The following is a 113,745-nucleotide window of genomic DNA, read 5'->3' on the forward strand; positions in this document are numbered from 1 at the left end:
GAAAGAAGACAAGAGTCCATCAGGTTCAACCTAGGGAAATCCTACTGTGTTGATCCAGGGAAGGCAAAAACCCCTACAAGGCAGACGACAACCGTCCCACCACATGGTTACAGACCTAGGAGTAAAAAGACCACTACAAAGATCTCTGTACTGTCCATTCATATATTTGTACATTGTGATCAGATCGCCCCTAAGATGTCTTTTTTTTCTAGCGTAAATAACCCCAAGCTTGATAACCTGTCCTGGTACTGTAACCCACCCATTCGCTTAATGACCTTTGTTGCCCTCCTCTGCAACCGCTCCAGTTCACCTATGTCCTTCTTATATACTGGTGCCCAAAACTGTACACAGTATTCCATATGTGGTCTGACTAGTGATTTATAAAGAGGCAAAACTATGTTCTCATCTTTAGCATCTATACTTCTTTTGATGCATCCCATTATTTTATTAGCCTTGGCAGCCGCTGCCTGGCACTGATCACTAAAGTTGAGTTTACTGTCCACGAATACCCCCAGGTCCTTTTCGGAAGTAGTTTTACCCAGTGTTTTACGATTTAGCACATAACTGTACTTATTATTTCTATGGCCCAAATGCATAACCTTACATTTATCCACATTAAACTTCATTTGCCATTTCTCTGCCCAAGTCTCTAGCTTCTCCAAATCCCTCTGTAATATATTATCCTCCTCTGTACTGATTACTGTACCCAGTTTAGTATCATCTGCAAAAATGGAGATTCTACTCTGTAGCACCTCTACAAGATCATTAATAAAAATATTAAAAAGTGGACCCAACACTGACCCCTGTGGTACCCCACTAGTAACTAAAACCCAATCTGAATATGTTCCATCAATGACCACCCTCTGTTTTCTATCACACAACCAGTTACTTACCCATTTGCATACGTTTTCCCCAAGTCCCAGCATCCTCATTTTGTAGACCAACCTTTCATGTGGCACAGTATCAAATGACTTTGAAAAGTCCAGATACACAACATCCACAGCCTCCCCCAGGTCCAGTCTATAACTTACCTCTTCATAGAAGCCGATCAGATTAGTCCGACAGGACCGATCCCTCATAAATCCATGCTGGTGCTGCGTCATAAGATTATTTTCATTAAGATACTCCAGTATAGCATCTCTTACAAACCCCTCAAATACTTTACCTACTATAGATGTTAGACTTACGGGCCTGTAGTTTCCAGGGTCACTTCTTGACCCCTTCTTGAATATTGGTACCACATTAGCTATGCGCCAGTTCTGTGGAACAAGCCCTGTCATAGAATCTTTAAATATTAGGAATAACGGTCTGTCTAGCACAGTATTTAATTCTTGCAAAATTCTAGGATGGATACCTTCTGGGCCCGGTGACTTATGGATTTTAATGTTTTTAAGGCGTCTCCCCACTTCTTGTTGTGTTAGGCAGGTGAGATTTATGTGAGGATTTATATTCTCCCTAGTCATTTCGTCTGTTATGGGATTCTCCTCTGTGAATACAGTAGAGAAGAATGTATTAAGTAGATTGGCCTTTTCCTCTTCCCCCTCCACCATTACACCCAGATTATTTTTGAGGGGACCAACATTTTCGGTTATAAGTCTTTTGTTATTTATATAATTGAAGAACATTTTGGGATTTGTTTTACTTTCTGTGGCTATCCTTCTTTCTGCTGCTATTTTTGCTTCTTTTATTTGCGTTTTACACATTCTATTCTTTCTATAGTTGCTCAATGCTTCCCCACTACTACCTTGTTTTAGTTGTCTGAATGCTTGTTATCATTTATTGCACCCCTTACAGCTGAAGTTAACCACATTGGATTTCTCTTATTTCTACTACATGCAGTTATTGTCCTAAAAAACTTTTAAACTTGCAGCCCTGTGTCAAACTGCTGTGCCCTAAAGTATCTGCGCTCTAACTTTGCACCAACCCTCCGTCCCTCCTCCCCACCCTCTTCATCATTAGGAATGACACTGGCAGGATTTTAACGATCCACAGGTGCTTTAATGATCCAGCCCATGTGCCGTGTTCTCACAGCTGATGAATAGGAGAATACCTGCCTGGGGCATTCCTAATCATGAAGAGGGTGGGGAGGAGGGACAAAGAGGTTGTGCAGCTATCCGAAGGTACAAGCGGTTTGGGGTGGGCAGATTGTGGCTACAGAGTCATTTTGAACTCGATAAACCTACTGGACTGTGAGCATGCCACAATATACTTTTATTTTGTATTTGTTACACTAATGTACTTACTGTCCACAGTGTGAATCCACATTTACATGCTTGTCAGGGAAATGTTCTCATCCAAGTACAAATCTAGGCTAAAATTAAATTTACACCTACTAAGTGAGAAAAAAGTAAGATATTTTGTAACTTCTGTAAGGTTGTCTGGGTTAGGTAAAGTCTTCTGCAGTAGGATATGAGGCCGCTCCCCCTGACGTCTCAGAAGGCTTAATTCCAGGAAGTTGCGTTGACGGGAAGTAAGCATCAGGGAGCTGAAGGCTTCAGCTATCTTCTGCTCCCTGGGCAACCCCTTTAAATATTAACAGTAAAATCACTACATGCTTTATGGCTTTGGAGTTAATCCTGTTTGGATGTGGTGATTTGTCGGTCTTAAAAAATGACAGAATGTATGCCACGCCAGAGATATGTATGTAATGGGTTAGAACCATGGGTTCTGCTTGCCACTATTTTTAAGATTTGACCAATTGGAGCTTTTTCAGTGCAGCACGGCTATTTGCTGTTATGATTACATATAGAAATTATCTAATAGTTTTATACTACAAGCTGGTATGGTTGCAGCAATACCAATAACAAAAAACTAATACTAACCACTTTTGCGATTGCGCAATTTGTGGGAAAATCATGGCAGGATTGCCATGTGTAAACACAGCCTAACTGACCACCCGTAGGTTATACATGTGACTGGTTTGCAAATTACTCTGCAAGAATGTGCTTGCAATGTCTGTAGCAGCATATAAATTTTGCTCCTGCGGGAGAGAAGACCTGGCTGCTTTGTGATCCTGTCTATTGTGTGATCACTAGGGAGCTGCTGCATACACCCAGATCAGCTCTGAAGTGAGTGTCAAAGGTGCTCTTATACCATCTACATCAGGCTAATATGGCGGAAAACTATGAAACAAACACAAGATGTCGTTTGGGCCTTTTTTTATTTTGTCTTTGCTCCCGCTATATATATAAATGTGCCCCTAATGGTGTGTTTACAGTCTTTTAATAGTCTGTTCCTGGCTTTGGGTTTAAAAATCTATTCCTTAATGATCTGTTCTCAAATTATCTGACAGATTTTTGAAGCCATTAATGAACTTGAAAAGAGGAGAAATAGAAGTCTTTATTTTATGATCTATTCTCATACTGCGATTTCGCCTGTTTTCAAATTTATTCCTGTTTTTTGCTTCAGAAATCTGTTAGATAATCTGTGTAAACACACCGTTTTCACTCACGTTTATCCCAGGCCGGTACTGCAGTTATTCAGTTTTTTGTGCAGCCATAAGGAATCCAGGCCGGATTGTATAGAGTGTATACATTCTGTTCGGGATTTTATTGAAATCAGTGCAATGTATTTTTTCCATTTAATAACAATGCCGGTGTTGCTAAAGTGGCCATTATTAAATGAAAAAATGTTGTGTGAACATAGCCTAAGGCTGTATTCACACACATTAAGTACTGTAGTGGTTTCAAGATGATGCAGAACCTCAACACTACTGCACTGTGTGAACACAGCCTAACAAACTTAAATATACAAATGTGTATTAAAAAAAAATAAAACACTTTGTGTTTTAGGTTCCCTAGTAGTGATGAGCGAGCATGCACGTCCGAGCTTGGTACTCGATCGAGTATTAGGGTACTCGTTACTCGGACCAGCATCTCGCAATAGTCGAGAAAATCTCATCAGTTTTCTGTAAGTTTGGGCACTATTTCTGAGCCAATAAACATGCAGGAGACTCTTTGGTACATCCTGCGTTCACGTGGGACCCATACATGTCGATAGCAGCAATTGTTTGGCCAGATCAGATGACCCTGCCATATAAAACGCACAGCCGGCAGTGCTCGTTTCAGACGCATGCTGTGAGAGATTAGGGACAGAGCTGCTGCTGTCAGGGAGAGCGTCAGTGTAGGATTTAGCGTTCCAGTAGGCAGGGTATATACTAGCAATACAAACAAACAGCCCTTTTCAGGGCTTAAAAGCATTTTTTAATAGTATTACTACAGACTGCTGGCTTGGACTTGCAGTGCTGCTACCACGATTTCAGCAGCTGCTGGCAGAAAGGGGACATTAGGTGTTGCATACAGACCCCTAAGAAGTGCTCAGTAAGGGGGTAACCCAGCGTGTGCCGCGGGATCCCAGCGGGAAATGTGCACTGTCTCCTTAAGCATCCAGAGAAGCTGTGGCTGTGCAGCTTCTCTGGATGCACAGATCGCTTTGATGTTCCGCCCGCACAGTGAGCGGGCGGAACATTAAAATGAGCAGAATGTAGGGGCAGGATCTGTCCGCGTTCTGCTCCTACATTCACTCCCATAGGCTGCCAGCACTTCATACCTGCAGCCTATGGGACTCCAGGACGTGACCTCTCTGGCAGGCGTGATGATGTAACGTCATCACGCTTGCCGGAGGTCCCGTCCCTGCGGCTCGCAAGATGGAGCCCGAAGAGTTGCTCCCTGCAGCCACAGTGTGGTTCAGGTGAGTAGGATGTTTTTTTTTTTTAGGGGCACCTCTGGGCGGATTATTTAATGGGGGGCACTTCTGGGGGCATTGTTAGTTAATGGGGGAATTAGTTCATGGGGGGCACCTCTGGGGGCATTATTAGTTCATAGGGGGCACCTCTGGCGTCATTAGTTAATAGTGGAAACTCGGGGGCATTATTAGTCCATGGGGGGCACCTCTGGGGGCATTATTAGTTCATGGGGGGGCACCTCTGGGGGCATTATTAGTTCATGGGGGGCACTATTAGTTCATAGGGGGCACCTCTGGTGTCATTAGTTAATGGTGGCACCTCTGGGGGCATTATTAGTTCATAGGGGGCACCTCTGGCGTCATTATTAAATGGTGGCAACTCTGGGGGCAGTATTAGTTCATGGGGGGGCACTTCTGGGGGCATTATTAGTTCATGGGGGGGCACTTCTGGGGGCATTATTAGTTCATGGGGGGGCACTTCTGGGGGCATTATTAGTTCATGGGGGGGCACTTCTGGGGGCATTATTAGTTCATGGGGGCACTATTAGTTCATGGGGGCACCTCTGGGGGCATTATTAGCTCATGGGGGCACAGCAGGGGATCCTACATACAGGGGGCATCCCACATTCCTACTCGCTTTACTGCACATAACACCAAACAGCGCAGTTACTTTGGGAGCCTACAGGAGGGAGAAAGGAAGTTGCTAGAAATGTGCTGAGCCTAAGATGTTTGTCTCGCAGGTTTTGAAGAGCTGAATTGCAGCTGGAAGAAATAATCATGGAGGACTGGACTGCATAGAGAGAAAAACGGAAAGTGACTCCTCAGATCAAAGACGACGTCACCTGTGAGTCACTGTATGACTGTTTTCTTATTTTGTAGAAAATTATTTAGTAGGGGTGCCCCGAGGTAATCTTTTTTTCCAAGGTGTGCCCCGAGGTGGAAAAGGTTGGGAAGCACTGAATTAAAGAGTGAGCCCCCCTCTTTAATCCATTGGCCCACTTTCTATCCACCTATCTATCCATGTTGCTGGAAGTAGACGCCTTGAAAATCTTAAGGTATTGGTACAGAAAATTTAGTGGAAAATTGTATCACATTTAGAGATGAGCGAACCAGGTTCGGGTTCGAGTCGATCCGAACGTTCGGTATTTGATTAGCGGTGGCTGCTGAACTTGGATAAAGCTCTAAGGTTGTCTGGAAAACATGGATACAGCCAATGACTATATCTATGTTTTCCATATAGCCTTAGGGCTTTATCCAACTTTAGCATCCACCGCTAATCAAATGCCTAAGGTTCGGCTCGACTTAAACCCGAACCCGGTTCGCTCATCTCTAATCACATTTCATTTTGCTCTAACCAGCGTATTAGTTTCACGAATGTTTATAAGCTTTAAACCGTACAGGGCCAAAAGGAAAAGAGGATATCTGCTTTCTGTCAGTTGTCTGACAATGTAGGGCAAAAAAAAGCCTGAAAAATGGGGAGTGATATCTTTTTCTTAATACCGACTCTAAAGCATGGAATATTGCATATATTTCTACTCACTTCTTGGAGGGGAGGTAAACCTACACCCCCCCCCCCCCCCCCCCCCCAACCCGGTCATCCAAAACACTGATATCACTCCTTAGTGATTGGCCGGGCGGCCTGTCAGCTGACAGGCCTCTGACGTTACAGCGTGCGGGACCCAGGGAAAAGAAGACCGCAGCAGCAGCCCTGGAATGTGGATAGGTAATGTATATAGTTAGTCGCCGTCTGCGCACCGCTATTACATGTAGCGGTGCGCGGTCGGTGCCTGACAAAAATAGGTCAGAACCTATATCAACAATCAGCCGATGATCGTTCTCATCGGCTGATCGTTGTATTTATTACATGGGACGATAATCGGCCGATTATCGTTCCGTGTAATAGTACCCTAAGTGTCTTAGTTTTTAAGTGTATTTATAATTTTTTCTGACAGGGACTTGCCGCTCCCAGAGTGTTTTTTTTCTGTTTTATCATTTAGTTATCTGACAGTACAATGGACTCTAACCTGTTTATCTGCTTCACAAGTTTAGTGCCTATTTTATCTGTAGGCCATGGTATTTACAGTATAAGTTTCTTCCTATGGTCTTTGAGTTCACATGTTCAGCTGTAGTCATGTTTGATACCTGCCTTCTGGAAATAACCTTATTTTAGAACTAGCTGCTGTAAACAGGTCAGAACAGAAGCTGAGGTAAGATGGCTGCTGCAGTAGTCACGTGCGGGTGATAGAATAAAGATCTACTATTCGTAAATAAAATCAAATGTTTAACCAATGTCAATTAAATGTTTTCAATTATTGGGGTAAAAAAAATGATACAAGTTACATTACAACGCTACCCCCCCCCCAACTCCAAGTGGACTCGCTGTAGTATAATCCTCTCACACATACTCTCCCAATCGGTAGGGGTCCGAACATTCATTTCTCTGACATGTCAAAAGTTTTTTGTAACAACAGGTACTTTAAGATGTTTAAATTGTCATGTCAGAATGTGTATTAACAAGAGGAATGGTAGTATCCAGTTGTAAATGTATTCATGCATATCCGAGGGAAATAACAGGAATTACACAATGCAGAATTCTAAGAATGAAATGCTCCAGAATGGGTTTGGTTTTCTTCTATCCCCAAATATTGTCCATTTTAGTGTGTCCAGGAGTTAGTGTCATTCAGGGCCCAGAAATTACCCATTTCTTCATATCCTCCTCCTCCTGAATGCTGAAGCATAGCACTCGTCATTTCAGATAATCAGACAGAAAAACAAATGGCTCACAGTCCACCTTTTCATGTTTAACTATGAATAATGTTCTTCATGGTGAATTTAACATTTTTTTTTTAATTACAATATTCATTTTAAGTGGCAAATAGCCATAAATGTTAATATGATGTAGTTAGGAATGATCACTATAGGAAACATAAAGCTTGATTATTACAAATATATTACATAGGCCAATACTCATGAGTGCCAATCTTGTCCATCTGTGTTTCTTTGAAGAGCCTATTACAAGGCTTATGGTGAGAGGAGGACCACAAGAACAATCACTGAAGGGTTTGTGCAGTCTTATGCTTCCATTAATCGTCAGTTGCACAACCATAGACTGTTTGTTTTTTTTAGCTATTCAAAATTGAAGCGAATGTACCACTTCAATGCACATATGAACCTTTTCATATGATCTTATTAGCGCTGATTCTGCTGGTGTGGTCTTTCTTCTCAATCCGCCATGCGGTCATTGATATCTGTGTAGTGTTTAAATTATGCAAATGAGGTCTTTTGGTGCACTGGAGGCGGGCCCAGAGGCCCCGGAACACCGATATTTCCATCCCTGGGTGACATGAGCCTTCTGTTCCTTTAATCCCACCTTGTTTGTCAAGTCCAGCTCCAGCCTTGCTCTGCCAGTGATCTTGCTCTGCCTCTGCGTCATCAGTACAGTCATACTGCGTAGGCTCATACCTACAAAGAAGGCTCACTACACCCGGGATAAAGATATCAGTGCACTGGGGGAGCTGGACCCATGGCAAATATATTGGGAACAGAGTAGAAAATTGAAAAAAGGACCAGACTAGCAGAATCAGTACAGCAGAATTAATAAGGTCAATGAACTAATAACCAATGAATCTAATGAACAATAGTGTTTGCTTGTCTATTGGCTAATTGCTGGCCTTATTAAAATTCCCATACACCTTATGCTAAAGTGACTGAACCTGCTGCCGGTATGTTTAGCTCAGTGCTTCTCAATTCCAGTCCTCAGGCCTCACCAACAGGTCATGTTTTGAGGATATCCCATACAAAGGACACCTGTGCTTATACCTGATGCACTGAGTATCATTATATCACCTGTGAAATACTAAGGAAATCCTCAAAACATGACCTGTTGGTGAGGCCTGAGGACTGGAATTGAGAAGCACTGGTTTAGCTGGCTGTGTAAGATGTATGGCAGCCTCCCAATTCTCACTCAACAGACGATGTCCATGGAGAGAAAGGTTAGACTTGCTATCTTTTTGCAGTCTGACCCTCTTGCTCTGAGAGTGATAAGCCAGAGCAGTTACTTGAATGAATGAAGGGTTCAAGTGACCAGTCAGCATGACAGGCAGTGCAACACGACGGTTCCTGGCTATGCAGCTGGGAACCACTGTGTTGCCCAGCGTTTCCCAACCGGGGTGCCGCAGCACACTGGGGTGCCGGGAGAATCCGCCAGGGGTGCCGCGGGATCCCAGTGCACAGATTTGTCTCGGGATGCACAGATCGCTTTAATGTTCCGCCCGCACAATAAGTGGGCGGAACATTAAAGCGAGCAGAATGCAGGAGCAGGACCTGTCAGCGTCCTCCTCCTGCATTCCCTCCCATAGACTGCCAGGACTTCATACCAGCAGCCTATGGGACGCCGGGACCTCTCCGGCAGGCGTGATGATGTGACGTCATCACGCCTGCTGGAGGTCCCGTCCCTGCGGCTCGCAAGATGGAGCCCGAAGAGGAGGAGAGCTGCTGCCTGCAGAGCGCGGATTAGCTGAGTAGGATGTTTTTTTTTAGGGCCACCTCTGGGGGCATTATTAGTTCAAGGGGGCACAGCAGGGGGCATTATTAGCTTAAGGGGGCACCTCTGGGGGCATTATTAGTTTAAGGGGGCACCTCTGGGGGCATTATTAGCTCATGGGGGGACAGCAGGGGATCCTACATACAGGGGGCATCCCACATTCATACTCGCTTTACTGCACATAACACCAAACAGCGCGGGTTACTTTGGGAGCCTACAGGACGGAGAAAGGGAAGGAAGTTGCTAGAAATGTGCGGAGCCTAAATTGTTTGTCTCGCAGGTTCTGAAGAGATGAAACGTATCTGGAAGAAATCATCATGGAGGACTGGACTGGATGGAGAGGAAAAGAAAAGTGACGCCTCAGATCAAAGAAGACGTCACCTGTGAGTCACTGTATGACCGTTTTCCTATTTTGTAGAACATTATTTAGTAGGGGTGCCCCGAGGTGGAAAAGGTTGGGAAGCACTGGGTTAGGGCCTGCCTTACTAAATGTTTATGGCAGCCTTTATACAGAGCAATATCAGTTTGAACATATGTTAACATTTAAGATGCTGCAATCCTTCCCTTCAAGCAGCTAGGTGATGGGGATGCTGGGAGTTGGACCCCACTGATCTGTTGTTAATGGCCTATCACACTGATAGGCCATCCATGTAATGGTTCGTTTACACAGGCAGATTTATCTGACCAATTTTGGAAGCCAAAGTCAGGAATGGACTTGAAAAGACAGGGAATCTCAGTCTTTTCTTTATGACCTGCACCCTGTTTATAGTCTGTTCCTGGTTTTGGCTTCAAAGATCTGTCAGATAAATCTGTCTGTGTAAATGCGCCATTAGAAGTTTGGATAACCCCTTTAATGCTTCACACACTGCTCCCTGTTCTGCAAGTTGATTACTGCAAGTTGCATCTGCAGGACTGTGTGGAGATTAATTGCGGAAAATGTTCAGAATTTCTGCACCAAATCAAATATATTTAAAATTCGCTGCAGATCTGTAATGTGTGAATGTACCTTTATTGAGATATCACTGAGTTACTAATACGAGGATACGAGTTACTAATATCCTTGCTTTCTTTTACCTAAGTCAGCAATTATTAGGGTACCTTATAGGTCTCTCAGTGTATAGTGGAGTTCTATTCAAAATTACACATTTTCAATATTACATCCATTCCAAAGCACTAATAGTTGGTAGCATTTGTTTGTTCTTTTAATTTTGGCTTCTTTAAGGAGGAAGAACAGTGATAGGAAACATTAGCAATGCTTATATACGTTTGTATTTGTAGATTAGGTTTTTACAGTTGGGACAGTAGTGGTTCACGTCTTTGCAACTTTTAACACAGCAAGGTATTAAAAAGCAACCTAGGATACACCTGGAAGAAAGAAGATAAAATGAGCTTTAAAAAATATATAGTTTTCATTTTAGTCCATATTTAAAACATTTGGTAACAACATGGATCTGCCCAAATAATATACACATATACATGCTCATTTTAAGGTCTGTGGGGGGAATTTATCAAGACTGGCGTACCCTGCATAAATCATGATCAGGTGCTGAAAAAGGCCTCTCCTTCTCCCTGCCTTGCTGTTCCCCCTCCATGTTGCACAATAGATAGCGGTAGTTTGATGGGTTAAAGTGGTTATTCTTTTAGGTAAAATATATGTAAAGTCATCCCCCCTCCTGGAGACTAACAATTTAATCCATACATGTCTTAACCTTTTCTGTCTCCTTTCCTTGTTTTGAGCTGTTGCTTTCTGCTAAAGACACAAAAAACTTGAGCTTTTCTCTCGGTCTCCCCCTCCTCCACCCTCCTCTCCAAAATGGCTCATGTAAACAGTCTCTATCTACAACTTTGTATCGACCTTTTTAATACAGGGAGGATTAATCACAGTGAGTTCATCATCAACTTGACCTCAGATTACCCCCCTAACATTACAAAGAAGCTACAAAGTTGCAGACAAAGCCTGCCAGAGACTTGTTTACATCAGCCATCTCAGAAGGAAGGGGAAAGAAGGGTTTTTGAGCAGAGGTGGACTGAACAGCTCAGACACAGTTTTCTATGTCCTCAGCAGAAAGCAACAGCTCAGAACTGAGGGAAATAGACAGAAAAGGTAGAGGCATATATGGAATGAATTGTTAGTTTCCAGAAGGGTTGATCAACATGCATTTTACCTAACTGGATAACTCCCTTGGCGCTCCTTTCAACATTATCTCCCCCCCCTTTCCCCCCCTTTCCCCCCCCAACATTGTCACACTCCTCACTGTTGGGTCCTATCAATTTCACGAAGCATATCCACTGCTACTAATATTATTGTTTATTATTCTGCCTCCCCTTTAAACTAATTTATTTTTTCCCCACCCTTTACCCCAGGCCTAGAATCCCCAGTGGTCTATACCTGTTCTGATACAGGGTTGTTCCAGTTTGCAGATATTGTGGTCCCTTTAATCTGTGCCCTCCTTCCTATTAACAGGTTAGCAGACTGAGACTGCCATCTTATCAAGAAGTTCTGGGCTATCATCTGTAATTTATCTACCTTAGTTTTGGAGAAACCCATACTCCCTGACCCGATTGTATGTCTTCCTAACCTCTCTTCTAAAACCTTGGTAAGTTCACCAAACTATTCTTCCAGATGTTGGAAACAGACCCTGTCCCCTGCCTTTGAAAACCTGATAGCTAGACTCAAGGAGCTTGGATCCCTAGACCACCTGACTGCTTTCACTTGATTTCTTTGACATGATGTGGTTTCCGTGGATACTGTACCCATTTAATCCGCTCCCCTTTTCCCTTTACCGTATATTTTCCCTTTGTGTTGTCCTTATGATCCCTGTACTGACAAAAGGTTGAAGGCTTTGGCCTTTCTTGTTTATTCTATTTAAACTGATACACACCTGGGATTCACAATGGGCCTTATTACACAGCCTGATCAATAATGTAAACGAGTGCCAATCTGCTAAATCGTTTACTAAGCCTATTACACAGCTTGACCAACATGCAGCAAGGGCTACACGGACATCCTTAGCAATGTCCATGCAGCCCTTGCCTAGTGTAAAAAAATAAGAGTTCACACATACCTTACCACATTCCCCTGTGATTCTGCCCGCTCCCCAGTACCTTCCTGTCTCCTGCATGGTCCTGCAGCCACTGTGAGTACTGCAGAGCCGGCCTCTAAACTGACAGACCGCTCAGCCAATCACTGGCTGTGGCCAGTGATTAACTGAGTGGCCTGTAATTTCCTGAACTCTTATTTTTTTACACTAGGCAAGGGCAGCATGGACATTGCTAAGGATGTCCGTGTAGCCCTTGCTGCATGTTGGTCAAGCTGTGTAATAGGCTCAGTAAACGATTTAGCAGATTGGCACTCGTTTACATTATTGATCAGGCCGTGTGTAATAGTTTGATTTTTTACACAATCGCCAGCCATTGGTCTTGCATTGCTATTAAACATGGCAATGCAAGGCCAGCAGTCGATGATTTTAGGTCAGGACCTAAAGACACAATCAAATAACGATCGTTATCATCGTCTGATCGTTGTCTTTATTACATGAAACGATGATCTGCCGAATTATCCTGATTTGGCAGATTATCACTCCCTGTAATAGGGCCCTAGGTTTCTATACAGTTAAAGCTTTGTCTTCCAGGTGTTCATTAGCAAAGATATGTTTTCTTAAAGCTTTAAAGACTTTGTCTAAACTTTTCCTCTTCTAATTGCATGCAAACTTTTTTTGTAAACTTATAAAAACTTCAATAAAAAGTACAGTAAAAAAAAATGAATAAATAAATTACTCTTTGCAGTACCCCATTTAATCTGTTATATATAACCAATATTTCTTAAATACAAATGCACTAGTCAACAAGTCTTGTCAATCCCACCACAACGTGCAATCCCACCAGACTGTGCATTTAAAGGGGAACTCCGGATAAGAAAAACATATCTTCTATTAAAAGTAGATTAAAAGTTAAATATATGTGTCTATACAATGTATTACTGTATCTGTGCGGTTTTGCCACACTGGTAGCTGATAGAAATCCAGGAAGTGAAGAAAAATGGCCTCTGTGCAAATCCACATTGTCTCCTGCTCCTTCTGCTATCCCCCCTTAGCAGACAAATCTTCCATGCCTCTGTCTCACATTGTGTGTATTTGCTGAGATCAGGCTGATGATGCAGACAGGGGGCAGGGTGTGATATCACAGGAGGCTTGGCTGGATCCCCCAATCCCCTGAGTGATTCACCATCTCTGACCGGCCAGAAGCAGGTTGCACTGATTTCTCTGATTGTGCAGAAGTGTGCAGTGAAATTAGGGCTGTGTTCACACATGTTGGACTGTCATTGCAGTACAGCAGCGTATTCACAAAAATGATGCAGTAACACAAGTAAATGATGCTAAACGGCAGAAAGGATCAGAGCCTTATTGCGGGGCTCAACTTCAAAGATAACAGATGCTTGATCATAATATGTGCGTGGAAATGAAATAAAAAAAAAAAATTAAAAAAGTTCTTTACTTTATTCCAATATCAGTGTTACAGGTAGAGAATACAGCGTGCTGTGTGGTGTTACAGGTAGAGAATACAGTGTGCTGTGTGGTGTTACAGGTAGAGAATATAGTGTGCTGTGTGGTGTTACAGGTAGAGAATACAGCGTGCTGTGTGGTGTTACAGGTAAAGAATACAGCGTGCTGTGTGGTGTTACAGGTAGAGAATACAGTGTGCTGTGTGGTGTTACAGGTAGAGAATACAGTGCTGTGTGGTGTTACAGGTACGGAATACAGTGCTGTGTGGTGTTACAGGTAGAGAATACAGTGTGCTGTGTGGTGTTACAGGTAGAGAATAGAAGCATGCTGTGTGGGTGGGTGGGACCACAATGAAATCAAATTACTGTAAATAATTCAGTAACACAATGAAACTGCAATGTGTGAACACAGCCTAGATGTTCTGCAACAGTTTTGGGCAAGGAATAGGCAGGGTGGAGGACTGGGATGAACAGCTGAGGGAAAGCATTGCATTCTGGAATCTGTAGTACTGTGTACAACTGATAAACCAGGAAGTGCAGAAACACAAAACAGAACAACCCCCCCCCCCCCCAAAAAAAAAAAACAAAAAAAAAACAAATGGATTTTTGGTAGTTTCAAAAGTGGAATAGATAGGTAAGTAATGCTTTATGCTTCTGCAGACGGTTCATTTTTTAACCTCTACCTGGAGTTCCCCTTTAATAATGTCATATAGTCTGTACATTTATCCTACTTACCCAAAGAAGAACAAAAGACAGCATAACAGGGTAGTTAAGCAGCCAGATTTGTATTGAATGGTTGTTGTGCACGGCAGGTTGCAGGCAGGGCACACAGCCAGTCCTGGGCTATCTGTCAGCTCAGTCTTGAAAATTATTTGAGGAACAATAACTATTTAAGAAGTAAGAATTAAGATTCAGGTACATGCACCGTCAATTTGATTTGATCTCTTTTCTTAAGCAATAGTTAAAATGGTTTATGTTCACATTGACAGGGCCAATTCTAGGTTTTCTGAGGCAAAATCTGAAATGACCACCCCACCATTGCCCACACCATACCACCAACGCTAGCACACACACACACACACACACACACACACACATCTACTAAAAATCGAAAGTAATGCCCCTATTCCACGAGTCGTTTGGAGGAGCAAACGAGCGCTATTAGCGCTCATTCGCTGCTCGTTCCCCGCTCGCTGCCGCCGCTATTCAACGCGGCAGCAGCGAGCGGGTGAGTGCGGGAGGGGCTGCTCGGAGAATCGCTGATCGTCCGGGCAGCCCATAGGATATAGCAGCATCTGCTGCTGACGCTCCTATTCAACGGAGCGATGGCAGCAGATCGCTGCTATATCAGTTGCTTGTTTTTCAACATGTTGAAAAACAAGCGACTGCAACGATCAGCCGACATGAACGATGTCGGCTGATCGTTGCACTCTATTCCACGGGACGAATATCGTTCGTAGGGGCCGAATACGAACGATATTGCTCCTTTAAACAACCAGTGGAATAGGGCTTTAAGGTGTGTAGTGTAGACTTACCTGGTTGTGTTATGTGTCCTGCTTCATTGTATGGTGGTGGTGGAGGGAAAACCGCTGGATTCCAGCCTTTGACAGAAATACAAAATGTCAATTATTTTATGGTAATAATCATTGCAAAAAGAATGTATGATTTGTCAACCAACCCCAAAGCTTATGTGTGCTAAAATGTGCTCAATTAAAGAGGTTGTCCAGCGCTATAAAAACATGGCCACTTTTGCAACACTCTTGTCTCCAGACTGGGAGGGGTTTCAATTTCAGTTCCATTGAAGTGAAGCTTAACTGCAAACTGCACCTGAACCTGTAGCCCCTTTAAAGTCTATGTAAGAAGAGCTGTCTTTTCGCTCATTCCAGAAAAAAAAAATGTTTGCGCAGACATTTTCCCTTTTACATTCATATACCACATTGTTACATAAGAAGAGGGGCCATGTCCTCCCCATTTCCATCTGTGGTCTTATCCCCAATAAATATATATATTAGCAGGGAGTGAGCCCCTGTAGACTTATGTACCTGTGTAGGTCTGGAGCTGCACATCCAGGAGCTATAATGCTAATCTTACCCTGGCCATAGCTATAATTAGTTAAAAAAAATATGTATATGACAAGTAGTTTTCCTAATCTCCTAGATTACCACCATTTGCATTTTATTATTGTATTAGTGGTTATATATTATACCTGCTGCTTGAAATTGGTCATTTCCTCCTCCTCCAGCTTGGGCTGGGTATGGTGGAGCTGGAAAATTTAGGGGTTCTTGAGCAGAGGCTATGTATAGTGAACAAAATGATTGTGTATGTTAATACATAGACTCTTGTATTTATTCTGAGAAAAAAAACAGACAGCATGAAATCCTAAGAGGCTCATTACAAAAAATTAAGTTTTACTCTGAAACAGCTGTGCCACACTCTTGGACATGTCCCCTTTGCCACTTCTTGGTTTGTAGCTATGGATTTCTCTGAAATGCAAATTAAAACTTAGTTGTTTGTAATGAGAGAGTTGTAAAGCATGTTATATAATCAGATGGTCATAATCAGTGTATGAATATGACGGTATCTTTTTGCTACACTTTTTTTAAACACGTATTTTAGAGCATACAATTTAGGTTTTCTTTTCTTTTCTTTTTTTTTGCTGTCTACAAAAATAAAGCCATGTGGCCTACAGTCCTTAGTGAGCACTGCTGATTAAAGGGGTTCTCTAGGGAGCAGAAGATGGCAGAAGCCCTCTGCTTCCCAGTGCTTACTTCCTGATAACTGGGACTTAAACCGCCCTGTACATCTTGGAAGGGGGTCTAAAAAAATCTTTTATCTTTCATAGATCAGAGGACTCAAACAGGGGACCACCCCTTTAAGAAACAGCAAGCATGTTGAAGGGGTATTCCAGCAGAACATTGTAATCAGAAGGAAGGACATGCCATTGTTCTCCTTATGAGCAAGATTTATGAGGCCCTTATATCTTGTCTGAAGGCCCTTTAACTGGGCCTGGTGTAACACTACATGTGAACGCTGGTCGGAGAGATCACAGAGCTTTTACACCCATGCGGCCACACCACTCATTCCTAACTATATGAGAAGATTACAGCTAGCTTAAGCAGATTCAAATGACCACATGAAACATGCGATCAGTAGGTGAACTATAGAATTCTTGCTTGTCAGCTGTTTGCTGGCACATGTAAAAGGACCTTAAAGGGGTTATCCAGCGATACAAAAACATGGCCACTTTTCCCCCTACTGTTATCTCCAGTTCAGGTGCAGTTTTCAATTAAGCTCCATTTACTTCAGTGGAACTGAGTTTCAAAACCCCACCCAAACTGGAGACAACAGTAGGGGGAAAGTGGCCATGTTTTTGCAGCGCTGGATAACCCCTTTAACACAGATGACTTGTCTGTAACATGATTTATTCCCTGTGTCCTACAGTATCTAGCCGGGATGCACTGTGTTCTGACACTTATTATAGGCAGCATTCACTTTTTCAGCATTTTGTGCCTCAGTAGTTCTTCATAGGACTGGGTTACATGGGTTAGCCTTTGTACCAATATCAGTAAGCCTCGGAAACCTATTTCTTGTTCTCTAGTTTGAGTTGCCCTTCCTCTGACCACTTTTGGTAGATAATCACTGCATACTGGTAACACCCCAGGCCCAGTCATCTAGCTACCACCAAATGGTGATCAAGTTTTGTTTTCTTTACCCAACTGGTCAATTACAACGTGCCCTTTCACACAATGTATGTAACTTATACTAATACCTGTTCCGGGGATTTGGGAAGTGTAATCCATATTGATGGTTGTTGCTGCATATTGTGGGACTGTGAATTGTTTTTCTTCAGCAGACATGTTTACGAGGTTACTGGGGACAAAAAGTGAATATTAAAATACAGTCCTTTTCCCTAAAGGTTAACTAAGCAATGGCTTATCAAACAGAAAGAAGTTTCACGCCGCTATAAAACATGCTGTTTAGGACATGGAAAAACGCATTGTATCACTACCTAAAACCTTGCTTCAATTGACTTCAATATGAGCTGGGAAAATGCATTAATAAGTGAGGGGGAGGCTCAGCACCAAAGTTGCCCTTGAAATCAATGGGAGCTTTTAGGACTGGCCCACCCACTGTCTGCAGCTCAGTGAACATACCCTAATAGAGAAAAATAGAGCAGCCACCCCTTCCTCTATTGAAACAGGAGGTAATGTTTAGTCACACGTACATATACGTTTTTACAGAAACACTATAAGTAATAATCATCAATGGAATTGCTTATGTACCGCAACTGGAGGGTTCACCAAGGATTGAAGTTAGGGGCCTTTTAACACAGGCTGATTATTGTTCAACAAATTGTTAAACCGTTCAAATTTAAGGGATAATATTCTGGTGTAAGCACGGCAATGATCAAATACCCCCAAAAAAATTCATTCGTATGTTCTTGATCCATTCTTTGAGCTGACCTCAAAATAATTGTTAATAATTCACAGTATTTCACAGTATACATTACAAACTCAATTACTATCTTTTTTTACAATCATAAATATGATCGTATTTATGACTTTTCTCGTTTAAAAAAAAAAAGGTAATTCGCTTAAAGAGCACTTAAGTGATTTTTCTGTACGCGTAATAGGGCCTTTACTTCCACATGAAGGCACCACCCTATGTTCTCCTAGACTCATAGACCAGGTTAAATGGGAATGATGATGTTGACACCACCCAAGAAGGGAGGGGGAATGGGTGTTGGTACGCTTATCTACGAGAAGAGAATGTGTCCTCATAACACAGTTTATTAACTGCTTTCTTAAGATAAGAACAAAGAATGCCTTGGCAGGGACTTAAAGGAGAAGCCCGGTGAAAATTAAGTATTGGATTGCCCCCCAAAAGTTATACAAATCACTAATATACACTTTTTACTAGGGATGGTCCGAACCGAGTTCGGTTCGGGTTCGTACGAAACCGGACTCTCGGTAATGATTCCCGCTGTCTGCCCGCTCCGTGGAGCGGGCGGATCCAGCGGGAGGACTGCCTGGAAAACTGGGATATAGCCATAGCCATAGGCTGTATCCCAGTTTTCCAGGCGGTCCTCCCGCTGTATCCACCCGCTCCACGAAGCGGACAGACAGCGGGAATCTGATGCCGAGCGTTCGGGTTCATACGAACACGAACCTCGGAGGGTTCGGACCATCCCTACTTTTTACAGAAAATGCACATACTACTGCATCAAGGCTTCAGTTCCTGGATAAAATGGTGATGTCACGACCCGACTCCCAGAGCTGTGCGTGCTGTGGCTGCTGGAGAGGATGATGGCAGAGGGACACTGAGGGACACAGGGCACTGGAGGGACACTGAGCATCCCCCTGCCATCACCCTATCCAGCAGCCACAGCCCGCACAGCTCTGGGAGTCGGGTCGTGACATCACCATGATATCTAGAAAACGAAGCCTTGATGCAGTAGTAAGTGCAGGGAAAAAAGCATTTTATAAGCATTTCCCGTAATAAGTTTATATTGGTGACTTGTATAATTTTTGGGGGGCAATATAATATAAAATAATAAAATAAAATACAATAGTAATAAAATTTTTCTAAGGCCCTCTTCACACGACTTTAAAATCCATCCGGATTTCTCATCAGGAAATCTGGACAGATTTGCAGACCCATAAAAAAAAAACAAAAAGAAAAAACAACTCACCTGACACATCGCTCTCACAAAGCCCCTCTTATCTTGTACTCTACGGTCTCTCGATGCAGGGACGGGATCCCCGAGAAGACGTAATGATGTCATATTGCAGTCTGTGAGAAAGAATGGTGGGGAGGGTACTAGCAGCGCCCGCTCTGCCATTCTACAACTGTATCTGTGTCCGTAGGAGGACGCCTGTACAGTGAGCTTTGCAATCCACCACTCACAGATCCCGGGCTGTGCACATTGCTGGAGGCAGTGAGCGAGGCTTTTCGTTAAACTGTACAACCGTATAGCTACGTACCTACTCCAGAATTCCAGACGGTTTCCTAATATACATTGGCAAACCGCCTGGAATTTCAACACTTTCATAGACTTCTATAGGGGCGTCCATGGTCAAATATAGGACAGGATCTATAAAATCCTGACATATTTCCTGGAATAGACAACCTTCTGTAAAAACCTTGAAGGGTGTACGTGACTAATGTACCTCTGTGGGCCTGAAAATCCGTATGGATTTCTGTATAAGAAATCTGGCCGGCTTTTCTGGACGTGTGGAGGGGACCTACGCCTACCTAACTGGTACCCAGCAGTATGGTAATGCAAAACATTGCAGAAAGGGGAAGTTCACAACAGGCTAAGAAAAAAATTACAGTCCAGTCGTATGACTTTTATGGCAGGTGTCTTGTGACTGTTATGTCATTTCGAAATGTTTATGCCATAAATAATTTTAATAATCAACTGCATAAAAATGTTAACATTGCTCGAAGAAACCATTAAACTGTAGGTTGGGAGTCAAGGGACAAAAAACAACAACAAAACTAAACAAAACAACATACTGGGAGAGATACATCTAAACATCTATTTGCAACTATAGGTGACATAGTAGGATTTTTTCTGAAGACAAAGAATTCAAATGATTTGTCTAAAAAAATTCATATAACAATGCTACACTAAAATTATAACCCTATACAACGCCCAAAAAATTATGCAAGATAATAACTAATATAATATAATACAATATAACAACTGCGAGATTTCAAAAATGACTTCTTAAAGTTAAAGGCTTGTTGTCATTTATATAAACTAGCATAAAATTGAGCAGTGCAGAAGTTGGTATTGCTGGGATAAAAAAAGTGATACTTATTTACCCCAGTTCCCCGCAACTCCTGTGACCTCACTGGTCATAACTTTTCCCTGTTTCCTAGATGAGGAGGAGGATCTGCCCGCTCAGCCAATCACTGGCTGAGGAGGGACCTGGTGTGAGAAACTAGGGTAGGCAAATAATACTTTTTTTCCTTTATCCCAGGCCAAACATGATGTACATCTTTTTTAAGGGAAACTATTAGTAGTTTCGACAAATCTAACCTGTTGATATCTCCCTTTTGTGCACGGGACACTGGGAATGAAGGTTAAAACTCTTACTTTTATTCTTGTGCCGTTTCCATGTATTTAGTAGTTCAGGCTTATTGGGCGGTTTTGAGCACTGGAGGGGGGGGACTATCACCACAAAGCACTGATCCGCTCTTCATAGTCCCACCCCCAGTGCTCCAAACCACCTGTTTAGCCTGAGGATATAGCTACTAAATACATGTAAAAGGTGCCAAGGATGAAGGTAAATAAGACTTACCTTCATATTTAGCATCCCATGCACAAAAGGGAGAGATCAGTAGGTATGTTCAACTATGTTTCCCTTTAATACTTGCGTACCCTTTAAATCTTAATGTTTGCATGTCACACTGGGTGAGCAGCAGTCCTTACTTGGTCCTAAAACACCAAATTCTACTAAGATTTAATGACCTATCTGCACCTTTTTCTGCCAGGAGCCTCTTTGATCAGTAGAGTCAAGGGGCTGCAGTGCTCTTATCTTACGCCCCTGTCTTTACTGGAAGCCATTGCACCAGAGAAGAAGGTGACCAAGACAAAAATTATTTCAGTACTATCACTGCCTACCCATTCTACATAACTGTGTTACTGAATATACTGCTGTACTATTTCAACTAAAACACAGTGTGTGAACAGAGTTGCAGGAATCAACCTTGTGCTTGAAATGCAGCAGTGTGGTTTTTATTTGTATATGTAAACATTCGCATTAACTAGTGAAACCCAAGAAAAAACCTTTACCTATACTGATTCTGCAGTTCAGGGAAGAAAAAGAGCGCTGCACCTCACACCTATGGCTGATACTAGTGCCCCTAGGCTAAATAAAAAACACATCAGAATTTTGTGTATGAATTGATCAAGCCATACTGCCCCATGTACCATCGTGCAGGTATCTGATACACATGGGTCCCTACACTAAGTTCACACCGTGCCAGTCAGTGGCCACCAACCCCGCAGGCGCGCACAGTCAGGGAACGGGGGCCATGGGACGGCCCTGCGACCCCCATGCCACAGGACCAGACCCAAAAACACCACACCAGAACCCGGCCAGCACCACCGGCGGAGAAGGTCGCCCCCAAACAGCACAAGTCTGGATGAGGTATTGCGCTCACCATAGCTGCTGCAGACAGAATGGGAAAAGACAGGAGGGATTAAAACCATGTGCACTCAGGTGTCTCCTGCTAATTGCGGTCATTTGGGTCTCACCAGGAGGAGTGCAAAACACAGAGAAAAGAGAGAAACAAAATGCGATTCAGGGAAGAAAAAAAGCGCTGCACCTCACACCTATGGCTGATACTAGTGCCCCTAGGCTAAATAAAAAACACATCAGAATTTTGTGTATGAATTGATCAAGCCATACTGCCCCATGTACCATCGTGCAGGTATGTTGGTTTTAAATATAGCTGAATAAGCTTTCATGTCAGCCATGGGTGTGATGTGCAGCCATTTCTGTCTTTTTGGCTTGTGCATATTTTATGTATTCTGTCTCTTTTTTCATTGTGGCTAGCTCTCGTGCTTTGTAAGACCTATGTGGTCCAAATTAGCAGGAAGCACCTGTGTACATAAGGGGAGGATCTCCTAGTATTCTCCCATTCTACCTGCAGAGGAATGGAGAGAGAGGTAAGAGCTTGTTCACACTTGTGTTGCTTGGCGTCCACTTTTTCCGCCGGTGGCGCCTGTGGGGTCCAGGGGGGCCCTTTAGGGTCTGGTCCTGTGACAATGGGGTTGCAGGTCCATTTCGTGGCCCCCCTTCTCTGCTTGCGCACGTTTTGCAGGGATTGTGGTCACTGACCGGCACAGTGATGTTTTTTGGTTAGGGACTCATGTGTATCAGAAGACCTGCGCGTGGTACATGAGGCAATATGGTTTGGCCAAATTATATACTAACTTCTGATGTTGGTTTTAAATATAGCTGTATAAGCTTTCGTGTCAGCCATGGGTGCGATGTGCAGCCATTTCTGTCTTTTTGGCTTGTGCATATACTATACTGATTCTGCATTGTACAACATCTGTAATAGAACTTATTGACAATGATTTATTGCTCCTATGCACACAGACATTTTATATATATATATATATATATATATATATATATATATATATATACATTTAAACCACAATACAAGCTAAGTACTAAAAATCAGTAATGCATCATGTAATCACTATGATAAATGTCCCAGACCAGCCACTAGTGTAGTACTCTGTATCAAATAACCATATAATGCCCTGCAAACCCTAGGTCCAGGAGTCTTTTTGGTTCAGTATTGGTGTGTCCTCATCCAGGTCTAGGATCTGTGCTGACACTTAGCCGAGGGTTTAGGTAAGCTGGACTTTTGTATTATATACTTTTATATACTTTAGCTTTAACATCCCAGTAGGTCTGATTGCCCCCATTCCATACAATATTTACTATTGTAGACAGTGAATCTATACTCCTAAATTATTAGTTGTTGGTTTATAGTTATTAATAACTACAATTATTTGTTTACTCGATTGTTATAGGACAGTGTAAGGCAATTATTTCAAGGAAAAAAGAATCAAGGTTCTCACCTGTTGTATTCCAGATCCTCTGGCCTGATCCAATCTGGCGTCTAAACCATCTGTGCACTCAAACATACCATAAAGCAAAGGAGAGGCAAGTCAAAGTCTAAACTTCTAATCAAATGACTTAATACAAGATGGGAAGAATTGCTGGGTATGACGCAGTTTATTCCAGTGCTTCACATATGTCATACTTTGGCCTCTGTGGTAGTTTCCTCAGATAAACTAGTATAGTTCAAGCTTGCTTAGATTTCGGAGTATGCAACATGATTTGTTAAAACACTACATTATCTATTGCAGATATGTTTATGTTTTCCTATATTGACTGCTATGGGGATAAAATTTAGCATTAAAAACCACTTATATAAACAACATATTTTATATACAGTAACACAATACGGTGGTTCTTATTCCAAAACTCTGAGGCAGTGGGTGGACTCTACTACTATATATTCACGTGTCTTAAAACTATATTTGACACTTAAAGGGGTAATGCGGCGTTTAAAAATTATTCACTAAATAAAACACATTACAACTTTGTAATGTGTGTTATGTAAGTGAATGGCCCCCTTCCCTGTGTCCCCCCAACCCCAAAAGTGTGGTGCAGTATACTCACCAGATTACTGTCGACCCCGGCCACATCTTGGGTCGAACAACCTCATCTTCGGGAGTCCGACCGGACCGCTCCAGCCGTCCCTCATGCCGGCCCCCCTCTGCCGCGTCATCAGCTGCTCAGCCGCGATTGGCTGAGCATAACTGTGCTCAGTCAATTGAGACTGAGCAGCTGATGATGCGGCAGGGGGGTTGCCCCTAGCAACCAATCAGCTTCCACTTTTCATACCTCACAGTATCTTTGGAAAATGACAGGTGCTATCTGATTGGTTGCTAGGGGCAACTGAGCCAGTTTCCCTTTACACCATGTTTGAAAAATCTTCCCCGTAGTTTCCTTTACAAACAACTAAAACTAAATAAAGGAATTGTTCCCTTTACCAGGAACCTGTTATCACTTTAATACTGCCTGAACCACTAGTCTTGGAGAAAGGGGGGGGTCCCCTGTGGCTTCTCCCTGCTCTGTTGGCCTTGGTTGATAAATTGCCCCCCAATGCCTAAATAAAGGGGAATCATCAATCAAGGCTTGTGGTTTGGGATAAAGCTACTGGGAACACCCTGATCACTTGGGGTTCAGGCAACATAAAAGTGAGGACAGGTTCCCTTTAAAGACAAAGGACGGGTCATCAAGCATTAGAGAATGTTCACAAAGAAGAAAGGAAGGCTGCTTTGCATATACCTTTCAATTACAAGTCAAGTAGCCAAACCCTTTTGGTGCACTTTGCCTAACAGAACGGTAAGTTACATTATAGAGTTTTACGTTCTCTTATTTGTATCAGATGTATGACCCAAAAGTAATGTAAATAGATCATGTGATGTAGGTTTCTAAGGATCAAAGGACGCCCTTGATATAGATGTGACAGCGTGACATGACTGAGAATACCAGGGAAGCAGGCATAGCATCTGCTCTAGGGGCCATCTCCACTCAGATAAGATAAGATAAGGTTACGTTAGTAATAACCATGGTTGATTGAAAAAGAGAGAGGACAGACAGGCACAGCTGCACGTCTTTGAAAATACTCTTTTGCTTGGACTGATTATTAGGCGAATAAGTGATCTCAGGAACACTTGTTCCGGATAGTGATGAGCGAGTACTAAAATGCTCGGGTGCTCGTTACCCGAACCGGATATCTCCCGATACTCGAGTGCTCGTTTCGAGTAACGAACCCCATTGAAGTCAATGGGAGACTTGAGCATTTTTTGAGGAGACTCAGGTTCGGTAGAGTGAAGGTCGTTTGAAAACCTGTCAACCTCAGAAATTGATGGAAACACAACGGAAATGGACAGGAAACAGCAGGGGCAGCATGTATGCATGCCTCTGAGGCTGGCTAATGGCACCATTATGCCTAATTCTGTGCAAAAGCCTGGTTAAAACAGAGGTAGGCATAGGGACCACCTAAAAACTCAGCCTGACACAGCATGGCAGTGAGAACACAGGGAACCATTAAAACAGAGGTAGCTTATCATGAACCACCCAAAAATTCAGCCTGACACGGCATAGCGGTGAGGACAGAGTGAACAAGGTAGAAGCGGTAGTCAGTCAGCCTTGCAAAAAATTATACCAGACCTAGCATGGCAGTGAGCTCACAGAGAACAATTAAAGGTGAGTGAGGAAGAAAGTGAGTCTTCCCAAAATCAGGCCAAACACTGCATGGCATTGAGCACACAGAGAACTGCCGGGATCAGCAGTAGCCAACATGGAGGCCAGGCAGGAGCAACAGTAACCAACATGGAGGCCAGGCAGGAGCAACAGTAACCAACATGGACACCAGGCAGGAGCAACAGTAGTTAACATGGAGGCCAGGCAGGATCAGCAGTAGCCAACATGGAGGCAAGGGCAGGCACACCACTAGTCAGCAGTAGTCAACATGGATGCCAGTAAAGGCTCAGCAGTAGTCAACATGGATGCCAGTTAGGGCCCAGCAGTAGCCAACATGGAGGCAAGGGCAGGCACACCAGTAGTCAGTAGTAGTCAACATGGATGCCAGTTAAGATCCAGCAGTAGTCAACATGGATGCCAGTTAAGGCCCAGCAGTAGTCAACATGGATGCCAGTTAAGGCCCAACAGTAGCCAAAATGGAGGCAAGGGCAGGCACAACAGTAGCCAACATGGAGGCAAGGGCAGCATGGTGGCTCAGTGGTTAGCAGCGCTGGAGTCCTGGGTTCAAATACGACCAAGGACAACATCTTCAAAAAGTTTGTATGTTCTCTCCGTGTTTGCGTGGGTTTCCTCCGGGTACTCAGGTTTCCTCCCACACCCAAAAACATACAGATAGGTGAAGCGCTGCGGAATCTGTGTGCGCTATACAAATAATAATAAAAAAAATAAACAAGGGCAGGCACAGCAGTAATCAACATGGATGCCAGTAAAGGCCCAGCAGTAGTCAACATGGATGCCAGTGAAGGCCCACCAGTAGTCAGCATGGATGCCAGTTAAGGCCCAGCAGTAGTCAACATGGATGCCAGTAAAGGCCCAGCAGTAGTCAACATGGATGCCAGTAAAGGCCCAGCAATAGTCAACATGGATGCCAGTTAAGGCCCAGCAAAAAGGAGGCAAGGGCAGGCACACCAGTAGTCAACATGGATGCCATTAAAGGCCCAGCAGTAGTCAACATGGATGCCAGTAAAGGCCCAGCAAAAAGGAGGCAAGGGCAGGCCCAGCAGTAGTCAACATGGATGCCAGTAAAGGCCCAGCAGTAGTCAACATGGATGCCAGTTAAGGCCCAGCAAAAAGGAGGCAAGGGCAGGCCTAGCAGTAGTCAACATGGATGCCAGTAAAGGCCCAGCAAAAGTCAACATGGATGCCAGTTAAGGCCCAGCAAAAAGGAGGCAAGGGCAGGCACACCTAGTGAGGCTCCCCAAAACAAGGCCAGACACTGCAGGGCCTTGAACACACAGAGAGCCATTACAAGTGAGTGAGGAAGCTAGTGAGGCTCCCCAAAACTAGGTCAGACAGTGCAGGGCCTTGAACACACAGAGAACTATTACAAGTGAGTGAGGAAGCTAGTGAGCCTCCTAAAAATTAGGCCAGACACTGCATGGCATTCAGCACACAGAGAGCCATTACAAGTGAGTGAGGAATCAAGTGAGCCCACCCAAAAATTGGAGTGAGTCCAGGGGCTGGGATATGTAGTGGACATGCACCCGGGTGCTGACAGCTAACTGGCTAGGCCTGCTCTCACTCACCACTCACCATCAAGAGTACACTTGATGTCTCTCGACTGGGGGTGGTAAGGCCCCGGCCATGGCTAGACAAAAAAATAAAAATAAAACAGCTGGCTGGTTGGTGGGAGCGCGATCGGTGGGCCCCTGGCAACCAGTCCCGCTCCTCTGCAGACATAGTGTGACGTCAGGCAGAGAGGACACATAGAACAATACAGTCTTCTTAAGAGGCCCTGGAATTTGAGAACACGGGGAACCTTTAAAACAGAGGTAGCATATCAACCAAAAATTCAGCCTGACACAGCATGGCGGTGAGAACAGAGCGAACAAGGTAGAAGCGGTAGCCAGTTAGCCTTCCAAAAATTATACCAGACCTAGCATGGCATTGAGCACACAGAGAATCCTTAAAAGTGAGTGAGGAAGCATGTGAGCCTCCCAAAAATTAGGCCAGAAGCTGCTTGGCATTGAGCACCCAGAGAACCATTACAAGTCAGTGAGGAAGCAAGTGAGCCTCCCAAAAACTAGGCCAGAAGCAGCATGGCATTGAGCACCCAGAGAACCATTACAAGTAAGTGAGGCAGCAAGTGAGCCTCCCAAAAATTAGGCCAGACACAGCAGGGCCTTGAACACACAGATAACCATTACAAGTCAGTAAGGAAGCAAGTGAGCCTCCCAAAAATTGGAGTGAGTCCAGGGGCTGGGATGTGTAGTGGACATGAACCCGGGTGCTGACAGCTAACTGGCTAGGCCAGTTGTCAGTCAGCACTCACCATCAAGGGTACAGTTGATGCCTCTCAACCGGGGGTGGTGAGGCCCCGGCCATGGCTACACAAAAAATAAAAAATAAAACAGCAGGCTGGTTGGTGGGGGCGCGATCGGTGGCCCCCGGCAAACAGTCCCGCTCCTCCGCAGACATAGTGTGACGTCAGAGCATGGCAGTGAGGACACAGAGAACCATTAGGAGGGAGGAAGCAACTGAGAGTCCCAATAATTAGGCCAGACCCTGCATGGCGGAAGAAGACTTGGCAGTTGGCTGAGAATTGTAGGAAGAGGAGGAGAGGAGATACCAAAAATCTTCATTCATATTCAGCTGCTTTCCTCGGGTGGACAGTTGAATTCAGGTGAAATCCAGGCTCTTTTCATTTTTATAAACGCCAGCCTGTCAGCGGACAGGCGGGTGCGCTTATCAGTGATGATGGCACCAGCTGCGCTGAAGACCTGCTCTGACAACACGCTAGTGGCAGGGCAGGCCAGCACCTCCAAGCAGTAAAGCGCCAGTTGGGGCCACGTATCCAGCTTTGAAACTCAGTAGTTGTAGGTAGCAGAGTGATCGGATGGTCAGCAAGATACTCCCTCACCATCTTCCTGAAGGCTTCCCCCCTACTCTGTCTAGACTGGGGACGGTTGACATAGTCTTGCTGGGGTGCCATGAAACTGTCAAAGGCCTTGGAGAGTGTTCCCCTGTCCCTTGACAAGCTGCCTGCTCCACGGCTCCTCTCCCCCGCTCTTTGGCCCACAGAACTACGTCCTTTAGCGCTACTGGTGTCAGATGGGAAGTACATTTTCAGCTTCTGCACCAGGGCCTGTTGATATTGATTCACTCTCATACTGTGTTCCTCGGCAGGAATGACAGTGGAAAAGTTTGGTTTCTACCTAGGGTCCAGGAGAGTGAACACCCAGTAATCTGTGTTGTCCAAAACCAGTAGTCAACATGGATGCCAGTTAAGGCCCAGCAGTAGTCAACATGGATGCCAGTTAAGGCCCAGCAACAAGGATGCAAGAGCAGGCCCACCAGTAGCCAACATGGATGCCAGTTAAGGCCCAGAAACAAGGATGCAAGAGCAGGCACACCAGTAGTCAACATGGATGCCAGTTAAGGCCCAGCAGTAGTCAACATGGATGCCAGTTAAGGCCCAGCAACAAGGATGCAAGGGCAGGCACACCAGTAGTCAACATGGATGCCAGTTAAGGCCCAGCAGTAGTAAACCTGGATGCCAGTTAAGGCCCAGCAACAAGGATGCAAGGGCAGGCACACCAGTAGTCAACATGGATGCCAGTAAAGGCCCAGCAGTAGTCAACATGGATGCCAGTTAAGGCCCAGCAACAAGGATGCAAGGTCAGGCAGACCAGTAGTCAACATGGATGCCAGTAAAGGCCCAGCAGTATCCAACATGGAGGCAAGGGACAGTTGCTGCAGGGACAGTTGAGCGCTGCGCTTGGACACCATTCTGGAGGGTGTGGAGCATAGTGGAGGTGATAGGGTGCGTGTAGGGTGGGAGGCACTCATGCCTGGGGCCTGGGCGGGGGGACTGACAGAGCCAGCACCTGACAGAGGGGAAGGAGCAGGGGTGCGACTTGCAGTCACTGAACGGCCTTGGTTCCACTGAGTGGGGTGTTTAGCACTCATATGCCTGCGCATGCTGGTAGTGGTTAGGCTGGTAGTGGTGGCTACCCTGCTGATCCTGGCGTGGCACACGTTGCACACTACAGTCTGTCGGTCATCCGCAGTTTCTTTAAAAAACCTCCAGACTTTGGAACATCTAGCCCTGGCCACGGGAGTTTGACTCCGTGAAACAGTTGTTGATCTACTCGCTCTGCCCCTGCCTCTCCCTCTGCCCACCCCTCTTCCAACCGGTCCTGCAGGTGAACTTGCCTCCCCCTCAGAAGCATGGTCTTCACTAGGTTTATCCACCCAGCTCGGGTCAGTCACCTCGTCCTCATCCACCAGCTTCTCACTCTCCTCCTCACTTTGAGTTAAATCCATGACAACAACCTCACTGTCTGACAACCGGGTCTCATCATCATCATCAGACACTTCTTCCAACCCTGCTTGCAAGTCCTCACTCTCATCACCCACTGACTGCGTGAGCTGCATAGTTTGGGCATCAGGACAGATCAACTGCTCCGGTTGCTCTGACTCAGGGAAAGGTCCAGAAAACAGTTCCTGGGAGCATGGTGGTGGATCTGAATCCCTCCTTTCCCTGGAGCGGCCAGGCTGTGGGGAAGGAGGCTGAGCTAATGGAGCAAGGGTTCCACTCCCTTGGGTAGTGTGGGCGGACTGCGTTGAAGACTGGGTGGTGGATAAGTTACTGAACACATTATCCGCTATCCACGTGATCACCTGTTCACACTGCTGCGGTTTCAATAACGGTCTACCTTGAGACCCCGTAAGTTGGTCAAAGAAGCTAGGGAGTGGACGTCTGCGGTGTGCCACTGCTACCTCCTCAACAGGTGATGCTGTGTAACCCTGCCCTGAAACATGGCCTCCAGTAACAACATCACTTGGAACCCCACGCTCACGAGCCTTACCCCTGGGGTTCACCATGTTATGGACACTGCACCGTATGGAACTGAGATAAGCCTTGCGTATAAAATACAGATATCTGGAAAAATAGTTGTAGTAACCAATGGTTTGGTGGGGCTGTACGGTGCAATCTGGTATGGGCACCAACTGTACACACTTTCTGTCACCCCAATACAATGAGCAGTGAAGTTCTATGCAGGATGCACTACAAATCCCAGCAATACAGTGTAGTACACACTAGTTTAGGGGGTGCTATCTGGTATGGGCACCAACTGTACACACTTTTTGTCACCCCAATACAATGAGCAGTGAAGTTCTATGCAGGATGCACTACAAATCCCAGCAATACAGTGTAGTACAGCAGCACCACCAGCCCCAAAATAAAAAAAAGTACACTGAGCACTTCTTAGGGGTGTGTACGCAACACCTAATGTCCCCTTTCTGCCAGCAGCCGGTCACCACAGTGTGCTGGTTAAATATCGGTAGCAGCACTGCAACTCCCAGCCAGCAGTCTGTAGTAATAGTATTAATAAAAGCTGTTAAGCCCTGCTGTTTGTTTGTATTGCTACTATTCCCTGCCTACTGGAACGCTAAATCCTACACTGACACTCTCCCTGAGCAGCAGCAGCTCTGTCCCTAATCTCTCACAGCATGCGTCTGAAGCGAGCACTGCCGGCGCCGAGTTTTATATGGCAGGGTCATCTGATCTGGCCAACCAATCGCTGCTATCGACATGTATGGGTCCCACGTGATCGCAGGATGTACCAAAGAGTCTCCTGCATGTTTATAGGCTGTGAAATAGCACCCAAACTTACAGGAAACGGATGATGAGATTTCCTCAAGTATCGCGAGATGCTCGTCCGAGTAACGAGTACCATCGAGTACTCTAATACTCGATCCAGTACCAAGCTTGGACGAGCACGTTCGCTCATCACTAGTTCCGGACAATCAGCCTGTGTAATAGGGCCAGTGAGTAGCTGATGGTCAGTTGTTGACATCTTTTGTACTTAGGGTGCGTTCACACGTACAGGATCTGCAGCAGATTTGAAGCTGCAGATTCAAAGCAAATCAATTCTGGGCCATCAAATCTGCTGCAAATCCTGTACGTATGAACGCACCCTTACAATAAAATCATTATAGGCTGCACTGTGTAAACAGGAATGTTCGGGTGATAGTGATCAGGTAATAGCCGCCACTCAGGGTCCATTTACACAGAAAGATTATCTGACAGAATATCTGCCAAAGATTTGAAGCCAAAGCCAGGAATGGATTTGAAAAGAGGAGAAATCTCAGGCTTTCCTTTAAGACCTGATCTCTGTCTATAGTCTGTCTCTGGCTTTGGCTTCAAATCTTTGGCAGATAATCTGTCAGATAATCTTTCTGTGTAAATGGACCCTCACAGGGATCAGTGTTTGTAATCTGAGGCGTGTCAATTCATGTACAAGGACTTAAAGGGGTGGTGTCACAAACAAAACTAGGTCTACACTGATATATTATGAAAAAAAGAAACATATTTCCAATGTATAAGCAATGTATTTATCTAAATGTATCATTTGAAAGATATAGATTCACTACCCTCCCCCCCCCCCCCCCCCCCACACACACACACAATCCTCTTTTGTTTCATTATCTGTTGCCCTTGGTTACGGCCTACTGGGAATGCACGTTCTTGTGTTGCACATGCTTAGTTCAGTCATCACCCTATCTGTCCCATTAGTATTGGTAGTTGGTTTCAGTTCATATGCAAGCAAGGAGATTTGTGGGAAAGTTTCTGCACTGTTGCATGGCAACCGCAGGGTAGATACATGGGAAGAAAACTGGTACTGATGAAAGATACGGAGCCAAGAAGAAGAGAAAGCATGGACTTCTCAAAAGAACAACATCCTTTAATAGAGAAAGAGGAGGAAAAGCATCAGAGCACCACGGGCACAGGAGACAATGGTGGTCAGTCATCTCACCCTGGCAGCACAATCTCTGACAACATTGAGAGATTCATCTAACATCATGTGCGTGGCTGGTGGAGTTTTGGAAAGGTGGTGCTGACAGAAGACAGATATACCTGACAGCAATTAGCTGTAAAAGTCATGGGGAAGAGGGAACTGCTTAGTAAAGGGGATTGATGAGAGTGTGTGATGGTGGTGCCACATGTATAACACCTTGCATCTGGCGGCCCCCTCCTTCATCATGGCACGATTGCCTTCCAGATCAAGGGGCATGTACTCCTTGGAATTGAGTATGTCACCTGCAGAGAATTCCACCATCTTCTGCATATGAAGGGGCCTCTTGACATTGCTGATGCACGATTCTATGCTGCAGGACTGAAGGGTGGCCTTCAATATCCGCATTGTAGGAGAATCATCCAAAGGGATCTCAAGCCTTCTAACATCTTGGTGGCTGGAACAGGCCATATAAACAGGCCATATCAAGATTGCAGACTTCAGTCTGGCACTTGAGAAAATCAATGGAAACCGGACAGCCACTGAATATGCAGGGACACAAGGTTTTATGCCTCCTGAGATGATGGCTAGGGAGAAGTACGCTGCAGTAGACTGGTATGCATTTGGCATCATATTAATCATCATGGTCACCAGCAGATCCATATGCCATCAACGACTATTCAAGGCCTCCAGCAAGGGGGCGAAGAACATAATTAAAGGGCTTCTGTGGGAAGATTATACCAGTCGTCTAGGAGTTCGTGGTAACATTGGAGCCCATTAGGTTTTTCAGTGTATTGATTGGGGCTCGGTGGAATCCTCTACAATGCAGCCACCACACATTAGTCAACCAACAATCTCAACTTCCTGGAAGCAGCAGAGAAAAACAACTCCTCCATCTTGGCATACCATTAGGCCTTATTCACATGGCTTTCTTATACCAACATTAGCTGAAAACCCCCAGAACATCCAGCAGCTCCATAATAACATCAGTGCAAGCTGTCATCAGATGGTCATCAGATAAGAGAGATCCGGACGGACCAACAGGACCTGAAGGCGACCATCAGAGAAGAGAAAATCCTTACAGACCAGCAGGACCTAGGGAAAGAAAGAAACACCATCAGCTTTGAAGCCACCATGAGAAATCAGAAGACATTCCTGTGAGAACAGAGGTTACTAGCCTGCAGGGGCTTTTACGTATGGTATTATGGCACGATGGTTTTTGCCAAGCACACTGCATGCCCATAATTATTACAGCCTTATGTTACTATATATGTAGTATTATGCTACATACTTTTCCTACATAGACCAAAATGTATAAACAGGGCTATCTTTACAGTAAAAAATTCCTACAAGACTGATAGCTCACACCAAGATATGATAAACAATATACACTTTATTGATAATTCATGTGAAGTTCATAAAAATACATATTTAAAATTCCAAAATCATGATATAGACAGATTTGCACAGATGACATAGGTGGGCCACAGAGATCACCAGGACATAATTGAGCAGTGAGGGGAAGCCTAGTAGAATTAATCAGGCGCCCAAACAAAGTGCACAGTGCTATAGGATCTAGTGTCCAATCAACATGTATAGCAGCAATGATAGTATATATTAAGGTGCACAGTGCTGTAGAGATACTGTATATGAAATCTCTAATATATGGGCGACTGCGGTGATTACACATATACACAATAATAGCGACAATGCCTAACCAGCTTCCAAACTAGTAACATGCTACAGTGTGGGATATACCTCAAGTCCAGTGACTGCGTGGTCCTCCTCCTCCCCAACGCACGTTTCGCGTTAGCTTGATCACGTGATCAAGCTAACGCGAAACGTGCGTTGGGGAGGAGGAGGACCACGCAGTCACTGGACTTGAGGTATATCCCGCACTGTAGCATGTTACTAGTTTGGAAGCTGGTTAGGCATTGTCGCTATTATTGTGTATATGTGTAATCACCGCAGTCGCCCATATATTAGAGATTTCATATACAGTATCTCTACAGCACTGTGCACCTTAATATATACTATCATTGCTGCTATACATGTTGATTGGACACTAGATCCTATAGCACTGTGCACTTTGTTTGGGCGCCTGATTAATTCTACTAGGCTTCCCCTCACTGCTCAATTATGTCCTGGTGATCTCTGTGGCCCACCTATGTCATCTGTGCAAATCTGTCTATATCATGATTTTGGAATTTTAAATATGTATTTTTATGAACTTCACATGAATTATCAATAAAGTGTTTATCATATCTTGGTGTGAGCTATCAGTCTTGTAGGAATTTTTTATGCTACATACTGTATATACTACATTAAAGATGAAAAAAATCCATAATAATTATATTTACTGATAAGATTATTTTCATTAAAATACTCCAGTATAACATCTCTTACAACCCCCTCAAATACTTTACCTACTATAGATGTTAGACTTACAGGCCTATAGTTTCCAGCATAACTCTTTGACCCCTTCTCGAATATTAGTACCACATTAGCTATGCGCCAATCCTGTGGAAAAGTCCCTGTCTGCACAGAATCTTCAAATATTAGCAATTAGGGTCTATCTAACACAGTACTTAATTCCTGCAAAACGGTAGGATGGATACCATCTGGGCCTGGTGATTTATGCAACACATTTTTTATGACAAGAACGGCCATTGTTTTAATTGAAAACAACATCCGTTCTTGTCATAAAAAATATGTTGTGTGAACATAGCCTAAAGCTTAGATTTTAATATTTCTTTATGCTGCTAACTAACCAACACTTATAGGAGGCCCTATTTGTCTACAAGTCTGACATTAGGTGAGGCTCCATCGGATACATTTTTCTAAGTCCATTGACATGCGCTCAATGTGAAGCTCAATGGGGTTACATACCTGCAGTGGAATTTTAATTCCGCTGCGAGTATGTAACCCGGCCCCTTAAACCCCCCACAGCCCACGGCCCGGAGCATACATTACCTGCTTAGCACCGCAGCTGTGTGTGAGGCTCCCGCCTCCCGTCGGTCCCCATCAGCCAGTCAGTGCATGGGCAGCACTGATTGGCTGATGGGAACCAATCGGAACCAGGCTTTGGCTTTAAAAATCTGTAAGATAAATCTCTCTGTGTAAATGCACCATTACACAAGCCTTAACCCTCTAATAGGCCACAGTGGAGTGTCACTTATATACATTATGAGGCCTGATGAGACACTGAATAAACACACCTCAGTTACTGATCAAACCAGTTATAAAGGTTCAGCGTCCCCGATGGGAGCTTAAGGGGTTATCCAACGTTAGAAAAACATGGCCCCTTTCTTCCAGAGACAGCTCCAGTTTGGGTGTAGGTTTTGCAACTGATTTTATTAAAGTGAATGGGGCTTAATTGCAAACCACATCTGAACTGCAAACAGGAGTGGTGCTCTCTCTGGAAGAAAGTGGCCATGTTTTTTTATAACACTGGATAACCCCTTTAGTCTCCAGATTTCTTCCCCTTGAGAAATTAACTGTATAGTGGTGAAACGTCAGGGTAGTGGGAGGTTCATGGTTTTATATATCTAAAATATGATACACACATAGCATAGCTAGGATTCTGGTTCATGTTGGCACCCAGTATATCCACCATCCAGGGAGGGATTTACATCACTTGTGCATATGCATGTATAATATGCAGAGATGATGATCTATGGCATCTATTAGCAACTTTTGATATAATAGTACCAGTAGTCCGACTGTCAGTGGGTTATAATATGTGGACACAGTATAGTGCCAATCACTGATTCATAGCTGCACTAATAGTCCGTTCGCCAGTGATTTCTAATTCACCATCTACTGTGTGTAGAGATGATCGAACAGCGGAAAATCTTAGGTTCTATCAAACTCGAACCTTGCCGAACCTTCCACATTTGATTTCCACTGCCTTTCCGGTCCGTGGGGAAGGAGGAAACAGCCCAGGTACCGCCTGGAATTCCGGGATTTAGCCTAGATAATAGGCTGTATCCCAGAATTCCCGGCGGGACCCAGCCTGCCTCCTCCTTCCCCACGGACCAGGAAGGCATCGGGAATCAAATGCGGAGGGTTCAAGTTCGATAGAACCTAAGAGTTTCCGCTGTTTGATCATCCCTAGTACAGTGTCCCAGTACAGGTGGTTCCACTAAGTTTTATTCCACCTGAGCAAAGTATCTCTGTCAGGTATTGCACAAAGGGGACGAAGGAGATGTCATTAAGTATTTTGCCCACTAGGTGTCACTTTCTCTTTTATTGTGTGTTAAGTATGAGCACGGCTAAAGGAGTCTATGGGTTAAGTTTGTATGTCACATGATTTTGCCTTATCCTATCACAGGTGCAGGTGCTTTCCCTCACTTTTCCCACCAATCCTACTTCCTCTTTCTCCTCTTTTCACAATCCCACTAACCACAGTCCAGTTTAGTTACCCCTATAAAAGGGAGGTTCATTTCTGGTAGGTGGTCTTTTGTTAGTAGACGTGGTAAGGGACTGAGAAACTTGAGCCAGCACACTTCTCTGTTGCTATCTCCAGTATGCAGTGCTAAACCCTTGGGAGGGGTAACTGTTCTCTGAGGAAACCTTGTCCATGCCTAGGATTCTTCTTCAGTAACCTAAGGGCAGTAAGGTTCAGCTAGGTACTGACCCCAGTAGGACAAATAGCTAGAAGTTGATGTATCCTACTGTCTTCACATAGTTCTTCTGAGAGGTCTTGGAAAGTATGCTACACCCAGTTGTAAAGGCCTGGGGCTAGTACCGACCTGGCACTCGCTGAACTGGTAAGGGCAGAAGGCGGTCAGATAGCACACTACCTAAACGTGAGTACGAGTATTCTTCCCTCTTCCACACTTCTTCTACTAACCCATCCAGGCAGAGTACTCCACTACCTGGACAAGACCCCCAAGGCGCATCCCTACTTTCTTCTCTTTAACAACTACTTCTAACCACCAGTCACTAGCACCTGTTCTCAAAGTTATTACTGCAACTGTATTGTATTGCACTAAAGTTCTTCCAGTAAAGAAAGTTACTTTGGTTAAAGGGGTTATCCAGCGCTACAAAAACATGGCCACTTTTCCTCCTACTGTTGTCTCCAGTTCAGGTGCAGTTTGCAATAAAGCTCCATTTACTTCAATGGAACTGAGTTTCAAAACCCCACCCAAACTGGAGACAACAGTAGGGGGAAAGTGGCCATGTTTTTGTAGCGCTGGATAACCCGTTTAAGACACTGGATTCTGTCATATTTTTGTGACCTGCACCTACACCTGTGCGATCATTTCTGTCAAGTGCAGTGCCCGTTTGTCCGGAGGTGGGTTCCACCACCACTCCTGACCACCGTGACAAGTGCCCAAGTGACCCAACGCCCACCAGTAGCCACAATACCGCATAGTTACCCCAGCACATGGCATTGTGTAACACAACAGTTACTAAAATACCAGACATCCACTTTCACTGAGCACCTGAGTACTGTCATCTATTGACATTGTATACTACAGCTTTATGACATTATAGCTTACAACCTATATTATTCAGCACAATATCGCCATCTATTGGTATTGCTGAACATAGCACTGTAATAGTGCATATCATAACACTACGAATATATAGGAGCCAAGTGACCGCACACTAGTGTGACACTTGGGCTCTCCTTTATTAAAACAGGTTGTACAGTATATCCAGTGGCTAATTCACCAGATCTTGTTTTTATTAGAGGAGAACTTACAGATTTAAACTTTCACCATTTTGTCCTAAATGAAGAAAGTACACAAAGCACAATTGCATCATAAGAATGTAAGATATAAGCGATACTAAAATATATGAGCGTGCCGTGCACTGGCTTCCACACTTATCGCTCATCTGGTTCAATGTTTTTTTATTATTTTTCAAGTAATTTTTTTCACACAAAAATTAACAGTAACAATTATACATCAGAACATCAGTTTTCAATAAAATATAAAGAAACCAACATATTTTCAGTGTTTACATGTTTAAGATGGTTAGATTGGAACCTATTGCAATATATTCCTCATAAGTATAACATTGTTTTAAAATATTTTTTACTTCTTCTATTGAGGGACATGTATCAGATCTCCAATGTCTTGTGAGAACCAGTTTGGCTATAATCAACAATTTACAGGTTATAGATCTCTCTTCAATTGGTACTTGGTTTATATCTATCATGAGTAAAACTAGTAATCGATCATAGGATACAGTACAATTAGTAATCTCTGATAATAAATCAAAAACATCTTTCCAAAATCTTCCAATAATTGGACAGTACCACAGTAAATGCGATAAGTTGCCTATGCAGTTGCAATTCCTATTGTATAATACCAATATAGCCATGTTTTTGTGATTGCTTCTACATGGGTTATACTTTTCAAACATTTCAGGGAATATGAAATCGCACTTGTCCATTGTTGTGGAGATATATTCTTATGTAGTTCAATTTCCCAAAGAGAAATTGGCATTTTTTCCCCATTCTCTTCTCTTTCTCCAGTGGCTATATCATTTAATATATGTAATAGTATTAAGGCAGTTGAAGGTTTACAGTAGAGGTGTCATTGCTTGTATAGATATATGTTGCTTCTAAGCTTTCTGGTTAGAATCAGGTGTAGTATCTGTGCTTAAAGGAGAAGTCCAATGAGAGGCAGGGGGGACACAAAAAAACAATCTTAACTCACCTCTCCCGGTGCCTCTCCAGCACTGGATCACAGCTCCGGGACCCCCGACAGGCTCAGGAATCTTCACTCAAACATTGTCATGATCTGGTTGATTGACTGCCCACTCAGCCAATCAGTGACTGAGCTGGGACGCCGCTGCATTCACTGATTGGCTGAGAGTGCAATCCATCAGCCCGGTAGGCATTTTCCCCCACGTTGTGACATCATCATCATTCCTTCCGGCTGGGGTCCTGCAGCTGGTGTGGTGGCGCGGACACATGGAAAATTAAGGTAGGATTCTTACTTAGGTTTCCCCTGCCAGCTTTCAGTGAGCATAGAACCATGCAGAGGACTTAAGGGTATGTCTAGAGGTAGGACCTTAAACCTCCGCAATATGCAATGACTGGATCTAGGCCATGGGTTTTGAGAGGGTTGAGAGTCAAGGTGCAGAAATGCTGTTCTGGTCTTCTCTTGGCCTCCGCTGACTGAGAACATTTGTCCCGAATCTTTGCCTTTTGGCCCAGAAGAGAAGCAAAATTGATGTGTTGGTTGGGTTGATCTCTTTTAAGAGTGGGAATATGATAGACCACATGTTTTTGTACTTTTATTGTGTGGCATGCTACACTTTTATTTTTTTTTCACCAGGCTCTCAAAAAATATAGAATCTCTATGCTGCACACAGCCAGTTATTTATCTACCTAATAGAGGATTTCTCTGTGGCCCCTTGTTTTAATTCACATTATTCGCACTTATGTCATTAAAAGTAAAATTTTTATATAAATGATTGGTCTTCATAGACTATTGAAATCTTTTGTTTTGTTGGTGAATAAATACCATATTTATTATGTATATAAAATATACACAATAATTCTTTAAGTGGAGAGCCACGGAAGTGAAGGTGCCATCCCATTGAAACAGATGGCAGGCGGGATTCCATAGCTAAGCTCAGGGCCCATTTTACTGTGTGTACTGGCCCTTAGAAGATGTTAAACCCTGTGGTGGTGAACAGGCTGATTCTTGAAAGTGGACAGCCTTAAGGATGTCATAAGGGTAATGTCATCCAGGGGCGACCACTGTGTTTAAGCACAGGAGTGAGGCTCTTCACTAGGGTCATTGGTGCCCTTAGGGTATGTTCACACTGCGTAAAATTGACAATCCAATTCTTTGCACAGAGGGTGGTGGGAGCGGAGGCGCGCAAGACCCACCCATGGAAATACTGTCAGACACTGAGGCAGGCATGATTCAATTTTACACAGTATGAACTGTGAAGAGTAGACTGGCTCTGCTAGAATGACAAGCCAGAGCATGTTGTCCCGTTTATTGACATCACAGGCATATGACCCATCATGCAACAAATGCAGCATTGGAAAAAAAAAGTGTATTAAGAACAAACAACATCCATAAGTCAATGCAATGTTAGTTTATTGAAAAGTCCCAGAACCCCTTTATCTCCCTTCAACCATACTTTCATTACAATGACACTGTAAAAATAGCAATTTAAAATCAGTTTACATAAGATATGCAGCAGCAAGAAAGACTAGTATTCTAATACATTTCTGTAAAAAAAGATCTACAAATGACTAAATTCTAAAATTCTTCATAGATATAAAAAGTTAGTTGAACACAGTCCTTGGACTGTTATTTTACTGACTAAATTGCAATTTAATGGTATAGAATTAGTTGTAATGAAACAGACTTGTTTTTTGAGGGGCCCATGCACTAATGGCCCCAAGGGGTATGGCAGGCCTCCTGACTCTCCACCGGCAAATAAGGTTGGTGGACCTTTTCTGGGAGGGATAAGATGGCGCCAAAACGACCTGGTAGACAACACATGAATGTTCAAGTGTGCCAAAGGGTCATGTGTATGGTGAAGTTGGGAGAGATAACTATTGGCTGCTCGAATGTTTGACCAACAGTCATTGAAAGTGTATGACCAGCTCTAGAGGTACAAATGTATCTGCTTGTAGCAACATCGCAACACAAGAAAGACGTGAGACGCTAAATTCCAGACCAGAACTTTGCATACACAATCTAGAACATTTAAGTGCATAATTTAGGAAGGTTCACAGCTTTACAAATCAGACAAAAAAAACCACAGAAGGTACAGATACTTCATTATGCTTTTTAATGGTGCCCTTTATAAAGACACACCACTTAAAAAGGGACATATGACTAGTTTCAGCTCCTGCCAGTGACAGAGGTGGCATCTGAGAGCACTGTGTCAGACTGGAAAGAATACATCACTTCCTGCAGGATATACAGCAGCTGATAAGTACTGGTTGACTTGGGATTTTTAAATAGAAGTAATTAAAAAATCTGTATCACTTTTTTTTTTCCTCCGGACTACCCCTTTAAGAACACTGCTATTGCTCCCACAAACTTCTAGAATCAGGATCTCCAAAACCTTTATTACAATTGTACATACATGTTTCTTACTTTAAACGTTCATTTCTATTATTTTTTATTATTATTTTTTTTTACACTTTCCCACTACATACAGCACAGTGTTGTAAAACCACGACTGGGATTAACGTTCGTCATTATTAACTCTGGCCGTAGTTTTACACCAACAGCTTTGGTTTAGTGTTAAAGGGGTACTCCGGGCGGGGGTTACTTTTAGGGTATGGCCGGGAAGGGGTGGAAATAGAGGGCGCCGGTCCCTTACCCCCCTGGTTCCAGCGCCAGGTCCCAGGCCCTGTTCTCCCGTCCGGCTGCCGCTTCCTGGTCTGAGCTGCAGCTTGATACGTTACGTCTCAAGGCAGATCAGCCATTCAGTGGTCGAAGCAGGGTCCTGCCTGGGCCGCTGAATGGCTGAGCTGCCTTGAGACGACACATCTCAAGCCGCAGCTTAGACCAGGAAGCGGTAGCTAGACGGGAGAACGGGGCAGCGCGATCTGGGACCTGGCCCTGGAGCCGGGGAGGTAAGTGACCACCGGCTTCTATATCCACCCCCTCCCCGGCCATACCCTAAAAATAACCCTGGCCTGGAGTACCCCTTTAAATAACAACAGATTACTAAAGAACAGCTGTTGTTAAGGTGCCTTTACGCTGAGTGATTTATTTGACAGATCTTTGAAGCCAGGAATGGATTTGAAAAGAGGAAAAATCTCAGTATTTCCTTTATGACCTGTTTTCTGTTTATAGTCTGTTTCTGTCAGATAAATCCCTTAGTATGTAGTGGGAACATAGCCTTGGTGTGTCTTGTTAGCCCTATAATGCTGGTCAATTTAATTGAATATGAAATGATACAATTTTCCTTTGTGTTACCTTCTACTGAGCACTAGTATCAATAAGCTTTATTTATAATAAAATGTCACACAGTACAGCGCTCAAGTTCCTGAGCGTTAAATAAAAAATGTAGGTGCTTACAAGTGCAGTTTTTAGGCCAGCATGTCTACACATTACAACACTAAGATTTTTGCTATTCCCTTTTTCATGTTTTATGAAAAAAAAAAAAAAATTACCTATTACTTCATAAATAGAAGAATGTGGTGTGAAGAGGAAAATTTTTTTTGTTTTTTTTTTTTAATCCTGTCCAAAAAGTGTGGCATTGGAGACTTCATCGCATTTTTTAGAGGTTTCAGACACTTTTTCCGCAGTCTCTGAAAAGGGGTGCCATCCAAGTCATGGAATCGTGCATCAAAATGCGCACTTCAAGCAAAGTAATATTTGGTCTAAACTTGATAAATCTGTGCACATCTGAAGGCTATCTTCTATAACAGCCTGCATCACCCTGATAAACTCTCTTCTCCAAGTCTGCACATAGACAGTATTAGTACATCTGAGCCAGTCTCTCTCATTTCTGAAATAAACCTCTTCTTCTTCAAAAAAAAAAAATCCTTGTTTTCATTTCACCTGCCGCTCTGTTCACATCAAAACATTTTGAACCCAGCTGCTTTATACCCAAGTATAGAGATCCCATGAGGGATACAGCGTTCGTTCTAGAATGTAAGGCCAGGGCTACGTGATAACCTTGGTCACATGGGTGTTAATAAATTGTGAGATGCAGCGTGTCTCATGTCTCCCACTGAAATACAGGAGACATGAGCTTAAAGTGACAAGTGTTTTTTAGCCATGTAACAGTCCCATGAGGTCTTAGGCTGGGGCTACACTACACCTTTTTGTTGTGCTACTTGTTTTTTTCAACTTGCACATTAGTTTTAAAAAACTTACCAGTATGGGGAGGAATATATATGGCTCTCCCAATCTCCACACTTACCTGAACGCCATTTTTAAAACTAACTTACAGGTTAGGAAACTCCTATTGTGTTACCGCTGTTAGTCCAAAGCTATATATATATATATATATATATATATATATATATATATATATATATATAATTACACACATATGGTAAGGAGTATTTGTGGATTATCTTCTAGGTAAATGCTTGAAGTATACAGTACAAATGATCTTTCCAGAGGATGCTGGTTCATTTTGATGCTAAGAAAGGCTAATGTATCCTAAAGAAAAAAAGTTTTTGACAGACTATGAAACAGGCATGTTATAACACATATACTCCCACGTTATTATAATTTCATAATTTATGACCTTACTATACCTGCCACTGTGATGTACTAATATATACAACACAAATATATATTTTAAGAATTTGCAGTTCGCATATGACAATCGAGACAAACTATTCACAGAGCAGCAGATAGAAATGGGATAAAGTTTTACATTTTTCCTCCCTGAATGATTGCTTTCCTTATTTGCATTGTTCATACATGTTCATTGTTTGCATGGATGACAAGCAGAAGAGCCTCAGACCAGAATGACAATTGGGGTAAGTCAATGTGCATTGGCATATCTATGGCAGAAATCTAGATTTCAGCTTTGGATCTTGTTTTCTTTGAAACACCTGAATGTGTGAACAAACCTAACACTAAGGCACTGAGACACTGTATATTCCATTTTTAGGCACATATTGTAGTTGCCCTGTAGTGGATATAGAGGATAATTGTGCTTCTCTGCTGGTATAGTTAAATGATATTTGCATCTTTGGCCATGGAGTAAAACAGTCCTTTACTTTCCAGTAATCTCGATGGAGTGTCAAATTCTACAATTTCACCTTTGTCAAAGACAACAATCCTGTGGAGGGAAAACAACAATAAATAATCTATACTCAAACAATTTACCATTTTAAAGGAAATCAGTCAGACTGTTTTGCACATGCAATAAAGCATATGCGGCATATTGGCATATACTGGTTCATACCAGCCCAGTGTATTTTTTTGTCACTATATAGAAAAGTGTCTGCCCATCTCTGACACACAGAGGCCTACAGTAAGGGTCGTACAGGCAAACTAGTGCCCGATGCAATTGTTGATCAAGTACATCAGTACTCATTTATCATACATCATTTATCAAACCTATTATATGGCTCATTTATTCTTTGGGCAAGGCTGTGCGTACGATGACTGGATTATTCATGGAGCCCTATATTTCTATCACTGTCACACACATTTCCCCAACTCAATCTGCTTAAAATTTGCTCTATTCTGACCCCTATGGTCTGTTTGTTTTACTGATAACATTTAATTTTATGGAAATTTATATTTCTTTATGGGACCATTTTTATTTTTAAAAATTTGCTCATAGAAGATCCCTAGGGGGACCTAACCCCCCCCCAATAATTGGATTGCTTATTCAATGCATTCTACAGATTTATCTGCAATCTGCTAATACAGCCTGTCAGACGCAGATCTTACATGAAAGCAACTGTGGCTTTAAAGGGTAACTCTGGCCAAAAAAAATCTTTAAAATTAACAGTTGTCAGAAAGTTATATAGATTTCTAATTTACTTCTATTTAAAAATCTCAAGTCTTCTTGTACTCATCAGCTGCTGTATGTCCTGCAGGGTGTGGTGCATTCTTTCCAGTCTGGTGGCACACTGCTCTCTGCTGCATCCTCTGTCCATGACCAGAATTGTCCAGAACAATAGAGGTTTTCTATGGGGGTTTGCTACTGCTCTGCACAGTTCCTGACACGGACAGATATGGCAGCAGAGAGCACTGTGTCAGACTGGAAAGAATAGACCACTTCCTGTAGGGCATACAACAGCTGGAAGACTTGAGATTTTCAAACAGAAGTAAATTACAAATGTATACAACTTTCTTATACCTACTAATTTAAAAGAAAACATTTTTCGCTGGAGTACCCCTTTAAGAGGGTCACGGGGAGCCAATGTAACCCCTATTACCACCAACGACGTATGGCGCTTCTGTTCAAATGCTGCTGTTAGGTTTAACAGCAACATTAAAATTGTTAGCATGATAGCTGATGTCGGTCATAAGCAATGGGTGTCAGCTGCAGATAGCTTTCCGCTAAGTCCGTTGATGTAAAAAGTCAGATCAGTGTTTTACCACTTAAAAACACCCTAATATAAAGTGCAGGGTCATGGCATATTAGAAAAAAAAAAAAAAAGAAGATCAGTGCTCACCGTGTATAGTCCATGATTGTATTGAGTCGATGTGCGATAGTAATTACAGTACAATCCTGAAATTCTTTTCTTATGGTGGACTGTATGAGGTCATCAGTCTCCAGGTCAACAGCCGCAGTGGCTTCATCTAGCACCAGGATTTTTGTTTTACGTAGAAGGGCTCTCGCCAAGCACACCAGCTGACGCTGACCAACACTAGTAAATTACCAAAAATAACCTTGTAACATTATAAAACATAGTAATTTATGTCATACATTAATTTCATACAGCATACTCCCAACATAGTAGCATTAACAGGTAGATTACAGTTCTGGCAGAAGTCCACAGCTTACCATACTCTGCGTCCAGAAGTCTGTCATATGCCATACTATTCCCGACAGTGACTTTAATTCCTAGGAATGCACAGGCACTAGGTCCCTTCAGGACATTTGGGAACACTCATCCATGTTCCTTTTCAGATATTATTCAGATTATGCAGGATATTATGAGGTTCAACATTCCCCCAAACACACTTCTAAATATTTACAATATCGCCATCTTGTGTGGTCATGGAGTACATATTTTCCACTGCCAAGAGGCACCCCTCTGTCTGTCTTTTCCCCCTCTTATAAAATGAAAAAACTATGAAAAAAAGTTCATTTTGATGCCTCACCTCACAAACAAATGGCAGGCACTTTACTATTGAGACCTGGGTCAAAGTCTGAGAAGTATTATAATAAATGTTCAGTTACACAGTAATCTGTCATCCTTATAACTAGTAAATAATAGCATATCAATGTGACATCAGTTGCGCCCCTAAAATAACAACCGCAATTCACAAAAGTCTATATTCATGTACTTACACACCATACTATAGTACAACATAAAAAGCACTTTGTAACATCCCCCCAACAGGGCACACAGGAAAAAAAAATTGATGCACAGATGTATAAAGGGCACAAAGATTTTTATAGCAGACGTAATACCAATCTATATTAAATGTATACCTATTACGTTCTCAACGGTACCTTAAATTTTCTCCTCCCTCTGAGCATATGTGATTAAGGCCATCAGGTAATCCAGAAGCAAAACTTTTCAAGTGAGCCAATTCTAGTGCTGTCCAAATGTCCTCATCTGAATAACTATCAAACGGATCAAGATTCATTCTCAGTGATCCACAGAACAAAACTGGATCCTGCATTATATAAGACACATATTAGGCACAGAACGCTATGCATTATTCATCACAAACCAAATTTCTTGTCAATTTAAAATTAAGTTGGCCTTACCTGTGGGATAATTGTTATCTTAGATCTTAGTTCATGAAGGCCTAGCTTTGATATGTCTTTTTCATCTATGTGTATTGCCCCAGTTGCAGGTTCCAGAATTCGGAATAGACCCAGGGTAAGAGAGGATTTACCGGCACCAGTTCTCCCTACGATGCCAACCTGTTCATATAAGGCATGCGTTAAGAAGTGAGGTCACAATGGTGGCGTCTAAAAAAGCCTTTTTGTACATCTATCTATCTATTTTTTTTAAATATATAGATATGTGGGATAAATAATGGGGAACTTGACACCTACTCACTAAAAAAAGCACTTGTTACCAACAAAAACACCTAATGTAATCCTATAGTCCACAGTGAAGCCCGACAGTACCAGACTGCTAGCACTGCTTTCTGAGTGATTGGGGAAATGCCGATTCAGCTCTCTGCGGATCACGGAGAGAACTGTGCAGTCCTTCATAGCTGAACAGTCTTCTCCCTTCTATCAATAAGACCAGTGCTAGGCGGAAGAGGAAGCTAGGTGTATTGTGCTCATGGTATGCAGCTTCTTGCAATAACAAAAGAACCTTTGGAATACTATGCCTAGCCAGACGGCTCTGAAGGACTGTCCACAATATCATCAGCATGTGATTGGTCATGCTCAGGGGGAAGGGGCAGCAAAGGTATGAATGTGTAGCAGAGCTGTGCGTGTGTATCATTGCAGGGTGTGTGTATTTGTTTAGCAGATCTGTGTACCAGGGGTCTGTATGCACATCTAAGGGTACTATGACATGGAACGATAATCACTGAATCGTCCCTATCTGGCAGATTATCGTTCCGTGTAATAAAGACAACAACCAGCTGATGATCGTTGTCATCGGCTGATCATTGATATAGGTTGTGACCTATAATCGTCGGGCGCCAACCGTGCAACGCTACGCTGACGATCCAGCGCGCTCCAGCTTCACAGCGGCTTGTCTCAGCTGACAGGCTGCTTGGCCAATCACAGGGCGGGACCGCCGCGGCCAGTGATTGGCTGAGTGGCCTGTCAGCTGAGACAAGCTGCTGTGAAGCTGGAGCACGCGGGACCCGGGGAGAAGCACAGAGGAATAGGAGCCCTGCAACCTGGATAGGTATGTATACAGTTTAAACAAGGGCTGCAAGGACATCGGTAACGATGTCCCTGCAGCCCTTGTTAAACGATTATCAGCCTGTGTAATAGGCCCATTAAACGAGCGCAAATCTAGCAGATCGGCGCTCGTTTAGAGGTATTATCGGGCCCACATCGGCCTGTGTAACACCACCGTAAGCCATGCACGTGTGTGTGACTGAGCTGTGTTATGTGATGCTGAGCCATGTATGTGGAAAAAGCTGAGCTTTGTTTGTGTATATTGTGCATGCTTTACAGCTGTGCATGCGTGGGTATACTGTACCGTCATGAAAAGTGTTCAAAAATAAAAGTAATCACAATCACTAAACAGGGTACATTCACACAGAGAGTCTGTCGTGGATTTTACACAGTGGATTGGCTTCAGAAAATCTGCACTGACACGTAGAGGCACATCAGCAGACTGTGTCTCTTAATATGGAGCATGCAAAATAGCAACACAGGCAGACTCCTAGTGTATGTCCAATAGAGAAATAAGCCATGATTCCCGCATGCCATCATTAAGAAGTTTTTAACGTTGAAAACATTGGTTTTGCATTTTTAAATGTATATATAAATATGTCACTATAAAAGCTTGAACTTTTATCTCATATTGGAGTTGGAGCTTATTTCTCCATTGTCATCTCACCACAACATACAGTCAATGCAGACTAAAGGAAACCTGATGCCTTGCTACCATGTGACATTATCTCACATTCAAAAGACTGACAGGGACAGACTAGAGCAAAATCTATATATATTTAATATACTAGAATTTGTTTTATATTTCTATTTTTTACAGGTTGATGCTAAAATGACAAACAAAACAAGCTGACTCCCAACCCAGACTCAACAGGCAATGCTCCTGAAAAAAGACAATGTAAGACTTACCTTTTCTCCAGGTTGGATGGATGCAGTGACTTTCTTTAAAGCCAGTTCTAAGTCTTTCCTGTACCTCAATCCATAGTTCTGAAATTCTATTCTACCAGCATGGGGCCACTCAGTTAGAGCTGAATCATGTGCTGAAGTCCATGGAGCCTAAGGAAATGCAAAAAGTGTGGTTTATTATTATGGGAAAATCAATCCTTACATTATTATACCAGTTTCAGATGAGCATAGTATGGCCGCAAGTCCATAGGGCCGACAAGCCCCATGATTCTTTCATAGTAAAAGTAAAAAAGTAAGAGCAAGACTTTGTCTGTCCAAATTAACTAAGAGGTTATCCAGATTAGATTGTCCTCTTAGAACAACATGGTGGCAAATTGTGATACCACACACACAAACTGAGGACAGGGCTGGTGCTGTTTTTATAAGAAAGTAGGATTTTTTTTCTAATCTTCTTGCATGGTTCATTACCTGTTAGCTGACAAGTTAGCATAACTGTACTGTATGCCTGTGGCCTCACTTTAAAAAATATGACCAGAAAACAGCTGAAATAAAAAGGTGAAGCTCACCTTTTACAAGTCACTTTATGATGTCCCTGAAACATAGGGGTACCTACCTCAGGCTCCAAATCACAATACTCCTTCACTCTCTCCACAGAAACAGAGTTGGTTTCCATGTCTGTAGCAGTGTGCACCGCCTCTTTTAAAACACCTGTCAACTAAAGAAAAAAAACTACCTATTAATTATTCAGAAGCACAAGGTTCCCCCTGAAGTCATATCAAAACGTACTTTGGGGAGAGGAGACTACAATTTTTTTTACATTGCAATGGGCAAGCAAGCAATTATTTTGTGATACTGTATGTAGTGCATGGTTTTCTGACTTCCAATATATGCATCTATACTGGGGTAATCTACTGAATGCAGGAGGATTGAGCTTTGACAGAGGGATATGGTGTTTGTTATGCATTAAAATATTTGCTTACATATGTATGGCTGTAACCAGGGGCGTAGCTAATGTCTCCTGGGCCCTGGTGCGAGAGGCCAACTTGGGCCCCCCCCCCCCTCCTTTCACGACCAAGTGATGCTATTGTTGTGTGTGTGTGTGTGTATGTGTGTGTGTGTATATATATATATATATATATATACACACAGTGGTGCCTTGGATTATGAGCATAATTCGTTCCAGGACCGTGCTTGTAATCCAAATCCACTCTTAAACCAAAGCAAATTTTCCTATAAGAAATCATGTAAATGCAGACAATTGGTTCCACACCCCAAATATATTTATTATTCTGTACTGTACAGTAATGAAGAGGATGGGAAACACAAGGGCTGACAGAGACTGCAGGGAGCATGAAGGAATGAGCAGGGCAGATGTGGGCACATACATGCAGCACTCTCTGTCCGGGGAGAGAGGGGTTACAGCTATGGAGAGATTACCCCCCCCCCACAGTCCTGTCCCCTGATGTAAGCCCCACCCTGAAGGGGATCTGCTATGATTTGGAAGGTGTTTAGAGTACAGTGCTGTAGACCCCGCTATGCAGGCCATGCCCCTTCTCCACTCGCGCTCCCACCCAATACAGGAAGTTCTTAAACCAAAGCAATGCTCTTAAACCAAGTCACAATTTTAAAAAACTGTGAGCTCTTAAACCAAAACGCTCTTAAACGAAGTTACTCTTAAAGGACAACTCCCGCGGGACCCCAAAAAAAACAAAAACACAGACACACACAGACACCATACTCACCATCTCTCCGGTGACGATCGCCACTCGATTCGCCCGCCGTCCGCCTCTCCGTCGCCGCCGTCCGCCATCCAGCGATGTCTCCAACTTCCGGGTCCAGGGGATGGAAAAGGCTGCCAGTGGCGCACCGGCAGCATTTTCATTGGCTGTAGCGCATCACATGGCTTCCAGCAAGCTCAGCCAATCAGGGCTGAGCAAGCTGGAAGCCATGTGATGCGCTCCAGCCAATGAAAAGGCTGCTGGTGCGCATGCACCAGCAGCCTTTTCATCCCCATTCACTTTGCATGAAGACGCCGAGGAGGAAGAAGACCCGGACCGCCCCCCGGCTCTGACGTCGTCGTCACCAGATGCCGTCCCGGAGAAGAGGACCGTGACGATCGTAATAGGTAATGTATACATTCCTTAACTTCCGGGGTGGGGGGTCGGGGGTCCGAAAGTGGGGGACGGGGGCCAGGCCGGGTATTTAACCACATTACAAAGTTATATAACTTTGTAATGTGTGTTAAATGAGCAAGAAAATTTTTTTGTGGGAGTTGTCCTTTAAACCAAGGTACCACTGTATGTATATATATATATATATATATATATATATATATATATATATATATATATATATATATATATATACACACACACACACACACACACACACACACACACAGCAAGACAGATATTACCTATTACCGCCATATTGTTACCGACCAAATCCTGTATACTGAGACCAATATTACCAGTAATACCAGTATATAGGGAGGAAACATTACCGCCACACCACAACCACTACCATCACCACCATATTGTTACTGACCAAATCCAGTACACTAAATCACCTCATCCAGTCATATAGAGGTGGCCCCAGCTCTACACAGGCTCGATACACCATATACATTACAGTGCAGATATATCAGGTGACTCACAGGGGGACGTCTTCTCTGATCGGAGTTCTTTCCTTTGCATCTTCTTCTCCATCCGTCCTAGGCCGTTATGAGAACTTCTCCGAGCCACGAATCCACAGAATCTGCCAGACAGACATATTAGGCTCCACACTCTAACACCATCTCCATCTCTCTACACACTGCACATCTGTACTGTCCCCTTTACACCCTCATTTAGTGGGTAGCCCTGACTCTGTGTGACCTCCTAATAATATATGCCCCCCTCTGTGTATTCCCTCTCCCCCTATGTTGCCCCCCCCAAATAGATGGCCCCCTCTACCCCCTCCCTTATAGATGGCCCCCTCTACCCCCTCCCTTATAGATGGCCCCCTCTACCCCCTCCCTTATAGATGGCCCCCTCTACCCCCTCCCTTATAGATGGCCCCCTCTCTCCTCACCCTCCCTTATGGATGGTCCCCTCTCCCCCCACCCTCCCTTATAGATGGCCCCCTCTCCCCCCACCCTCCCTTATAGATGGTCCCCTTCCCCCCCCTCCCTTATAGATGGTCCCCTTCCCCCCCCCTCCCTTATAGATGGTCCCCTCCCCCCCCCCTCCCTTATAGATTGTCCCCTTCCCCTATAGATGGTCCCCTTTCCCCCCCCTCCCTTATAGATGGTCCCCTTTCCCCCCCTTTATAGATGGTCCCCTTCACCCCCCTCCCTTATAGATGGTCCCCTTCCCCCCCCCACCCTCATAGATGGCCCCTCTTTCCCCCCACCCTCATAGATGGCTCCTCTTTCCCCCCACCCTCATAGATGGCCCCCTCCTTCCCCCCACCCTCATAGATGGCCCCCCTCTTTCTCCCCCGCCCTCATAAATGCCCCCCTCCTTCCCCCCCACCCTCATAGATGCCCCCCTCCTTTCCCCCCACCCTCATAGATGGCCCCCTCTTTCCCCCCACCCTCATAGATGGCCCCCTCTTTCCCCCCACCCTCATAGATGGCCCCCTCCTTCCCCCCACCCTCATAGATGGCCCCCTCCTTCCCCCCACCCTCATAGATGGCCCCCTCCTTCCCCCCACCCTCATAGATGGCCCCCTCCTTCCCCCCACCCTCATAGATGGCCCCCTCCTTTCCCCCCACCCTCATAGATGCCCCCCTCCTTTCCCCCCACCCTCATAGATGGCCCCCTCTTTCCCCCCACCCTCATAGATGCCCCCCTCCTTTCCCCCCACCCTCATAGATGGCCCCCTCTTTCCCCCCACCCGTACAGGCTGATAAAAAAACAAAACTTAACTCACCTGACATCGCGCTCCCACGTTGATCCTCACTCCTTCGATCTGTCCCCGGCTGCTGCGCGGCTGCCGCGTCTTATCCCCGGCAGCGCGCGCATCCCAGAACTCCCTGCGCGCCGGAAACCGGAAGTCAGGGCCCAAGGCGCGCAGGGAGTTCTGGGATGCGCGCGCTGCCGGGGGTAAGACGCGACACCCCCGGCAGCCGCGCAGCAGCCGTGGGAAAGACGGAGCCAGACTCTTGTGACCGCAAGCAAAACAATGCTTGCGGTCACAAGAGTGACTGATCGGGGGGCCCCGCGGGCCCCCCTTGTGGCGGGCCCGGTCGCGGCGGCGACCCCCGCGACCACGGTGGCTACGCCACTGGCTGTAACATTTTACTTTTATCTGAGTATCCTCATACTATTATATATAATTTTTAATGTGCATGGATAAAATATATGTTTAGCAGTATTGAGACTCTTTTCTCTGGATAAAATATTTAACAATATCATCATCTCAGAACGTCCTGCTACAGGAAGCACACCAGAGTCAGCTTCTCTAGACAGGGATAACAACAATGATGCAGGAAGCACATGGTATCCATTGAAATAAATGAGAAAAAAAAAACCAGAGCAAACCTCTCCTACTCTGGACAATTCCTGACAGGGACACAGGTGGCAGAAGGGAGCACTGCGTTGGACTGGAAGGAAATACATGACTTCCTCCAGAGCATACAGAAGCTAATACATAATGGAAGGCCTCAATTTACAAAGCTGTATGACTTCCTGGCACCAGATGATTTGAAAACTATTTTTTTTAACACTACAGAATACACTTTAAGGCTATGTTCACACTACGTAAGTTTCCAGCCGTAGCGTGTTCCGTGAATAAGTGGCCGGAGATTTACGTAGTTTGCGTACAATGGAAAGTATATGATCTACGGCTGCACAGTTCACACTACATAAGAACTTACGCCCGGATCGTACGCGGCGCCGTAAAAAATGAACCAGACCATTGTTTGAGGACGAAAATGCCGTAACTTACGCCTGTAGCGTAACATGCGGTCCCGTACGGAGTGGTGATTTCTTCATTTTTGCACTTTTCTTTGCCGATCCAAAAGGTTCTGTGGGGTGTCCGGGGCTAGCCGAAGATTTCCAAGTAAAAGACCGCTGTCAGATCGCTACGTAGGGCGCTCAGGAAGCGTAAGTAGACTACGGGTGTAAGTTCGCGGACCTTACGTAGCCGCCGCAACTTACGTAAATCCGCGGCCGGAGTTTAACACGTATATGTCCGGCCGCGAAAATATGCGGCCGGACATATACGTAGTGTGAACATAGCCTAAGGCTGGGTTCACACTACGTATATTTCAGTCAGTATTGTGGTCCTCATATTGCAACCAAAACCAGGAGTGGATTAAAAAAACAGAAAGGATCTGTTCACACAATGTTGAAATTGAGTGGATGGCCGCCATACAACAGTAAATAACTGCCATTATTTCAATATAACAGCCGTTGTTTTAAAATAACAGCAAATATTTGCCATTAAATGGCGGCCATCCACTCAATTTCAACATTGTGGACAGATCCTTTCTGTGTTTTTAATCCACTCCTGGTTTTGGTTGCAATATGAGGACCACAATACTGACTGAAATATACGTAGTGTGAACCCAGCCTAAATCAGTAAATGATTTTGTGCTTAAACTTACCCGAAGAGAGTTCACTACAGCAAGGCCAACTAGTCCAGCAGATATGCTCTCCCTGAATAGTACACCAACAATAGCAACTGTAAAGACTATGAAATTACTGAGGAGATCACAGCGCACACTCAGCCACCTAAGAAACAAGAGAAAAAAAATGTTTTTAGATGATTTAAACTAAAATGTAAACTGTAAAGTTAAGACATTTTTTTAGAGGGGACATGAAGATGGCTTCATTCAAAGTTTAGAGACCACATAGGCAGCCACATATACCCCTTGCTGTAAAAAAATAATGCTTAGCCAAAAGTCCATGTTAATAGGTAAACCAAGATACTTTTTCAGCCAACAGTAGCCAACTAATGTCGATTACAGTGATAATAAATATAATAAAGACATAGGGGGACATGTATCAAGCGGCAAAATCGTATTTTGGGGGGGAAAAGTGCCCATTTGTGAATAACTTTATTCGCAAATGGCCGTTTTGTGAATAAAATATTTGCAAATGGCCACTTTCCGCCCGGTATGCCAGGGGGCGGGGAGGGTGTGGAACGGGAGGCGTAACGGGGGGCATGGACTCAGAGTCCGCGCTATTCATCTTTAGATTTGCTCTCAGCTGGCGTAGGTTTCCTGCCGTGCGCACCGGTGCGCACGGGATTTATGTAGAGGCAGTGCGCCCCTACATAAATCTCCGTAGTGCCGGAGCTGCGGGGACATTTTTAAAGTCCGGCGCAGAAAACGCTGGACTTAATAAATGTCCCCCAGATACAATTACTATGGCTGTAGCAAAGTTATATCAAGTTGCATGTCTTCATATTTCTAACAAAGCCAACATAATTAAGTATCCAAGGAAAAAAGGCCACACTATAAAATGGTAATACTTATCAAACCGGAATAAGGATAAAAAACATAAGACTTACGTAATGTTTTCTTCATGACAAAAACTTAAAAAAAGTCTGAATTAACTAAAGAGGTTATCCATGCTTAGAACAACATGGCGGCTTTCTTCCAGAAACAGAACCTGTCCTTTCCTCAGCACCACAGGGCTGGTGCTGTTTTTACAAGAAAGTAGGATTTTTTTCTAATCCTGGATAATTCCTTTAAAAGTTTAACTAAAATCTTCTTGCATAGTTCATTACCTGTTAGCAACAAAGCTAGAAAAATAAAAACGCTGGTTGGTGTTCAGACGTAGATTGTTGTCTTGAATGAACCGATCCTGTTCTCTGAAGGCTCGTATGACATTTACTCCTTGTAGTGTTTCATTAAAGTGAGTGTACAGAGGTGATTTACTAACTGCATCCAGCCGTTTCAGCTGCCGGGAGGTGGCAACATAAAATCTCTACAAGGAAGATCAGAAGAAGAGAATTTTTGCTAAATAAATTCATAAACTATATTTTTTCCCCATCTAAAAGTAACATGTCGAAAGACAACAACATCGAGCATTTCGGATGATCGCTGTTGTCTATTACACTAAGCGATTATCACTTTGTGTAATAGGGCCTTAAGGTTTTTTTCCCCATGTTCTGTGAAACACGGACAGCACGGATGGGGAAGCCCTGTAGTGGAGTCTTTTCCCACGCGGCATAATGTATTAATATCAACGTAGGAAAAAGCACTAAAACCACTAAAAAATCATGGTGAAAAGCCATGCTATGTGTAAATTTCTCCTAGGTCATGTGCTCCATTCCATTGTGAGGAAAACTGATGCCAGAACAGATTCCATGCAAATGAAAATTGGTAACATGGTTCACTGTGCCGAGCTGGAAGATTTCCCGCTAACTTTTTAAACTTTGTAATATGCGGCGGTCATAGTAGATAATATACCCCAAATATACTTCTTAACCCACTGGATTATACAAGAGTTCCTTACTTGTAAGAAAAAGTAAAGTAAGCCAAGAGGTACAAAGGCTACAGCAGCAAGAGGTGTAGCTATTGCAATGACCAGCAGTATTTCCAGTATAGTCAGGCTCATTATTATAATCAACATTAACATCTGAGGGATGATATTGTCTATAGTGTCCATCTCCTTAGCAAAGCGGTTAGTCAGGTTTCCACTGGGGGTTCGTTCAAAAAAGCTCAGCGGGCTCCTCATGATGCTGTACAGGAGTTTAGAGTGGAGCTGGCGGGACACCGACACTCCGCCAACAATAATAGCAGCAGATGCTATAAAAATACCTAAAGCTATGTGAGACAAAACAATAGAAATTATTGATTAGAACAGTTTCTTTTTATTCTAATCTTTATTCTAATCTTTTTATTGATTTTCAGCTTGTAATTTTTTTTAATAACATTTTAGTACATGTTATGGGGGCAGCCATCTTGCATTTAGAGAGATGCTTTACAGCAAGCCTCATGGACATACAATAGTCTGGAGCAGACCTTATTCACTTGTATGGGGGAGTTTTCTAGGCAAGCTCTATTACCAGTACAGAGGTCATTGTACATGTCAAAAAGTTTCTTTTTAAATAAAAAGGACACTTCAACATAAAACCCTGATTCAATAGAGCCATGTAAAAATGTGCCATGTAAGAAGTTTTGAGTGGTGTGTGTTTGGGTGTCAGCCATCAGAATAAAGGGACTGCAATACAGAACCTTACTAAGAAAGTAGGAAAGTCAGGAAAAAGTAGGACTGTTACATTTGGTACTGTACCTTGCACAACGCCTAAAATGCTGTACACGGCTAGCCGCATGCTGGTGTGCTGCTGTGTGCCATTCACAGGGGGGTCATCAGCCCATAACCCGATCCAGTAATTATGTCCCAAAGCAGATAATTGTTGGATGATGAAGAATACAGCACACATGAGCAGATACCACTTCCCCATGATCCTGCAGTACTCCATATACACTGATAGTTTGACCTGACAACATACAGGTGCAGGCATACATTAGCCAAAAATAAATACATTTATTACGTATACCTGCCTATGTTATTTGACCTGGCTGATTAGTGGGCAATGCATAGGGGTTTTTGCCTTCCCCTGGATCAACATAGTAGGTTTTCCCTAGGTTGAACCTGATGGACTCTTGTCTTCTTTCAACCTTATTAACTATGTTACTATGTTACATTATGCCATAATTATTACCAGCTATATGTTTTTATGTGATCATGCAGCTTGTACATTAACACTAATAAAATGTAAAGTGATACATTCATATTTATAACAAAATATTTAGACATAATTTTTATGCTCAAACCTCAATGCATTAGTTGTCACTGGGCGGTACCTGTCTCTACTGCCTATTCTTGGCACCCTGTCAACCCTCATTGCAGCCTCCATTTTTTTCCAGCTATACTAGACGATTTTCACTTAAAGGGGTTACCTGACCTTAACATAAAATTAAACATACTGCCGGGGCTGAAGGAAACATAACAAACGTGTACAGTTACCTGTGCCACTCCGCTGCTGCCGATTCAGTCTACCTGGTGCTTGCCACCATTCTTTTTATCAAAACTTCTGCTAACGTACCGTACAGATGGAAAGTGAACATAAGCAAAGCATAGGGAGAGCTCCTATCCGCATGGCATGTCAGCTGAAGTTTTTAAAAAGAGGACAGTGGTGATGATCGGTGCTCTACCCCCCAACTGGTTCATGTAGTGCTAGTGGCGGCCTTACGCTGTCTCCTTTTTAACTGGTTATCTCCCTCTCCCCCTGATATACCTATGGTGATAGAGCAGATGAAGACTTATTTGGCTATTGACAGAATCGACACAGAAAGGCACAAAGAGAAGGCTGTTAAAAAGTTCTTCCAGAAATGGAAGACATTCCTTATTACACACTATGACCACTCCGCCATTGTTGATTTGGTTAAGCCGTTTAGATATACGGAATGGTACTGTAAAGCGGATATAGCAGGGTCGCTAGGCCCCTTGCGACTGCCAGATACGTGACTTGTTAAGGGATTCTTGCTCTTATTTTCATTCTGTCCAACTCAGAAGGTGAATAATGTGCTTTTGTATTACTGTGTGACCGGCAATGTACATACTGTATGTGACTTTATTGTTATTAATGTACTTTTATTTGGAAAATTTAATAAATATATGTTTGAAAAAAAAAAAAAGAAAAAAAAAAAAAAAAAAAAAAAAAAAAAAAAAAAAAGAGGACAGTAGCTGGAAACCAGCAGCAATGGCAGAGCAGGACAGGTAAATATTTGCATTTGTTATGTTCCCTGCAGCATTTTTATTTTTAGTAAGGACCAGACAATCCCTTTAACAACCAGCAATGCATGAATAGTATTTCCACATCAACGTCCTTGATCTTACTAATGCATTGTGCTACATTTGTCAAAAACATGCCCTTTAACTGGACCATTAACAACTAGTTTCAAAGAAAACACATTACTAAATCCAGTTAATACTTAAAGGGGTATTCTAGCAACTAAAAATGTACCTCTGTCCAAAGGGCATGAGTGTCTGATTGAAGAGAATCTGACCTCTGTGACTGAATGGAGCGACAGGGTGGCACGGACACAATTAAATTCTCTATCAAGCCGCTGGAGATAGCCAGGTGCAGCACTCTGCTATCTCTGACAGCTACATAGACAATGAATAGAGTAAGTTCTGACACACCACTCTACTTAGTTGGAAAGTAGGGTCCTCATTTTAAGATTGCAGTGGTTCCCAGAGGTCGGGCTCCCTATAATCAGATTTTTAATAGGGAGATTTTTTTCATTTTTTAAATGTTTTTACATTTTTTTAAAATCAGTACTCTCCTATTAAAGTCTGCCTGAAGGCAATCTGTATTGTCAGATCTACTATGGCAGACACAGAGGCCTTTAGACAGCCCCTGTCTGCCATGGTAACCACAAAATGGATGGTCAAGAAGGGAAACAGATCTCTGATCTCAGAAAGACCAGCCAAACAACAACACTGCCGGCTGCTAGTGAAAGCGCTCAATGCAGTGAAGTCCTAGGTGCGTTGCCCCCTGGGAAACATGAATATGCAAAAGAAGAGCCCGTGAAGCCTCATCAAAGAGGCTCGAAACACAGAACTAGCCAGATATCCCTCTGGGAAGGACCCAGCCAAGGGGTGGCTCCTGTAAGGAAACCACCAAAACCACCATATTAAGTGGCCCTATAAGTCAATGTAATGACAAGGGAAAAACCAAGGCCAGGTAACCATCCACATACAGCTGTTTCAGGGTGTTGCCCCTCATCAGTGTGGAGTAGGATTCTGGCTAGGTGAGAGCAATGCCTAGGTCATGCACCCAGTAAGTGCAGTGCGCTTGAGCTGAATTATTTGTTCTGACCACCATTATAAAAAGGATCCATGAAATTCAATTTCTTCAGCTTAGTAACTGATCCTTGTCAGAAAAAGGACTCATATTGGGAACTATCCAAAGGAGCCAGTTAAATGAACATTTGCATTGTTTAAAATAAGGAGGTCTAAATTTTTAAATTTTTTTAAAAAAAAATACTATACCCTGCCTGTGAGAGCAATATCAGCCTCTGTGAGCTTCCCAGCATCTGCATCTCTCTCTGTAGTTTCTTCAACTGCCTCAGAAGCCATTTCCTTTCTGCATGTTTTAAAACAAAAGTATTTAACTTAATATAGCACTACATTTTACCATTAAAAGAAACAAAAAAACAAAAACAAAACATAGCAATAGACTTCATAAAAGCAGATTACCTTAAACGCACATCTGTCACCTTGACATCTCCGGCCTTTCCCTTACTGCTCTCTTTATTGCCTACAGAGAAGATTAACATTCATCAACAAATCAAGATTACAGTATGTCTCAAAATTATGCTAGATGTAAGACATAATAACGCCAGGACTAAATTGCCACTTTTTGTAGTGCAACAAGGCTGGCCCATAGAGCTACAGCTGCAGAGCAAAGCAGTACATTGAGTTGTATGCAATCTTATGGCCTACAGCTGTCACTCAATAGTTGCTATAAAAAGGAGCAGACTCTGCTCACTGTGTAACGGTAGCCACATGTACGGGACCTATTACACGGGATGACTATTGTTGGAATCATTATATTGTTTAAATTTAAACAATAATCATTTTATTTAAATGCAGTCAACGATCAAACCACCAAAAAAAAAAAATATATCACTTCATATAATGTATTTTGTATATCCTTGCTTTTGCTAAAATTATGGATCAAAATATATTACAGGGGGTTGCAATTTAAAAAGGAGCAGTGTTTCATATGCCTCTTTAGTTTGTGTCACGGCCCGTCCGGTACTGTAGTACTGATCTTTACTGCCGCTGGATTCGGATGCGGGCGCTCCATTGTGTGAACTGACAGGGTTTTCTGCATCTGCTATTCAGTGAATAGCAACCGCATGTCAGCTTCTTGCAGCGCCGCTAGGGATCCCAGCCGGAGGGTATACTATGTGTATACACTCTGGCCGGGATTCCTTAGAAGGCAGAACTAGGTAAGTTCTGTAGTAATCACAGCCGTTGTTACAATGGCTGTAATTATTACGAAACTTACGCAGTGGGAACGTGGCCTCTAAGTGTAATAAATCAAGGCACCCTCAAGGAGCCCACACCTCCCTTCATGCACTAATTCCTCCTTAATACATTAAAAAAAACATCACGGTGCACCAATTTCAACTTTCAAAATCTAAATCAACAGAGGATGTAATATAATGCATATTTGCAATTTACATTTTTTTTAATTTATTTACCATGCTTTAGAGTCTAAAACAAAGCTATACTTACCAGAAATCCAGTCTCCTGAATGAAGCTTTTTATTCTTGTGGTAAATAAAAAAAAAAGGGGGGGGGGGGCATGTATTAAAATAGGGAACTACACTTGGGTACTAAAGGGGGACCCACACAGGGGGGCCCATCTGCTATAGAGGACATACACAAGTGGACATCTACTAAGCACTTAAAGAGTCACTGTCGTATTTTTTTATTTTTTTTGCAGAAATCAATAGTCCAGGCGATTTTAAGAAACTTTGTAATTGGGTTTATTAGCCAAATCTGCCATTATCTGCATGTAAAAAGCCTTTTCCCAGGTCCCCCCCTCCTTCCTCTTTTTCATCCACTCTGAAAAATCTGAAAATTGTGACTTGTTGCAGGAGTCGTACCCTGTCTGCTCTAGGGAGAGGGGAGGGGGGAGGAGGAAGGAGGGAGTTAGCCGGCAGCAGAAAGCAGATAACAGAGGATTACAGGCAGGGAGCTGGGTGACAGCTGTAATCCGAGCTCAGACAGGTCACTGGTGATGGTCAGTAGAGATATCCCGTGAGGGATTTGTAGATTAACTCTTTGTTGTCCTGTTTTGGTCTTTTCTTTAGCTCTCTCCATAGGAGAACAATGAAGACAGGGGGGAGAGCTTCAAACTGCTTTTTCATGATAAAAATGCATTTTTCGGATAATAAACCCAATTACAACGTTTCTTAAAATCGCCTGGACTATTGATTTCTGCAAAAAAAAAAATTCACGACAGTGACACTTTAAGGATTCCACGTCGGTGCGTCTGCACAACAAGGTAGGAGGGGGCCAGGATGGGTGGACAGCCCAGGGTACATTTATTCTGCCCCTGTTGGCCAGGACTTCCTGTGTTTGCTCTCTTTTTTAACCAGCACAAGACCAAAAAGCTGCCTTCAGGAGACTGGATCTAGATACAAGTAAGTATAGCTTTGTTTTAAAGCATCATAACTAAAGCAAAAAATAATGAATGTAAATTGAAAACATGCTTTATACCACATCAACTGCTGATTTAGATTTTCAAAGTTAAGATAACAGTGCCCATTTAAAGGTGTACTAAATGACTAGAATGTTTCTGTCCATGTACTATTCACAAATAACATATGCAACATGCTGGAAATTTTACAGTTGAAGAGGCACAGATTGTGAACCACTGTCCTTCACTGGTTTGTAAAGGACATCAGAGGAAATTCTGGTGTGTGCCCCACATATACTTTACAGCAGTTTTACATAAATCCACATTTTTGAAGGTGTACAAAAAGCTTACTTTCCAAATGTGACTCATCATTCTGTTCAGCTGTCAGGGCATATGTTTGAAGGAAATCTGCAAAGTCACCATTCTTTTCTAAAAGCTCAGTATATGTGCCAACCTCAGAGATCCTGCCGTCAGACAGTACTACTATCACGTCCACTTGTGAAAGGAAACTTACTCCATGAGTGACCAGAATGCGTGTCTGAAATATACAGTGTTAAAAATAAACAAGATTAAACTGTCTAATGTGATGTGACATTGTGCGTCTTCAACTCTTAACTGTCACGGACAAGACACCAACTGGAGCTTCAGGGACCTACAAACAGCGGGAAATTCAAACAGAGACAGACTCAGGAGGGATGGTAAGTCGGAAAACTATGTTTATGATTGATTGTATTTTTTTTTTATCAGAGCCGGAGTACCCCTTTAAGGCCCTTTTACACAGGCCGACAACTGGCCCATGTAAAAATCACATATTTTGTGCGGCTGTAAAATTTATTGTTATCGGACGCACATCTGTGTGTAAACAGGAGGTGTGCAGCCAAGAGCAATAAATGTGAATGGCCACAGGAAGAAACATCGATCACTCGTGGCCCGGCCGCTCAATTGATTGAGCCGTGTAAAGGCACTGGAATGAGCGACGATCACACTTATCGGTACTTGTTTGAGGCCGCAGACAGCTGAAGATCACTACATGTAAAAGACTGCGCTTTTTAACTTTAATTGCAACTTCAAACATGTCAGGAAATATGATACGGGATCTGCAGCAGACTTGATGGTGCAGATTCGATTTGCTTTGAATCTGCAACTTCAAATCTGCGCCATCAAATCTGCTGCAGACCCTGTACATGTGAACGCACCCTAAAATAGAAAGACATTCTTTTCTTTTAGGGTGCGTTCACACATACAGGATCGGCAGAAGATTTGATGGCGCAGATTCAAAGCAAACCAAAGCTGGGCCATCAAATCTGCTGCGGATCCTGTATGTGTGAACGCACCCTTAAAGCGTACCTATGAACTTTATCTACTGTCTGTTCTTCAGTTCAGGCGAAGAAATGCGTATTTTACACTGGGTTGTCATATTGTAAAAAAAAGCAAATACATGACACCCAGTGAGTCCAGTGAGAGTCCTATTAGTTAGCTAGGGCTCATGCATGGAACCTGATGGGTAAAGTTTACAGGTACCCTTTAAAGGGGTATTTATTTCCCAAGTAGAGTCTGTCAGCTTAGACACTGCCCCACTACTTGTCAAGTACATATGACTTGACAAGAACACTTGTGACCGAACTTACCTTTCCTTTAAGTAAACCATTGGGACCAATAACATGCTCAAATAAATGTTGTCCTACATGTGCATCAACCGCAGACAGAGGATCATCCAATAAATAGACATCACAATTCCTGTACACTGCTCGGGCAAGGCTTATTCGTTGCTTCTGTCCTCCTGATAAGTTTATGCCCTTTTAACAGAATATAATACAAAACTACATTTAAACCATACATTAACAAGCAATAACCATATTCCAGTTTCTGTAATAGTAACATAAACAAGCACACCCGATGCAATCTTGTCACAAACTACATAGAAAACTACCTCAACAATCTTAGAATCCAAAATATAGTGCAATCCAAGATTTTATCTTACCTACTTTAATTCACCTCACAGGCACTCACCTTTTCACCAATTTCTGTGTTCTCTCCCCCAGATAGAATTTTTAAGTCAGGTAGTAATGCACAAGCCTGGATAACATTATCATACCAGTCTTTATCCAATGGTCTTCCAAAAAGAACATTATCTTTAAAAGTGGCATTTGGAATCCAGGTTTGCTGTGGAACATAAGCTACAGAGCCCTGAGAGAAAGTTACAATACAGTATTACAAGAAATATATCCACCTCTATGAAGTGTGTTCCTTTAATGATGTCTTACTGGCATTGTATAAGCTTTCTATGCTATAAGTCCCTATAGTTCAAACTTTGCAATTTACCAACACTAAAATGTTGTTATTTACTTAATTATTTTATTATATAAGCACATAAGCTCAACACAGTCAGATTGAAGAGAATCTGAAATAAACAGAAAATCCAGGGAAAGTTCTATTGAATATTTGGCCTTGCTGTAAGGTCCCAGCAGGTTTCAGTCATTGTTCAGCAATAACCAACACTGACAATATATGGACAAAACGGCTGTGCCCACACAATGGGAGTACGGATAGCAAAGATTGTTTGCTATTACTTCAGCTTATCTCTGAATATTACTCTACGGGATGCTAAGAATGAAGGTATCTTTCTTACCTTCATCCTCAGTACCATTTTTGCCAAATCTTCAGATTAATTAATATGTAAAATAGGTGGTTTGGTGAAATTGGGGCAGGGCTACAATCTGAGGGGTGATCCAACCTATACAATGTTCTACAACCAAAGAAAATATCTTAATACCTTTAAAGCGACTTTTCCCATAACTTTCTCCATTTCTCCAAGCAGAGCAGACAGAAGAGAAGTTTTTCCACAACCAACCTGGCCAACAACAGCCACCAAGGAACCTTTCTGGACGGACAAATTAATGCTGCAACATAGAACAACTTGTAAAGTCTTAATTAAAAGAGTGACTAGAGTGAACAGAAGATAACTCTGTTTAGTGTTTTTAAAAAGCATAATCATGTAGTAAACCTAAAGCTAACTAGAACAGGGTAACAGATTTTCTACTACTCACTGGTGGTACTAAGTTAGTCCTACCTTCTCAGGCATGGTTCATCTGTGGAGCTCCAGGTGAATGTGCCATCACATACAACAATGTCATTCCCTTAAATAAAAGAAATTAGATTTAAAATTTTTAAATAGCTTTATTTTCCAAATTATGATCCCTTCACGATAAAAACACTTTTGCTTGTATTTATGTACAATTGTTATTCTACATCACTATACCTTATACATGTGCTGTATATATAGATGTAGGATTACATAAAAGTACAATACATTCATAGTAGAAACATTCAAGAAACAGTAGGTTAGAATCCAACTCTACAGTAAGGGCCCTTATCCACGGGATGATTATCGCTCGGATAATCGTTAACGATAAACGATCTCAAACGACCGCTATTGCGAACGAACTGAAATCGTTCACCCAATTACACGGAACAATGATTGTTACTTATGATCGTTTTTGCGGTCGCCTTGTCGTCGCTATTGCGTTTGTTGCTACTGCAAACAAAGTCTTACTCCATGCGAACGATTTGCGAACGAGCAGCGATAAAAATAGGTCTAGGTCTCATTAAGCGATCGATTTCTCCTTCGCTTAATAGTTAACTGCTATTCAACCGAACGATTATCGCTTTGTTCTGAACGATTTAACGATTATCCGAATGATAATCGTCCCGTGGAATAGGGCCCTAAGTTTTGACAAGATACTCACTGCTAGTAGAGTCTAATGCCTCCACATTAGGTTCCAGTTCTTCCTCAGAGAAAAATTTTGCCAAGCGCCTCAGAGATACAGTTGACTAAATAAAGAACACAAGAACTAATGAACATAAAAGCAAGTCATAAATAATAACACACTCCGGTAATATGTGATAAGTACCTGTACAATAAGTGTTATGGCCATCGGGAACATCCGCAGTGGGATCCTGAGTATATTGAGTAACATGATGGTGACAAACGCTTTCTGAGCATCCAGAATATTATTTTCATCAAGTGCCAAAAACACACCAAACATGCTGAGGGAAACCTGGTCATCCATTCACAACATGGAAAACATATGTTAATATACCTGAAAACAACAACATTCCAACTGGGATTTTGATGACTTTACTGTATAAGGCTATGTTCACATTTAGCATAATACCGTCCATTGCATAGCGACGGACATGTTATACTGCCGGACACCAGGGGGCGTTTAACACGTTCCTGAAGCCGGTACTACTGTATGGGCTGCAGGAACATTATCTTTTTACAGTTAAATTGCGGGCACCATTTGGTGTGCCCACAATTCAATTAACCATTAACTACAATGTAAATTACGGCCATCGGCCATACTTTACATTGAGTAAACAGCTCTTGTTTCTGGACGCTGTTTCACGAACAGCATCCGGAAATAATAGGCATGTTCAGAACACAGAGGTCGGCATTGCATTGAATTCAATGCTATGCCGCCACTGCATAAAAGAACAGAAACTGATTTCACTGCAATTAGCGTCCAATTTTTTCCAAAAATAAATGTTGTGTGAACATAACCTAAGAAAGATATTTTTTTTTGTCTCCACTTTGAGCATTAAAGTGGTTATCCCTAGATTAAAAGCAATAACTTATCACCAGGTGTGTTGCACTAGCCCATCATCTCAAGTCTCATAAAAACCTAATTGGAGCAGAGCTGAACTCTATTCACTTGGGAAAAAGGGACTTCTTTTCTACTGCTTAGAATTTGGACCCCACCAATTAGCTGGTTATCACATATGGTGTGAATATACAGTCATATTTAATTTTGGGATAACTCTTAAGAATGTTGTACCCAGCGTTTCTATGTTCTAAAAGTGGCCTTTCTATTTTGCTATGTGAACCATAAGGTTGGCAATGCAGGGTTCATGTTATCAGGCATGTTAGGTATCCAATATAAAACACTACTTTCATCTAATTGTTGTGCCAGAAGTGGATTTACAAAGCACTGGCGATCAAGCATACTAAAATCAATGATAATTCTGTACAAAGCATAAATCCTTGCAGGACTCTCACTTTAAGCCCTGACTGCAGCTTGAAGAAGCATTGCCTGAGGTCTGATCACGCTAACATCAATACAGAAGAAGAAATACCTAGAAGTGTTCCTGGCGCTGCCCCCAAAAAATCTTTATCTACAACGAATATAGTAAAAAGTAGTAACTTGATTGCAATCTGATGAAAGGAGCTCAGAATCCCGGAACGCACTATTGCCATTTTTATGTTTTACTTTTCACTACATTTGTTGTGGATAATTTTTTTTTTTGCAGCACCAGGAACACTTCCAGGTATTTCTTTTTCTACTGCATTGCTTGAATCCACAAGCCCCCAACACAGAGAGGTTGGCAGCCAAGAGTGGAGCAACATGCACAAAGCCTAGGGGGCTAAACGGTGAAAACCCATCTATATTACATCTATCTATACACCTCTTACACAACAGGATTACACAAGGTGCCATCCTCCTGGTCTTTTTCTCTTTCTCCGCTGTCTCTAGCATTCTAACATCAAGCATGTAATGTCTGTATGCAATAATAGAGACCAGGTTCATCTATCAAAAACTGCTACTGTACATTTACCCTATGTTACTGCAAAGTGTGATTCTTTATTTAATGTGAATAGACTGCTACTTTATATTAGAATACAAAATACACGATAGCTAGCATGATACTTACCCAAAAAGGGGAGGCCACAAACAGAGCCAGTGCTCCGGAGAACAACAGGGCATTATTTTTTACGGCTTTTAGCTCCAAGAGCCTAAAGCTTTCAACCTTCTTCATGAAAGCATTCTCCCAGGCATATAGCTTTAGCACCTTTATACCTTGCAGAATCTCAGAGATGAGCTTTATACGACCATCCTTCTGCTTCATCTGTTCCTCCTTTGGAAATAAATAAGAATTATTTAGGCTTCATACACAGGCTATGGAAATGCGATTGGGATACTAATTTGACATTTTTCCTAGCCCCCCCCCAATATTTACTTTTGAACATGTAACATATAATGTATACGGACTAGAATCATCTCCTTGTCCATAAATTCACAACCATACCTTGTTTTAGGAAGTTGCTCTCAAACATCTGATAACCTGGCACTTGTATTTACTGGCATAAAATAGAACGTATGGTACGTCACTGTAGATTGGCTCCACCCATCCCACCCAGGTGGTGCAATTATTTTTGCAGGTATAAGACGGATCTTGCATGCCCAGAGCATAGGCGTATTATACGCCATGGAGAGGCCATAGTACAGTGTAGGGTCTGCCCCGATATGAGGCTACCTTATCGTGGTGGGGTGGTTTACACTGTTTGCAAATGGTAACCAAGAGGGGGCTGCTTTTAACTAGTTTCATGTCTGTAGTGGGTCTGTATCTTGCCATTGCAGTGAGCTGTTGCATTTTTCTGTGATTTTGTGTTTACGTCACTGTAGATTGGCTGCACTGTTACATTAATGATAATGTCCACACTGCAGGTCAGACATGTGAACAAGGGTGGCACTGTAGAAAAAGTGTCAACTCTTTTTTTAAAAAAAATTCCCAGACTACCACTTTGACTCCAGTGCAGTGTCCTGAACATAGCATGCACTGTATATAAATATCAGAGGGGCCTCACTTCATAACTCTTGGGTAGTGCCTACTGATATGATTTACTAGGAGCATTACAGAGAAGTGTACCTGGATTCTTTTTATGAATATTCCAAACACAGTCATAAAAGGAAGATTTAAAATAAATACTGCAACGCCAGCAAATACAGCAACACCGAGTGTCTGAAAAGAAGAAGACATTAACAGTCAGTGACAATGATACAAGGAATAACAAAAAGCAGGTTTACATATATAATACATATATAAAGCTGCAGTGATTGCTGCCCATACAGTATATTAAAGCTAACATACCAAACTGTTAGATACTAGTTATAGCCCCCTGCTGTTCTCCTCGGGGCCTATTCCACGGATTGATAATCGGCCTGATACGGCCGATTATCGCTCGGTGGAATAGAGACAACAATCAGCCTAAAATCATCGGGCACCGACCGCGCATCGCTAGGTGGAATAGCGGTGCACGGTCTGTGCCAGATGATTTAAAAACACCATACATTACCTATCCAGACTGCCAGTCTTCTCCTGCGCTCCTTCTCCCCGGGTCCCGCGTGCAGCAGCAGCAGCTTCGGAGCGGCCTGTCTGAGCTGACAGACCGGTCAGCCAATCACTGGCCAGGATCGCTGTGGCCAGTGATTGGCTGAGCAGTCTGTCAGCACAGACAGGCCGCTCTGAAGCTGCTGCTGTGTGCGGGACCCGGGGAGAAGGAGCGCAGGAGAAGACAGGCAGCCTGGGTAGGTAATGTATGATGTTAAAACAAGGGCTGGAAGGACATCGGTAACGATGTCCCTGCAGCTTTCGCTAAAAGATTATCGGGCCGTGGAATAGGCCCAGTAAACGAGCGCCAATCTAGCAGATCGGCACTCATTTACATTGTTGACTGGACCCCCATCGGCCCGTGGAATAGGACCCTTTATTCCTTTAGATTTTCAGCAAGATCCACAGTGGTCTCTTTATATTTGCCGTTAAGTAGTCATTTAATATGCTAATAGGGATTATAATCAATAATGCCACAATTGGCCTAACATTAGTTAACCCTTTGAGGACCAAGCCGAAAATGACCTAGAGGACCGCACCAATTTTCATTTTTGCGTTTTCGTTTTTTCCTCCTTCCCTTCTAAGAGCTCTAACAATTTCTTTTTTTTTTTTTTATCTACAGGACCATGTAAGGGCTTGTTTTTTTACAGGAATAGTTGTACTTTGTAATGGCATCTTTCATTCTACCACAACATGTATGACGGTACCCCCAAAATTATTATTTATGAAAATATAAACTGGTGAAATTTGAAAAAAGAATGCAATATGGTAACTTTTGGGGGGTTCCTGTGTCTACGTAATGCACTATATGGTAAAAGCGAAATGATACCATTACTCTATAGGTCAGTCCGAACACAACCATATGCAAGTTTATGAAGATTTTTCTAATGTTTTAATTTTTTTAATGAAATCCTTTTTTTTGCAATTAATTAATAATAAAATGGCACTATTGTGACTCTCTGTTTTATTTTTTCACCTACGGGGCTGTATGGGGTGTCATTTTTTGTGCATTTGATCTCTAGTTTTTATTAATACCATACTGTATTTGTGTAGATCGGACATTTTGATCACTTTTTTCCCTCTTTTCATTTACGTTGTTTGCCATATGGGATGAGGATTGTTATATTTTAATAGATTGGACAATTACACACGCTAAGGTATATAATATGTTTATTTGTTTAATTATTTTTATATGTTTTATTTATATTATGGGATAGGGGATTGATTTTAACTGTTAACATTTTTACTTTTTTTTTTTTTTTAAACACATTTTAAGTCCCCTTGGGGGACTATTACATGCAGTCATTAGATTGCAAACACTGATCATTGCTATGCCATAGGCATAGCATTGATCAGTGTAATAGGCGCTCTACTCATTGAGCCTGTCTGTGGCAGACTCAATGAGCAGATTGCCGATCGGACAACACGGAGGAAGGTAAGAGACCTCCGGCGGTCCGACACAGTGTCTGACACAGCGATCGGTAAATGACAGGGGACTGCCCCTGTCTTAAACGCCGGGATTGCGGTGTTTAAGGGGTTAATGACAGGCTGCAGCGCGATCGCAGCAGCCTGCCATAAACAGTGAGGGCCCGGCTACTGATAACAGCCGGCCCCCACCTTCAATAAAGCGCGCTCCGCTCCGGAGCACACTTCATAACACAGGACATACCTGAACGCCCAGGGTAGTCTGGGGACAGGCATCCAAGGCATACAGGTACGTCCTAGGTTGTCTAGGGGTTAAAGGAGAAGTCCAGCCAAAACGTATTTTTTTTATGTGTTATTACATAAGGAAAGTTAGACAAATTTGTGATGTACATTAATTATGGGAAATGCACATATACTGCTAGTTCCCTTAATTTGATAGATCAGGCAGGTTTCAAATTCTCTAAAAAACGGTGACAGCACAGGGAGGGAGGGGGGAAGGTACTTAGATGCACGGGCACCTCTATCTATCCCTACCTGATGCCGTACAGGCCGAGCACGGATCAGGAGTGCTCATAGTATGAGCAGAGGATAGGAGAGTAGTACAGTGTGTATCTGGCCCACGGTACTGTGCAGGGAGGGAGGTAGTTAGATGCACAGGCACCTCTCTCCCTCCCTGCTCGGTGCCATCTACTCCCTCTCTCCCGGTGTGATCACTCGTCACCAACAGCACAGGAAGGGAGAGAGGACGATGCAAGAGTCCTTATTCCCCAAATTATTCCATAAAAATCAATAAAGGATATTGTACTGTAACAAATCATCTCACGAATACTACACTACAGACTTCCATAGACAATACACTACATAGACTTCTACATATAGTGCGCCCCCTGCTGTACACTTAATATGAATTATACCTGATTCGTGACGTCACATTTTTTTAGAGTTTGAAGTCTGCCTGATCTACTAAATTAGGGACATAGCAGTATATGTGAATTTCCCATAATTAATGTACATTAGGAATCTGTCTAACTTTCCTTATGTAATAGCAAATTAAAAAATACCAGAGTTCTCCTTTAATTCAGATTTTTATGACCTATGGTCTGATTCTCCTCTATTCTCCTCACATCAGCAGCTATAGCAAAACCACTGAAGTATCAAGAACAAAGGGTAACCTGTTCTACTACATTCCAGACACAATTTCACTGTCATAATACTGAGCTCCATTATGCATAAGGAAATACTGCAATCTACTTTGAAAGCATAACCCTGGTTGTAGTTATAGGCTTCCCTTATCTCATTCTGCTCTTGGAGTATATATAGCGATCCTACTCACCTGACCTTCTGTAGTAGCTGCATGCCTATACTGAACTCCTGTTACAACCTTTGAGCTACCTGATGCAGGATAATTATTATAATGAGTAAGTACCAAAAATGTAGCCTATCCTCACCAACTGAGCATGGAGCTGGTCCTCATATGGGTGGAGGAGCAAAATTTAGTTACATGCTGAAACTGCAAGCAAAGCATATAATTATCAGATGAACATTTGTGGGGTCCATTTTAAAGAGGTTGTTCAGGGCCAAAAGTATTTTTAAAAGGGTGGCTGGTGCTGCCAAAATAAAGGCATACTGGTTCCACTCCCCTGCCTCTGCAGTCCCGTCAGTTTCCAATCCTTTTGGTTTTACCCTGGTTTATGTAACGTCACAACCATGCATGATATATGTCCCATGCCTGCAGTGGTTTCCTTCCTTAGTCAGCAAAGCCAAGAAGACCTGGGCCTTTCTGCCAGTGGGAGTGCAGCAGCAGAGGAGGAGCACAGACAAGCATGCCTTCTTTTACATTATGGCAGCGCCATTTTTGTCCTTAGACAACCCATTTAAGTAATTCAGAGTTAATAGAAAACAAAGTCTAAATTCAGGACCCTTTTCTCAGTCAGGGTTGAGAGCATTGCACGCTGGAGCAACTGGTGTGTCCAGAAATTACACAAACAGGAGCTGTGTAATGTTTCATATCCCCTGTGGTGGTGCTGCAGGGAAATTATCCCAAAGTAATTACAGCTGATTGCTGGGGTGTCAGTAGCACCAGTTGTCACCTAATTATCAAAGACTTTTCAAATTTAAAGGGCCTTGTTCAAAGCAAACCCTCCTTAGGCCTCTAATATTTTAGCATCACTTCTAATATTAAAGAGTTATTCCAATCTGATAAAGTGATGGCATATTGCTAGATTATGCCATCACTTTAGGATTCAGCCTATGGGTCCCCCAACTGATTTTAACCCTGCATCTCCTATACTGAAGAAAGGGAAAAAAACAGATAGGAAACATTCCCTTTAAACACCTACCAAAGGGCATATTAAATGTCAAACTTTAGCCAAAACAAGATTACAACAGAAATTCAATAACATGTCAAAGACAACACAAAAAACATTAGTATATGCCTGAAGTTAATAAACACAATAGAATTCACTGACCTGCCAAAGGAAATACATAGCAAAAATTATTGTAATCGGTGCGGACCAGAGATAATTCAAGCAAGTGGCCAAGTCCATGAGCTTCTGGACATCTGTGGAGATCAGATTCACAATTTCACCAGCCGAGGAGTTCTTTCGCCCAGCATTAGAAATGACTAATGCCTTTTGTTGAAAAAAAATATAATACATAATATCAACAGAAGTAAAAAGAGAAATAAGAATAGGTCTGGTTTAAGCAGTAAATATGTTGGTTCTATCTAGCTATCTATCACTCTTGTAAGTTTTCTGACTTCTGCCTCCATTACAGATTCTGTCTGAGCTCCCATCAAAACAACAATTAACACAGTTAAAAGTCAGAGGAACCCATTTTAAGTTAACAGGATCTGTCTGCAGCTGGTGATGTCCATCATGTGAGAGAGATACGTGTATGACTGCCAGCTAATCCAACTACTGAAAAGCTCAGCGATCTTGAAAACTGGGGCCTGTCAAGAGTTGGTTATGCCTATCAGGGCTCCCAGAGATATCTAATAGCTGTACTCTATTATCTTTTGTAAACCCATAGACCAGTAGTGGAGAACCTGCGGCCCTCCAGCTGTTGCACAAGTGCAATTTCCACAATGCCTGGACAGCTAAAGCTTCTGCATCAACAATACATTTACCATAAAAGGTTTATTTCTAAGTCAACCCATACAAAAGTGAATTGCCCATTGATGGTAAACTTCCAACTGGGTTAAAATACTGTACCTTTTTATAGACACTGCCCACTATTGCTGATCTAAGTCTCATTCCAATAACATAGCACAGGTAGTCATGCTGGTGTAGAAAGAGGGACTGAAAACAAGGGCAAATGAGCAGGAGAACAGCGATCAAAAAGCTTTGCCAAGTTGGTGCAGTTGAATTCTTCAGACGGTCCAGGAGAAGTCTGAGGAAAACAGTTCCAGATGAATGACAGACAGTGTAAAGCTCCTATTTATCATACTACAGAGACACTAAACTGACATACACTGTAGAACCTAATAGATTATAAGGACTTGTCAGACAATGTATGACTATTTTAGGGACAAGGCCTTTGCATAGCCAGCTTTGTAACAGAATACCATGTTTATTATCCCTGTGTCAGACTGAAGAGGCACCCGTGACCTTAGTATACTTTGAAATGGTCCATACATATAGTCCAATGGTGATAATATTCACAGCAGGCTGAAAAACAACAAGCAAACTGAGGACAAGTGTGGTACCGTTTCTGGAAGAGAGCTGCCATGTTTTCATTAGTCTGGATAACCCTTTTAAAGTGTTACTTTCATTTGTAAAAACTTTTTACTTGTCATCAATCCCGAGATACCACCATAGAAGTGCACGGCAGTGTGCGCCTCTGCTCAGCTGTCTATCAAATCGGACTCTTTCATTTCATCACAGTCTGTGGAGAGTCTGATCTTGAGCTGGGGGGTAGAGAGCTCTTCCCCTGGCTGAATCTCAGGATTGGTACAGAGACGTTCTGCTATCTGTATCTTGTGACATGTTTGATGATATGTCAAAAGTTTTTACTAATAACTGTAAGGTTACATGCACACAGAGCAAAAGTGGCGGAATTCCGCCAGCCTCCCTGTCAATAGTGTGAGTCTATGGGAGGCTTGCATGCCTCCTCTCTCCGTGCTGAAGAATGAACATTATGACAAGGAGGCTGGCGGGATTCCGCCACTTTTTCTCCGTGTGCACGTAGCCTCATGTTTTAAATCCACATGAAATCTGTGGCAAAACCATTGTGTGGCCTTTAGCCTACAGCTAGAAGCATGGGATCTATTTAGATACCCAATTGCCGTTCTGATATTCTATCAAAGTCAGATTTGGATGTACTTAGTGTTTATACTTTAAGGAATGGACATAAAGTAATAAAAAGCCAGTCCATTATCAATACAAATGTTCCATAAATATTATAACTTTGCAATGTGTTTTTTTCATAAATTCCAATGAAAGGAAAGCTGTTCTGCAATCTTGAAATCCTATCCTTTTTGGAACATTTTGCATATTATCTGATGCAGGCTAACCTTCTAATCTCACCTTGTATAAATAGACATATATGCAAACAATACACCCAGTTCACAAATCATCACGACATATACACTACAGGTCAAAAGGCACTAAAAAGTTGTAGTACATCATAAACACACTTTTTTTTTTAATTCTTGTTATGCCCATACCTCATAAGTTCAGGACTGATGAAGAGGAATAGAGTGTACAGAACCATCAGCAATGCAGTAAGCAGGTAGTGGTAACCAAAAGAATGAGCAATGATCTTTATGAGGGACTGGTTATTCATCTGCATGCTGGGATTTTTCAGGAGAATTTCAGTCTCGTGAGGATCTTCTTGATAAACCTGAATGCCATCCTCCTCCTTGGCATTAGACAACGTTGTGCGACACTCTAACCTGTAATGGTAGAAAAAGACAACCCTGCAGGTGTAACAGGAGAATTCAAACTTTACACAGTGTGCTGTGCTATAGATACGATTACTGACCCCAGACTGGTAAGCCATTTCCACAAGATGCCATGAATAATCAAGTCCATTTTTTTTTTTTTTTTTTTTTTGCAGAAATCAATAGTACAGGCGATTTTTGGAAACTTTGTAATTGGGTTTATTAGGCAAATATGCCATTATCGGCATTCAAAAAGACTTTCCCCAGGTCCCCCCATCCCCTCCTCTCTCTCATCCACTGCTCATTATCAGGAAATCTCGACTCTTTTACATTAGTCAAGTCCTGTCTGTTCTATGGAGAGGGGAGGAGGGAGATTAGTCACCAGCAGAGAACAAAGGATTACACAGTGGGAGCTGTGTGAAAGCCGGTATTCAGAGGTCAGAGTGACGTCAGAGGAGATAGCCCGATGATGTCGCTGTAAATTAACCCTTTGTTGTCCTGTGTTGGTGCCTCATGTCCCTCTACCCCTCCTCTCCATAGAAAACCATGAAGACAGGGGGGAGAGCTTCAAACTGCTTTTTCATGATAAAAAAAACCCAATGCTAATAAACCCAATTACAAAGTTTCTTAAAATCTCCTGTACTATTGATTTCTGCAAAAAAACAAGAACAAGAATATAATTTGTATAGGTGGCATTGCTGCAACTTCAAGAATCTGCAGAATGTAAAACATTCTGTCCTTAGTAATGTAACAATCACCCAGTGATATGGGTAAAAAATATAGCAACCCTTGTACCATCACATTTGTTCTTTACTAAAATAACTAGAGCCTCTATAGAACATTATTGTATTGACAAGACACTTCTTAACACTAACTATCTTTCATGTGACTAAGGGTTCTTAGAAAGACCTGCATTTCTGTCATGTTATTGTAGTTGGGTGGGTTTTGGAGGTGACACAGTGTCTTTACATTGAGAGAGAACATGGAAGAAAACATTCAACATATTCTTCTACTTATGTTTTGTCTGAAATACGCAGTACATGAATCGATATTTCAGCTCTTAGCACTGTAGATCTCTCAATGCCCAGATTTATGGTAAAAGACTATTGTGCATATTTATCAATTCAACGAAGCTGATTTGCACATTAAGACGAATGGTGTTAAGGCCAAGTTCGTATTCAGACTTCCTGCACACATGCGAGTGCTTTTGCAGTCCAGTCCACAGAATGTCATCCATGGGCTGCCCGCAATCATTGACTGTGCCCCAATAGCAATGTAGAAGCCCATACCACAAATGCAGTATAATGGCTCATGCAGTCTGGGCCCCAGTATAGCAAAATGTGGAACATGCAACACAAAAGAAACTTGCTGGTATACGCTGCCATTAATGAATGTGTGTCACTGTTTAATGTAGAATATTTTAATAGAATAAAAAAACGGGGGATACACTGAATGCTTTAGCCTTCTATGCTTCTTTTGTTAATTTACATTCTGCTATAATTTGGGCCATTGAGACATGTTTCATACAGACCTTAGAGAGTCATGAAATGTCCTCTGAAAAGGTTTACATTCTGCCTCTACATTTATATAGGGGAAGTTTTTCTAGTTCTTTGCAAAAGATTAAACATGTGAAAGTTCAAAGTAGCAATTACATACATTCCAGATTGTGGTCAACTTACGGCTTAGTCTTGTGCCATTCCTTCTGGATTTCCTTCGAGAATGTTAACAAAATGTTTTCAGCAGTGTCCGATTTTCTCAGGGACCAGATATCTTCTGCTTTTAAAGGCTGTTTATAACCTTTAAACATTATTCTTAACAGAAAAGAAACAAGAAATTATTAAGTGATCGCCACTAAATCTTACCCGGGAGCACATGTAGCTATAGGAGTTTACTATAAATTGGAGCTATCCAGCCAGCATGTTTATTATATACACATTTTACAAGATATCTGTAAAATAGTTTACCTAAATAATTTAGAATCTACACTGGATGTACAGTATAGACATAATAACAATGAAAAGAGAAACAGAAAAATTTATTTAAGGACATAATACTTGGTAATAGTGTCAGGAAAAAAAATCTAATTAAAAATGCTTTTTGTTGTAGGTACAAAGTTGCCTAATCCCCTTAAAATATACATTAGGGTGGTTTGTATTGTATCGCAGCGGATTTCACGCTGTGGATTTTGCTTTTTCACTTTTCACTTTTTATGACTCAAAAAATAGCTGATGTTACAGATCTTCTTGCTCAGTATTTTTTTAACGCGAAATTATCAGAAGGTTAGAAGAATAACCTGGTGATATCTCCCTATTGTGCACAGGGCGCTGAGGATGAAGGGAAGTTTCTGACCTTCATCCTCTGTACTGTTTCCGTGCCATTGAAAGTTTAATCTTTATGCCAATTAGACGTTCTGGTGCACTGGGAAAAGGACAACCACCGTCAGTGCATAATCCACCCCATCCCTTCTAATATCCGCAGAGGGGGCCGGCTAGGGGCACCAGTGCACTAAAATGTCTTATTAGCATAAAGATTAAACTCCTAATAGCGTGGAAATGGCACAAGGATGAAGGTAAGAAACTTACTTTCATCCTCAGTGCCCGGTGCTCTATAGGGACATAGCAGGTTAGAGTCTTCTAATCTGCTGATCGTATGTCTTTTGCATCTATTTCCTCTGCTGTAATTTTGGTCAAAGCTATAGCCCACAAAATGGCTATTTTTATTCTGGGCTGTTTGTGGCCCAATGTGCAACTGTTTTCTGAACTGAACTAAGAATGGCTACCCAACAATTCTCTTTAGGGTATGTTCACACTGAGTAAAACATTCAGCCTGCCTCAGTGTGACACTGCTTCTCTATGGGAGAGCGTGCGCTCCTCCGCTGCCACCACTCTACGCTTAAAGAAGTGACATGTCACTTCTTCGAGCAGAGAGCCATAGTGGCAGAGGAGCGTGCGCTCTCTCATAGATGGGCTATGGGACACTGAGACAGACGGGATTCTGCAGCAGAGAGTTTCGCTGTGGAATTCCGCCTGTTTTACCAAGTGTGAATATACCATTACTTAGGAAAACCTGAAATTATTACAAATCTTGAACAGCAAAAATGGAATATTTATCTGTATGTCAAGACTAATCCTCTGTTATATTAATCATTTAATTCACTTACTCTGTAAACCAACTGAAAGTAACTTGGGAAAGGATAGAAGCACTTGACAGGGGGCACTGGTTCTGGGAGAGGGGAAAAAACCAGTGTAAATCACAATGCAAACAAAATACAGTGGATATTTTTTGCTCATGACATGCAAAGAATTAAGAAATATCAATTTACATTGTCTTAGTTGTTCAAATAAGACTATGTGCACACTGTATTTTACAGTGTGTGTCAGAGGTATACATCAGGAGGGTTTTCCGATGTATGCCTCCAATATATATCTCTGACAAATTACACTATATAGGCATACAGTGCATCCATACTATACTAGCTACATACCGTGTCATTTTTTACACTGGTAAAAAATGAGGGTCGATCATTGAAGAATGACAGAACGCACTGGAACAGCACCAGTAAGAAGTACAACATAAATAGTGTGTAACGCAGTCGGTTAATTTCTGCTCCCTAAAAAACAAGAACAACGAAAGGGTTAAAATATTTTAAAAAAAAAATTGTGTTTTTATGTGGGCCAACTGATACAACAACAACTTTAGAATTCAAGTATCAAACTCCTGCAATATAGGCATCTGTGTTTCACAAAGCAAGTGATGGAACAAATACGTAAGTTCTCAGAGGAGTACGGAACCCACGGGGATCAAAGGACCCTGGTCTCTGTCCACTCCAAGTCATTTGGTAACATTATTTCTTTTTCTCTTTTTTATTTTTTGTCTTACCTTTGCCTTCAAACCTGCTTGTTTTGCACTTTTAAACATTTTCCTGCATATATACTTGCGTTCTGTGCACTTGGTTAGCACTAGCACATTATTTATTGTTGTACCTAGCAACATGTCATACACTGCAGGGACGGACTACATTACCACACCAGGGTCTTATGACCGGATTATTACGTTAGACGGTCTTGTACAGTGTTAGGTGTGTTTTAATTGTTTTTAGGTTTTGTCTTGTGTATGTTATATTTACATTTAATAGAGGATTTTGTATTTTTTGACTATAATTGTTGGTATGCTGGTATTATACCAGTCTTCTTTCTCTTAGTGTGTTTAAACACATATTTAATATGATAGAAGCAGGCTTTCAGCATGTTTGTAGCGCTATTGTTAATGTAAAACCTTCCACACACATTTAGCCTGTGACCATTTCGATCATGCCTAATATCAATTATCTAATTTCTATTCATACCTGAGAAATTGCTATTGTGATTTTGGTTCTTAGCTGGAAGACGGCACATATTAAAGTCAGGATCCAGAATACTAGCAGGAGAGCTGATGAACGAACGCCTCTTATCCTCTCATACTGGATGAGACATGTGACAAGAAGCTAGAAATCCGAAAAGTAGGAAAAGAATAGAAAAAATATTTTCAGTTTGGACATTGTTTTTATTCCTACATGAGCTAAAAAGTGGGTAAAGATAACAAATTTTTCCCCTAAATTGAACTCATGAGCTAGTCACAGGATGACATACCTGTCACTGATCGAGCAGCTCAGGTCCGGTACAAGTGAATAGGAGCTGAGCTGCAGTTACAGGTCACCAAAGTGGTGTTCACCAGGTAGTGCGGCTGCCAATTAAACCTATTCTGAGGATAGCTCATCAGTCAATTTTCCCCATTAAATTTGCATTAGCATAAAGGTCGTAGTGAAGATATCTAACAAAACAATTGATAACTGAACTGAAACATTATATTTCCAAGAAATAACATAAGTGTCTGCCATTCCCATCAAGATGGGAATCATATGACAAAGAGTGCATCACTGTGATCATTTTTCACATCTTCTGCCTGTCTCCTCCAGGTATATACAGTCTGTATGAAAAGTGTATTCTAGACTTGCTCTGCCACCTCTTCTGCAAAGTATGCTGCTGGCAATTCCACAGTAACAAATTGTAAGTCTGCATACAGAACATTTTTGTTTTAGGTGTGTATTTCTCAAACTGCAATATATTCTGGGTATGGAGGTTCTTTTGCATTTTCTAAATAGGCTTTTTATAGGCCTTCAAAATGCCAGACATTGCTGTTAATGCCAGTTATAACTAAAGGTGACTTTTAACACAGGTGAGTGCAGATTATTCATTAAACCTTATGTTCCCATTACCATAGCAGCTCCAACTATGAGCGGGCTGATGAGGAGAACCGGAGGCTCCGCTATGCTGTGGGTCATGTTCCACACTGTGTAGAAAAGTTCTGTATAGCAGATAAGTGCCAACAAAGCAGAAAGACACTGCAAAGAGACAAAAAGGACAAATCTCAGGATAATTATCATACATAAAAGGAATATAAGAACATTATATTTCTACAGCAAGGGATTATAATAATCAGATAAACTATATAAACTAGATTTGCATTTCCAGGAAAATACATAGTGCTTGAAAAGAGCGCCCCTTTACCAGAGACTTCCTTTTAAGAGAAACTTTAATCCTGGGTGCCGTCCCTTTAAGAGCAACTTGGCTCCCGTCCCTTTAAGAGCGACATGGGTCCCTTTAGGAGAGACCTGGGTCGCTTTAAGAGCGACCTGGGTCCCTTCGCTCTTTAAGGGACCGAGGTCGCTCTTAAAGGAACCCAGGTCGCTCTTAAAGAGAGCCATTTGGCTCTCAAAGTGACCCATTTGGCTCTTAAAGGGACCCAGGACACTCTTAATGGGACCCATTTCGCCTTTAATGGGACCCATTTTGCTCTTAAAGGGACCCAGGTCGCTCTTAATGGGACCTAGGTCACTCTTAATGGGACCCAGGTCGCTCTTAAAGGGACCCAGGTCGCTCTTAAAGGGACCCAGGTCGCTCTTAAAAGGGACCAATTTCATTCTTAAAAGGGACCCAGGTCGCTCTATAAGGGACCCATTTTGCTCTTAAAGGGACATATTTCGCTCTTAAAGGGACCCAGGTCGCTCTTAAAGGGACCCATTTTACTCTTAAAGGGACCCAGATCGCTCTTAAAGGGACTAGGTTGCTCTTAAAAGGACCCATTTTGCTCTTAAAGGGACATATTTCCCTCTTAAAGGGACCTAGGTCGCTCTTAAAGGAACCCAGGTCACTCTTTAAAGAGACCCATTTCGCTCTTAAAGGGACCCAGGTCGCTCTTAAAGGGACATATTTCGCTCTTAAAGGGACCCAGGTCGCTCTTAAAAGGTACCCATTTTGCTCTTAAAGGGACCCAGGTCGCTCTTAAAGGGACACATTTACTCCTAAAGGGACCCAGATCGCTCTTAAAGGGTTCCAGGTCGCTCTTAAAGGGACCAATTTCACTCTTAAAGGGACCCAGATTGCTCTTGAAAGGACCCATTTTGCTCTTAAAGGGACATATTTCGCTCTTAAAGGGACCCAGGTCGCTCTTAACCCCTTAGTGACCGCCATGCTGCCTTTTCACGGCGGCCACTAATGGGCTTTATTCCGATGCGTACGCCTTTTAACGGCGGGCGCATCGGAATAAATTACCGCCCGGCGGCGGCAGCAGGACGGGTGATCAGCGGTCAGTGTGACCGCTGACACCCTCCTGTAACTGCCCGGAGCGGAGGATTCTCCGCTCCGGGCAGTTTAACCCGTTAAATGCCGCTGTCAAACCATGACAGCGGCATCTAACGGGTCCCGGTGGATCCCGGACGGCGCCGTGGGTCACTTACATGATCGCGATGTCCCGCGGCGCCGTCCGGGGTCCCGATGTCTCCATGGTGATTCCGGGGTCCTAATGAAGGTCCCCGGGGTCACCATGGAGATGCCTGATACTGACAGGGGTGGCCGCGGCTATTGCCTGTTAGCATTAGCCATAATACAATACACTGCAGTACATCAGGTACTGCAATGTATTGTATCAGTGATCAAAGTATTTTACACTAGTGTACAGTAATGTACACTAGTGTAAAAGTAAAAAAAAAGTGTGCACCAAACACAACACAGCCCCCCCCAGCCCCCCCAATAATAAAGATGCATTACATTCCCCATACACTATAAAACATTACATAAAAGTGATCAAAAACACAAATCCTATACATATTTGGTATCGTTACGTCCGTAACAACCCAATCTATAAAACTATATCAATAATTCTATCGCACGACACACGCTGTAAAAAAATAAATAAAAAAACAGTACTAGAATAGCTGTATTTTATCAATCCACTTTAGAAAATACGTCATAAAAGAGATCAAAAAGTCATATACATATAAAACTTGGTATCAATAGAAACTACAGATCTTCCCGCAAGAAATATGCCCAAAACCAGCTCTGTCGCGCAAAAGATGAGAACGCTATGGATCTTTCAATGCAGGGACAGTTTTTGTGGGTTTTGGCTAGGAAGATAGTTTCTATTGCGCCAAATGTGGTATCGCCGTAACCGTAGCGACCCAGAGAATACATGTATTATGTTATTAGTGACCGCCGATACGGATTTTTACGGCGATCACTAATGGGCTCTATTCTGCTGCCATCAGCTCTTTATGGCGATGGTGCAGAATAGTGCAGCGGCGCCGGTAATGCCCGCAGCCCCCTCCTCTTAGCTATCGGAGGTAGCTGAGGGGTTGGGGGAGAGTGTGGGGTCAGTCCCGGCCAGTCCCCTCACCGGTGATCGCCGTTATTATCAGTATAAAGGCGGCTACCGGTAATGGCCATTGCCAGCGCAGCTGAACGCTTTCATCTCTTCTCACCGTGAATCCACAGTGAGAGGAGATGAGAACATGTCCCCCCCCTGTCCCCAGAATTAACCCTAGTGACCTGGCCACTGACCCTCCCCTCCCTGGGCGGCCATCTGATCCAAGATGGCCGCCGTCATCACTGTGAACAGACTCTGTTCACAGTGATGGATTCCTAAAAATGATCCAAGCTTCATTCTCTCCACCACCGGAGGAGGCGGAGAGCATGGGGCAATGATCGGTGACCACCCGGTGTGGTCCTAGTACAAGTGATCAGCGGTATATACTATATACCACTGATCGCTTGTTCCAAATGGTGCCGGCACTTTTTTACGCCTGTCACCAAAGTCAAGTGCCCTGGATTACCCGTAACCACCCAGGATTACTTGTAACCACCCCAGATTGCCCGTAACCACCCCAGATTGCCCGTAACCACCCTAGATTTCCTGTAACCTCCCCAGATTGTCCGTATCCACCCCAGATTGCCCGTATCCACCCCAGACAGCCCATAACCATCCCAGATGGGCTGTCACCACACCAGATTGCCACAGACTGCCTGTAACTACCCCAAATTGCCTGTAACCACCACAGATTGCTCGCAACCACTCCAGATTTCCCGTCACCACCCCAGATTTTCCGTCACCACCCCAGATAGTCAGTGAACACCACCAGATTGCCCGTCACCACCCCAGATAGCCAGTAACCACCCCTAGATAGCCATTAAACACCCCAAGATTGCCCATAACCACCCCATACAGCCAGTAACCACCCTAGATTGCCCGTAACCACCCCAGATTGCCTGTGACCACCCCAGATTGACCGTAACCACCCCAGATTGGCACAGACTGCTCGTAACCACCCCAGATTGCCCATAACCCCACCAGATTGCCTGCTGCCACCTCAGATAGCCAGTAAACACCCTGAGATTGTCTATTACCACCCCAGATAACCAGTAAACACCCACATATTGCCTGTAACTAAAATGACACTCCTTCTCTTCTGAGCCCTGCTGTGTGCCCATACAGTGGTTTATGCCCACATATGGGGTACCATTGTACTCAGGAGAACCTCCGTTACAAGTTTTGGGGTGCTTTTTCTCCCTTGTTCCTAGTGAAATTGAGAAATTTCAAACTAAAACATGTTATTGAAAAAATTCAATTTTTTTCATTTTTACGGTCTAGTTTTGAATACTTTCCTCTAATACCTGTGGGGTCAAAATGCTCACCACACCCCAAGATAAATTCCTTGAGGGGTGTACTTTCCAAAAAGGGGGTGATTTTGGGGGGGAGGGTTCTATTCTGTAGACATTACAGGGGCACTGCAAACGCACCTGGCGCTCAGAAACTTCTTCAGGAAAATCATGCACTGAAAATGCTTGGCGCTCCCTTCCTTCTGTGGCCCGCTGTGTGCCCACACAGTGGTTTATGCCCACATATGGGGTACCGTTCTACTCAGGAGTACCTGCGTTACATATATTGGGCTGAGTTTTCTCCCCTGTTTCTCGTGAAATTGAGAAATTTCAAACTAAACAAACATGTTATTGGAAAAATTCTATTTTTTCATTTTTACTGTCTTCTTTTGAATACCTTCCTCTAATACCTGTGGGGTCAAAATGGTCACTAAACCCCAAGATGAATTCTTTGAGAGGTGCACTTTCCAAAATGGGGTGACTTTTGGGGGGGTTCTATTCTGCTGACACTACAGGGGCACTGTAAACGCACCTGGCGCTCAGAAATTTCTTCAGCAAAATCTGAACTGGAAATGCTAATTGGCGCTCCTTCCCTTCTGAGCCCCGCTGTGTGCCCACACAGTGGTTTATGCCCACATATGGGGTATCGTTCTACTCAGGAGAACCTGCATTACAAAATTTGGGGTGCATTTTCTCTCATGTTAATTATGAAAATGAGATACTTTCATCTTAACAAATATATTATTGGAAAATTTCTATTTTCCATTTTTTTCCGGCCTAATTGTGAATACTTTCCTCCAGCCCCTGTAGGGTTAAAATGCTCATTATACCCCTAGATTAATTCTTTAAGGTGTCTAGTTTCCAAAATAGGGTCACTTATGGGGGTTTCCAGTATACAAGCCTCCTAAATCAACTTAAAAAAAGAACTGGTCCCTAAAAAAATCAGTTTTGGAAATTTCATGAAAATTTGATAATTTGCTGATACATTTCTAAGCCCCGTAACACCCTAAAAAAGTGAAATATGTTTACGAAATGAAGCCAGAATAAAGAGGACATATTGATAATGTGACTTACTAACTAATTTTTGTCATGTGCCTTTTTTTTTTTAGAAGCAAAGAATTTCAAAGTTCGTAAAGTGCAAAATTTTCAAATTTTTCATTATATTTTGATGTTTTTCACAAAAAACACACAAGACAGTGACCAAATTTTGCCACTAACATAAAGTACCATATGTTACGAAAAAACAATCTCAGAATCGCTAGCATACGTTAAAGCATCACTGAGCTATAAGCGCATAAAGTGAGACAGGTCAGATTTTGAAAAATGAGCCTGGTCATTAAGGCCCAAACAGGCTTGGTCCCTAAGGGGTTAAACGGACCCATTTAGAGCGACTTGGGTCCCTTTAAGAGCGCCTTGGGTACCGTCCCTTTAAGAGCGACTTGGGTACAGTCCCTTTAAGAGCGACTTGGGTACTGTCCCTTTAACAGCGACTTATTAAATGCCTTTTAAAGAGCGGCTTGGGTACCGTCCCTTTAAGAGCGACTTGGGTACCGTCCCTTTAAGAGCGACTTGGGTACTGTCCCTTTAACAGCGACTTATTTAATGCCTTTTTAAGAGCGGCTTTGGTACGTCCCTTTAAGAGTGGTTTGGTTACCGTCCCTTTAAGAGCGGCTTGGGTACTGTCCCTGTAAGAGCGACTTATGTAGTTCCCCTTACACAGCGGCTTGGGTACCATCCCTTTAAGAGCTGCTAGGGTACCGTCCCTTTAAGAACGGCTTGGGTACCGTCCCTTTAAGAGCGGCTTAGGTTTCGTCCCTTTAAGAGCGGCTTGGGCACCGTCTCTTTAAGAGCGGCTTGGACACCGTGCCTTTAAGAGCGGCTTGGGTCTCGTCCCTGCTACATGGCTGCCTCAGCTCTGCTATTTTATTGACTGACCTCTGCTACTTATAATGGTAAAGATCATTGCTCGGTTACCATGACAATCTTACTCATGTCAGGGAGACAAAATTGTTAAGGACCTTCCATATATTACATCTTCTATTGGCCAATAGTGGACATGTGACTGTGGATGTTGTGATACATTGCCTGACAAGACCTTAGAGTTCCTATTGGCTGCTATATTTCAGCTATTTGCATATGTGCTGTGATTGGCTGTTAGCGGTTAGAGTGTGGCCATTATTTCCAATAGGCCATTATTTTCTATGGGACATTAGGGGTCTTTAAACGTAAATTTCTTAAAAACGACAAATCCGATCGAAACGGAAAATAGATAGCACACCTCACACCGCCGAGGGCTTCGAAACGCAGTTTGAACAGAGTCTGTGCGCAAAGCGGTTTGGGCTGTATTACGCGCAGAAAAATGGCTGGAAGAAGAAGAAACGGAAGAAGAAGAATACGGATTACAATATAGTGCTTTTCAAGCACTATAATAAAGGTTTAGGGGCACTTACACATACAAGAACTAAACCCATAGACATTCATATGAAGTACAGTTGTCCCTCCCAGTTATAACAACTTTCTCTCCTCTGAGATGTATGGAGATTTTTGCCCATGCATCCAAAAGAGCATTTGTGTGTCCTTGTTATTTTACATGGTCTTTAGAATGCCCCCAAAAAAGAAGTTTGTAAAGGCAAAAAATGCTTCCTGTAAAGTTGTCACTGTAAAATCCATCAAATAAAATAATCAGTTTATTGCTCGTATCTTATCTGGTTATTTGATACCATGTCAGCTCAGCTTATTATGTAGTTTCCACAATGAAGTCATAAAGATCAGCAGTAAAAATAAGCTCACTGGCATTTACTTACCACGAACAATTACATCAGTCACCTGACCATTACTAATTTGCATGAATTTTGTGTTGTATGGATCCGGAATATTACCGTATAGAGGTCACTGTACAGTACCTACATATCTCTGCATGGAGTTTTATACTTCTGTGTAATTTGAGTTCCCTATTGAATCCTGGATACACACTTATTACCCCCATAGAAGCCAATGGAGACTGAATATTGGACACATGCATACGTATGCTGGGTTTACATGTGTCTGGTGATCCGGCAGTCTCATTGGAAATAATTGGACACCAAGTGTCAGAAGCTTTTGCATCCAGCACCCTATAGGCTGAAATGGTGAACAGTGCTGAACTGGTGGATCATGCAGAATATTTGCCATCTGGAGAGGATTCACCGGATCAAAAACACTGCATACAGCATTTTTAGATCTGGCTCCTGCACACTGGATGGCAAATATGCGGGATGACAGATATATTAACAAGCCCTTAGCTTTACATAACAATGTTTTTTCCATTCCATCACTCTATCCATGTATGGTATGTATAGTGGGAGCAGCACTCGTGTGGATAAGTTCTAGTGGGTGGTGCCAGCAGTGTGCACTGTGGAACAACCTGTGCACAGCTATGCAGACAAGGTAAACCACCACGGCACTCCAGATGAAATCAAGCAAACAGGTTTATTCCTGTTTGTTTGATTTCATCTGGAGTGCTGCAGTGGTTTACCTTGTCTATCGATCCACATACTTACACCTGTATTCCAACATCGGCTCCTGAAGCTACACTTATTATCAATGCCAAGTACAGTAGCTTACTGCTATACCAGGTACATATGGACTCCCCCCCCCCCTTACTGTCTAAAGAAGCCACGGGCTGTTATCTTCTTTGAAAAAAGGGCTGCATGAAAACTGTGTTTCAGACCCACATTTAGGGCCTGTTTACATTACGAATCCCTCCTGCTATGTCTTTGGATGGGAGGGCTTGCGCCTCTCCGCTCAAAGAATAGACACGTCCATTCTTTGAGCGGAGGGGGGGAGCGAGCCCTCCCATTCAAAGACATACCAGGAGGAATTTGCCACGGAGTTCACGGACGAAGGTTCTCGGCGGAATCTCTTCACCAAATCCATAGTGTGAACTATGAATCCTTAGCATATAGATCAGGAAAATATTTCACAGCATTCATCAAATATATCCATAGGTCTCCATTCACCCAATAGGCCTCTGTCAGGGTGGGGGGGGGGGGGGTTCAGCTGTATATAAAAGCTCATGAAATTGTTCCTGTTGTTTCCTGTGCACGAGGCTACCACAAAAAAAATGAACACATAAAAATATTGTGCTTCTGATTGCTGAAATAAATGGGAGATGCCAGTCCATATGGGGGAAATAATAACCAATAATAATAACCAGTTTATGTCAGTTTCCATTAAAAAAAAAGTTGCATATGTTTGTTCAAAACGCGTATGTGCACAAATTTTCAACATTTTGCTTCCTGTACAATGTACCTACCACAAAAAGTGGGCACAGCTTTACAACAAATGTATATATATATATGTAATTGAAATCTATGCCAACTTGTGGCTGATGTAATTATCTACGCAAGATCCATTGATAGGTCAATGCCTTCAGTGCCGCAGACGTGGGTGGGACTTTACATAAGACCGACGTATGACACACCAGTCCTAGTAAACTCTATAGTAAATATATAGCATATATTGGAGCCATTCATATAGGGAAAATATTGTGGAATCTTTCCAACATGCACCTCCAATGAAGGCCTTGAATGCATTATACACAGAGCCAAACATTGATTCCCTTGGAAATAAAAAGGAAGTGTCTGGCAGCCACTAACTGCAGCCTGTTCAGCTGAACTAGCTTAGCTAGTGGTTAGTCTGAAAGCTGTAATGCTTGTAATTAGAGATGAGCGAATCGGGTTCGGGTTCGAGTCGATCCGAACCCGAACATTCGGTATTTGATTAGCTGGGGCTGCTGAACTTGCATAAAGCTCTAAGGTTGCCTGGAAAACATGGATACAGCCAATGACTATATCCATGTTTTCCACATAGCCTTAGGGCTTTATCCAAGTTCAGCAGACACCGCCAATCAAATGCCGAAAGTTCAGGTTCGGATCGACTCGACCATGCTCGAGGTTCGCTCATCTCTACTTGTAATCCTTCATAAATATGGGCCCCTAGATGAGTGTCTGCATTTGTGTCTGTATGTGTCATGTTGTTATTCCCCTTGCAGCAACAGTGTTCAGATCACTGCCAATCCCTATGGGCACCCTGCAGTTGCGTATGCTCCACATGTAAACATGATTTATATGTGCACTAAGCCCAAGAGGCAACAACCATCAAGTCAGCATTTAGCCTCCATTCCCAGGTTGTGCATTCTACATACTGCTCCTCTAACCAGTTTAGTGTACTATGCTTTCTAGAAAAAGCTGCAACACATAAAAATAATAACAAACGTACAGGTAATTCTTTTATTGCATAATCTCAGTCATAAATGTTCCATTACGAGAAGGGGATTTTGTCCTTGACAGTACCAGTAAATGTATTGTTTGAACAGTTTTATAGAGCTAGGACTGTAAAAGAATAGGGCTGCAATAAAAAAAAAATCTAGCAGGTTACTGACCAGAAGCTAGATCTACTGAGTATCAGAAAGAATAAGGCAGCTCATTTGTGAGATGTCTCCTGACGTCGGTGAGGCAGCTTTATCTTTATCTCACTTCTTAGTCCTCTATATATTTCAACATGATGTCCTACGTAAAGGCAGCACAGTGTTAACCAATGCAATGCATGTACATACATTTAAGAATAATAGTATGCAGGTTATGTATGTTTGTGGTGAGAGGTTCCCTTTACGTATAGTATACAGTATATTACTCAGGGAAAAACAAAAGCTGGCATCAGACACAAATCTGACAGATCAGTCATAAGACATCAGCCGGTGTAAGATCTGTCAATATACACACTAGATTCACAGACGTTGAGAAACATGTGATGGTGTCTTTGCAGTGTTTTTGTTGATCTCCCAGAGGTCAACCCAGGGCCGTTTCTAGGGCCGGGCGAGCCGGGTCACCGCACGGGGCGCCCACAGCTAGGGGGCGCCAGGCGGCGCCCGACAGTACCGGGCCGCAGCCCCTGCATCCTCAGGGCTGGCCCGGGGATCTGGAATCTAAGTTTCAGATCCCCTGGCCAGAGAGACCTTTAGCTGTGCGTACGCACGCACAGCTAAAGGAAACAGCAGCCGGGCAGAGACAGAGGCTTCCTGTGCAGTCGGCCTCTGTATGACAGGTGGCTGCCTGCACCGGAAGCCAGAAGAGGACGGGACTCACCAAGAAGAGGAGCTGGAGGCTGCAGGGGGAGAGGTGAGTATCTGATGGTGGCCAAGAGGAGGGGGTGGGGGAATCCTGCACAGAGGGAGCCCCAGATATGTCCCAATAAGCCCGCCCCCGCTATAAGCCCCGCCCCCGCGATATGCCCCGCCCCCAGCACCAATGTTCACAGTTTACCAGCTCTCCCAGCATCCTGTATGTCAGTATAATGTAGGTCATCCAGCTTTCCCAGCATCCTGTATGTCAGTGTAATGGAGGTCATCCAGCTTTCCCAGCATCCTGTATGTCAGTGTGATGGAGGTCATCCAGCTCTCCCAGCATCCTGTATGTCAGTGTAATGGAGGCCACTCAGCTTTGCCAGCATCCTGTATGTCAGTGTAATGGAGGTCATCCAGCTTTCCAAGCATCCTGTATGTCAGTGTAATGGAGGCCACTCAGCTTTCCCAGCATCCTGTATGTCAGTGTAATGGAGGCCACTCAGCTTTCCCAGCATCCTGTATGTCAGTGTAATGGAGGCCACTCAGCTTTGCCAGCATCCTGTATGTCAGTGTAATGGAGGTCATCCAGCTTTCCCAGCATCCTGTATGTCAGTGTGATGGAGGTCATCCAGCTCTCCCAGTATCCTGTATGTCAGTGTGATGGAGGTCATCCAGCTCTCCCAGTATCCTGTATGTCAGTGTGATGGAGGTCATCCAGCTTTCCCAGCATCCTGTATGTCAGTGTAATGGAGGTCACACAGCTTTCCCAGCATCCTGTATGTCAGTGTAATGGAGGTCACACAGCTTTCCCAGCATCCTGTATGTCAGTGTAATGGAGGTCATCCAGCTTTCCCAGTATCCTTTAGGTCAGTGTAATGGAGGTCACCCAGCTTTCCCAGCATCCTGTATGTCAGTGTAATGGAGGTCACTCAGCTTTCCCAGCATCCTGTATGTCAGTGTAATGGAGGTCACTCAGCTTTCCCAGCATCCTGTATGTCAGTGTAATGGAGGTCACACAGCTTTCCCAGCATCCTGTATGTCAGTGTAATAGAGGTCATCCAGCTTTCCCAGCATCCTGTATGTCAGTGTAATGGAGGTCACTCAGCTTTCCCAGCATCCTGTATGTCAGTGTAATGGAGGTCACTCAGCTTTCCCAGCATCCTGTATGTCAGTGTAATGGAGGTCACCCAGCTTTCCCAGCATCCTGTATGTCAGTGTAATGGAGGTCACACCATGCAGACTTTACTGCACCAAACAGCAGAATTACTACAGTTTGGGACCTTATAGGTGGGAAAAGGGGTAGGAAAATTCTGCAAGTGCGGAGCCTGAGATGTTTGTCTGGCAGGTTCTAAAGAGATAAATTGTAGCTGCAAGAAATCATCATGGAGGTCTGGGCCGGATGAAGAGGAAAAGGGAAAGTGACGCCTCAGATCAAAGAAGACGTCACCTGTGAGTCGCTGTATAATGATTTTGTATTGAGCGGAACATTATCTGTTAGGGGCTCTGCACTGCTCTATGCTGCAATACACACACTGCTTCTTCCTAGTAACCCGAATCTTGATAAAAGCCCCCCTACCTTCCATAGGGCTGAACTGAGGGGGGGGGGGGGGACGCTTTTATCAAGATTCGCCCTGTTACCAAAATGACCTAGAAACTGCCCTGGGTCAACTATCATTCTTGTGAATGCACTTACTAAGCTTTGCTCCCACTAGCCAGAATCCTTCTCCACACCGATGAGGGGCAAATACCCCGAAACAGCTGTCTGTGGATGGAAGTCCTGTCATCATTTGATTGTGGCTTATTGGAAGGTGATTTCCTTGACTGGAGACCCCCCTTGGCTTGGTTGTTCCTTCCCGGAGAAAGGCATGGCTAGTTCACTGACGTGGAGAAACATGTGATGGTGTTTCCGCAGTACTTTTGCATATACAAAACCTGTCATAAGGTGGAGTTGTTGTGCCAACATTGATGGCAAGAGGTTAAAAAACAACATCACACCATGATCAGGGGTGAAATTCACATTACATTTAAAAAGACAAAATAATTCAACATGACACAGCAGATAATTATTGACATTGTGAACTAACAAGAATACTTACAGTTTTTGCTTTGCTAAGCAGAGACAACTGGATATAGCCTCGGCCATGTTGCCTTAGATAGAAGATGTAAAACGGCGAACAGGCAAATAGGTAAAAACAGGGTATCCAGTACAGAACAGTGTTATGAAAGCACCAGGAGAAGTCAGGATTATCGGTGTGCCAGGTCTGGTTTAGATCCTGCCAAAATGAACAAACAATACATTACACTAAACAACAAATATAACCAATGAAAATTAGTGTTTACGGCCAAAGGCCATGTTCACACAACGTATGTTGTGTATAAATCACGGCCATTATTGCAATTTGCAACAACGCTGTGATTTATACAAAGCATATGTTGTATTGCAATGAATGGAATTCCGGACGGAGTGTATACACATAGTATAAGCTCCAGTCGGGATCCCTAGAAGCGCCGCAAAAAACTGAGATTGAATAGCAGCCGCAGAGAACCTGTCAGTTCATACAATAGAGCGTGCGGCTCCGGGCGCACGCTTCATTGTGTGCAGCGGCGAAATGGGATGCGGGCGCACATGGATGTGCCCACATCTCAATTCATCAGATATAAAAATCATCTGGCCGGTAGTACCGGCCGGGATGATCTTCTCTGACACCAGCCATTCTGTGACCCGGCCGGTGTCTTAAGCCAAAAAGTGCCTGCAATGTCTCAGGATAGGTGACCACCTATAACCATCACCTGTTGCAGACACCATATACAATATAACTATCAGTTAATTATTAACCATAGCAATGACAGGAGGTAAGTAGTGTAATCGTTCATTTATTGCCTCCTGTCATCATATAGCTGCTATGGCAGATATGTTGCAAATAGTGTAGATATTCCCAATTAACTAAACCAAAATTCACAACAAATCTGCAGCATGTTTGTCCATGCAAACTTATAAATATACCCATTTATCCATCTACATTATAGTCATCAGTAGGATGCCAACTTGGTTTATATATTGTGCCAACCTATACAGTTTCATGCCGGGATACTGGGAGATGACCTGTCAGTCTGTCTCTGGATGGGGCAGCACTTCTCACTTAGTGGTAGGTAAGAGCGGCTATAAGGCTCTGTATTAAGTGCTGGTTTCGGTAGTGGAATATTAGCACCAGGGCCTACTCATAGTGATAACTATGCTGGGTGAATGTACTGTATATGAGACTAATCCATAAATTCATACTAATATTTGAGATTCAGAGAAAGCTGAATTACAACTTCTAGGAAAATCACAAAGGTTCATTTATTATTTACCTTAGGATTTGTGCTTTCTTTTTAAGATAAAAAAAATACTACATATAGTAAGCAGCCCGATGCACGATTTGCTGCAGATGACAAGTGAAGTAGAATCAAAGACTATTTTATATTGCGGCTATGTAAGCAAACACACGTTTCCTGGAGAATGTGGCTTAAATTGTGGACAGCCAACAATGGATGATCTCTCCAGGGGAAACTACTCCCTGCAATTACTATAACAATTACATTTACCAGAGACATTACAAAAACACCAGTACAAGGTGGCTGACTATAAGCATACCTAACATACAAGGAAACAATCCTATTCCGCATGTTAAAAAAAAAAAAAAAAAGTGTCCTTCCCTTATGTGTTATATATCTGAAGAACCCCCTTAAAATGAAGTCCTAGGGGGAGATTTATTAAAGGGTGTAAAATATACACTGGTGTAAACTGCCCACAGCAACCAATCACAGCTTAGCTTTCAGCCTCGGTTAAATGAAAGCTGAGCTGTGATTGGTTGCTGTGGGCAGTTTACACCAGTATATATTTTACACCCTTTGATAAATCTGGGCCCTAATGTATCATAATAAATATTTTAAAGAGAACCTGTCACTATGGCTGCTGTTGGAGTGATCAGGCAGCAGCCGGAGTAACATCACCAAGAAGCTACACCCTTTAGGTTACAAACCCACTTGCCGGATCTGCAGCGAGTCTCCTTGCTGCGTTTTTGCAGCGAGACTCGCTGCAGATCCTGGCCCTATACTTTCAATAGCAGAGAAACTCGCAGCAGGGATGTACATCCCTGCTGCGATTTTGTCTGCAGCCCGCCCCATTAACCCCCCGGCCGCCGGACATTATACATTACCGGGTCCCTGTTCCTGCTTACTTCGGGGCTCCCGGTGTCTTCACGGCCCGCCCGGCCAATCAGTGCGCTGCGGCGGGGCAGCGCACTGATTGGCCAGGCGGAACGTGCCGGGAGCCGCCGAAGCAAGCAGGAGCGGGGACCTGGTAATGTATATCCTGCCCGCCCCCCTGCAGCCCCGATCGCCCCGCAGCCCCCGGCCGCACGATCGCCCCCAGCCCCGCAGCCCCCGGCCGCACGATCGCCTGCAGCCCCCGCTGGGGGCGATCGTGAGGTCGGGGGCTGCGGGCGATCGTGCGGCCGGGGGCTGGGGGCGATCGTGCGGCCGGGGGCCACGATGCTGGGGGCGATCGTGAGGTCGGGGGCTGCAGGGCTGGGGGCGATGGTGCGGCCGGGGGCTGCGGGGCTGGGGGCGATCGGGACTGCAGGGGGGCGGGCAGGATATGCATTACCAGGTCCCCGCTCCTGCTTGCTTCGGCGGCTCCCGGCACGTTCCGCCTGGAGCCCCGAAGCAAGCAGGAACAGGGACCCGGTAATGTATAATGTCCGGCGGCCGGGGGGTTAATGGGGCGGGCTGCCGGACAAAATCGCAGCAGGGATATACATCCCTGCTGCGAGTTTCTCTGCTATTGAAAGTATAGGGCCAGGATCTGCAGCGAGTCTCGCTGCAAAAACGCAGCAAGGAGACTCGCTGCAGATCCGGCAAGTGGGTTTGTAACCTTAAAGTCACTTTATCTATTCAATTTACCAAAGGCAACATAATTGCAGGTTGTTGAACTGTTAGCCTGTTAAAATGAGAACTAAGGCCCCCTTCACACGTCCGGAAAAAACACCCGGGTTTCCTATCAGGAAATCCGGATGGATTTCCGGACGCATAGACTTTCATTGGACACAGACACCCTTCCGGAATTTTCCGGAAGGGTGTCCGTTCCGGAAAATAGGACCGGATTTTTTAGAACCGGTCCTATTTTCGTCCAGAAATCCGGCCCGGACGCCCCCATAGGAGTCTATGGGAGCGCCCAGGCCCCGGACGCTTTCCTGATGCACATCAGGAAAGCGTCCGGAGTTCCACTCACCTTCCGCCTCTGCCCCGGCCTTCTGCTGCCTCTTCCTCCGCATCCTTGTCTGCAGGTACCCCCACTCGCGGCACCCCCGCACCCCCCCGCTGCCACTCGCGGCCCCCCCGCACCCCCCCGCGGCCAATCGCGGCACCCCCGAACCCTCCCCCCCCCCTTCCCACGGCCACTCGCGGCACCCACCCCCCCGGCGGCCAGGAGACCAGGACAGGTGAGATTAAAACTCCCATCATGCCCTGCTGACAGGCCATGATGGGAGTTGTACCTCTGCAGCCTGTGGCCATCTAGGTTGCAGAAGTACAACTCCCACCATGCCTTGCTGACAGGCCATGATGGGAGTTGTAGTTCTGCAGCCTGTGGCCATCCAGGTTGCAGAAGTACAACTCCCACCATGCCTTGCTGACAAGTCATGATGGGAGTTGTACTTCTGCAGCCTGTGGCCATCCAGGTTGCAGAAGTACAACTCCCACCATGCCTTGCTGACAGGCCATGATGGGAGTTGTAGTTCTGCAGCCTGTGGCCATCCAGGTTGCAGAAGTACAACTCCCACCATGCCTTGCTGACAGGCCATGATGGGAGTTGTAGTTCTGCAGCCTGTGGCCATCCAGGTTGCAGAAGTACAACTCCCACCATGCCTTGCTGACAGGTCATGATGGGAGTTGTACTTCTGCAGCCTGTGGCCATCCAGGTTGCAGAAGTACAACTCCCATCATGTACTGCAACCTGGGTGAACACAGACTGCAGAAGTACAACTTCCATCATGACCTGTCAGCCAAGCATGATGGGAGTTGTAATTCTGCAAGCTGTGACCATCCAGTTTGCAGAAATACATGTCCTATTTTTCTTCTCATCAGGAAATCCTGAAGGTTTTTCCTGATGGTTTCCTGAAGGTAAAAACGGATTACTGTCAGGAAATCCTGATACTTTCCTGATGACATTTAAGGCCTCCTGATCAGGATTTCCTGACAGTAAAAACTGACACGGACGTGTGAATGGGGCCTAACAGGGCTTAGGGAACATATATTACACCATGCTCATTCTGCAAACATCAGCAGACACAAGCCGTTTCCCAACCGGATATAAAATGGCATTTGCTGACGGAATACAGGCTGCCATAAAAAGACAAAAGTCCTTCCAGCACTGAACATATGACTGACAGCTGTACTCCCATAGCAACGACTGAGATCTGAAAAACTGCAAGTCTTTGTTGTTTAGAAAGCCCCTACACAGCAGTTTTGTTTGGCGTTTTTTACGCCCCCCAAAAAAAGCACATGGCCTTTTTTATGCAGTTGCATTTTTTCTGGTGTTTTTTACTTTATGTGTAAACGTGTTTTTTGTTTGTTTTTTTTTAACTTTGGGTGTTTTTTTGCTTGGCGTTTTTACCTGAACATGGACTTCACTGCTGAAGTCAGTGTTCCAGTCAAAATGTTGACCCTAATGCACCCACTCCAGAAGGGAAAGTGTTAACCTCTTAAGGACATAGGACGTATGCGTACGTCATATGTCCTCACTTGCACTTCAAAGCGGGGCCGCGCGGCGGCCCCGCTTTGAGGTGCCGCGATCCCGGGTGCCGCGAGTAGCCCGGGACCGCTGCTATTAGCGGGCACGGTCTGATCGCCGTGGCCCGCTAATTAGCTAATCGGAGGCAGCTGTCAAAGTTGATAGCTGCCTCCGATTACCGGAGGCAACGTTTCCCTGGGGTCTAGTGGGGGAGATCGCTCCTCCGGGACCTTCTCCCGGAGGAGCGATCTCCGTTACTGATGCCGGCCGGGGACGCGTCCAAGATGGCGCCGTCCTCGGCTCGGCACTCGTTCGTTTTCGGCTGCAGCAGCCGAAAGCAAACGAGTGCCGATCTCATGGATCTCTGCAGCATATCTATGCTGCAGAGATCTCAATGAGAGATCACAGTGTATATACTAGAAGTCCCCCAGGGGGGCTTCTAGTATATGTGTAAAAAAAAAAAAAAAAAGTGTTGTTAATAGTAAAAAGCCCCCTCCCCTAATAAAAGTCTGAATCACCCCCCTTTTTCCAGGTTTTAAATAAAAGTAAACAAATAAATAAATAAATAAACATGTTTGCTATCGCCGCGTGCGTAATCGCCCGAACTATTAATTAATCACATTCCTGATCTCGTACGGTAAACGGCGTCAGCGCAAAAAAATCCCAAAGTGCAAAATTGCGCATTTTTGGTCGCATCAAATCCAGAAAAAATGTAATATAAAGCGATCAAAAAGTCGTATATGCGCAATCAAGGTACCGATAGAAAGATCACATCATGGCGCAAAAAATTACACCTCGCACAGCCCCATAGACCAAAGGATAAAAGTGCTATAAGCCTGGGAATGGAGCGATTTTAAGGCACGTATATTGGTTAACAACGGTTTGAATTTTTTACAGGCCATCAGATACAATATAAGTTATACGTGTTATATATCGTTTTAATCGTAACGACTTGAGGAACATGCATAACAAGTCAGTTTTACCACAGGGCGAATGGCGTAAAAACACATTTCCCCCAAATAAAAGAAATGCGTTTTTTTTTTAAATTTCACCACACTTTGAATTTTTTTCTGGTTTCGCAGTGTACTTTATGCAAAAATTCAGCCTGTAATTGCAAAGTACAATTAGTGAAGCACAAAATAAGGGGTCATGTGGGTCTCTAGGTGGAAAAATGCAAGCGCTATGACCTTTTAAACACAAGGAGGAAAAACCGAAAACGTAAAAACGAAAATGGGCCATGTCCTTAACCCCTTAAGGACAGAGCCTGAAATGGCCTTAAGGACCGGAGCAAATTTTATGAATTTGACCAGTGTCACTTTATTCATTAATAACTTCGGGATGCTTTTACCTATCCGGCTGATTCTGAGATTGTTTTCTCGTGACATATTGTACTTCACATTTCTTGTAAATTGGAGTCGATACTTATAACGAATCTTTATGAAAAAACCCAAAATAGCGTGAAAAATTGTGAAAAAATGCATTTTTTCCAACTTTAAAACTTTTCTGCTTATACAGAAAATGGTTATACCACATAAATTATATATTAAATAGCATTAGCAACATGTCTACTTTATGTTGGCGGCATTTATTAAACTATATTTCATTTTTTTTAGACAATAGGAAGCTTAAAACATTAGCAGCAAATTTCCAAATTTTCAGTAAAATTTCAAAATCAGATATTTTTAGGGAACTGTTCAGGTTTAAAGTGTATTTGAGGGGACTGTGTGTTAGAAAGCCTCACGAAGCACCCCATTTCAGAAACTGCACCCCCTAAACTCTGCAAAAGCACATCCAGAAAGTTTTTTAACCCTTTAGGGGAGTCACAGAAATAAAAGCTAAGTGTGTAAGAAATTTGAAAATTTTAATTTTCTGTGCAGAGATTTTATTGTAATCCAATATTTTTCATAATTATAAACCTATTACCAGAGAAATGCACCCCAATATTGATTGCCCCATTTCTGCAGTTTATAGAAATACCCCATATGTGGCCCTATTGCGCTATTTGACGCAACCACAAGCCTCAGATATAAGGGAGCGCCTAGTGAATTTCAATGGCTCCGTTATTTTTGGTCATTTTTGACTGTACCACTTCAGGTTGGCAGAGGCTCTGGGGTGCCAAAACCTAAAAAACACCCCTAAAGGGACACCATTTAGAAAACTACACCCCTCAAGGAATGTAACAAGGGGTGCGGTGAGCATCTGGACCCCACAGGTGCTTCACAGATTTTCCAAACAATATGGCTTGAAAAAAGACTAAAGTATTTTTTACACTAAAATGTTGTTCTAGCCTTCAATTTTTCATTTTCACAAAGGGATAAAAGGAAAAAAAAAACACAAAACATGTAGCACAGTTTCTCCCGAGTACGGAAATACCCCACATGTGGACATAAAGTGCCAAGCGGGCGCAGGACGAGCCTCCAAAGGGAAGGAGCGCCAATTGGCTTTTGGAAGCTGGATTTCACTGGAATGGATTTCAAGGGCCATGTCGCATTTACAGAGCCCTCGTGCTGCCAAGACACTGGAAACCCCCCACAAGTGACCCCATTCTGGAAACTACACCCCTCAAGGAATCTAACAAGGGGTGCAGTGAGCATATGGACCCCACTGGTGACGGGCACAAATGTGGAAAAATGTGACGTGAAAGTGAAAATTTTCATTTTTTCACTTTCATGGCACAAATGTGCCCGTCATCCAGGGGTCCATATCCTCACTGCACCCCTTGTTAGATTCCTTGAGGGGTGTAGTTTCCAGAATGGGGTCACTTGTGGGGGGTTTACAGTGTTTTGGCAGCACAAGGGCTCTGTAAATGCGACATGGCGTTCATCATCCATTCTAGCCAAATCCAACCTCTAAAATCCAAATGGCGCTCCTTCCCTTCGGAGGCTTGCCCTGCACCCACATGGCGCTTTATGTCCACATGTGGGGTATTTACGGACTCGGGGGAAATTGCTCTACACATTTTGTGTGTTTTTTTCTCTTTTAACCCCTTGTGAAAATGATAAATTCAAGGCTAGACCAACATTATAGTGTAAAAAATTTAATATTTCATTTTCACGCCACATTGTTCCACATTTGTGCCCGTCACCAGTGGGGTCCATATGCTGACTACACCCCTTGTTACATTCCTTGAGGGGTGTAGTTTCCATAATAGGGTCACTTGTGGGGGGTTTAACTGTCTTGGCAACACAGGGGCCTTTTGAATGCAACATGGCCCCTCGAAATCCATTCCATCCAAATCCAGCCTTCAAAAACCAAATGGCGCACCTTCCCTTCGGAGGCTTACCCTGCACCCGCATGGCGCTTTATGTCCACATGTGGGGTATTTCCGTACTCAGGGGAAATTGCTCTACACATTGTGTTTTTTTTTATCTTTTAACCCCTTGTGAAAATGAAAAAATCAAGACAAGATCAATGATTTAGAGTAAAAATTTTAAAAAAATTACACTAAATGTTGGTCTAGCCTTGATTTTTTTCCATTTCCACAAGGGGTTAAAAAAGAAAATGAACACAAAACGTGTAGGGTAGTTTCCCCTGAGTACGAAAATACCCCACATGTGGACATAATTTGCCATATGGGCACAGGGCAAGTCACCAAAAGGACAGAGCGCCATTTAGAGGCTGGAATGGGGGATGGAGGCCATGTCGCAATTACAAAGCTCCTGTGCTGCCAGAACAGTAGAAACCCCCGACAAGTGACCCCATTCTGGAAACTACACCCCATAAGGAATCTAACAAGGGGTGCAGTGAGCATATGGACCCCACTAGTGATGGGCACATGTGTAGGACATGTGCCGTGAAAATAAAAAATACCATTTTTTTCATTTTCACGTCCCAAATGTGGCCGTCACCAGGGGGCCATATACCCGCTGCCCCACTTGTTAGATTCCTTATGGGGTGTAGTTTCCAGAATGGGGTCACTTGTGGGGGGTTTCTACTGTCCTGGCCGCACAGAGGCTTTGTAATTGCATCATGGCCTCCTCTAATGGGAATGGCGGCCATACCTACTTAGCTGGGGAAAAGGGACAATTCTAATTTATTTGGGGGTATTAGGCCAATTATTAGTTTATAAGGTTGGAAAATGACAGGTGTCCATCAAATTCAACCTGTGTTGATCCAGAGGAAGGCAAAAACCCCTCGTGAGGCAGACGACAGTAGCCTCATCACAGGGGAAAAATTCCTTCCCGACTCCATAATGGCGATCAGAATAATCCCTGGATCAACGTGACCCCTGAAATAGGAATAAGGGACAGAATTTAGATATTGTAGAACCCCAATGACGTGTAGTGCGCCTTGGAGCGATCCAGTATGCAGAGGCCGGGGGGATCAGGACAGGCGTCACACTGGAAATGGTGTCCTTCCTGATCCCCCTGTTACACCACACTCTGCACTTCTTCTGGGGTCTCCCTTTCTCCAGTGTGGGGGACGTCACCTGGAAAATGTCCTGGTGCGATACGGGGTCCTTCATATCCAGAAGCGCTGGGTCCGCTCCATGGCTGCTAAATATTAGGGCTCTATTACTACTTCTGATATGTTCGGATCGTGCCGCAAGCTACAGTAGCTCGGGCAGCGAGGGACCGGAAGAGGGGGTGCTGGTATAAAGGTTATCCCCGTACGGGTGGTGGTGACCTTTATCCAGCAGTGGGAAGATCAGTTCCCGGACGATCTCCCCACTAACTCCGAGGATGGGGGGGGGGGGCATCTGGCGGCTGGATTCGAGTGTCCCTTCCTTCATACACTCTAAGGGTACGTGCACACTGCGGAATCGCGAAGGATAACCCTTTGTGCATTCCGCAGTTGGCACCCGCCGGCGGACTGATGCAGGCGCACGTCTCCGTCCGTGTCGTAGACTCCATTCTATGCACGGGCGGATTCCGCTCTGCGTCCAACGTGTTGATGGAATGACGGATAATGGAATCCGCCCATGCATAGGATAGAGTCTATGACACAGGCGGAGACGCGCCCCTGCATCAGTCCGCCGGCGGGTGCCAGCTGCGGAATGCACGAAGGGTTATCCTTCGCCATTCCGCAGTGTGCACGTACCCTAAATCTGTAAGTGTACCCTGAGGTACTCTCACAGAGTTTGTAGAATTTCACGCCATACCGTCATCTCTTATTGGGACGGTACTGGCGGAAAAGACGTGTCTGGGGGGCAGCGTACGCTACGCTACTCCCAGACACGTCACTGGATGATGAGGAGGATGAGGATGAATGGAGGAAAGAAGGATCCCCCCAATTCATCCTCACTGGCTGTTTCGGTGTCGGAGGCAATAATAATGTATGCGTCCGACACCGAAAACACCCTGGGGGCCATCTTTATATGGGGATTGGTATATGGGGTATATGGGGTATGTAGTGGTGTAGTGTAAAACTTTATTCAATGTAGTGTGGTGTAATGTAGTGTTTTTTTACGTGTTTTTTACAGTAAGTATACAAAAAAAACCTACGCCAAAAATGGTGTTGCTGATGAATGCCGCACTTATGTTCGGCACTTATAAGCAGACCGTGGCAGTAGGATATAAAAAAAAAAACACCCTACGCCAAAAAGGAGGAGTTGCTGATTAGCAGCGCACTTTCGTGCGATGCTGATCAACACTCAGCGGCGATAGGGTGCGGAAAATAGAAAAAAAAAAAATTGGGAAAAAAATTTTTTTTTTTACTACATTCTGAACATCCCTGTAGTGGCTGATACGTGTATTACACTTATCAGCCGCTAGGGGGCAGCAGAGCGCAAGATCCGAAAATAGACGACGCTGGAGCCGGAAAAATACGAAAATAGACGACGCTGGAGCCGGAAAGAGACGATCGGGACTCACGGAAGAAGCCGAAGTCCCAACAAGAGGAAGTGGACGCCGGGAACCCGGAAGACGCCGATCAGGACCCCGGGACAGGTGAGTAATGTACAAATACCTGCTCCGGACCCCTCAGCTACCTAGCTGAGGGGTCCGGAGCAGGTATTTATTACTTGTGGGGACTTTGATCGCCGTGAACGGCCGGCTGGCTGGCCGGCCGTTCACGGCGATCGGGACGGTGGTACCGTGACCACCATTACTTTTTACAGTAATGGCGGTCGGTGCCGTCCTCGGACAGCACCGACCGCCATTTTTTTCCGGGTCATCGGGCCACCGATGGCTCGGAAAGGTTCCGATCGCCGCTATGGGCTTATCAGCCAATAGCGGCGATCGTCGGCATGGGGGGGGTTAACAACCCTCCATGCCGACAGGGAGAGATGGCCTGCTATGTATTATAGCAGGCTATCTCCCCCGATCGGGACCCGGCCGGCCGCGGCGCCCGTTTAAAGGGATGACGTACCGGCACGTCATGGGTCCTTAAGTGACAGTGATCCATGACGTGCCGGTACGTCATGGGTCCTTAAGAGGTTAAAGAGAACCAATCATGGCCGAAATTCAAACATTTTTTTTTTGCTAATTAGCTGTACATTTAAATTTTATTAATATTTGCAAATACACTTAATTATTTTTTTAACTGTATTTTTTAGATATACACACTTTACTTTCCTGTCTCGCGCCGGCTCTTTTCAAAAGAGCCGGCGCGAGACAGGAAGCTCCCGTCATGCAGAGTGGCAGCAATGCCGGGGGCGCCGCCATATTGATGACGTCACTGTGCGTTCCACCGCTGGAACGCAAGTGACTAAATTAAGATGGCGGCGCCCGGCAGCGGACAAAAGGATTGGGTAAAGTATAAGATACAGACTGCAAAGGCAGTCTGTATCTTCATAAATAGACAAAATGAAGATACAGACTGCCTTTGCAGTCTGTATCTTATACTTTACCTCATCCTCTTGTTCCGTACAGCAAGGCCGGCCGCCGCCATCTTGAATACGTCACTTGCGTTCCAGCGGTGGAACGCAAAGTGACGTCATCAAGATGGCGACACCGGCCTTGCTCCACCGGAACAAGTGGATTAGGTAAAGTATAAGATACAGCCTGCAAATGCAGTCTGTATCTTCATAAATAGACTTCATAAAGATACAGACTGCATTTGCAGTCTGTATCTTATACTTTACCTACTCCTTTGTTCCGGTGCAGTAATGCCGGGGCGCCGTCATCTTGATGACGTCACGCTGGAACGCACGTGCGTTCCAGCGTGACGTCATCAAGATGGCGGCGCCCCGGCATTACTACACCGAAGAAGAGGATTAGGTAAAGAATAAGATACAGACTGCAAAGGCAGTCTGTATCTTCAGGAATAGACTTAGGGAGAGAGGACCTTTAATAATAGGGACAGTGATTTTTAGGTGATAGGTTCTCTTTAAAGGGTTAAAGGGTTAAAGCGTAACTGTCATGTTTTTTTTTATTGCAGAAAACAGTAGTATAAGCGATTTTAAGAAACTCTGTAATAGGTCTCATCAGCCAAAAAAGCCTCCTTCTGTACTCAAGAAGCAATCTCCCAGCCTCCCCCCCTGACTTCTTATCTGTGCATTATCAGGCAAACACGTCTTCATTACAGAGAAGCCAGTGAAGACGGGCTCTGCTCTCTCCATTGTAAGCCTATGAAGGGGGGAGGGTCTGAGGGAGATGAGGGAGCAGGAAGAGGTGACATGAAGGTCAGCTGTTTGTAGACTCTCTGGGCACCTAAAACGCTGTATTCAGGTTTCAGAAAGGTTAGTGCTTATCTATGAACTTACTGAGAGAAGATTGCAGGGTGTTGTGCTGTGCAGGACTGCTCCGTGCTCAGTCACTCCTAACAGCCCCTCCCCTCTCCATAGCCACATAATGGACACAGAAATCCTGCTTCATTTGATGTGAGGGGGGAGGCTGGGAGATTGCTTTTTCAGTACAGAAGGAAACTCTTTTAGTACATAAAACCTATTACAGAGTTTCTTAAAATCGCTTGTACTGTTGATATTTAAGGTTTCAGAAAAATGACCCTGAAATGACAGTTACGCTTTAAGTTCCCTTCCTTGCTGGGATAGGTGCAGTACTGGGGGGGAGAAGGGAGGCCCTATTCATACTCACCATAGAGGTCTTCTTTCTTCAACAGAGCCTGGCACACTGAGTTACAAGTGTGCCAGGCTCTGGCTATTCAAATCTGAAGACAGCAAATATCACTGCATCTGTAATTAGATGCTGAGAGCCGGGGAACTGTACAGATATGCGCCACACTGTAATGACAGAGCCGTGCGGCTAATTTATTACAGCGCGGCACATATCTGTACACTTCCCCAGCTCCCAGCATCTTATCACAGATGCTTCCCGGGCTGGGGGAGAAGTCCGTTACAGGCATTCCATGTCCGTGTTTTGTGCGGAACACAGAACGTGTGAATGCAGCCTAACAATCTTTGCCATGGAAATCATTTGGTACACGCTGACAACTACTCTGTCTGTGGATATATATATATATATATATATATATATATATATATATAAAATCCGGAATAACGTACTGGCATATAATCATACAATAAAAATAACAAAATGCAAAAGAAAAAAAAATGCAACTACAAAAAAAGTAAAATGCAAAAATTTTAATCTGGCAATCCTGTAACATGTACAATAAAATTCCCCCCCCTCCCCTTCCAAACGGAGTCCTAATGCAAAGGGAGGAAAACAAACTTTCTTCTGAAGGGAGCGATCTGTCCAGCTATTCTATTTCGTATATATATATTTCATATACAGTGGTACCTTGGTTTAAGAGTAACTTGGTTTAAGAGCTTTTTGGTTTACGAGCTCAGAGTGTTTCAAAATTGTGACTTGGTTTAAGAGCATTGCTTTGGTTTAAGAGCTCCCTGTACTGGGTGGGAGGGCGAGTGGAGGAGGGGAATGGTCTGCATAGTGTGGTCTACAACACTGTACTCTGACCCAGGAACACTGTACACTGTACTCTGACCTTACCTTCCAAATCATAGCAGATCCACTTCAGGCTGGGGCTCACATCAGGGAACAGGACTGTGGAGGTAATCTCTTCATAGCTGTAACCCCTCTCTCCCTGGACAGAGAGTGCTGCATGTATGTGCCCACATATGTCCTGCTCATTCCTTCATGCTCCCTGCAGTCTCTGTCAGCCCTTGTGTTTCCCATCCTCTCCATTACTGTACATTAACTTATAATATCACATATTCAGCTGTTTCTAAATGTTTGTTTCATCTGTTTTACATGTTATTCAGAATAATAAATCATTATATTTGGGGTGTGGAACCAATTGTCTGCATATCAATGATTTCTTATGGGAAAATTTGCTTTGGTTTAGCACAGCCCCGGAACGAATTATGCTCGTAATCCAAGGCACCACTGTATTCTGTTCTATTTCAGACTTTATACAGATAATCTTCGGGACGTTACCTAGGCTCTAAATTACTTTTATTTTATTTTTTTTAAATAAAAAATTCTATGCAAAAAAAATCAACCAAACTTACCCAGAATTTTTGAGATCCACCAAGTTTGCAGAGCCACTTCATTCTGGCAGGAGGTAGGGCGCCACTGGACACAATCACAGACAACCAAGCTGCTATAATCACGCTGCCCGAACACCGGCCATGATACTGAACAACTGGTTTCTGACCAAGGAATCCAGTGTTTTCTGGTGCACGGAGATCTCATCTATAAAGCTGCCTGTAATTTAGACTTTCCAACATTCCAACATCTTCCTTTCATTGTTCAAATCCATTTAAGAAATTTCCTTTTCATTCCATTAACCAGCCCAGCAATGCCAATCACACCCTGCAAGAGAGACGCAGCTATTCACTGTAATAAGCACTGTTCCAGATGGAGGAAGGCAAGACGAGGTGTTGACATCTAACCCCTGTGGATGCCTTCCTGTACTCAGCTATACATTTATGAATGTATTCAGATTGTAAGAAGATAATCCAATCTATTAATAGTAATAAGTAATTTGGTGTATCCTCCATTTTGTGCATTCTATGTATACAGTACAGTCATGTTCCATCATATTAAAATTAGATGATATATTAATGTTTTATTATAGCTTTCACTTACAGTGACACCCACACCGTCACAGGTTATACAAGGTTCTTATAATTAGAAGCTTTCATCATCCACAACCTCGCTTTGCCTGCTGCATGGTTTCCAATGAGCCTAGCCATGAGATAAGAGATGAGCGAATCGCTCAGCTAAACTAAGCAAAGCGCTTTGATCTGCGCTCCGCTCATCGTGCCGCCGGCCTTTCAGCGCTGCCGGGGGAAAGCAATCCTGGGATACTGGGAGAAGTTTCCCAGGATTGGATCCAGCTTTTCCCAGCATGCTGGGAGGAGTGACAGGGAGCGGAGAAGCACTGAAAGGCCGGCGGCATGATGAGCAGGGCGCAGATCAAATGAAGCCCTTCACTTAGATGAACGATTCGCTCATCTTTACATTAGATCTATTAAAGTACTATTCATTACTGTGAGTCTCAAAGTCCCAAATTCTGGGTTTCACTCGATCTAGGAGGAGTCTTTGACTGGGGAAATATGCCAAGCTAAGAATCGCTCCAAAATGAAGGACTTCCCATCTGCAGACAGCTGTTTTGGGCTACCTGCCCCTCTTCAGTGCAGAGCAGTGTGTTGGTTGGACAACAATTTGTCTAAGTGGTGTGAAAGCTCTTTTAATAGCCTTTCTTCCCAGAATTTCTAGTGTAGCAGGAATAGCCTTTAAAGCAACTCTGGGGGTCCGTTCGGCAGGTGATGCAGTTATTGTCCTAAAAAATACTTTTAAACTTGCAGCCCTGTGTCAAATTGGCGTGGTCTAGAGTGTGACACAACACAGATCCAACACAACACAACACAGATCCAACACATGTGCAGTGTTCTTACAGGTGATGAATAGGAGAATACCATCCCGGAGGATTGCTAATGATGAAGAGGGCGGGGAGGAAGGGCGGTGCAAGCCTAATGCACACACACTCTAGGCCACCACAATTTGACACAGGGCTGCAAGATTAAAAGTAGTTTTTTAGGACAATAACTGCATCACCTGCTGAACGGACCCCAGGACAGATCTTGGATTAAAAGCAGCTATAAGAAGGTACAAGCAGTTTGTTGGGGGCAGATTGTGGACTCTCCTTAAAGAGAACCTATCATCTAAATTTCACTGTCCCTAATATTAAAGTATATCTTTCCCTAAGTCTATCTATGAAGATACAGACTGCCTTTGCAGTCTGTATCTTATGCCTTACCTACTCTTTCGTTTCTGTGTAAGCAAGGTCGGGCGCCGCTATCTTGATGACTTCATTTGCGTTCCACCGCTGGAACGCAAGTTGCGTCATCAAGATGGCGGCGCCCGGCCTTGCTGCACAGAACAGAGTAAGTAAAGTAGAAGATACAGACTGTAAAGGCAGTCTGTATCTTCATGAAGTCTATTTATGAAGATACAGACTGCCTTTACAGTATGTATCTTCTACGTAACTTGCGTTCCAGCGGTGGAATGCAAGGACGTAATCAAGATGGCGGTGCCGGCCCTGCTGCACCGGCACAGAGTAGTAGGTAAGGCATAAGATACAGACTGCAAAGGCAGTCTGTATCTTCATAAATACACTCCATGAAGATACAGACTGCCTTAACAGTCTTATACTTTACCTAATCCGCTTGTTTGGTGTAGCTAGGCCAGGGGGGCCGCCATCTTGAAGACGTAACTTGCGTTCCAGCGGTGGAATGCAAGTGACATCATCAAGATGGTGGGCCCGCCGGCCTTGCTGCCGCTCTGCATGATGGAAGTTTCCTGTCTTGCGCCGGTTCTTTTGAAAAGAGGCGTCGCAAGGCAGGAAAGTAAAACAGGAATATTTAAAAAACGCAGCTGTAAAATTAATTAATTCTATTTACAAATGTTGTTAAAATCAGGATTTACATCTAATTAGGGAATAAAAAAAAAATTCATTTTCGCCCGTGATTGGTTCTTTTTAAGGAGAACTAGTATCTTTTTGATCAACGTCGGTAGTCCTCTCACTAGTCAGCCAACACCACAAGTTGTTTCTTTTGGAGAGATAGTTTGGCTTGGCATATTTCCCCAGTCAATGTTCTAAAACTCTTAAAACCACTTTGTCTTAGTGGTGTGAGAGCTATTTGCACTGTACATATAACACTTCAACCAACCATTGGCCAAACCAGTCATAGGCCACACATGCAAGCATACAATAAAATGGTGATGTCACAACCCAACTCCCAGGGCTGTGCGGACTGTGGCTTCTGGAGAGGGTGATGGCAGAGGGATGCTCAGTGTCCCTCCAGTGCTCTGTGTCCCTCAGTGTCCCCCTGCCATCATCCTCTCCAGCAGCCACAGCCCGCACAGCTCTGGGGGGTCGGGTCGTGACATTACCATTTTATCCAGAAAGTGAAGCCTTGATGCAGTAGTAAATGCAGGGAAAAAGGCACTTTATGGGTAGCTTCACACACACCGTATCGCAGTGAATTTTCTGCTGCGGAAACGCAACAGATTTGATGTAAATAACTGAACACAGCATCAAATCTGCACCATCAAATCTGCTGCAGATCTGTCGTGTGTGTTAGCAACCTATAATCATTTCCTGTAATAGATGTATATTGGTGATCTGTATAACTTTTGCCACAAATGTCTGATAAGTGTGGCCCAAGATATGAATACTAAAGGGCCGCTTGTCCTCTCTGGTCTGGGTGAATCTGCTGGAGGTTATCTGGACACTGGAAACAGTGGAAAATTATCTGAAATCTACAGTATGTGTATGTATGGCCCTCAACACAATTTGTTTTTTGTCAGAAATTAGTGATCAGCTGATCACTGGCTCCACTGCGCACATTGATATCTTTCTGATTCCATGGATTATCGGCCGTTTAATGGGGTCTTTAGGATAGATTCACAAGCGAAATGTATTGTTGCAGACATGTACGTCCAATGCATCTGAACGTTCACAAATCCCACACAGAGACGCAGAAATGCATGCAACTAAATCTGCTACATATATATCAAACCTAACGGTGCGTTTACACAGAGAGATTTATCTGCCGGATTTCCTAAATCAAAGCCAGGAATGGATTGGAAAAGAGGAGCAATCTCAGTCTTTCCTTTATGACCTGTTCTCTGTTTATAATCTGTTCCTGGCTTTGGCTTCAAAAGTCTGTCAGATAAATCTCTCTGTGTAAACGCACCATAAGACGTCCTCAAAGTCTGCCATCAACCACATACCATATAACTTATATATGGTACTGTCACACAGCATCTGAGGACCAGCAATGGGATCATCTGGTAATTTTTTGCTTTGATTTGAAAACTGCAGAAAATCAAAAATTCAGGTTTTACACAATTTTCTCAATGCCAACCTCCCAGCAAGTCACACGATTTCCTCCGAAGCGCGACGTCTCTGCGATCAGCCCATTCACAATGGTATTCATGTCACAGGTAGCTCACACACATCCCATCTGTGTCCCTGTGTAGCACTAGCCTAGCTGGTCTCCAAGACAGAGAGCCCCTTTAAGACATGACTGACACCATTACTGACACCTCCCCAGGCACATGGAAAGTTGTGTAGCTGTGCAGTAAGTAGGGAGATTCTCCTCAGGGAAGCAGATGCTGACAGACACTTGCACAGCCCTCTCTCCTAGTACCTGTCATCTGTCAGTGGCAGGGCAGCCTCTTGCAGTAGTTCCTCAGTGGCTGTCACTGCACGGAGGACACATCACCTGCAGCTAGATAGCGGTATATGGAGTTATATAGCAGTAAGGAGCTTATACATACAGTGCGGTGCAGGCAGGATCCTGGCAGCGGTCACCACAGCGGAGTATCATATCATTTATACAGCAGCTGCCAGAGGGAAAGAGGAGGAGGAGACCTGAGATAGAGGGAAGGAGGAGGAGACCTAGGATAGAGGGAAGTACGAGGGCTGGGCGGGGACTGCATGACAGGGGGAGGAGCCGCCAGAGCTGGACGTACAAGATGCCTCCTGTGCTACAGAGAGGGCGCGGAGCACGTGACCGCCCGCACTGCCGCGGCTACTTTGTATAAGAACAGCTCGTACGTGAAGGATTCCGGCTGCTGTATATGAGGGATAGTTTATATACGGAGGCGTGTGGCCGGTGTAGAGGAGGGATACCTTATATACGGTGTAGGTACAGGCTCTACCTCCGCTCACCTCTCTATTAGTAATTTATGAGGTGATGCGCGGGAAGGCGGCCACAGCCGCCCAGCGTACCGGATAGGGTTACATGGAGAGAGGACGCTGCTCTGTGATGTTCTCCCCAGCTAAATTATAGTTCTGTTTCTCTACTTTTATGTTCACAGAGTAAAAAAGCAGGAATTTAAAGCTTTTCCAAGCTCCTGAACAGCAGAGGGCTGTAACAGCTCCTCCGCTTCCCTTATGGTACTTTTACACGGAGCGATAATTCGCCCGATTGCACGATTAACGCTTTTGAATAAGCAATGTTTTTTTTTTTATAATGATCAGCGTTTAGACGTAACGATTCATCGTACAGAAAAATCGTTATGCGATCGTTTTGCGATCGCTTAAGCCTATCTCACACATAGGTGAAATCGTTGAAAGACTGTTTACACGGAACGATCTGCGAATTTTTTGTGAACGATCAACGACGATTTCTGAACATGTTGAAAGATCAAAAGGAACGATTTATCGCTCGCTGCGTTTTTACGAATATAGTTCAAATTCGATCGTTATCGTCCAAAAAGGAACGATAAATCGTTCCTTGTAAAAGGACCATTAGTGCTGATTATCAATCAAACAGGGATTTAGATGGAAGGGGGAGAGAGGAGGCATTCCGGCTTGCTGCACTTTAGGAGCATGGGAAAAGGCCCTATTCCACGGAACGAATATCGGCCGATAATCGTCCCGTGGAATAGAAGGCAACAATCAGCCGAGATCGTTGCATTCCTTTGTTTTTCAACATGTTGAAAAACAAGCGACTGATATAGCAGTGATATGCTGGCGTAGCTCCGTGGAATAGGAGCGGCGGCAGCAGGCCACCACTACCCTACCCTCTATGGGCTGCCCGGACTATCTAGCGATCACTCCGGCAGCCTCCCTGCGGCCCCTCCCGTACTCACCTGCCCACTGCTGCCACGTGGAATAGCGCGCTGACAGGAGAGTCCGATGCCCATAAAGAATGACGGAGCATCGGACTCCCCATTCATTCTCTATGAGCGTCGGACTCTCCTGTAAGCGCACACCGGGCTTCGGGAGATATCTCCGTGACCTGACCGGTTCCTAAAGCGGGACCCGGCGGGATCAGGTCAGTATAGGGGGCTGTAACGGGGGGTCGGGAGCCTGTCACCCCGTGACGGGGGGGGGGGGGGGGGGACAGGTCCTCTTTAACCCTTTAGGTGAGTCACAGAAATAAAAGCTAAGTGTGTAAGAAAATTGAAAATTCCAATTTTCTTTGCAGAAATTATATTGTGATCCAATATCTTTCATAATAGAAAACCTATTTCCAGAGAAATGCACCACAATTTTTATTGCCCCGTTTATGCAGTTTATAGAAATATATGATATGTGGCCCTATTGCGCTATTTGACTCAACCACAAGCCTCAGATACAAAGGAGCGCCTACTGAATTTTTAAGCCTCCATTACAATTGGCAAATTTTCAAAGTACCACTCCTGGTTGGCAGAGGCTCTGGGGTGCCAAAACCTGACAAACACCCCTAAAGTGAGACCATTTAGGAAACTGCACCCCTCGGGGAATGTAACAAGGGGTATAGTGGGCATATGGACACCACTGGTGGCAGACACAAATGTGGAACAATGTGCTGTGAAAATGAAAAATTTATTATTTTTTATGTGCTGCTGATCTCCCTGTTATTGGAGGCAGCACGGGGTGGGAGGCGCCGGGCTACTCCCATCATCTCCTTCACCGATTCTGGCAAGCAGAGGAGATGATGGGAGTAGTATTAAAGATAGCCCGTGAGGGACCCCCCTTGCTCTCATGGATAGTAAAGGTCCCATGACCCTGATTAAGGATAACCCATCCTTCCCGCTGGGTCTTTCCTCACCCTTTTTGGGGGTACCCAAAGACTCTCCTCTCCGTTTCCATCAAGTACTCAAACAGGGTGCAGTCTTGCCTTTATCCGATCTCCAGTCTCCATACACACAGCTAGGCATTCATTTGAATACATGCAGCTACAGCATTTTTTCACCTCTCTATCTCGTACTCACAAATTACATAAGAGCTTAACTGACTTTGAACGGTTATGTGTCGCGCCCACCTGCCCTCCGCATGCCATCTCTCTCATCTACCACATCCTATTATCTTTTCGCTCCCAACCTCTGCCTTCCTTTTGCTCTGCATGGGAGGCGGAGCTGGGGAAATGCTTTTCCCAAGCACAATGGTTGAAAGCTTTCTACCTTTCACATAAAGCGGTGCTGGCATGCAAAGCGCAAGAAACCAGCTATAAAATCATTTCCCGTTGGTACAGGGTCCCAGCAGCACTCCACAAATGGTACCCGACGGTCCCTGACGAGTGTTGGCGATGTGGGGGTGCAGGTGGTAACATGACACATATCTGGTGGGGCTGCCCAAAATTACATGGTTTCTGGACCACAGTATTACGGCTCATTCACACGATACAGGAATTTCCATCCCTGGCACACCTGAAGCTGTGCTTTTATTTATAT

General features: G+C 43.7%; 2 protein-coding genes and 1 long non-coding RNA gene across 5 annotated transcripts; 1 reads left to right on the forward strand and 2 right to left on the reverse strand.

Annotated features, from left to right (window-relative positions):
- Positions 1-10,214: 10,214 nt before the first annotated feature.
- On the reverse strand, positions 10,215-24,041 carry LOC138801154 (lipopolysaccharide-induced tumor necrosis factor-alpha factor homolog). Of its 2 annotated transcripts, XM_069983684.1 has the most exons (7): positions 23,948-24,041; positions 23,341-23,390; positions 17,497-17,597; positions 15,934-16,020; positions 15,263-15,328; positions 14,463-14,613; positions 10,215-10,591 (listed from the first exon to the last, which is right to left on the reverse strand). In XM_069983684.1, the coding sequence occupies exons 3-7, from the start codon at positions 17,582-17,584 to the stop codon at positions 10,483-10,485; spliced, it is 501 nt and encodes a 166-aa protein (XP_069839785.1). In that variant the 5' UTR covers positions 17,585-17,597; positions 23,341-23,390; positions 23,948-24,041; the 3' UTR covers positions 10,215-10,482. The 2 variants fall into 2 exon arrangements, with proteins under 2 accessions (XP_069839785.1, XP_069839784.1); XM_069983683.1 differs by lacking the exon at positions 23,948-24,041 and having other exon boundaries at positions 23,341-23,432.
- On the forward strand, positions 23,297-49,708 carry LOC138801155 (uncharacterized). The gene is made up of 3 exons (XR_011364567.1): positions 23,297-23,425; positions 48,635-48,712; positions 49,375-49,708. It is a non-coding gene; the product is annotated as an uncharacterized lncRNA (long non-coding RNA).
- Positions 41,949-110,925, reverse strand: LOC138801153 (multidrug resistance-associated protein 1-like). Of its 2 annotated transcripts, XM_069983680.1 has the most exons (32): positions 110,860-110,925; positions 106,578-106,881; positions 92,529-92,705; positions 80,615-80,740; positions 79,706-79,843; positions 78,845-78,970; positions 78,521-78,582; positions 77,040-77,171; positions 75,145-75,372; positions 73,691-73,868; positions 72,947-73,108; positions 68,592-68,684; positions 67,596-67,799; positions 65,795-65,941; positions 65,630-65,714; positions 64,954-65,020; positions 64,657-64,783; positions 63,894-64,070; positions 63,512-63,679; positions 62,235-62,421; positions 59,928-59,988; positions 59,721-59,814; positions 56,952-57,159; positions 56,172-56,482; positions 55,441-55,640; positions 54,314-54,440; positions 49,334-49,435; positions 48,724-48,870; positions 46,711-46,869; positions 46,450-46,616; positions 45,443-45,637; positions 41,949-44,091 (listed from the first exon to the last, which is right to left on the reverse strand). In XM_069983680.1, the coding sequence occupies exons 2-32, from the start codon at positions 106,617-106,619 to the stop codon at positions 43,983-43,985; spliced, it is 4,506 nt and encodes a 1,501-aa protein (XP_069839781.1). In that variant the 5' UTR covers positions 106,620-106,881; positions 110,860-110,925; the 3' UTR covers positions 41,949-43,982. The 2 variants fall into 2 exon arrangements, with proteins under 2 accessions (XP_069839781.1, XP_069839782.1); XM_069983681.1 differs by lacking the exons at positions 106,578-106,881; positions 110,860-110,925 and adding an exon at positions 89,752-89,878 and having other exon boundaries at positions 92,529-92,608.
- Positions 110,926-113,745: the final 2,820 nt, after the last annotated feature.

This window comes from Dendropsophus ebraccatus, chromosome 9 (genome assembly GCF_027789765.1).
Source record: "Dendropsophus ebraccatus isolate aDenEbr1 chromosome 9, aDenEbr1.pat, whole genome shotgun sequence".
NCBI lineage: Eukaryota > Metazoa > Chordata > Amphibia > Anura > Hylidae > Dendropsophus > Dendropsophus ebraccatus.

Excerpts from the sequence above, each read along its gene's own strand:
- LOC138801154 (XM_069983684.1), bottom strand. The coding sequence starts at position 17,584 with ATGTCTGCTGAAGAAAAACAATTCACAGTCCCACAATATGCAGCAACA. Across the intron at positions 16,021-17,496 it reads TTCCCAAATCCCCGGAACAG|CCTCTGCTCAAGAACCCCTA; the intron begins GTATTAGTATAA and ends CACTATACATAG. Across the intron at positions 15,329-15,933 it reads TGACCAATTTCAAGCAGCAG|GCTGGAATCCAGCGGTTTTC; the intron begins GTATAATATATA and ends TTTCTGTCAAAG.
- LOC138801153 (XM_069983680.1), bottom strand. The coding sequence starts at position 106,619 with ATGAAGTGGCTCTGCAAACTTGGTGGATCTCAAAAATTCTGG. Across the intron at positions 92,706-106,577 it reads GTGGATCTCAAAAATTCTGG|GATCTAAACCAGACCTGGCA; the intron begins GTAAGTTTGGTT and ends TCATTTTGGCAG. Across the intron at positions 45,638-46,449 it reads GAGGGAGGAGAAAATTTAAG|TGTTGGTCAGCGTCAGCTGG; the intron begins GTACCGTTGAGA and ends GTAATTTACTAG.